The sequence below is a fragment of the Sminthopsis crassicaudata genome, chromosome 5, assembly GCF_048593235.1.
Source record: "Sminthopsis crassicaudata isolate SCR6 chromosome 5, ASM4859323v1, whole genome shotgun sequence".
NCBI lineage: Eukaryota > Metazoa > Chordata > Mammalia > Dasyuromorphia > Dasyuridae > Sminthopsis > Sminthopsis crassicaudata.
This window is the reverse complement of record NC_133621.1, coordinates 104,228,305-104,372,483: the sequence shown is the minus strand read 5'-3', so window position 1 is coordinate 104,372,483 and position 144,179 is coordinate 104,228,305. Positions and strand designations below refer to the sequence as shown.

At 35.1% G+C, this 144,179-nt stretch overlaps 1 protein-coding gene across 1 annotated transcript; it reads left to right on the top strand.

Annotated features, from left to right (window-relative positions):
- The first annotated feature begins 28,387 nt into the window (after positions 1–28,387).
- On the top strand, positions 28,388–93,499 carry AKR1D1 (aldo-keto reductase family 1 member D1). The gene is made up of 9 exons (XM_074267814.1): positions 28,388–28,543; positions 41,409–41,576; positions 50,691–50,807; positions 67,095–67,172; positions 69,921–70,043; positions 70,411–70,520; positions 82,795–82,960; positions 85,424–85,506; positions 93,255–93,499. The coding sequence occupies exons 1-9, from the start codon at positions 28,457–28,459 to the stop codon at positions 93,295–93,297; spliced, it is 975 nt and encodes a 324-aa protein (XP_074123915.1). The 5' UTR covers positions 28,388–28,456; the 3' UTR covers positions 93,298–93,499.
- Positions 93,500–144,179: the final 50,680 nt, after the last annotated feature.

Here is a 144,179-nt window from a genome sequence, read left to right as displayed (position 1 = left end):
TTTAAATAATTGGAAAGACATTAAGTGCTCTTGGATAGGCCGAGCGAATATAATAAAGATGTCAATATTCTCTAAATTAATCTATTTATTTAGTGCTATACCAATCAGACTCCCAAGAAACTATTTTAATGACCTAGAAAAAATAACAACAAAATTCATATGGAAGAACAAATGGTCGAGAATTTCAAAAGAATTAATGAAAAAAAAAAATCAAATGAAGGTGGCTTAGCTATACCTGATCTAAAACTATATTATAAAGCAGCAGTCACCAAAACCATTTGGTATTGGCTAAGGAATAGACTAGTTGATCAATGGAATAGGTTAGGTTCACAGGACAAAATAGTGAACAACTGTAGCAATCTAGTGTTTGACAAACCCAAAGATCCCAACTTTGGGGATAAGAATTCATTATTTGTCAAAAACTGCTGGGAAAACTGGAAATTAGTATGGCAGAAATTAGGCATGGACCCACACAACACCACAAGATAAAATCAAAATGGGTGCATGACTTAGGCATAAAGAATGAGATCATAAATAAATTATAGGAACATAGGATAGTTTACCTCTCAGACTTGTGGAGGAGGAAGGAATTTGTGATGAAAGAAGAACTAGAGATCATTTTTGATCACAAAATAGGAAATTTTGATTACATCAAATTAAAAAGCTTTTATACAAACAAAACTAATGCAAACAAGATTAGAAGGGAAGTAACAAACTGGGAAAATATTTTTATAGTTAAAAGTTCTGATAAAGGCCTCATTGCCAAAATATATAGAGAACTGACTCTAATTTATAAGAAATCAAGCCATTCTCCAATTGATAAATGGTCAAAGGATATTGAACAGACAATTTTCAGATGATGAAATTGAAACTATTTCCACTCATATGAAAAAGTGTTCCAAATCACTATTGATCAGAGAAATGCAATTTAAGACAACTCCGAGATACCACTACATATCTGTCAGATTGGCTAAGATGACAGGAACTAATAATGATGAATGTTGGAAATGTGGGATGTGGGAAAAGTGGGACACTGACACATTATTGGTGGAGTTGTGAAAAAATCCAATCATTCTGGAGAGCAATCTGGAATTATGCCCAAAAAGTCATCAAACTGTGCATACCCTTTGATCCAACAGTGCTACTATTGGGCGTATATCCCAAAGAAATACTAAAGAAGGGAAAGGGACCTGTATGTGCCAAAATATTTGTGGCAACCCTTTTGGTAGTGGCTAGAAACTGGAAAATGAATGGATGCCCATCAATTGGAGAATGGCTGGGTAAATTATGGTATATGAATGTAATGGAATATTATTGTTCTGTAAGAAATGACTAGCAGGATGGATACAGAGAGGCTTGGAGAGACTTACATGAACTGATGCTGAACCTGGAGATCATTATACACTTCAACAACGATACTGTATGAGGATGGATTCTGATGGAAGTGGATATCTTCAACAAAGAGAAGATTCGATTCAGTTCCAATTGATCAATGATGAACAGAAGCAGCTACACTCAGAGAAGAACACTAGGAAATGAGTGTAAACTGTTTGCATTTTTATTTTTCTTCCCAGGTTATTTTTACCTTCTGAATCCAATTCTTCATGTACAACAAGAAATTTGGTTCTGCACACATATATTATATCTAGGATATACTATAACACATTTAACATGTATGAGACTGCCTGCCATCTGGGGAGGGGGTGGAGAGAAGGAGGGAAAATTTGAAATAGAAGTGAGTGAAAGGGATAATGTTGTAAAAAAAAATTACCTATGCATATTACTGTCAAAAAAAGTTATAATTATAAAATTAATTTTTTAAATGTAAAAAAAAATTAAATTAAATTAATGGATACCCATCAGTTAGAGAATGGTTGGGTAAATTGTGGTATATGAATGTTATGGAATATTATTGTTCTGTAAAAAATAACCAGCAAGATGAATAAAGAGACGCTTGGAAAGACTTAAAGAACCAGGAGATCTTCTGCACAAACAAAACTAATGCAAACAAGATTAGAAGGGAAGTAACAAATTGGGAAAAAATTTTTACAGTTAAAGGTTCTGATAAAGGCCTCATCACCAAAATATACAGACAATTGACTTTAATTTATAAGAAATCAAGCCATTCTCCAATTGATAAATGGTCAAAGGATATGAACAGACAATTTTCAGATGATGAAATTAAAACTATTTCCACTCATATGAAAGTGTTCCAAATCACTATTGATCAGAGAAATGCAAATTAAGACAACTCTGAGGTATCTTTACACATCTGTCAGATTGGCTAAGATGATAGGAACAAATAATGATGAATGTTGGAGGGGCTGTGGGAAAACTGGGACACTGATGCATTGTTGGTGGAGTTGTGAAAGAATCCAACCATTCTGGAGAGCAATCTGGAATTATGCCCAAAAAGTTATCAAAATGTGCATACCCTTTGACCCAGCCATACTACTACTGGGCTTATACCCCAAGGAACTACTAAAGAAGGGAAAGGGACCTGTATGTGCCAAAATGTTCGAAGATGAATGGATGTCCATCAATTGGAGAATGGTTGGGTAAACTATGGTATATGAATGTTATGGAATATTATTGTTCTATAAGAAATGACCAACAGGAGAAATACAGAGAGGCTTGGAGAGACTTACATCAACTGATGCTGAGTGAAAAGAGCAGAACCCAGAAGATCATTATACACTTCAACAATGATACTGTACGGGGATGTATGCTGATGGAAGTGGATTTCTTCAACATAGAGAAGAGCTAATCCAATTCCAGTTGATCAATGATGGACAGAACCAGCTACATTCAGAAAAGGAACACTGGGAAATGAATGTAAACTGTTATTTTTACCTTCTGAATCCAATTCTTCCTGTGCAACAAAAAATTCGGTTCTACACACATATATTGTATCCAGAATATACTGTAATATATTTAACATATATAAGACTGCTTGCCATCTGGGGGAGGGGGTTGGGGGAGGAAGGGAAAAAATCTGAATAGAAGTAAGTGCAAGGGATAATGTTGTAAAAAATTACCCATGCATATGTACTGTCAAAAAAATGTTATAATTATAAAATTTAAAAAAAAAAAAAAAAAAAGAACCAGGAGATCATTATACATGGCAACAACAATACTACATGATGATCAATTCTGATGGATGTGGCTATTTTCAACAATGAGAGGATACAGGTCAGTTCCAATTGATTTCTAATGAACAGAACCAGCTACACCCAGAGAAAGAACACTGGGAAATGAATTTGGACCACAACATAGCATTTCCTTTCTTTCTATTACTGTTTGCTTGCATATTTGTTTGTTTTTTTCTTCTCAGGTTATTTTTACCTTCTTTCTAAATCCGATCTTTCCTGTGCAACAAGATAACTGTATAAATATATATACATATATTGTATTTAACATATACTTTAACATATTTATCATGTATGGGACTACCTGCCATCTAGGGGAGGGAGTGGAGGAAAAAAGTTGAAAAAAAGAGGAAAAAAGGGAAAAGTTGGAACAGAAGTTTTTGCAAGGGTCATTGTTGAAAAATTACCCATGCATATGTTTTGTATATAAAAAGCTATAATAAAAAATACAATTTTGAAAAAATGAATGCTAAAATTGTCTTTTGATATAATTAGAAAAAATTAAACACTATTTAAAAGAAAAAAAAATGTTTACTTATATGCAATCATTCTCTCCAGTCCTCAGGGAAACTAGCTAGACCTGTATAGCAGATGTACAGTGGATCTCTATGTTCTTATAGCTGATTGCTACAGCTGAGCAGATTCTTTTTCTAGAAGTGGGAAGAGTATGAGTAATCAGGTTGCCTATCCTTGATAAACCTTGATCACAAGGACCTTGTTACTGGAAGATCTTTGCATATACAGTGCATATCTACCTAAATAAAGTTTGTTTATTGGGTATAAAGAAACTTCCCAATCTAAAGGTGAAAATTAGAATCCTTTCTGTTCATCTAGAGTTTAGTAATATGTCAGAGGACCTTAGAGCTAAACTGATCTCTATCTATGCCTTCTTCCTGCTTGCCTCAGGGATCACTTCTTTAGCTGTCTAACATACCATTCAGGAACTCATCAGTTGGATTTCCTCTATTAACTAAAAACTTTATAGATAATATAATCAACAGTTATATTATAACTAGTAAGATTTGTAACTTTTCCTTGTGAGCAAAATTTCTAATACCTAAATTGGTGACATTCATCTTGGTCAGGACATGGAAGTTACCTAACCTTTCACTATTTGTTAAATCTTATCTTCATGGGAAGTACAGCAGTGTTTACAATCTGGTCAAAGTTAAATCTATATATCTAAAAAAAACCAGACAAACTAACAACAAAACAGGTTTAAAAGACCAAGGACAATAGAAGACATGTTTTCCCCCCATTTTTCTAAATATACCCTTAGCATGTATATCTTTATTTTTTCATATTTTTGTAAGTATTTACTTGCTTTTTAGCTATCATTCCAGCATATTTTCAGTGTGCTGTGCTATGTTATAAAAGGTCCATTTATAGCATTTGCATTTTAAAAGCCAACATTTCATTCAATACACATTTATTAAGTACTTATGACACTATAAAGTACTGTAAGCACAGGAGATAAAAAAAGACAGTAAATTACAAGAAATCCTCTTGTGTGGGATGAACTGAATGAAGACCTTCTCATGAGCATATTATTTAATTATGATTTGAGACTTATAATAAATTGTACTATAGCTAAACAGCTACAGGTGTTCAATTGTCTTGAATGAACATTCCCCTCCTGTTTCTCACCAACTTTTAATTAATATTTAAATACTTCTTTTAAAGGTGAGGTTGGCTTTGAATTCTTTCATCCAAGGATATCTGCTTGTATAGCAGTTCTCTAGGGAAATTTAAATTAAGAGTTTATTATTGACTTGTATTCTTTTGTTTCTGGGAAAGATTTCTCCTGATTAGAATGTAAGCCTGGACTCCTCCAAACAATGGAAGAAAAGGTCAAGTGGAAGGAGGGTTTCTATTATATTTAATTTTATGTTTTGCAATTTATGTTTTGCACTCCTTTACTATCAAACACCTGTCAGATGGGAGATGCCCTTTCTCCCAAGATGCTAATAAATTCCTTTTTGCTTTTTCTTAAAACTCTCAGAGTCTCTGTTTTTGTGGTCACTACTATCCCACACACTTGCCAATATAGAATTTATATTTCACTGGGTGATATAACATACGTTCACAATCCCATTTAGTTGATTAGTCTGGCTGTGTGTGGGTAAGCGAATATATTTTACTTAAGTCAATGTATATATAGCCCCACCTCTTTCTGTTTTCCTAAAACAAAACATCCCTCCCTACTCACCATTCTTTTTTTATATGTATTATCCTCAGTTATTAGAATGGAAACAGCTTGAAGGCAGGGATTTTTTTCCCCCTTCTAATATTTATATCCCCAATACTTAACAATACTACATAATAACACATTTTTTTTTATTCATTCATACTACAGGGAGATATAACCTATAGGCAGATAAGTGAGAGTTCAAGTACCACCTTCCCTTTTCTTGATTTTGCCAGCTCCTAGTGATGAGGTCCTATCTGGATGCAGTTAACAAAGATTAAAGTATTGCTCTGAAGCAAACAGAGAAGGACATTTCTGGGAATCAGGTTGACCTTATAGACAGACCTTGTTGTATCCAGCCAAGAAATCAGTTACACAACAAATACCTGAAGCTCACCTTCTGTGGAAGTCATGAACAGCCAGGTCCATCCTGTAGTCGTTGGCTGCCTCCACATTAAAGTATTGAAGGGCCTGGAACCTGATATTCCAAAAGGCAAAAGAACAAGGATTGCAACCAAGAATAAACTACCCAGCTAAGTTTAGCATTTTCTTCCATGGAAGAAGATGGTCATTTAATGAAACAGAGCAATTCCATTTGTTTCTAAGAAAAAAACCAGACTTAAACAAAAAATTTGATCTACATGCACAAGACTGAAGAGAAGCAGAAAAAGGTAAAAAGAACTCTTGAGAACTGTATCTCTGTTGAGGATATACAGAAAGTCCGCATAGATAATTTGACTTTACTGATATAATATTTTAAAAAAAGGGAAGTAGTGAAGGGAAGGGGATAGTATCAGAAAAAGGGGAAGGAGAGATAAAAAGAGGGAAACTACATCCCAGGAAGAGGCATAGAAAACCTACCACATCTGAGGGAATTTAGAGAGAGAGAGAAACATTGTGTGAATCTTGCTCTCATCAGAGTAGGCTCAAAGAGTAAATAATTGACATATTTGTTTTGCAGAGAAGCCTCTCTCACCTCATTAAAAGGAGGGAGAGGAAAAGGAAAAAGGAAAAGGGGAATAAGGGAAGGATACAAGAAAGGGGAAGGGACTTAAAAGGAGGGGGAAGGATACTAAAAAGAGAGGGCTGTGCGTCACAAGTGGGGTCTATAAATTAAATATTGGGGAAGAGGTTCAGGGGGGTTAAGGGGGAAAAAAGCATAATCTGGGGATAATATGATGGCAGGAAATACAGAATTAGTAATTTTAACTATAAATGTGAATGGGATGAACTCTCCCATTAAATGGAGGGGGATAGCAGATTAGATCAAAAGTCAGAACCCTACAATATGTTGTTTACAGGAAACACACTTAAAGCAGGGATATACATACAGAGTAAAGGTAAAAGGTTGGAGCAGAATCTATTATGCTTCAGGTAAAGCCAAAAAAGCAGGGGTTGCCATCCTTATCTCAGATCAAGAAAAAGCAGAAATTGATCTAATTAAAAGAGATAAGGAAGGAAACTATATCCTGCTAAAAGGTAGCATAGACAATGAAACCATATCAATACTAAACATATATGCACCAAGTGGTATAGCATCTAACTTCCTAAAGGAGAAGTAAAGAGAGTTGCAAGAAGAAATAGACAGCAAAACTATAATATTGGGAGATTTCAACCTTGCACTCTCAGAATTATATAAATCAAACCACAAAACAAATAAGAAAGAAATTAAAAAGGTAAATAGAACATTAGAAAAACTAGGTATGATAGACCTTTGGAGAAAACTCAATGGTGATAGAAAGGAGTATACTTTCTTCTCAACAGTTCATGGAACTTATACAAAAATTGACCATATATTAGGAAATAAAGATCTCAAAATTAAATGCAAGAAGGCAGAAATAGTAAATGCCTTCTTCTCAGATCACAATGCAATAAAAACTACATTCAATAAGAATTAGGGGTAAATAGACCAAAAACGAATTGAAAACTGAATAATATCATCTTAAAGAATGACTGGGTGAAACAGCAAATTATAGAAACAATTAATAATTTCACCCAAGATAATGACAACAATGAGACATCATACCAAAATCTGTGGGATGCAGCTAAAGTGGTAATAAGGGGAAAATGTATATCTTTAGAGGCTTATTTGAACAAAATAGAGAAAGAGAAGATTAATGAATTGGGCCTGTAACTTAAAAAGCTAGAAAAAAAGACCAAATTAAAAACCCCCAACCAAAACCTAAACTTGAAATACTAAAATTAAAAGGAGAAATCAATAATATAGAAAGTAAAAAAAAAAAAAAAAACCACTATTGAATTAAATAAATAAAACCAAGAGTTTATTTTATGAAAAAGCCAATAAAATAAATAAACCTTTGGTAAATCTGATCAGCAAAAGGAAAGAGGAAAATCAAATTGTTAGTCTTACAAATGAAAAGGGGGATCTTTCCACCAATGAAGAGGAAATTAGAGAAATAATAAGGAGTTCCTTTGCCCAACTTTATGCCAATAAATTTGATAACTTAAGTAAAATGGATGACTACCTCTAAAAATATAGGCTTCCTAGATTAACAGAGGAGGAGATAAATTGCTTAAATAGTCCCATTTCAGAAAAAGAAATAGAACAAGCTATTAATCAACTCTCTAAGAAAAAATCCCCAGGGCCAGATGGATTTACATGTGAATTCTACCAAACATTTAAAGAACAACTAGCCCCAATGTTATATAAACTATTTGAAAAAATAGGGGATGAAGGAGTCCTGCCAAACTCCTTTTATGGTACTGATACCTAAACCAGGTAGATTGAAAACTGAGAAAGAAAACTATATAACAATTTCCTTAATGAATATTGATGCTAAAATCTTAAATAAGATATTAGCAAAAAGACTTCAGAAAATCATCCCCAGGATAATACATTATGATCAAGTAGTATTTATACCAGGAATGCAGGGCTGGTTTAATATTAGGAAAACTATTAGTATACTTGACCATATTAATAATCAAATTAATAAAAACCATATGATCATCTCAATAGATGCAGAAAAAGCATTTGATAAAATCTAACATCCATTCCTACTAAAAAGGCTTGAGAGTATAGGAATAAATGGACTATTCCTTAGAATAGTCAGGAGTATATATTTAAGACCATCAGTAAGCATAATATGTGATGGAAATAAATTGGAACCTTTCCCAGTAAGATCAGGAGTGAAACAAGGTTGTCCACTATCACCATTACTATTCAATATTGTATTAGAAATGCTAGCCTTGGCAATAAGAGTCAAGAAAGAGATTAAAGGAATAAAAATGGGTAATGAGGAAATCAAACTGTCACTCTTTGCAGATGATATGATGGTATACTTAGAAAACCCCAGAGATTCTAATAAAAAGTTATTAGAAATAATACACAACTTTAGCAAAGTTGCTAGGTACAAAATAAATCCACATAAATTCTCAGCATTTTTATACATCACCAATAAATTGCAACAGCAAGAGATACAAAGAGAAATTCCATTCCAAACAAATGTTGAGAGTATAAAATATTTGGGTATCCATCTACCAAAGAAAAGTCAGGAATTATATGAGCAAAATTACAAGGCACTTGCCACAAAAATAAAGTCAGATTTAAATAATTGGAAAGATATCCAGTGCTCGTGGATAGGCCGAGCGAATATAATAAAGATGACAATACTTCTCAAACTAATCTATTTATTTAGTGCTATATCAATCAGACTCCCAAGAAACTATTTTAGTGAATAAAAGGTCGAGAATTTCAAGGGAATTAATGAAAAAAAAAGTCAGATGAAGGTGGTCTAGGAATACCTGATCTAAAACTATATTATATAGCAGCAGTCACCAAAACCATTTGGTATTGGCTAAGAAATAGACCAGTCGATCAGTGGAAGAGATTAGGTAAAAAGGACAAAAAAAGATACAATTGTAGCAATCTAGTGTTTGATAAACCCAAAGATACTAATGTTAGGGATAAAAGTTCATTATTTGAAAAAAAACTGTTGGGAAAACTGGAAATTAATATGGCAGAAATTAGATATGGATCCACACTTAACACCATATACCAAGATAAGATCAAAATGGGTCCATGATTTATGCATAAAGAATGAGATCATAAATAGATTAGAGGAACAGAGGATAGTCTACCTCTCAGACCTGTGGAGGAGGAAAGAATTTATGACTAGAGGAGAACTAGAGATCATTATTGATCACAAAATAGAAGATTTTGATTACATCAAACTAAAAAGTTTCTGTACAAACAATACTAATGCAAACAAGATTAGAAGGGAAGTAACAAATTGGGAAAACATTTTTATAGTTAAAGGTTCTGATAAAGGTCTCATCTCCAAAATATACAGAGAATTGACTTTAATTTATAAGAATCAAGCCATTCTCCAATTGATAAATGATCAAAGGATATGAACAGACAATTCTCAGAGGATGAAATGGAAACTATTTCCACTCATATGAAAGAGTGTTCCAAATCACTATTGATAAGAGAAATGCAAATTAAGACAACTCAGAGATATCACTACACATCTGTCAGATTGGCTAAGATGACAGGAACAAATAATGATGAATGTTGGAGGGGATGTGGGAAAACTGGGACACTGATTCATTGTTGGCGGAATTGTGAAAGAATCCGGCCATTCTGGAGAGCAATTTGGAACTATGCCCCAAAAGTTATCAAACTGTGCATACCCTTTGATCTAGCAGAGTTACTACTGGGCTTATATCCCAAAGAAGTACTAAAGAGGGGAAAGGGACCTGTGTGTGCCAAAATGTTTGTAGCAGCTCTTTTCGTAGTGGTTAGAAACTGGAAGATGAATGGATGTCCATCAATTGGAGAATGGTTGGGTAAATTATGGTATATGAAGGTTATGGAATATTATTGCTCTGTAAGAAATGACCAGCAGGAGGAATACAGAGAGGCTTGGAGAGACTTACATCAATTGATGCTGAGTGAAATGAGCAGAACCAGAAGATCACTATACACTTCAACAATAATATTGTATGAGGATGTATGCTGATGGAAGTGGATATCTTCAACAAAGAGAAGATCCAACTCACTTCCAGCTGATTAATGATGACAGAAACAACTACACCTGGAGAAGGAACACTGGGAATTGAATGTAAAATATTAGCACTACTGTCTATTTACCCAGGTTATTTATACCTTCGGAATCTAATACTTAATGTGCAACAAGAAAATTGGATTTACACACATATGTTGTATCTAGGTTATACTATAACACATGTAAAATGTATGGGATTGCCTGTCATCTAGGGGAGGGAGTAGAAGGAGGAAGGAGAAAATTTGGAAAAATGAATACAAGGTATAATGTTATAAAAAATTATTCATGCATATATACTGTCAAAAAATTTATAATTATAAAATTAATTTTTAAAAAATTGGAGGGTAGAACAGCCCAGAGAGATTGTAATCTAAACCCATGAAAGAAATGGTTTGAAAAATACATGGATTGCTAAAGTATTTAAGGAATGTTACCTCCATTCAAAGGTGGATTTGATGAGAAAATTTTGCAAACTGTGAATATTATTATTAAATCACCGCCAAGTGCCTTCTCTCATGTCTATGATTCAGTGTTGCCAAACTTTTTCCAAAACCATCCCTACCAAGTTATATGTACTTAAGACTTAGAAATAGCTAAATGGCCCAGTAATTAGAAACTGGACCTGGAATTAAGAATACCAGACCTGGAATCTTACCTGAAACACTAACAGTGTGACTGCAAATAAGTCACTTGACTTTTCAGCCTCACTCAGTTTCCTCAATTCTAAAATGAAAGGATTAGCGTCAATGATCTCTCATGTCTTTTCCAATTTTAATATATGATTCTGTGGAAGAAGATGGACCCTGACCCTCTTTTGCTCCTTCTTCTGTTCCCCTCCAGTAAATATTTACAGCTTTCAAGGGGGAAACATGCCTTTTTGGTTACTCTCTACATCTAACATTAAAAAGAAATTGTGACTTAGGCTTCTCCTTAAGGGTCTTCTTTCATTTCTAAGGCCCTTTCTCTCTTGCCCAAAATATTTAGTGGAATTGCCCTAAAAGACAGTGAAATGATAGAGTAGCAGTTATAGATACAGAATGGAGAGCAGCTGCTACCCTGGGCTCCCAAAGATTGCTGAAAAAATGGCAGTACTAGCCAGACTGGCCTGTCTGCCTTCAGGACATATCCCCCATTTATTGTTACCTGCTTGACAGGCAGACAGCTGCTGCTTCCTCAAACCTGTCTATAACTTGTGTCTCCTGGGAGTGTAGGGGAAGAGTCCCTGTAAATCTGGCTTCTGACAAGAAAAATCTCCCTCTCCCCAGATTTCATGTAAGGTAATTAAGAATTATACAAGGTTTGAACTCATAGAGACCCCCAATATCACTAGCTCTACACTGTCCCCTGTCCATGGTTTGGATATTGATTCCTCCAGGCCAAAGAAAAGATTCTATTTGAAAAATAAGGCAATTTTGCAACCTCTTTCACAATTTGATTATCTTCTCACATGTTTCATAGAAGAAGGCATATAGTGGAAAAAGTCAACTCTGTCAGTCACTAATTGCCATCTTGGTCTACTTGCAGATCCAAATGCTATGACTTGAAGGTCAGATTTTGAACCCTAGTTTTTTTAGTCTTAAATCAACTATATGAGATGATAAGTGTTGTATTCCTTCTATTATGGTCTAGAAATAAATGCTATCATAGTTCAAAAAAAAAAAAAAACTTCTTTCTTGCTAAGTTTATGCTCTCCCACTCTATTTTGTATTTACTCTTCCTTGTATCTATTGTATCTCTTTATTTTGTCTGTAATCTTTTCTCCTAAATAAATTCTTCACATGACCAAACTGCAACATTTGGTGGTTCTGCTAAACAATCATCTGGTGCCATGTCACTTGCTACATCACTAGCACACTTTTTCCTACAATTACGTTGTAATTAAGTATATATTACATATAGGCTTTGTATATATGTACATGCTGCTTCTGATAAAATGTAAGCTCGTTGAGAATTTACATACACTTAACTAGCTATGTGACCTGTATAATAATAACATCTACCTCCCAAGACTATTTTGAAGAGCAAATGAAGTAATTAATATTTATAAAATGCTTAACACAGTGTATCGCACATAGTGTTATATAAAAGTTATTTGGGGGACAGGGTTTGTTTTATTTTTGTTTGCATCCCTAGCACAATACCTAATACATAGTAAAGGTTTAATAAATGCTTGTTAATTGATTGAAATGTAATGTTCTTCTCTAAAATGTAATCTTCTCTGGGAAGGGACTTCTGGAGACAGCCTTCCTTTCTGTTCTGAGTAATAACCCCAAATGCAGCCAGGAGTTAAAGTTCAAATCCTTTATTGTCTCCTTCAAAATCTTATCTCCTTCACTTGGGGCTCGGCTAGTTTTCTGGAGGCCTTTCAGATCTTGGTTTCAGTATTCTCCACAGGACAGCCTGCCACCACTTCTCTGTCTTCCTTTGTCGAGTTCTGCTCGACTGTTGTCTCTGGCTTGTAAAGTCAATTCTGGTTGAGGCTCCTAGCTTATATATGCTCTCTTAAAGGTGTGAATCTTGTGGAATTGTAGTAAGTACTAAGTACATCTAGAGAACTGTTAAGAACCCTGCTAAACAACCATTGCCTTTATCAATTCCACTGACTTAACACCTTGTAAGAATTCTAACATTGAAACAAATACAAAATCTTTAAAAAGTAATGGGGAAGAATAGTTAAAGACGGGAAAAGGGCTGAGATGAAAAGAGCTAGAGAATCCAAGAGGCAGATATGAAGAAGGAAAACATTTCAGGCTTGAGGGAAAGGCTGTGGTAGGAAAGCTTGACTAGAAAGTAGAGTATATAAGATTTTTGATCCTATACTTTTCTTTTTATCTTTGATATACTACTTCATTAGATGATGTTTTTTTTAAAAATGTTTTTTTAAGTACTCAGCAGAAAATACTTCAAAAAAACTTCTAGCTAATCAATAGTTTCTGAAGCCAAATTTACTTTTAGAGCTGTTCCACAAGATAACATACTACATAATCCCATTTTGCTGAATGCAACATCTTTGATTGAGCAAGAATGGCTAAGAGTATAACCCTTGAATTGAGGGTAGAATAGAAAGTCCACAGTCCATGTGTGCTACTTGTGAAACTTTTTTCTGAGTGATATGATTTGGAATCAAAAGTTCTTACTTTGAATCACAGCATTGTTGCTTCCCTACATGACTTGGCAATATAGCCAAGTAATATAGCTTCTAGGGGAAACAGCAATAATTTTAAGGTCCCCTGATCTTAAAGGGGCTTCTGTTCTAATAATGAGTCAGTAATTCTAAGTCCTCTGGCTTTGTAATATCTGACCCAGAGGTCCCCCACCCCCAACATAAGAACACCAGTATTCTAACAATTTGCCTGTCAACAAACATTACTGTCTATTGGTCACTGATAACCAATTCCAGAGCTGTAAGAGCCCTTTAAATGGGCGCCACGGTGCATCGGGAGATTAAGTGGTCCGGAAGTAATTTCTATGGATATTAGGACTGCCTTGTAGGTGGGATCCTGGCCATATTGAGATAGCTTCATAATGGGTGACTCTCTCGCTGATTGGCTGTGTGTGTGACCTCACAGGCCCTATGTAAGCCCACTGCAGACAGCAGGCGTTCTCTCTTTAACTTGGTGTTCTTCACCCTGGCTTCCTAGCCTGGGTGGCCAAGCCAAGATGGATAGACAAAAGAGGTAAGTAAGGAGTTTGGTAGTGAACATGTGGGTCTTCTGACCAGGTGTTCACTCGGGAACCAACAAGACAGGGCATCAGTTAGGGCATCATGTGAGTAGGTATAATAAAGGCTTTTAAGATTACATGTGGCTGTTCTTGAGTGCGCTACCGGTTATTAAGCTAGAGATTCAAGAGATTGTGGCCAGAGACCTTTGAAGGCCTCAGAGGAGGCGAGCCGGGTAGAGTTCACACTGCAGAGGACAGTGGTCAAAGGTACTCTGGTGGGTCTAGGACAGACTAGTAATTGTAACTGCCAGGAGAGCACGTTACAAATGGCGCTCAACGTGGACGCATCAGGAATTATCAGGTTTTGAAAATATTTAATATTCAGAATTAAGATTCTGAAAGATCCAGTAGAAACTCCACTTAAGAGGGAAGACAGAGAAGCAATATGGACCCAGGTAACTCTGGGATCAGGCTCAAGGACACAGCTGAACATAATGCTTATATCAAGAGGTTAAAGAGCCAGATGGAAGATCTTTTAACAAAGATCACCACTGAAGAACAGCGGGAAGCTTGTAATCAAGCTCCGAAAAGGCTATCCCCACACCCATTAAATATAGCTGGGAGAGGGAGCAACCTAGAGCTAGTGCGTATGTATGACAGTATAGAGTATAAAATGCCACAGCAAGAGTTGCTGGAATTGCAGGTTAAACTACAGGTTGAGATAGAGAAAGAAGAAAAAGCTAGGTTACTACAGATAGAACAGGAAGAGTTCAAACCAGTGGCTGAAACTTAGGAAGGAAATAAAGGAACCACATGGACTAAAGTTGTAGAAATTCTTCTTAGCATTTTGTTGGTTTACCTAGTGTATTGTTGTTTTAAGGAATTTATTGATTACTCTTCCATTGAGAAGTTTAGTTCTTTTTATGCGCAAAGCTCAGGTTTGATTTTAAATCAACCTTTGGGGAATTTTCCAATTCTTCTTCCCTCTGCCTCACCTTCTTGGGCCAAGGGAGAAGGGGGAGGAGGAAAAGGAAGGGCGATAATACCATCAGCACTGCCCATTAATCCATTCAAAACTCCTGTGTCTTCATTTCAAAGGACTGGAGTAGGCTTTATGCCCCAAGGCAAAAAGGAATTGTGGGGTATTGACTATAATCAGAAAAGTTTTAAAAATACAGTTCAGTTAATTTCTAAGAAACCTTACAGAGATAAGACCTTGCAGTTAGAGAGAGTGGAGTTTTATACTTGTAAAACTGCTGGGATCGTTTTTGGAGAGTTGGAACTCCTCTTTTCTTACCTCGTGGATTTTCCACTTCCACAGGTGAGCTTGATTTCCCAACCCCCTACGAGTACTTATAAAACAGTGTTTATGTTTAGAATGGTTTGGAAAATTGTTGTTTTAATCACTAAAATAAATAGACAGTGTGTGATCTTTGACCCAGGAGGAAAAACAATATCAGATTTGTTGATTCACCCTCCTGAAGTACAATTCGGTATCAGAAACTCAAACTTTGATTTTAGGCAAAAGAATTCAGGGATATAGCTGAGTGTTCCTTTTTCATTAACTGTATGAGTGGATGTTTTAAGACCAATGGACATTATGGCTTCATTCCAATCTGGAGAAGCAGCTAGACATGTGATCAAATATTATTCTATTGTAGAAATTTCGCATGCATTTAAGACAGTTTATGGATTGGCTTACAAATACTTTGCCTTTAGGTGTTTTTGCATTGAATTTGACTTTGCCCATTCCATTGGCATTTCTTATAATCCTATTAGTAAAGTCATTACTGCACAGACTATCCCCAAGATCTTCTCTTCTAAACAAGAGAAGGGAATTTTGGGATATGTGATTGCTTACAATTTTTAAATTTTGATTTTACATTTTTAAACATTTTTGATTTTACATCTTCAAAGTATTTTGATCTTGCTAAGTTATTTTGATTTTACATTTTAAAGTTATTTTGGTTTTATATTTTTAATCTATTTCAGTTTTACACTTTTAAACTATTTTGGTTTTACATTTTTAAATTCTTTGCCTTTTACCTTAGCAATGCACTTCAGGCATACACAGAAAGTGCAGCTAAGTGACAGACTGACTAACTTTTGTCTGACTTTTGTTAATCTTTTTGACAACAACTTTGTTTCCACTGTGATGTGGAAAGGCCTGGATGGCATTTGGAAAGGCCCAAGTTGGGCCCCAAGTACATTCCTTCCTAGGTGCAGATCCAGCAGTAGAGTTCATCCCCACCAGAGACATTTGTGAACTGGGGATCCAAGAGAAGGACCAGACAACAGCCCAGAGGGACCAGCCAGATGTCCGCAGCCCTTCAGACGCTGATGGCAGCAACGTCCCTCCTGACCGTGACACCAGAGACACCAGACACAGTTCCAGTGTTGCAGCTGAAATAGACTGTCTTGGGTGATATGCAATATAAAGACTGTAAATGGACAATGGGCCTGCTTGCTCCTCCCATGGCTACTTTCCATATGGTGGCCTGGGGAGAGGCTTTGCCCTATGCTTTTTATTGAAGAACTATGCTTTTAAATTAGTGGGTGAAAAACCAACACACCCACCTGCCATTGTTATTGAGACAATGTTACTGGACATGACTTTGCTTATGTGCACCTGTGAAACTAGAATTGCTCTAGGATTGTGAAAAGTGCAATAGAGAATTGTGATAAGCTAGAATTGTTCTAGAATTGTGAAAAGTGCAACAGAAAATTGTAAGAAACTAGAATTGGTCTAGAATTGTGATAAATGTAACTAGAATTGTGACAAGCTACCTACTGATATTTGTTAACTAGAATTGTGATGTTTTACCTTGTTGACTTCCCACCTCAGCGTTGACATCCTACCTCATTGGCATCCAACCTCTTTGGCTTATTACCTCGAGTATGACTTTGATGAATGGGTTGAACACTTGGACCACTGTTGAGCCTGGTTCTCATTGTCATACTTCTGTTTACTGATCTGCTGCTTTGTACCTCCTTGGGCATAACACTGTCATCTCATGGATCAAGTGAACTACAGCTGGTGCTAAAAGTTTAGCTTGGTGAGATGTGCGGTTCCCGCAAAACAAGAGAAAGGGAATTGTAAGAGCCCTTTAAATGGGCACCACAGTGCATCGGGAGATTGAGTGGTCCGGAAATAATTTCTATGGATATTAGGACTGCCTTTGGGTGGGATCCTGGCCATATTGAGATAGCTTCGTAATGGGTGACTCTCTCGCTGATTGGCTGTGTGTGTGACCTCACAGGCCCTATGTAAGCCCACTGCAGGCAGCAGGCGTTCTCTCTTTAACTTGGCGTTCTTCACCCTGGCTTCCTAGCCTGGGTGGCCAAGCCAAGATGGGTAGCCAAAAGAGGTAAGTAAGGAGTTTGGTAGTGAACATGTGGGTCTTCTGACCAGGTGTTCACTCGGGAACCAACAAGTCAGGGCATCAGTTAGGGCATTATGTGAGTAGGTATAATAAAGGCTTTTAAGATTACACGTGACTGTTCTTGAGTGCACTACCGGTTATTAAGCTATAGATTCAAGAGATTGTGGCCAGAGACCTTTGAAGGCCTCAGAGGAGGCGAGCCGGGTAGAGTTCACACTGTAAAGGACAGTGGTCAAAGGTACTCTGGTGGGTCTAGGACAGACTAGTAATTGTAACTGCCAGGAGAGCACGTTACACAGAGCCACTCCTTAGTTCTACCTCTGGTCCATAAAATTAGCATAGAAATGAGCAAGAAATACTAGATAAATACGTCTCTTTGTTTCTGTTTCTTTGCTAAATTCTCTTGGAATTTAGACTACTTGAATTGGTGTCAATTACAATAAACTTTGCCTTGACTTGGAGATATTCCTTATCATATTCCTTATGACACTGGTCTATGACCCCTAACCTTTTAGGGTCCCTTCTCAGCCTTAACATTTGGTGACCTATACAGGGAGAGTCTGGCCTCCCCTGGCTTGATTTCTTCCTTGTTAATGTAAGCTCCCCAACTTTTTTCTTTCCCACAATCCTATAGCTGAAACACTCCAAGTGACTGGGAGAAGACTTGTCTGGGTCATCATCAGCTCCATGGTCAGCAAGTTTTCCTTGACTTAGGATGCCCAGACAGAGAAATTCTTGCAATTTTCGGCAAAATTCCTAGGGAAACTTTGCCACCTTCTCATCTTCTCTGAGAACCAGAGAAGACGAAGTGCTATAGGATAGATTTTGGCAAAAATTTATGGCTTTTGGCAAAGATGAGCCAGTACTCCAGTTCTCTTTCGTGTCATTTTGTCTATGTCTACATTTCTGTGCAGAATGTTTGTGTCATGTTTATTCTGTGAACTAGATTTTGTTACCTGGAAAGATTTAAAATGCAACTAGCAAGAAAAATCTTTATACTGTAGTTGGGGAAAAAAAATAAAGCCTAACTTTTTTCCTATGGACTTTAGCTCTGGCCAAGCAGGGGCTACACAAAAAGATTAGCTTATTAAAATTTAACATCTTAGCAGAGTTGCAAAATTTTGAAAACCATGATTAGGGAGTTTGGCAATTAGTTATTTTAAGATTGCAAGAAAATTCCTGTAACATTAGGGATAATTCTAAGAATTTACCCCATTCTGAAAGAAAAGAAAAAAGGAAAAACAAACTAGATACATAGCAACTTTTTGTTAATCCTTCTTTGACTCCTATCTTGTCCTAAGTTCCCCTTCTGCTCCTTTGGAAAAGCACCCCAAAATGGAATTGATAGAGACAATAGTTATCTAATTTAGCATGGTTCAGTATGATTGATCTGATCCTACAAGAAGATGTTATGGGCCAGAACTTGAAACAAGGTACTAAGTGAAATTGAGGAGAAAGTGGTTAAATCTAATTTAGCATTGATTTAATCCTACAATAAATAATGGTTTCCTAGTGATGTAATGATTGGAATATACTCAATGTACAGCATATAAGCAAGAAGCTTTCAGGGTCAGGAGGACAAGTTCACTCTCAGAGAGTACAAACCTTTGGTTTCAGAGACATTCAGAGGGATCTAGAGACAGAAGCTGGCAGAGGCAAAGGACTAGCAGCAAGATGCAGAAGGCCTCCAGAAAATTAGCCCAGCCCCAAGTGAAGGAGATAAGATTTTGATGGAAACAATAAAAGGATTTGGACTTTAATACCTGGCTGCATTTGAGGTGATTATTACTTTGAGCTGAAACTAAGGTTGCTCCCAGAAGACCCCCTAAGAAACCTGCTCCCAAGAATAATATATTTTAGAAAAGAACATTACAAAAATGTATTAAGGGACCCTCTCCACTCTACTCCCCGAAGTGGTCCTGAGTGTACTGAGATTGTGAAGATTGCTAACAAGATAAATATAGCCCAAGACCCTCTGTTTGCTAACTCTTCTCCTCTGAGATCAAATTGCCTACCTATAGAAATAGGGAAATCAGCTGTGGAGACCCCACACAACCTTGCCCAAACACCACCCCAACCCAGTTTGGAGGAATGGGGATGGAGTGGGGGTCAAGTTCCATCATCAGCATTCCCTGGGTCCTGGCACCATCAAAGGAATATTCTGGCACCAGTCACTCCAGCTTTCAGCAGGTTCTGTCCAGAAACTGCCTGGGAAGAATTCAGGTACACCTGGTACCACCTAGCATAGCAGTGTGAGGTGAGAAAGCCAGTCAGCCTCTGCATTTGGTAAGACCACCATTCTCTTTCAATTATAGATATGTATAAGCTATGTAATTTGTAGCAAATTATTTTATCTGTTCCCAGTTTTCTGATTTGCAAAAAGAAATAACTGTTATTGTGAAGATCACATGATTGCAAAAGTGTTTAGCATAAAACATGCTATATGAATGTTGACTGCTTTATTGGGTATAATTGCTTCATATTTGATAACTTTACATGGGTTTTTCAGATGTGACCAACAGATATATGATTTCTATGTGTGTGTAAATAATTTGTAAATTTGTCTGAGATATGATAGTAAAAGCAATTTTAAAAGAGTTCTAATTAAAGTCCATTAAAGGGATACATAAATAGTAATCTATAATTGACAGAGTCAACAGAAGAGTTTAGAAACTTTAGGGAAAAAGAAAAGCTGTTGCTACTACTTTAAAAATTCTAGTCAGACTTCTGAGGGCCCTGTCAATAAAAATTGGCACTTTAACCCTTTTCCTGGCTCACAAAAAGAGAAATGATCTGTGTAAATTGGAAAATAACCAAGTGGCAATTCAGTTTGTCTAAAACATTTCACCAAGATCTAGGAAATCTCATTGAGTAAGTTGTCATTTTAAAATCTGTTCTATCTCAATTTTAAGAATTGTCTTGTTTTCTTCCTAAAACAAAAGGGAAAAATTTAAGGGAATAGAAATTATAGCCAAGATTATTTGGCTATTATTTAGGAAAATTCTAAAATGGTTTACCTAAATTGCTAAACCTAAAATTGGTCATTATTGTGTGTAGAACAAGAGGATGAGGTGAAAGCCTTATCAATTCACCTCCAAATATGAGGTGTGCAATACCTTTTCCTCCTTCACAAAGTGAAGGAAGGTATCAAACAGCACAGCCCATGAAAACACTAAGAATAGTTGAGGTGAGCAACAGCAAACTCAGTCCATTCCCTGGGGTCTCTATCAACCCACCTTAATGTGAAAGCTTGTTAGCTTTCTTGAAACCTTCAAAGAAAGCAAAGTCATCAGCCCTGAGAAATGAGCCTGTTTTAGGATTTATAGTTTGATAAGAATTTATAAGTCTATATAATGATTGATTCTTTGCATCAGGATAAGTTTAAACATATCAAACATGTTAAACAAAATCTCCTCTGGGTTTAAAGCCTGGTAAACTTTTAAAATAATGTGTCTAGCCCTAAGCTGCGATTGGTAAAATTTGCTATTAGAGATAAAATCTTTTGTGACTGTAATTGCTAATCTTTTCGGTTTTGAATCTGATTGGCTGATCTGGGCAAGAGTTGGGAGAACAACCTTGGCCTCTGCTTAAAGTAGAATCCTTCTGACTCAGTTTCCCAGTTCTGTTTCTTTGTTTCCCACCTAATTATTCCTGAGCCTGACTATGAGTTAGAATTATTACTGCATAATCTGCTGTCAAACAGGTCTAAGGATGCTTTATCCTGTCATGTATGTGCTCTTAGGTTGAAGCTTAAAGGACCTGCTTTCATGTTATTATAATCATGTCCTTGCTTTTTCCTCTTATAGCAAATTTTAATAATCAGAGCAAATGGTCAGGAGGAGCCATGAGCCCAGGACGAGTATCCCAGGGGACACAATGGTTTTCTACCTTAGATCTTAAAGATGCTTTCCTTTGCATATCATTGCATAAAGATTCACAATTTCCTTTTGCCCTTGAAGGGGCAAATCCAGGAGAATGTAACCCCCCACCAATGCACATGGACAGTCATGTCCATAATATGCAGGTAGCTCAGGGCTTCCCTGACAACCCCCCCATATTTTGGAGAGGCCCTGACTATCCAGTTTGTAGATAATATATGATCTACAGCCCCATAGAGCACCTGAAACTACTCTTCCACAGAACTCATGAAAACATACTGGATAGAGAAGGATGAAGTTGTCTGTGTCCTTATTTTCCTTACTCTAGCTATTTTTCTTGTTATTTTCCACTGTTTCCAGGTGTACTTTTAACAGCACTCTGATGATGAGAGCTTTGTTCCTAGTATTTTCTCTCCAGATCTCTTGGTGTCACTCTATGGGCCAGTGGGGAGATAAGCCTTTAGTCTTTAGTCAGGCTAAGAAACTCTGTGGGTAGTAGGGACATTTAGGATTGTTGGTTGTATCCTCAGCATCCTCAAGGCAGCCCATATATGCTACCTGATGCATTTTTTTGCAAAAGCCCCTTTCCCAAATGTCACCATCTCCAACCTGGATGCTGCCCCATTTGTTCTAGCTCTACCTCAAGGGGAATAACTTTAACTTGACTATGCCTTGTTTTCTTGCCAGATAGGATAACAATTGTAGGATATCCATTCCAAAATTATTCTGTCAAACTCACTCATATGAACTTCCAACTATTTGTTCACTCTGAATACTATCTGATACTATACTCTGAATAATATCTAGAATACTAACTGATTTTGACACACACAACCCCTCTGAATTCTGCCACTGCCATCTTCCAAGTTGCATGCCTCCTCCTCCTCCTCAGTCTGGACCCCTTAGTCCGGGACAGCTCTACACTCCCTATCAGCATGAAGTAGTTCCAGAAGATGAGATCTCTATCCTTTTGTCCCAAATGAATTTGGGACACAACTGCTTGAGAGGGGAAGTGATGTAATATAGCTTCTAGAGGAGACAGCAATAATTTTAAGGTCCCCTGACCTTACTGGGGCTTTTGTTCTAACAAAAAGTCAGTGATTCTAAGTCCTCTGGCTTTGGAATCTCTAACCCTGAGGTCTCCCATCCCCAACCTAAGAATACAATCTGCAAACAAACATTACTGTCTGTTAGTCAGTGATAACCAAATTCCAGAGATGACTCCTTGGTTCTACCTCTGGGCCATAAAATTAGCATATCTATCACATGAAGAACCAAATAAATGTGTCTGTTTCTGTTTCTTCCCTAAATTCTCTTAGAATTTATACCACTTAAATTGGTGTTACAATTACAATAAACTTTGCCCCTTGATTTCTAGATGGGTTCAAGCCTGTGAATTCATTTGAGACACCTTGTACCAGTCTGTGACCTCCAGCCTTTTGGGATCCCTTTCCAACCTCAACAATTTTATCTCTCTGGCAAAACAACTCAGCTCAGTTTCCTTGCATGATAAATATGGAGGTTTGGGCTACATGGTCACTAAAGTACCTTCCAGCTCTAGATCTCATGGTCTTCTATGATGTAATGTGGGTACCATTTCTCTGAATATTACATCACTGTAAAATTAAATAAAGCTAATACTTATAAGATTAGAGATAGTGTGATATATTGTGACTAACTAATAGCTAACATTTACAATCTCTTTAAAGCTAGCAAAGCTCTTTAAAAAATCTATTTCAACTCTGTTATATATTTAAACTGAATAGCAAGTTTTATATATTACATTTGTCATTTCATGTGAAATAATTTTTATTGTAATGAAAATGCTTGTTTTATTTTATATTTTTTTTTAAAAAAAGCAATGCTTGTGGGAAGGAATTCACCTAGAGCTCATAATTGACCGTACACTGGAAAGTTCATGCCAGAGACAAAATTTAGAGATCTAATTACCAAAGGAAGGCTCTCTGCTGCAGCACAGACTTCATTAAACTTCCTAACAAAAGAGATCTCTTGAAACATGCCAAATTCCATTCTGTATATAACATTCTAAAAATGTAATACATTGTTTTCTGTAATCTTAATGTTTGTCATCACTTCTCAATAATTCTTAGCATTCATAGACTCATTTCTTCACCCATTCCCCAATGATGGTGCTCACTTTGTTTACTGTAAATTACTGTAATAAAAAAGTTCTCATTTTAAATATTTGGTAACTCTTGACCATTCATTTCTGTAATGCGCTCTCTCTCTCTCTCTCTCTCTCTCTCTCTCTCTCTCTCTCTCTCTCTCTCTTTCTCTCTCTCTGTCTCTCTCTGTCTCTCTCTGTGTCTCTGTCTCTCTGTCTCTCTCTGTGTCTCTGTCTCTGTCTCTGTCTCTGTCTCTCTCTCTCTCTCTCTGTCTCTCTCTCTCTCTCTCTCTCTCTCTCTCTCTCTCTCTCTCTCTCTCTTTTTGCTGAGGCAATTGAGGTTAAGCAACTTGCCCAGAGTCACACAGCTAGGAAATATTGAGTGTCTGAGCCCAGATTTGAACTAGGGCTGGTGCTCTATCCACTGCACCACCTAGGTGCCCCTCTGTAATGCTTTCTTTAAGCAACTTCCTGGTGCTGTAGATGAAGTTCTTAAAACTATAGGGTTTGAATTCCAATTTAGTTTCTGTCATTCCTTAGCTATATTTCCTTGGGAAAGTCATATAACCTAATCCTGCCTGAGTTTTCCCAACTGTAGAATGGGAATAATAAGAGCATTATGAAGTGAGTTTTCAATTGAACAAAATTTGTAAAATGCTTTACAAATATTAAATCATCATGAAAATAAAAAAAGTACTATTCATTTTATTCTTACAATCCTGGGAAATAGGTGCTCTTGTCAGCCCCATTTTACAGATGAGGAAACTGAGGCAGACAGAGGTGAAATGTCTTGCCCAAGGTCACACAGCTACCACACATCTGAGACAAGATTTCAATTCATGTCTTCCTAACTCTAAGTCTAGCTTTCTATCCACTGCACTACTAGCTGCCATTTAGATGATAATGATAATGATAATGGTGCTGTCCTTTTGTTTGAAAGAAGATCTAGATTCTAATTTCACTTTTAGTACTAATTTGGTGTGTGTGAACTTGGGTCTCAGTAGGGCTTCCTGTTTCCTATGTGATGAATCCATAAATAGTCTTAATAAATTTAGGCTTGGCTACATAAGATATAAGGCAATCTTTTTATACAACCCTAATTGGTTCAATATACCACTTGTCACAGCAGCTATTCCAAACCTTTTTACCTTTGTTCAAGCCTTTTATGTCATTCTCTTCCCTCACTCTTTTAGCTGATGATGAAACATAATTCAGTGGAAAATTTGAGAACATTTGTTAAGAGCTCTTTGTTCTCCCCTACTCTTCAATTCATATCACCCCCAAGCCTTCTGCCACTATTCTTCACCCTTGACACATGAAGAGATTTCCAAGAAAAACCTTTCTGCATATACTCTCGATTCTATTCAATCAATCTTCACAGATCATCCCTAATTTTTTTTCTAATCTTCATTCTCTATGTACTACAGTGGCACCTTCTTTACTGCTTTCAAACATACTCCTTCTCTCCTTAAAAAACTTTCACTTGATTTAATCATTCTTGTAATGTTTGAAGCTCTCTGGAAGGCTTCAGGATCAGAGTCAGGATCAATCAAAGTCCTTGGTCTTTAGGAGAAGTGAAGGAGGCAGGCAAGCTGACATGTGGCTCATCAAAGATGGATCCTGGACTCTGGAGTCTGGAGCCTGAAGTCTTCCCTGCTGAGCAGGCAGAAAGCAGAGAGACTTTGACTCTCCCTCAGCCTCCAATCCTTCCCTAAGATTACCTCATCACAACACATTCAGAAGGCACCAATCTTGAGGAGAGCCATCATATCACCATATCATCTAAGTATATGTTTATAGAACCATTATCTCACATTGAATAGGTACTTATCCTTAAGCACTCTGCTGTCTTAGATTCAAGTACACCTTTTCAGAGTTCCATCCCTCTACATTCTCACTAATTATCTCTCTTTTTCTTTTTTTTTTTTTTTTTGGTGACGCAAAGGAGGTCACCTACGGTCACAAAGCTAGTAAATGTAAACTGTGTGAGGCCACATTCGAACTCAGGTTCTCCTGATTCCAAGGCTGATTGATGCTCTAATTTTGCATTCCCTAGGTTCCCCATTACCTTTCTCTTTTCTATATGATTCCCTGAGGATCTACCATCTATACCATCTACAATTGGTGTCTACATTTTCTTTGCTCTCATTCTATTCAGTGCTCTGAAATCTGGCAACTGACCTTGTCATTACCTGTGATTTCTTAATTGTCAAATGTGATGGGCTAGGTGGCCCAGTTTGTTTGCCTGAGCTTCCTGTAACTGGAGAAGGAAATGGCAAACCACTTGGTATCTTTGGCAAGAAAATCGCAGATGGAGTCAGGAAGAATTGGACGAGACTGAACAACAATTTCAATGGCCTTTCTTTCTTAATCCTGATCTCCCTTGATTTCTCTGTGGTATTTGATAGTGTTAATCACCTGCTTCTCCTGGGTACTCTTTCTTCTCTACGTTTTCATGATACTGCTCTCTCCTTGTTCTTTTCCCTCTATTTATTTTGCTGGACCTTCATCCCAGTCATGTCTATAAGCCATGAGAGATGTGAACTTTGAAACCATCTTATTATCTTCCCTTATCAGGAAGGAGCCCATCCTGCTATTACCAATGAAAATCAAATACCCAAAAGAATACCAAAAGGAAGCTAGTTCTCCCAGACTACTGATTGTATAGAATGATGAGAGGTATTAGCCTCCCTAGTCTCAATCCTCTTTGAGGATGTCTTATCTTTAGACAATTTTCGGACCTGATCAATTAGGTGGATTCTACTGGTTTCTCCTAGATCCCACATTTATCTCTCCAAATTCTCCCTTGGTTCCTTCCCTTCCTTTACAGCTCTTGCCTCCACACCCCTGAAATTTGAAAAGTTGTATACTGCTCATTCATTTATAACTCTGCATTGTAATTGCTTGAGACCATAAAGCTATTTTCACATAAATAAAATAACACTCCTTTGTAGTAACTTGTGATGGATGCCTGACTTGATTTCTTCAGGTTGATTGAACTGTAACTGAATCTATTATGCTATTTTTATATAATATTCTTTTACAATGATTATTCTTCCAAATCTATTTCATACTACTACTTCTGTGCCCTTTTTACCTCTTTATGAGTATCCCCTAAGGTTAAGTCTTTTTTTCTTCTCCCTCTATTTTACCTCACTTGATGATCTCCTCAGCTTATCTAGATATCTAATATATCCATATCTAATCTTAACTTTTTCCCCACATTTCAGCATTGTATCTCCAACTATCCCTTAGACATCTTCAATTGCACGTCCTGTCATATCTCAAACTCAACATGTCCTAAAATAGAAATTATTATCTTTCCCCTAGAAACTCTCTCCTCTTCCCCAATTTATCACTGTCAAATACCCTACCACCTTTCCCATCACCCAGACTAGAAACTTTAACTCTTCACATGCTCTCATTTCATATAAACATTCTGCTGCCAAATTTTGGTTTGGGGTGATTTTTTTTTCAACTTTTGCAATATCTCTTGCATATGTCCTATCTTTCCCACTCTTCCAGCTACTTATCTGACACACCCAGGCCCTTTTCTTTTCATGGCTGGTCTTTTGCAGCTTTCCACTTGCTCTCCTTTCCGGAAGTCTCTCTACACTCCAAAACATTACTTAGCTACCAAAGTGTTTTTCCTTTCACACCAAGTCCCTACTCAGTAAACTACAATGGTTTCCTATCACTTCTAGAATCAAATATAAAATCCCTACTGGGCTTTTAAAGCCTTTTGCAACTTGACCCTCTTTCTGTTTTCCAGTGTTCTGATAATTTACTCCCTCCATGTAACTCTATAGTCTATGACCTCTTCTTGCTCTTCCTCACACATGACATTCATTTCTTGATTTAGTGCCTTTTCACTGACTGTCCTCCATGCCTGGAATGTTTTCCCACTTCACCTTTACCTCCTGCCTTCTCCCTTTTCCCTCCATACTAGAATCAAATACCACTTTCTGTAGGAGACATCATCTTTATACCTCCTCCCCCTTAAATGCCCTCCCTCTGAGATTGTTTCCCTATATTGTGCATACTCACTATGTAAATAATCATTTACCTATTATTTCTTCTATTGTCCTCATCATTCAAAAAGATCTCTTCAGCCTTGGACAATTTCATCTCAGCACTACCCTATGACTCAAATTGAAGGGTAGGACCCCAAAGTCCAAATCTCTATATGGGGACTCAGTTTATACGTCTCCATATTTCTCACTTGGCAAAATTACTTAGGGACTTCTCAAAGTATCTTCTCTACCAGGTCCCCAAGTTTAATACTTTCTGCTTGAGTTTTCACTTTTACTTCAGTTTGTGTATTGTAGACTAGTTTGTAAATCCCTTGAGAACAAAGATTGCCTTTTTTTTTGTATTCCCACACTGAATACTCACTGTGTCAGCCACAAGGTAAGGGCTTAATAATAGCCCTTGACTACTGGAATGTGAGATCCAAAAACCAGGAGAGTGTTTTGCCTTTCTTTTTAATTCCCACAGTTTAGGACAAAGCCAGTAAGTGCTTAATAAATGTTTGTTGTAGACTATTTTTTCTTTAAAATAATTGTCTTAAAATGGAGATTCAGTTTTCATATGAAATTCTCTTTTGGTGATCTTTTAATCTATGGAAATACTTTTTATGTTTAAGTTTAGAATTTTAAAATACAATAAATTTTGGGCAGAATTTTTTACCCATTTTCTGTGGTCTATTTTGTAGACTACAATAACTCTCCAATCCTCAATCCATTTGGTGAGGGGGTAAAAAAGGTTTTGGAGCCTGGAGAATAAAAGAAAGGAAGCATGGTTGATCCATACTTTTTTGTGTGCTTTTATTGTGGCAGTAATTTTTTTGGATAAAATGTTTTACTCTTTTTTTTTTAATATTTCCTCTGGAAAAATCAATAGAAAAGATTAGGAAATTGGTATTTAACTTTCTACCTCCCTCTAGTTGTTACTCCTCCCCACTAGTACCGCCCCTATTTCCAAAAGGTTTACATAAAGCTCCAAAATGTTGGCAACAATTTGGAAATCAAAACCTTCTGCACCATGAATCTGACTGCTAGTAATCACCGAATACCTTTGAATGATGGAAATAGCATTCCTGTCATTGGGCTTGGTACCTATTCAGAGAAAGTAAGATGATTTCTGTTTTTCCTTCCTATGTCATTCTTATAGCAACTTTATTTTTGAGACATATTTGTTTAAACTTTATTTTGAATAGATTGAATAGATTCCTAAACTTTTCTACATAAACCTAATTTTAAAGAACTATTATTCTTTTCTGTGGGCACTAAGAAAAGGGATAAGTATTTACCTTAAAGAAAATTACTGATATTCTTTTAGATGCCAATGAATATTTTACTGAAAGCCTTGTGTCTGTCTATGGTTCTTCTTTTTTTGATCCATGGAGCCAGAAATTCTCAGTGTGGAGGTTTCCAAAACCATTGGAGGGAATCCCTGGAGGGCAAAACTATTTTGACTATATTTGAGAAGCACTGCAGTAGGCAATATAGAAATGTTGGTTGGAGTTATGAGCTGTCTGTCATAGATTTAGAGCTGAAGGACACTTAAGGCATCTAGTCCATCCTCTTCATTTTACAAATGAGGAAACTAAGTCCTTAACAGGTTAAGTGACTTTACTACCACACTTGAAGAGTAAGTGGCAGAACTGAGATTCGAACTTAAGGTCTTTGATTCCAAATTAAGTGCTCTTTCTGCAACATATGTTGAGGTCATTATTTTCTTATGTGAATTATTTTTTAACTTAGAATAAGTAAATGGTTCAAGAAAGGTTAACTATCTGCAAAGGCTTTCTCTTTCAATTCAATACTCTATTCAATACCCTGGTCTGGTCTAAGAAACAAAATATCCTATCAAGAACTCCACTGACTTACTGATGAATGCAGAAAATTTTATTTTACATTGTGCAAGAATAGGTGCCTAAGTTAGTAAACCCTTTTGGAACTGCAAAGGCTGTGTTTTATTTCCTATCCTGAAGAGCAAGTTATTCCCCTGATTCTCCATTAATTGTTAGAAAAATTACAGAATGTAAATCTATCCCATTTATTCCTGCTCCCCAGGGAGGTTACATTCTTATGGAACAAAGTTCAGAAGACTTTGGTTCAAATCTAAAATTTCCAGCCTTTGTTATTCTTTGATGTCCTTGTGGCTTTCAGTTTTCTACTTTAAATTTCATTTTTTCCAATTTGATTTTCATAATTCTGTGAAAACCAAATTCCCATCCATTTCTCATATCTGGGATGTGATTATGGTATATGTTATTGGTTCCTATGCCTGAATTTTAGAGATTAAGGAAACTGAAAAGAATATATGAGACAGAATGTGAGGGAGGTGTGTAGAGAAACAGAGACAGATAGGGACAAAGATAGAGAGAGGCAAACAGAGAGACAGAGAGAGACTGAGACAAAAATGCAGAGAGACAGAGAGACATAGAGAGAGAACAGAGACAGAGAGAGCAAGCAAATACACAGAGAGAAAGAGACAGAGAAAGAGCAGGAAATAAAGAAGAGAGACACAGAAAGAAATAATCTGGTTGGCTATGTTATAAGAATGACTGAGTGTCACTGATCAGCTTCTCTGCTGACCTAGCCACCTAAGTGCACAGCCAGACCAGTCTCATTTATCAGCAAGACCCTACAGAGGAGAGAAAAGAAGCAACATGTGTCCAGAAAGTCACATTGTTTGGGACAAAAAGACCTACCCAAATTGACTACTCAGAGATCACTCATAGAAAGCAGAATTATTTATTAGAATCTTGAGAAGCAGACAATCAGTGGAATGTAGTAGACAAGGTGATACACAGCTTCTTCAGCCACGTTGGATAATAGGATGTAGTCCAGGCCTTATCTAAAATCACGTGACTCTGAAGAAGCTGAAACTGAGGCCTATAGGCTTGATTTATTTTAGGATCTATACGTTCTTCACCCTTTTCCCACATAGTCCCCCTGTTATTCATAAATATATTTGTATATGCATATATGTGTATATATATATTTATGAATAAATATATTTGTATATGCATATATATACATATATACATATATACATGCACAGTTCATCAGTTCCTTTTCAATATTTGTCTCAGCTTCTTCTCTGCATTCAGTTGGGAAATCCACACCCTTGAAGCATCCACCAGTCCTTTAATTCTGGTATGCTGAGTCCACCCTCTTTCCTGTGTAATACCTCTGTATTTGATGTCAAGAGGATCTAGAACGGTTCTTTCCAGCTCAGGGTCTTTCCACATCTGAACCAGGACCCATTCTCTAAGCTAGAACTCATTCACTGTTGAAATCTTAAGGGAGGAGTCTGAGCAATAAGCCCTTTTAGTTGTAAAGTTTTCAGATGTTACAGTAAAGACATAACATTTCCTTAAAAATAAATCCTTGGTTTCAAATATTGGTTCCAAGGAAGAATTTTGAATCTCTTTTGGATAAGGGTGACTATACAATAATTCATAAAGTGATAATCCTACATCTCTTCAGGGTTTTGTTCTAATTCTTCATAAGGCAAGGGAAGGCACTTGGTCCAGGGCAATTGTGTCTCAGTCAATTTAGTCAGTTGCTGTTTAGTTTCCTTATCCATTATTTCCACTTTACCTGATGAGGGCGGATGCCATGGGATATGTAAGTCCCATGATATTTCTAGAGCTTGGGACACAGATAGGAGGATCCTAGCCGTGAAATGGGTGCCTTGGTCTGAATCTACCTGCTCCACCAACCCATACCCTGAAATGATATGCTCAAGGAGTACTTTTATGACTGCTAAGGCAGTTGCCCAGGCAAGGGGAAAGGCCTCCACCCATATGGTCAGATGGTCCACTATGATTAACAGGTATTTGAGATGCCACACTGATGGCAGCTCCATAAAGTCCACCTGTGTGTTTTGGAAAGGCCTGATACCAGGGGCCTTCCTCTTTTTTGGACTTGTCATTGGGCTACCCTATTCATGCTCTGACAAACAGGACACCCGCTGACCAGTGCCACCAACTTAATCAGCACCACGTCACACAGGCCTTAGACACCCCAATGACTGCCCTGATGTAAATGTTGCAGCACCTTTCTCATACCTGCTGTGGTCAGTACCTCTCTGCCATTAGGGAGGAACCAGTGTCCCTCTTTATCCTTCTGAGAGCCAAGGCTTTGGGTTTCCTGCCTCTCTTCTGGGGTAAGGGAAGGTGGAGACATTTGAGGCAGAAATGCCAGAATTAGCACCATCATCTCCTCCATACTTACAGATTCCCCTTCTCCAGCCCATTTTGCCTCCTCATCCACAAAGCAGTTTCCCCTTATCTCAAATGAATCTCCTCTTTGGTGCCCCTGCACATGAATCACTGCAACGTTCTTAGGTAACATAAGATTAGTCAAAATTTCAGTGACTAATGCCCTGTGTGCCAATCCCTTACCTTTACCGTTTCCATTCTTTCCCTCAAGTAATTTACAGGAGCTAATTTCTTTTTCCCTTCACTTATACAAAGATTTAAATATTTTATCTCACATTTCACAAATTGCAATTTGTCTTAAGAAATTCTCAGTCCCTGTGCTCCTAAATAATTTAACAAACTGATAGTGACTTAGACAAGGTCACTCTTTTTCCTCCCTGCCACAAGAAGATCATCTACATATTGTAAGACTTTTAATAACAACAAATTTATCCCAGAATGTTCACACAATTCTTATATACCCAAGTGGATGTTCTATACATTGAATATTATATCAATAATTTTGCTCTTTTTTTAAAATACCCAATACACAGAAAAAATCCCAAACTACATATTGTCCATAACAAAAGCATTTTCAAAAGGACAAAGGCAAAAACTATTATCCTTGGAGTCCCTCTAAATAATTGCATCAATGCAGTTAATTAAAACTTCCTATTTTCACATAAAATAATCTGAAAAGTTCTTAAAAACATCAATTAAACTCTTTAAAAAAAATAACCCTTTCAAACTATATATCACATTTCTGATCATATTCTTTAAACACGAAAACCATTATGTATTTTAGAAACAAATGTTCACTAAATTAACATTTTGTAAGAGCAATCTGACCCCTTAAGTCAGTTTGCTTTCTTCAGCCAAAAACAGTTGCAGCTTTCCACTGCTGCTCTCCCCCTGCAAAAACACATCCCATCTCACAGCCATCTCTCTGTGACTATCCTTTCCAACCAGTTCCTTCTTTTTCCCACTGATTTCTTCTTGAAATCATTTGTTCCCACTATTCAATCCTTCTTAAATCACCTTCATTCTCCTGTCCTATTTCTCTGTCTCTCTCTTCCCAATGCTTACTTACTCAAACCTTCTCCGACATACTTTAAACACTTCAAACCAGTAACTCTTCTGACTAGATGCTCCATTTAAACTATTAATTACTTTTGTAAATCAATCTCTCTTGTCCCTTTTCTTTAAATCACCTTTTTGTTAAAAAAAAAAAAAAACTTTTAAACTTTAAGATTCATAATACAGTAAATATGTAATAACTCTATAAAACTCACATTTCCAGTAAACATAATCCATAATGTTAACAAATTACCCAATGTTTCAGAAGCAAACCAAATAGTTGTTTTTTTTTTTCCCTTCCTTCTGCCTGAGTGCTTCAAGACCACTAGCAGAAACTTCTTTTTCCCAGGTGGGCATTAAGCATATAAAGTTTTATTGCCATTACTCCTTTCTAGCAGACTTTGAAAATCTGCTTTTCAGGGAAAACTTCCCCATCAGTTTAAAATGATCAAGTTTTTTTTTTTCTTTTACTTACAAATTAGTGCAACAGGTTAAAAAGTTTAAAATCACAAAAATTTTATACCAAGCATAGTTGCAAGATGAAAATAACCAATTGCCAAATTTCTTAACCATTGTTCTTAAAACTCTTAATCAAATGTTACAATTATCCAGTTTAGCCTTCTTAAACTTTCTGTTCTCTAATTCCACGAAAGCAAACTTGCTAATAATGAATTTTTTTTAGAAATATGCCTAATTTTTCCTCACCTTCAACAGGTCAGAGAACCCCCATGTTCAGCTATTTACCTTTCTTACTCTGTTTTTATTCCTCCCTTCCAATATCTGCAACTTCTTATTTCCAATCTTAAGTTTCCAATCTTAACACACATGCCAATTTAAAGTTATTTTAAAATTAACCAGTACTTTAGTTTGTGAAATTTCCTAAAATCTACCTAGATATTCCATTCAAACTTCTTTTCTTTAGTAAGCCAGGAAAGAGTTAAGCACCAATTATTGTTTTACCTGAAAAAAAATTATTTTTTTTTTTGGGCAAGATTCCCACAAGAAGCAATTCTGATAACAGGGCTCCTTGTTTACAGGAGTGATAACCACTGTTCTTCTATTTTCTCAAAACTTTCCAAACTTTATTTTCCTCCTTCTCTCCCTCCTTCTACAAAGCCAGAGGCAGAGGTAAAGAGAGAAAAAAAGATTTTTCCAACTTCTTTTTTTTTCTACCTGAGCCACTCTGAATGAATTCCAATTGCCACAATTCAGCTGAATTCTTATCTCTTATGAGCTTGCTAACTTTTAACACAGAACAAACAATGCAAAGCAGGCAAACATACACACACAGACAAACACAGAGTACTATTTTTCTTGAATTACCTAATGTCCTGACATAAATCCTTGGACTGCTATCTTCCCATATTCTCAGTACCGGTATAGGTCACCCTTACACCAACAGTCACCCAAGAGCGCTATCGAAAGTCCTTTTCTTGGGGTCCGAACAGTCCTCCAGTTCTTTTAGAGAGCTTGTTTCTCCCTCGGCCTATAGACCCCCAGACTCCGACTCGCTCTTACCTCTCGAGCTACTAGTAGATCTTCTAGACTGTGCTGATGGTCAGGACTTGTCCATTGTCCTCTTTCTTCAATCTTCAATTCTGCTTTCCACTGAGTATCCCCGCCTTGGGTCGTTGTCTAAGAGGGGAGGGAGGCTGCTCACCCAGAGCCAGAGACCATGGAGAAAACTGCTCCATGGGCGCCCATCGCTGTTCTGGGTGCACATAGCTGTCTCCCCCAAAGACTCCATCCTGGAGAGCCCCCAACTGTTTGGGACAAGTAGACCTACCCAAATTGACTACTCAGAGATCACTCATAGAAAGCAGAATTATCCATTAGAATCTCGAGAAGTAGACCCCATCCTGGTCTGTGAGCCAAATTTCACAGCAGGAGAGAGCCAGAGCCTTGAAAATGCTTATAAGCTTTTATACATTTCAGACAAAGAACTTCCAAAATCCCACCCTCTATCTGTTGTGATTAGTCACATAAATCTACTGTACCCTTGTTGGTCAGCGGAATGTAGTAGACAAGGTGATACACAGTTTCTTTGGTTGGATAATGGGATGTAGTCCAGGCCTTACTAAAATCAAGTGACTCTGGAGAAGCTGAAACTGAGGCCTATAGGCTTGATTTACTTTAGGATCTATAAGTTCTTCACCCTTTTCCCACACAACATCATTATCATACCCCAACCACCACTTTTCCTCAGACTATGAGAGGAAAGCTCTGAGAAGTCAGTCAATACACATTTATTAATGTGCTAAATGTTAGGGATACAGAGAAAGGCCAAAAACAATCCTGTTCTCAAGGATCTCACTATCTAATGAAAGAAATATGCAAAAAAAACTTAGTAAGACAATGTATAGATAGAATAAATAGGATATAATCAGTTAAGAGGCATTAATCCCGATTAATTGTAGGATTAGAAAGGACTTCTTGTAGAAGATAGGATTTATGCTGGGATTTGAAGAAGCTAGGGACTTCCTATTTTATCTGAGACAGAATGAAGAACTAGGACTCTTGAAGAAGCTTCAAAGTGAGGCAAAATAGACAGACTCTCTAGTCTCTTGCTCTTACCAATTCTGGCCTGCCCCTCATGCAACTTAGAGGCATTGATCTATATCAATAGAGAGAAAGTACAATTGTACTTGCAGTCATAAATACTAGCTATTGTTAGAACAGGTGAGCATGTGATCTGAATGGAAATAATCTCTACTGGCATAAACTAGGAACTGAGTTCTACCAGTTTTAAAGATACCTGGAAAACTGAGTGTCAGCCTAGTCTCTCGGATGGACACCTCCTGATTGGACAGAGTCAGGAAAATCTGAATCCAGGTTCTATCTCTGATGGATATTGACTGTATGATCATATAGCAGCATAGGGAAGAGAATACATTTGTGGCTGTGTGTGAAAGTATTTCTGTGCTTGCCATTCCAATACTGTGGTTATATTTATTATTATTATTATTATTTTTTCCTGAGGCTGGGGTTAAGTGACTTGCCCGGGGTCACACAGCTAGAAAGTGTTAAGTGTCTGACATCATATTTGAACTTGGGTCCTCCTGAATTCAGGGCTGGTGCTCTATCCACTGTGCCACCTGGCTGCCCCTACTGTGGTTATATCAGTAGTTCATGAAAGATGATTGATTATGTAATGCCAGAGAAACTGAGGCAAGATAGAGATTAGAGTTTTTTAATATTTTATTTGGATTTCTAAGAGGGAGAGATTGTGCTGAGGGTATGTTGCCCCTAGGGCTGATATCCAAAGCATCCAGCAGCAAATGTGAGTTCTCAATGACATATATATGACTCTAAGCTCAGGAAGACTAAGGGGGTTGGAGTCCAAACTCTGGTGAGTGGGAATCTCCAGGCAGGGACCGTAAATCCAGTTCTAACAGGTTGGGAATAGGACCATAATTCTTACTAACTGGGAGTTTATCTATTTTATATATTTATATGCCTGGGCTGATGTAAAAATTTCTCCGGTGAAAAAGAGTCACAAGTGGATATAATTTAAGAAGGCCTGGACTAGATGACCTCAACAACTTTTCTAGACCTAGATTTCTAACCATGTTTTCTAGAATCTGAGTCTTCTAGTTCTGTGACTTCAGGTAAGCTCTCTATTCTAAATAAATCAATTAGCTTCTACCAGCTTCAAATAAGTCCCTAGGCCATTTTATTTTAATTAAAACTTTTTCTTTTCAAAATATACATAGGGATAATTTTTGACATTCGCCTCTACAAAACCCTATGTTCTAATTTTTTTTCCCTCCCTTCTCCCACTGCCTCCCCTAGATGGCGAGTGATCCAATATATGTTGAACATGTGCATTTCCTCTAAACATATTTCCACAAATATCATGCTGCTCCAGAAAGATCAGATCAAAAAGGGAAAAAAATGAGAAAGAAAACAAAATGCAAGTGAAAATATTATGTTATGGTATAGATTCAGTTCCCACTGTCCTCTCTCTGAGTGCAAATGGTTTTCTTCATCATAAAAGCCATCATCATCATCATCATTGAAATTAGTCTGAATCACCTCATTATTGATAAAGGCCATGTCCATCAGAATTGATCATCATATAATCTTTCTGTTTCTGTGTATAATGATCTCCTGGTTCGGCTCATTTTGTTGTGCCACAGAGTCCTTTTATTGTCCTGCCTCAGTTTCCCTAAGTTGTCCTGCCTCAGTTTCCCTAAATTGTTCTGCATCAGTTCCTTGAATAGTTCTGCCTCCTTTCCCCTGGTTTGCAATCCCCCTTCCTGACCATTAGGACTGAGATAATCAGAGCTGTAGAGATCTGGCCATTCTGACATTCCAAAAGATAAAACTCCACATGTCCTATCTCAGATACCTAATTGGCAACCTCTGTCTCTAAATTCCAGACTTTCTGCCTCTAGTGACTCCCCCTTTACTCCCAGTTTGTCAGAATTTATGGTCCTACCCCCAATTTATGGTCCCTTCTCAGAAATTCTCACTCTCAATGTTCAGTACTCCACCCCTTGTTCCCCTGATCACTCAGAGACATATATAATTTGATGCTGATGCATTAGTGTCCCAGTTTTCCCACATCCCCTCCAACATTCATCATTATCTTTTCTTGTCATTTTAACCAATCTGAAAGTTATGTAGTGGTACCTCAGAGTTGTTTTAATTGGCATTTCTTTGATCAATAATGATTTAGAGCACTTTTTCCATATGACTAGAAATAGTTTTATTTTCTTCATCTGAAAATTGCCTCTTCATATCCTTTGACATTTATCCATTGGAGAATGGCTTGAATTCTTATAAATTTGCATTTGAATCAATTCTCTATATATTTTAGAAATTAGGCCTTTATCAGAACCCTTAAATGGAAAAATTTTTTCCTAGTTTATTGCTTCCCTCTAGACCTTCTTAATAACTAAGTAGTTGCTGTTTTTCTGTGGAAGAGTGGAGGAAAATTCTTTGTCTGAAATAAAATATTCTTCACCTCCTGGTAGAGAGTAGAAATACAAAAGAAATTCATGTTAACATTAACTTTCTAATTAGAGAGTAAGACATAAAAGGGTTATAGAAACTAATTGTATAATTTGTTAATGAAGAAAATTCATCCTAACACTCTCTGTTTTTAGAAATGGGTAACGGAAGTAGAAATAGCATAGGAAGTGAACGGTGCATTCTAGGATATGAATAAGGGAGGTTTTCCTCTTAATAAATAAAAACTATTATATCAAAGAAAGCTGCTTTTTGAAGTTGCAATGGGGTTAATGTCTTTTGGGAGACTCAACAGAGGGGCTATCCTAGAAAGAATGTCAGAATATCTGACTTTGCTGTGTAATCCCATGCATGTAGATACCTTTTTGCTTAGTTTCCTACTTTGTCAAATAAGAGAATGGGTTAAATGATCTCCAAGATCCTTCCTAATTGTATACTTTGGAGATGTATGAAAATTTTCATTTCATAATTTAAGATTTTTTAAAAGTTACAAATACGAAAGTTTTGAGTAGTTGATACATGAAACTCATGTCAATAATAATTTAAATAGTTATTAATTGCTACATGGCAGGCACTATGCTACATGTATCCTTAGCATATGTGACTCAGTTTTTGAAGTCAATACTTGAGAAAATTCATTATTTCATCAATGTAGGTCTTCATGTCAATGCAGATTATAATTTTGTGATACTTGATAGGTTGTGTCCATGAGAGACTAACAAAATATCATCTGCACACATTTTACATTTATGCTGGCTAAGTAGATAAGGCACAGAACCTGGCTTCAGGGAGTTCAATTCTGCTTTCAGACACTTACTAGTAGCAATTCTTGGACAATTCACTTAATCTCTGTCTACCTCAATTGCCTTAATTTTAAAATAGAGATCACAATGCTTCTAGTTCCCAGGATTGTTATGAGGACCAAATGTAATCATATTTATAAAGAGTTTAGTATTGCCTCCCTCTCTAAGTTCCTTAGTTCTTCCTAGCAAGCAGTTGTTGAAATTCAGTAAAGAGTTAAGAACTGGATATATAGACTGGATGTATAATCATTTGCATAAAAGGGTTAATTGAATCCACGGGACCCTAGGGAGCATTTTCTTTATCACTTTAAGCCTAAAATTAAACAAATAAGAAATCAAGCCCTCATTTGTAGCACTTGCCAATTTCTGAATTGTAAATGTTCATACTGAAAATTAAATAATTGGCTCTTTTAAGCCCTTTAAAGCTGGCTCCAGCATACCTTTACCTGTAGCAAATGAAGGAGTCTTTCTCCTCTGTTAATGCTAATATTCATGAATCACAATGATAAATAAAATGGATGGTATTTTCTGTAATTTGTCTTTTTACTTTATAATATTTCTGCTACTTAAACTGTCTCTACTATCTTTAATGGTATTAGTTTTAGCAATTCAAGTAGAATTTTTTCTTTAAACTGCTTATGAATATATCCATCAAAGGGACATTATTTCACTTTTCAAAAATTAGGGACAACAAATGTAGACAATTTAAATGTGATTGTTGAAATTTTTAAGCAATTATCTATTATTATTCAGCTTAATTAAGTTTAAAATGTAGCCAATTTTAAAAAATTATTTCTTGTATTATATTTACCAAAATTAACAATATTGAGAAACATAATGGATAATATACTTTCAGTTTCCATACAAAGATTATTTTACTTTTTAATCCACTTCAAAATCAAATATAACAATGAGAACAACACAGTTTATCCATATCATGAGCTTATGTTAACTGATGATAACTGACAGATTATACTCCTAACAATTTTGAAGAAATAGTTCCAGTTTGATGCTGTTTGTTCATGTTGCATTAAATAAACACTGTAATATTTATCAGTAGTTGGAATTAATTCACTATGATGTCTCAATTCTGTTAACGATGATTTAAACTTTGTTTATTGAAAAAAGTAAGTATATTTACATAGTAGTTACCGTTGAAAATAGCCAATGATTTTGGCTCTTGCTTTACAAACATCCTTTTCAAGAAGATCATGCTCTATCTTCAGTAGAGTGTTTGGAAAATTTTAGAGTGTGTTTTGTTACAGGCACCAAGGAAATGTGGATATTAATGATCAAATAAGATATGCAATCAAATTTCAATATTATTTAGCTCCAATAGTTCACCTTTTTTTCTGTCTGCCATCTTTCCATTTCCCAGCTTTCTGACACTGGTTTAAATTTCTTTCTACTTTCTTAAAAGTTTTTTTCTCACTTGCTTCTGGATTACCTCTTTTATGCTGTCAAAAAGATCTTCATCTTAATAACATGCTGAAGGGGGCAGATCAAGGAATAAGAATTTGTAAGTCACCTTAGATGTTACCTCTTCAGATTTTTATCTGAAATCTTATTATAACTTCTCTGTGAAATATGCATGAGAGATATTATTATCCCTATTATACAGATGAGGAAACAATCTTGGAGAGGTTTGGCTTATAGTGATACAGTAGATTAGTCTGTAGTCACACAACTCCATCTGACACCATTCATACTGTACTATAATTTATTGGTGGACGTGACCTTATTTGAACCAATTGAAGAGTTAGTTGATTTTATATTTCCATGGCTTCATCTTTTTCTGGAATCCCAAAACATTTTCTTACCAGTGTGATGTTACTACATCCTATTGGTAGTTACCAAGTTTAAATGGGACTTCATAAATGAAGTAGCTTGGAGGATTTTTGAAGACAATAATAGACATAAATTGGCGCACACACACACACACACACACACACATATACACACATACACACACAATACACACAGAAATGGATTTGGCAATTAGCAATTTTAGTTGATATAAGGACAGAAATGTTTTTAGGATAACCAATCTATGACTAAGATGATAGGAAAAGATAATAAAAGTTGGAGGGAATGTGGGAAAACTAATACATTGTTGGTGGAGTTGTGAACTGATCCAAGCATTCTGGAGAGCAAGTTGGAACTATGCCCAGAGGGCTATCAGACTGTGTATAGTATACCCTTTGATCTGGCAGTTTCTCTACTGGGTCTGTATTCCAAAGAGATCATAAGAAAGGGAAAAGGACCCAGATGTGCAAAAATGTTTGTGGCAGCCCTTTTTGTAGTGGCAAAAATTGGAAACTGATTGGATGTCCATTAATTGGAGGATAGGTGAATACATTATGGTATATGAATGTTATAGCGTATTATTGTTCTATAAAATACGATCCTCAGGATGATTTCAGAGAGGCCTAGAGAGACTTACATGAACTCATACTAAGTGAAATGAGTAGAACCAGGAAATGGATCTGGCTATTTTCAACAATGATGTGATTCAGGTCAATTCCAATAGATTTGTGATAGAAAGAGTCATCTGCACCCAGAGAGAGAGAGGACTGTGGAGGCTGAATATGGATCACAACATAGTATTTTCATCATTTTTGTTGTTGTTGTTTTCTTTCTCATTTCTTTCCCCTTTGATCTGATTTTTCTTGTGTAGCATGATAAATGTGGAAATATATTTAGAAGAATTGCACACATTTTACATATATTGGATTACTTGCTTTCTAGTAGAGTAAAAGTAGGGGAGAAAAAAATTTGAACACAAAGTTTTGCAAGGATGGATGTTAAAAGCTATCTTTGCATATATTTTGAAAATAAAAAGCCATTACTTAAAAACACAAGAAAAGAAATAAACCAATTTAGAGTCAAGTCTAATTCACCTTTTTTTTTCCTCTTGTTATTTCAGAGCATTAGAGATTTATGCCATGAGTCTGTTAAGATTGCCGTTGATGTTGGGTACCGCCATTTTGATTGTGCTCTCCTGTATGACAGTGAATCTGATGTGGGAAGAGCAACCAAAGAGAAAATTGCTGAAGGAAAAGTGAAACGAGAAGACTTATTCTTCTGTGGCAAAGTAAGGATTTATTCTGTCACTCTTCCTTTTATATTAATAGGACAGGGCAGGGCTAAGAAAATTTAAGAAATAATTGTTATTAACAATTACATGTTATTGAAAACAATCTTATGTAAGTCACTATGCTAAACCATTTCAAGAAATCTAGACCATTATTTGAACTAATATAGATCCAAAGAAGGAAAATTAGGAGAGGGATAGGTTCCAGTACTCTTGAAAAGAAAAAAAGAGTAATAATTTTCCTACCATGTCACTATTATTTTATATGTAAGTTTGGGCCTAAATGAGAAGGCATGATTTATCCTTTCTTTTAATCTCTTCTTCACAAGTATTGCTGGAATGGGGAATATTCACCCCTCTAAATATAAGTGAGATTCAAAGTCTGAATTCATAGGTGATTTTGCTTTTTAAAATGTAATTTGAAAATCTAAACTTGTAAACTAGGTAAGTTAAAGATTAGGGGTAAGAGGTAGGACAGGAAATAGAAGGGAGGTAGATCAGAGAAATTATAGAGGGAAGAATGAGACATTTTTCACCCTTGCTCAAAAGTGTCATTAAGATTTTCTTTAAAGAAAAAATAAATTTCAATGACTTATTGATTCTTTCCCTCTCACAATTATTGTTATTCTGCAAATAATCCCTCTATCTGTCCTCATCTCTGTCTCTTTGTCTTTACCTCTATCTCTGTCTTTCTCTGTTTTTCTCTCTGTATCTCTCTGTCTCTGTTTCTGTCTCTGTCTCTCTGTCTCTGTCTGTCTCTGTTTCTCTCTGTGTGTCTCTCTCTCTCTCTCTCTCTCTCTCTCTCTCTCTCTCTCTCTCTCTCTCTCTCTCTCTCTCTCTCTCCTCTCCTCATACACACACTGGGGCCCTGCCTTGTAACAAAAAAAAAAAAAAAAAAAAAATTAAAATTAACTAAAACAAATCAATGCTTTAGCTTTGGCTGACAACATATATTTCATTCTGCACCAATATCCCATTTTCTCTTTTGTAAAAGGAATGAAACATGCTTCAATCTTGTTAGGTTCTTATTAAGTGCTAATGAGATAATAAGATATTAGGTTCTTACTAAGTGCTAAGTCGGTACTTAACAATTCTCTAGTTCCCGGCCTTTACTGAGAGTTTTACTTGTGAATTCCTGGGGAAGAGCTAGCATGCTCAGGAGGAACAAGTTCATTGGTTGAAGTAATTTTTCCCAGAAGCCCTTGCATTATCCCACACCCATTCTCTGGGAGGATAAAAGAGGGCAGTTCTGGAGGAAAGAGGGAGTTTTGTCTGGACAAGACTTGAGACTGCTCTCTGCAGGAAGGGAAGTCAGCTCTCTACAGGAAGAAGAATCTGTCCGAGAGATCTGAGTTGACATAGCAGATCTCCTCCCAGAGAATGATTGGCAGCTTCTGGAGACAACAGCACATTACAAATTGGTGCCCAACATGGGGCAAGGACTTTTGCTTATCCTGACAAGGACTTATTCTGAGCCCTTCAGAGGAGCTAGCCCAGACCTTCGCATTTAAGGACTTATTCTGAGCCCTTCAGAGGAGCTAGACTGGACCATCGCAATTTGGCGCCCGAACACTCCCTCCAGGGAAGAATCCTCGTGGTTTGAGACCCAATGAAATCTGGCAAATGGATGTGACCCATTATAAATCTTTTGGTCATCTGTCTTTCATCCACGTTGTAGTAGATACCTTTTCAGGATTCACTTTTGCAATGCCAACAGCAAAAGAGACAGCCTGAGTGGTCACTGAATTCCTTATCCAAGCATTTGCAATTATGGGTGTGCCACAAGAAATAAAAACAGATAATGGGCCTGTATATAGTTCTAAACATTTTGCGCACTTTTGTGCGCAGTATAACATTTTAAACACTACTGGAATACCTTTTAATCCGCAAGGTCAGGCAATAATAAAGAGAAGAAACAGAGACATTAAGACACTCCTCCAAAAACAAAAGAAAGGGGGAGCCACAGGTAACCTTAGAGAACTTCTAAATTTAGTTCTCTATACCATTAATTTTCTAATTTTTGACAAAGATGCACTGGCTCCAGCAGACAGGTTTTATAACCCACCAGAAGGGCAGTGTCCAGTGCGAGCAGCTCCACTGTCCTTAGATAAGCGCCAGGTGATGTGGAGAGACCTAGAAAGTGGTGAATGGAAGGAACCAGATAGGTTAACTGCTTGGGGGAGTGGGTTTGCTTGTATTTCTTCAGATGGAGAAGGAATCAGATGGGTACCAACGAGCCGTATTCGCCTTGTCCATTGGAGAGAGACAAAAAAAGAGAAAGACCTCAAAACAAAGGAGAAAATCTAAGAAACATCTGACACTAAAAGAGCATGGCTAATAAGAAGACCGTTAAAGAACTTTAAAAACCAGCAGGAATCATTGGATTTCCTAACACAAGATGAGACTAATGGACGATGGACTTATGGACATTTATAAATTCTCAATTTATGATTATTTGATCATGTTATTTGTTACATACTTCTAGCATGTTATGTTACTATGTTACTATGTGTTTATGTAATCTATGTAATTATGTGTAATTCCTCCCATATTGATGGATTTATGTTTCAAGGTCATGACCACCCTATGTTCTAAATCAAAAGAAAGGGGGAGATGTTAGGTTCTTACTAAGTGCTAATGAGATAATGAGATATTAAGTTCTTACTAAGTGCTAAGTCGGTACTTAACAATTCTCTAGTTCTGGACTTTACTGAGAGTTTTACTTGTGAATTCCTGGGGAGGAGCTTGCATGCTCAGGAGGAGCAAGTTCATTGGTTGAAGTAATTCTTCCCAGAAGCCCTTGCATTATCCCATTCTCTGGGAGGATAAAAGATGGCAGCTCTGGAAGAAAGAGGGAGTTTTGTCTGGACAAGACGTGAGGCTGCTCTCTGCAGGAAGGGAAGTCGGCTCTCTACATCTGTCCGAGAGATCTGAGTTGACATAGCAGATCTCCTCCCAGAGAGTGATTGGCAGCTTCTAGAGACAACAGCACATTACACAATCTTATGAAGTAAAGATTAGTTCTTGAATCCATCATTTCTGATATAGTATGTCTATATCTTTTTGAAATGTATTATAGAAGCAAGAATTCTCTATTTGGACTAATAAAAGACTGGGATTTGAATTCTGGTTTAATATACTTACTCAAAATGCTACCCTGCCTAACTCATTTAACTTTCATAGACTACAGTTTTCTCACTTGAAAAATGAAGGGGTTAGACCAGATAATTTGTAAGTTCCAGTTCTTAATACTATGAAATGAATAGGATTGGAAATACTCCCTAACTTTTGAAGTTATTGTCAAGCTTTTAATTGTTAGTTCATCTTCCCTACTCCTTGCTTCAAAGAATCAATCTGCTCTTCAGAAAAATCTCTGCCTTTACTTTGCATCACATAGAAATAAAGGAGTTTGTGTTTTAGTATATTTGTGAGATGTCAGTCTGTCATTTTCAAACTTTATATATTTTCAATTTACTTAATGTTATAACTCTAAATCCCACTTTCTTCTGTATTGTAAATTCATCCACTGCAGGTAAAGCCAACTGATGCTTTATGATGAATCAAATTGTCAGTATCTGTTCCTTAATCTACAGTGATATGGAGTAAGGGGTTGAAAAGGAAATCATTTTTGTAAGAATTAGCTATTTTCCCAAACTGAAGTGTGTACAAGTGGTTAAGTAATTACTTGTGCTACTACTATTTTGTGAAGCATAAGCAAAGACGATCACAGAGGTCTTTGATCCATGAACTGACCAGGAGAGCCCTTGAAGTCTTCTACTCTCATAGCATCTAGAGATGTTTTCAGATTCTGGCCTTCCCTATGTAGTCACTGAGACCTAATTTAACATTTTGCAAAAATTTCAAGGGACTTTACTCACCTTAACAAATATTAAAAAGATTGAAATAGACATGAAAATTTATTTCATTCAAATTTGTTTCTGGGAAAATACAATGAGTTCTACTTTGAACATGTCGAACTTGAGCAGACAGAGATAGTCAGGTAATAGACATGGGCAAATGATAAGGTTTTGTTATACAGATTTGGGAGTCATTTATAGCTGAAAATATGGACCTAATCAGGTCAAAACTAAGAGTAAAAACAAGGAAGAGAAGAGAGCCCAGAGCAGAGCCTTGCAAAGGAGGAAACAAGTACAGAGAGATCTGGGGCAGAACATAATGTGATGGAAAGTATGTGATAGTCAACAAATTTGTAGTAATGAAAAGAGCTAAATTGGGGGGGGGAGAGTGAAAGTAGGAGGAACAACAAAACAAATTACCATGTAAATCCCTTATGCAAAATGTCACATAACCCAATAGTGTGTTATTTACTCATTCCAGTAACTATTGGGAACATTTCCTGGTCCATGCTACCAAAAATCCATTCAAGGGGAAACCCACTGGTAAGCACTACCACTGGAACCCATAATTCTTCACAGGTGAAAACCTAATCTTTAATTTAAATTTAACTTTAGTTTAATACTAAACTTAACCTTGATCCTAAAATCTCTTCCCCTTATAGAATTCCTCAATTGTGAGACAAACCTATTCCTAAATTTAAAGTTAACCTAAACAAATTATATATGTTAAATTTTAACTCTGAGCTTAAACTAAAACTATATTGGATCTTGGAAGATGTAGGGATCAAAAGCAAGAGTTGGACTTTCACACACAGTTTCTTAGTGAAAGATTAACTGGAAGATTCTAGGAGATTTGCATTTTTGCTTTACCTTCAGGTTTTTTCTTTCTAGATCCAATTTTTCTTGTGTAATAAGATAACTGTATAAATATGGATTTAATGTATACTTTAATATATTTAACATGTATTGAACTATCTGCCAACTAGGGGAGGGGGTAGGGAGAAGGAGAGGAAAAGTTGGAATAGAAGATTTTGCAAGGGTCAATGTTGAAAAATTACCCATGCATATGTTTTGCAAATAAAAAGTTATAATAATAATAATTATATATATATATATATATATATATATATATATATATATATATATATATATATATATATATATATATATATATATATATATATATATATATATATATATATAAATATTCTAGGAGATGTTTCTTGAAGACTATTAGTCCAGAGGTCAATGTATTCTCTCAATCTTGTTTGGGTCACAAAAACTGTGATAGGTCCAATAATAGAAAACAGGTTCAAGCTTCCAAAAATGTTAATTTATTAAGAAATGTACTTAAATTGCCCAATAAATTGGGACCGGTCCCCTTCCTCAGCTTTGGGAATGAATCATGAATATAGGGAGAGATAGATTTTTATACATTAAAAGCAATTAAGCAAATAAGAGCAATTAATTAAAAGGAAACAATTAACCAAGACACAATATTAGGGGACCTGATTTCTAATTGAAGGAAATACTAGGAACTTTCCAAGTTGGGAAGGGGAAAACAAACAAGTACAATTTCCTGAAATTAGAAAAAGAAGTGCCCATTCCCCACAAGTGTTTGGAAACAATCAAAGGAATATGGGAATAATAACTGATTGCATAATGTGGGGCTAGTTTTTAGATAAGACACATAAGTTGCTTGAGATGTATAATTGTGCGAAAATTCCTTGCATCATTTTTCAAATATAACCAAGTTTCTAGTCAGCATAAACTAGGTCCTTAGTTAAGAGTCTTTAGGCAGCAGGCAGAGGTGGTCCAATTTCCCAACTATGCAAGACAAGATTTAAACCATGTCATAAAGTTTTCTCACAATTCCCACAATTAAATAAAATTTCCTAATAAGACAGAAATTGGACTGGGCCCATAATTGAATAGAAAGGGAACTGAGCTAGCTCCAGGATTGAGTCATAAAATAGAGTTAGTCCAGCTCACTCAATTGCCATATACCATTTGGTGTTTTACTTCTATCAGTTGCTTCATGGATGGGTAATTATAGTATCTTTTCTTTAGAGGCTGCAACAAAGAGAAATCTGGGAGAGAAATAAGAAAAATAAATGGCCTCTCTTTTCTAAGTCAAGTAGTAGGTTTGTATCCTAGGGGAAAATAGGAGATGTGAGAGAAGAGAAGAAATTTAGAACCATGGTATCAAACTCAAAAAAGAAGTAGATTCCATAGAAAACTACAAATTAACATCATTTATGTTGTATTGTACTTTTGTTTATTTTTGTAAGGCAGTTGTGAGCTGCCCAGTATCACACAGCTAATCAATACTATCTGAGGTCAAATTTGGACTCAGGTCCTCCTGACTTTAGGGGTGATGCTTTATATACTGTGCCACATAGTTGCCTTATTTATTTTGTTAAATGTTTTCCAATTACATTTTAAATTGATTCAACCCCACTGGCATATGTCTCAGATATGTCACCTCTGGTTTAGAATACTACACTGCTATGAAGACTATAAGTCAATAACGGAAGAATAAATGGATTTACATATAGTAGTTTCTGGCAAGTCACGATATTTAATATGTCTGTTCTGTACTTGTATACTTTAGAATTTAGAGCAAAAACAGTGTGTTTAGAATTTATTTTCTTGTTAAATTTCATCTTTGGTGATAAAGCTGCAACCTTTCCATATCATTTCAAAGAGTTCTTTCATCCACATATCTGTTATTCTTTCTTAGCTTTGTGATATTTGCATATCTGATAAATATGTCTTGCATGGCTTATCAAAACGTGGACTTCTACTAGAATCCATGAAAATACCATGTGGATGGTGAAGTCTTTCCATTTTCAACCACAGAGAACAAACACTAGACAAATGCCAGGAATAAGCTGCTTCTGATTTGTTTCCAAGAGAATCAGTAGATGTAAGCAGAGATCAGTCATTTTAATGCATTTTTATGGGTTCTCCAAAATATTATTGCTTCCATAGAGATAGCCCATCTACTAATTCACAGTTTTAGACCTACATGTGTTAGATAGCCATTGTGCCATTGTCTCTGATGATTACCTTCTCTTTCAAGATACTAGATAGCTAAGTAGATAGAGCACAGAACCTGGCATCAGGGAGTTCAATTCTGCTTTCAGACACTTACTAGTAGCAATTCTTGGACAATTCACTTAATCTCTGTCTACCTCAGTTGCCTTAATTTTAAAATGGAGATAACAATGGCATCTAGTTCCCAGGATTGTTGTGAGGACCAAATGTAATCATATTTATAAAGAGTTTAGACAGTGCCTGGCAAAAAGTAGACCCTTATTATTTGTTCCCTTCTCTTCCCCACGTATCTTTACCTCCAGAATTCCTAACATGATGGTATCTTCCTCTTTATTTTGCAATAGATCTCCAAGAACCCATTAGTGTTTTTCTTTCTAATTTTTTACTGAGCATGAGATTGTTGGGTTGTTTTTTTCTTCAGGAAATCCAAATTCTCCCTATATGAGAAAAATAACTGAACATACTGCTTAATTCCAGTCATGCAGAATTTCTCACAGAAAATTTCTGTGTTATAGCTTCGTACTTCATATAACTTCATTTATTTTTACATATCCTTGGGAACTTTTTAATTCCTGATTTCTTTCCTAGATTATTTATTTCATCTTTCCAAGGGTTCTTTCTTCTCTCTAATATGTTAGCATTATCAGTTCATGACAAAGGAGGCCATATGATAAGCCTTTAATGCACTTATCATTTATAAAACCTTTATAATGACTCAGGATCTTCCATTTGGACTGACAAGTAGAGTCTCCCAGAGCAAGATTACATCTCTCCCAAAGGGGTCTAAAGTTGGTGGAGACAGAAAATCTGAGAAGGTGATCTTCTCTAATGCTTCAGCCTTAGATCTCAATTCCATTGTGATCTGTCCAATGTCAGTTACTAGTGATTAGTGTCCAAATGTCATTTAATCAATTAACATCCCTTAGATTTTATAAAGAAATGTTAACTGAAAAGATAAAATAAGTACAAGCATTTCCCTCTAGCATCCAGAGGCACTCTCTTCTTTCTCTTTTCTACATTTAGGAGAGGAGGGTTATATAAAACAATTTTTACATAGTATTTACCCTAGGGATTTCACTTCCAAATGTAATGTAGCCAATGGAAGAGTCATCATCATTCTCTTGGCTGCTTTCAAATCCAGTGCTCAGCTGGATCAATTAGGTATCTTAGAACTTCTTACTGGATTCAATTGTCCAAAAATTTTGGCATAGCCCTCTGGTGATTCAATCTCTCAACTTTTCAAATCTGAGAAGATAATAACCTAGTTGAATGGATACATCTTCACCTAAGAGCAGGAAAGAACAGATTCAAAGAACAAGAGAAGTATATTCACAGTTAAATGTGGGTCCTTTCCTACATTTAAATTTAGATTAAAAGCCCAGATGTCTCCCTCCCCTTCTCTTGCCAAAAGCTTACAGCATATCTTCTCTCATGTGGGAGAAAGGGAGAGAGAAGTTTCCTAAGTAGTGCCTCTCAAATGCTCACCTTTTTCTGGTTCAGCAATCAACCAAAAGTTCATTTCTTTACATAGTTAGCCAACTTTAATTGTGCACACTGTTAAGGCTAATGTGAGTATTTCATCTACCAACCAGTTGCTCATCTTCATAAAGCCTGGGGTTTAGTCCCTTGATTTACCTGAACATAAACATCCCATCTCCTACCTCTATGTCTCCCATTCCCAGAATATTCTCCATTTTCATTATGGAAACCATAACTTATTTCAATGCATAGCTCAGGTGCCATTTACTATACAAGGACCATTCCCCCTAGTTGCTAGTGATTTCCTCATTTAAATTACTTTGCAAATATTTTGTCTGTGTCTTTCTACTCTATTTATTCTACTGAAAAAAACCAAGCCTCTTGAGGACAGAAACTGTTTTGTTTCCATTCTTAAAACCGCAACACCTAGCATCACTTGTAATAACATAGGAAAGTTGACAAAAGCTTGTTGAATTAACTAATTTTTTTCACCAGCAACACCATATAAAGTGAACATTTGGTCATTGACATCATTCAGGATAAGGCAAAGACAAATTTAATCAAACTTTCTTTAGAGACCCATGTGCATTCTTTAAATTCATTTGCTCTCTGGCAAATGGATAAAATTTTATTTTATCTTAACCCCATCAGGTACTATGAAAGATGGAATTTTTATATCAGATAACTTTGTTTCATCATTTTCCTTTTTCTGTTTCAGTTGTGGAGTACTTACCTTAGCCCAGAGATGGTACGACCAATTCTAGAGAAGACACTCAACAATCTTCAGCTCGATTATATTGATCTTTACATCATAGAGATGCCAATAGCTTTAAAGGTAAATAGAAATTCCTATAGACTACCTTGTTTGCCCACAGTCTAAACCTCTGTACAGAAATGCTAAAATATATAACATGAGTTCAATATATTTAAGGAACCCTAACCACAATCTTCTATTGCACCATTTTTTTCTTATGCCTTTCCCTTCCTAAACTTACTATTTGCTCCTATTGTAATCTCCAATCCATTCATCCCTTAATACATTTCTCAGGCCATCTGATCTGGTTTAACTCTCTTCCTTTCCTAATTCTGATGCTAATGTTAGCCAATTGAACTGTATTTTTCCTCTATTTTTTTTAATCCTTTTTGTATTTTATTTTTTCTCAGCTTCATGTAAAAAACATGTAAAAACAATTTTTAACATTTATTTTTAAAACTTTGAGTTCAATTCTCTCCCTTCCCTACCCCCTTCTTGTTATGAAGGTAAGCAATTTGATATATGTTATATATGTGTAGTCATGCAAAACATTTTCATAAAAGTCATATTGTACAAGAAACAGACCAAAAAATAAAAATTGAAAAGTTTAAAAATATGTTTCATTCATTCTACATGCAGACACCATCAGTTCTTTCTCTGGGGATGGAGAGCATTTTTCATTATAAGCCTCTGAGAATTGTTTTGGATCATTGTATTGCTGAGACTTAGCTGAGTCATTCACAATTGAGCATTTTACAGTATTGCTATTACTTTGGACACAGTATATTTTACTTTGCATGAGCTCTTAGTTTTTCTGAGAGCATAATGCTCATTGTTTGTTGTAACACAACAGTAATCTATCACAACTACATATCATAATTTGTCCAACCATTCCCCAATTGATAGTCATTCTCTCAATTTCCAATTCTTTGCTCCCAGAAAAAATCTGTTATAAATATTTTTGTAAATATGAGGTCCTTTTTATTTTTGGAATACAGACCTAATTTCTAGGTCAAAGGTTACACAGGATTTTATAGTCCTTTGGGCATAGTTCCAAATTGCTCCTCAAAATGCTTATTTTAGGTCACAACTTCACCACACTGTCCTATATTCTTGAATTCCTTACTCTACCCCATTTTCTTCCCCCAATCATTCATCCCTTGCCAAAATTCAATCTTATATTACTCCCAAATATGTCTCTTCTCCTTTTATTCGTGGGCTGCTAAATGGAGTTGTAGGAAGTCACACTCCTGGGATGACTGAATACTCTCTAAATTCATAATATCTAACCTCAAGTGGGATCTTTTATTCCTCTTATTCTTTCCTAATTGAGTTCCTATATCATTCCCCACAGAAACTTTCCCAGCACTTCTCTCTAGGAAGTTGTTGAATCTATCCTTCTTTCCTCTCAAAAGAATATCCTCTTACCTTACTAAAACAATGAAGCCATTGGTTCTCTCCTCTCCTCTTTTCTTCATCTCAAAACCCTATCAACATCATTGCCTAATCTCTGATCTCTTTCTCCAGTTTCTAATGAGGTGACTTTTATTCTTGTGTATGCTCCTCTCATTTTCTCTTATTGATGGTTCCCTCAATCATTCCCCATTTCCCTAATCTTCAATATCTCCCCATATTACTTTCATTATTGCCTTCAAATATGTCCAAATTTCCCACACCATTAAAAAAAAAGTTTCACTAGACCCTAATATCATCTCAAGCAATCATGTTCTTTTTCTCTCTCAGATTCCTAGAAAAAAATCTATTGATCTACATAGCCTTCACTCATTTTTCTCTAGTTCACTTCAAAACTCCTTGCAGTCTGGCTTCCAGTCACATCATCTAACTAAAATTGCTTTCTTCAAAGTGATCATTTTTCTCTCCACTGAAATATCTTATATTCTTTCTCAGACTTTATCTTTCTTGAGCTTTCCGACATTTTTGATACTATTAATCATGGATATTCTCCTCTTAAGTTTTTATGACAGTATTTTCTTTTGGTGCTATTCCTACCTGTTTCATCGCTTTTTCTCCGTATGCTTTGCTAGTTTATTATATGTCATGCCTACAAACTGTGGGTGCTCTCCAAGGTTCTGTCTTGGCTCTCTCCTCTTTGTTTTTTATATTCTTTCATCAGTAATTATGAGTTTAATTATCATAATTATGCAGATAATTCACATACATACTTATATATTTTACATATAATATATTTATTTCCTTTAAGATAAATCATAAATTCCTCAGTGGGTTTTTAAACTTTTTATGTCTGGCTTTTCTTTACATTACTAGCCTCATTATATGTTTCTCTTCTTCCTGAATTCTCTAGTCTCGCCAGATTGAATTGGTCTTTCTTCTTTAGACATGGTACTACATTTCTCATATATTTATATTTTTTTACATATATGTGTGTGCATAGATAGACAGATATCATATTCTAGTCTCTACTCAGCTTTGGTCTTGTGTCATCTTGTAAATTGGATGCTAGAGAGATATCTCAAGCATCAGATAAGCATAGATTACAAACACAGAGATATGTTCCAAACAAAATTAATTGTCTTTCCCTAAAAATCTACTTCTGTGTCAAATTTTCCTATAAAATAAGTACCATAATTCTTCTAGTCTTCCAGGTTTCAGCGCTAATTTCCCTCATCCCATATGTTCAGTCACTTGCCTAATTTTAACATTTCAACCTCCACATTTCTTGCATCTAATCCATTCTCTCATGGCCACTGTCTTAGTTTAAATTTTTACTATCACTCACCTAGATTATGTTAATGACTCTTAATTAGTATCTCTGCTTCCTTCCTCCAATCTATCTTATATACTACTGCCCAAGTCATTTTCCTGAAGCACAAATCTGACTATATAATTCCCCTACACAATAAGACTCTGGTGGATTATTATTTCTTCTAAGATGAAACAAGTTCCTCCATTGGTTTTGAAACCTCTTATGATCATTCTCTACCTTTCCAGCTTCATCATATATTCCTCTCCTTTCTGAATTCTATAGTCTAGACAAATTGAATCTATCTTTCTTCTTCAGAAATGGCACTCCATCTTCCATTTCTGTGCCATTGCATTAGGCATATTCCATACCTAGACTGCAATCCTACCCTACCTTCACCCCAGAGAATCCCTTCCTCCCTTCTTCTGTCACTGATGCCAAGATATAGCTCAGACACCACCTTTTACATAATTTTCTACTCACCCCAACTGCTAGTGTTCTTTTCCCTTATTGTCTTATATTTATGCTGTGTATACTTATACATATTGTTTTCAACATAGAATGTAACTATATTAAAACCAGGGATTGTTTGATCTTCATGTCCCTAATGTCAGCACATTCCTAGAATATATTAGGTGCTTTTTAACCATACAGTGAAATCCATAATAAGATTCACATTCTATATATAATATATATTTTTTCCTTTTTGCTGAAGCAATTGGGGTAAAGTGACTTGCCCAGGGTCACACAGCTAGGAAGTGTTAAGTGTCTGAGATTTGAACTCAAGTCTTCCTGACTTCAGGGTTGGTGCTCTATCCACTACACCAACTAGCTGTCCCTTTAGATATAATAAATAATATCCTTTTAAAGTTTTTATTTCATTGGTTTTTCATGCTGAATTTATCTAACATAGGAATCTTCTACATGACCATAATTAAAGGAGCAAAATTTTGACATTGTCATTTCCTAAAATGGAGAATTGAAAATTTTAGTTCTACTTAACTTTGTATCTTTGACAAGGAATTTACAATTATTGTTTTTAAATGACAGCTATAATTATTCAAAAGAATTTGATTTATTTACCCAGGAAAAAACAAATGAATGAGGAATACTTATTGTCTTGATTAAGATTATGAACAATCAAAAGAACTCATCCATTGTCTGATTGAGGGATTTTGTATATGTATGTGGTTCGGATTCACTTATGCAATATTACCATTTTTAGCTTAATTAGATAGTTTAATGATTACAATAAAAGTGGAATTGTACAACTACAATATTACAAAGAAAAGCGTAATAGCAAAGATAGAAATAGAAGCAATAATATTGAAAGAAAAACATCACCAATTTGGGGAAACATCAACCCCTGAGTCAAATATCTGGGGAATACCAGGTCACTGCTTTCAGGGTCCCAATTGGGAAGGTCCCAGTCAGACTCTTCATAGGCAAAATTCCAAAGAGACTCTGCCTTAAAGAACTTAAGTATTACTTTAGACAAAGAAGGCTTAGTGCCAATCAAGAAAGCTCTCAGCCAAATTCTCCCAGGTGCCGCCTTGGGCAAGTAGTCAGCTCCCTCAGTGAGACTCTCGCAAATTATTTATTTTCAGTGAAGTGTCTAGGTTCTTAAAGATAAATTACTCAAGATGTTTTGACCTTAAAGATTGTACACACACACACACACACACACACACAAACACACACACCTATATATATATATACATATATATGCATATATACATATATAATGTACACATTATATAAACATAAATAATCTTAGAGATTATATATACACTGGCCTTCATCTAAAATCCATCATATCTCCAGGCTTAGGTTCATCTTTAGGGCAAATGTGTGCAGAATCTGCACTGAGACATGGAGGAGTTTCTCTACCATGTATTTACCAATCATCCATAAGTAATTACCTTAGACCAGGCAAGTGGACAATGAACTGGATTAACAATAGAATAGGGGGAAAAAAAGACAGAATGTATTGTATTTCAGTAATTGCATCATGGTTTTACTGATTTCTACATAATTCTATTAAGAAGTCTTATTGTGACATACAAGTCACTCTGGATTCCCAAAGGTCTGCAAAGCACAAGTTCTGGAATATTGTACTTTGCTGGAAAAGTTTTGATTACATTCAAAGTAATAGTATCTATATCAAGTGTCTGAAGTCCAACCTCTTTAATTATAGAGAAGCTCTTGTTAATGATCCTAACTTTCTCTTTGGATCAATGACCCATCTTTTTAATACCAAAATTCTTCTAGAACTATGAGAAATTACAATCTCTAAGAATTTTAATTTGGTGATCTTGTAAAAGACCATAGAGAGGCACATGATAAGTGTAAGCAAGATGTAATACATTATAAAGAAAAACTAGGGGCAGATAGATAGCACAGTGGATAGAGCACCAGTCCTGAAGTCAGGAGGATCTGAGTTCAAATCTGACCTCAGACAATTAATACTTCCTAGCTGTGTGACCCTGGACAAGTCACTTAAACCCAACTGCCTCAGTGAAAGAAAAAAAGAAAAAGGAAAATTATGAGAGAAATAATATAATAAAGACCATTAAAGAAATGTAAAATACAAAATATGATGAGAACATCACTTAACAAAAGCAAGAAATAATCAATGTATAGCAAAAATTAGAATCATTGTGATCTCAAGAGAATAAGAGGAATACCTTCAACATATTCAGTGGACTTCCTACAATGAACTCATGGGACTATATGATGAGAGTTTCACAGTTAGATATTGGTAGATATCAAAGACAAATATTTGAATGCTGTGGAAAACTTACCTTAGCAGTCTACTTTCCAGAGATGTCCACGTTGATAATGAGATCGACATACGTGTTGCCAGAGCTATCTCAGTGTTTGGGAGGCTTCCAAGGAAAATGTGAGAAAGGAGAGAAAATTGACCACCAATTGAAGATCTACAGAGCTGTTGCGCTAATCTTATTGGTGTATGTCTATGAAACCTGCACAGTATGCCAGTGCCATGCTGAGACACTGAATTACTTCCATTTCAATTGCCTTAAGGAAGATTCTGAAGATCTCCTGGCAGGATGAGGTACCGGACACTGAAATCCTTTTTGGAACTAAACTGCTAAACATTCCAACTCTACTGTGAAGAACAACTATATTAGGCTGGCTACATTGTTTGAATTCTAAATGTATGCTTGTCAAAAAGATTGTTTTATGGAGAACTAACACGTGGTAAGTGCTCACAAGATGGTCAGAAAAAGTGATACTAGGACACTCTCAAGGTCTCTCTTAAATTTAGAATTGATTTTACAACACAGGAGTCACTAGCACAAGACCACTGAGCATGTGGTTATACTCTATGAGCAAAGCAAAATTGAATTAACTCAGAAGAAACTAGATGTTCAGTTAGAGAAGTCACCCAAAGGTTCATAACTATTTGTGTCCAACCTGTGGTAGAGTATATCATTCTGACCAGCCAGAGTTGCACACAGTGTAATGTCATTTTAATACTCTTTGAGAACTAAAGACAACAACCAACCAATGCCTAAATAAACTACTAGAGTTCTTCAGGACAAACAAAAAGAATGTAATTATACAAATAGACATATCCACATAGCTACACATTGCACGCAAATGCATCAATTCCCTAGACTAAAATATAGATACTGTCATGTACAAAAGGAAGGAAGGATAGAGATATTCAAGTCTCTGAGAATCATAAAGAATTTGGTATTCCAAAGGACATATTTTGGAATAGGAGGCAGTATATAACAACCAGAAGACCTGTCTTTGTTCCACATTAATGAATATAAAAAAGTGTTTGGTAAGAATGGCTTCTGGGAACCGATACGGCCATTCTGGAGAGCAGTTTGGAAGTATGCCCCGAAAGTTATCAAACTGTGAATACCCTTTGATCCAGCAGTGTTACTACTGAGCTTATATCCCATAGAAATACTAAAGAGGGGAAAGGGACCCACATATGGAAAAAAGTTTGTGGCAGCCCTTTATTTTATTATAGCTTTTTATTTACAAGATACATGCATGGGTAATTTTTCAGAATTGACAGTTGCAAAACCTTTTGTTCCAATTTTTCCCCTTCTTCTCCCCACCCCTTCCCCCAGATGGCAGGTAGACCAATACATGTTAAATATGTTAGAATATATGTTAAATATTATATATATATATATATATATATATATATATATATATATATATATGTGTGTGTGTGTGTGTGTGTGTGTGTCCATACAGTTATTTTGTTGCAGAAAAAGAATCGGACTTTGAAATAGTGTACAATTAACCTGTGAAGGAAATAAAAAATGCAGGTGGACAAAATTAGAGGGATTGGGAATTCTATGTAGTGATTCATAGTCATCTCCCAGAGTTCTTTCACTGGGTGTAGCTGGTTCTATTCATTATTGAACAAATGTAACTGATTTGGTTCATCTCATTGTTGAAGAGAACCATGTTCACCAGAATTGATCTCATATAGTTTTATTGTTGAAATATATAATGATCTCCTGGTCCTGCTCATTTCATTCAGCATCAGTTCATGTAAGTCTCTCCAGAACTCTTTGAAATCATCCTGTTGGTCATTTTTTACAGAACAATAATATTCCATAACATTCATATACCACAATTTATTCAGCCATTCTCCAACTGATGAGCATCCATTCAGTTTCCAGTTTCTGGCCACTAGAAAGAGGGCTTGTGGCATCCCTTTTTGTAGGGGCTAGAAACTGGAAACTTAATGGATGCTCTTCAGTTGAAGAATGGCTGAATGAGTTATGGTATATGAATGATATGGAATATTATTATTTTTTAAGAAACAATTGGCAGGATGATTTTTGAGAGTCCTGGAGAGACTTACAGGAACTGATGCTGAGTGAAATGAGCAGAACCAGGAGATCATTGTACACGGCAACAACAAGATTATACAGTGATCAATTCTTAAGATTGATTCTGGCTCTTTCTAACTATGAGATGATTGAGTCTTGTTCCAATTATCTTGTGACAAAGAGAGCCATCTACACCCAGAGAGAAGACGGTGGGAACTGAGGGTGGATCACAACATAACATTCTCATTCTTTTGGTTGTTGTTCATTTATATTTTGTTTCCATATTCATTTTCTTTCCTTTTTGATCTGATCTTTCTTGTGCAGTAAGATAACTACACAAATATGCTTATATATATTGGATTTAACATGTATTTTAACATGTATAATATATATTGGATTATTTGCCATCTAAAGGAGGGGGTGAGGGGAAGGTGGGGAAAATTTGGAACACAAAATTATGCAAGGATTAATGTTAAAAAAATGGTCCATGCGTATGTTTTGAAAATAAAAAGCTTTAATAATAATAAAAGAATGGCTTTGGGGTGAACAAACAAAAAAAAGGTAAACAAAAGATTAATTAACTAGCAATGCATATGCCAACTTTCCCATGCAAATTTTTAAAAAATAATCTTGAAGGTATATGAAGAAAATAAGCAGGCTTTTGCAAATGACATAGGCCATACCTTTATGGTCATACAATTCATTGATACATATAGAGAACCTAAGAACCCACTGTACTTATTGTTTGATAACTATGTAGAATACAACTTAGCTACTTTCATCTTAAACTATTCTTTTTGATAATGAAGCAAGGAAGCATCTATTTCAGTACTTTTATTTTTCCCACACATTCTATTCTCCCACATCCAGGAAGATTGTGTCCAGCTGTTAAAATCAACCAAATTTTAGTGACCCTTAAGTAACCCTTAAATGCATGCCCTTGCCTCAGTAACTCTGATGATTTATGACTGGATATCTCAATTCAGACATTGTGAAGATGCCTGGCTCTAACAGATATCCTGACCCATTCCTCACATAATTTCACCCCCTGCTTGCTGGTTATGTCCAAGATAGTCTTATTCTTTATAGGCCAGGAGATATTGTTTTCCCAAAAGAAGCCATGTCTCCAAACTTAGGCAGCTGGTTTTTTTCCCTTTTTTTTAATCAAAAAGTTTTGATCATAACTGTTTTAAAAGAGCATTTTATTTGGTAGAACAGAATATAATTGAAGACTTTACTCCTAGAGTTGCTATGTGGATCAAATATAATAATATTTGTAAAGCTCTTAGTACTAAATAGGCACTTATTAAATGCTTGCTTCCTTCCAGGCTGTCCTTCAACAAGTTTTCCCTTGCACTTATGACAAAAATTATATAAGAATATTAGAAAGTATTAACGATTGAAATAAAAGTTTTGATCTTATGTTTACTGACATCAAGCAAGGCATAAAAAAAGGATGTATGATACCCCCCCAAAAGAGAAGAGAGTTTGCTACAGTCACAAAATATATCTAGCATAATTCCAAAGAGAAAACAGATTTCCTATATCAGGTGAATTATCTAGATACTCCTACTTGTTGGAGATGAGCTGATTGCATTGATCCCCAGAAAATTAAAGAGCCTACAGTCAACTAAAAAGAGTTTTCCTAGTCTAAACCCATGGGTATGTAGTAATAATAATTTTGCCAATTTTTATTGTTGGTGGTGGTATTATATGGTGAGTCCTTATTCCAGTAGCTTATATCTTAGTGTTTATTGAATACTAGAATGCTACATATATTTGTTTCCAAATGTTGTATAGCTAATCTATTCCACTGATCAGTTCTCCATTTTTTAACCAGAACCAAATTGTCATGCTAATTACTACTATGTGATTAATTTCATATTTAATACTAGAATACTCTGTAGTGTTCTCTAAAGTGTAATCATTCTCTGGGAGCAGATTTCTTGGGGGGCTTCTGGAGGTTCTGTTCATTTACCCCAAATGTAGCCAAGAGTTTAAATCCAAATCCTTTACTGTCTCTTCCAAAATCTTATCTCCTTCACTTGGGGATTGGCTAGTTTTCTGGAGGCCTTCCCAATCTTGCCTCTAGTCCTTTATTTCTTCCAGCTTCAGCCTCTCATCTTGCCCATGTCTCCAGCTAGCACAAAGGTAGAAGTTGGAATGAATCTTGACTCCGCCAGAGAGTGGGCTTGTGGGTTTCTATGGGCTTGTAAACTCTCCCAGAAGTCCAAGAGCAGGCTTTTCCTCCAGTGAGCTTGTCAGCTCCTCCGTATTTATGCTCTCTTAAAGGTGTGAATCTTGTGGAATTATAGTAGGTACTAGGTACATGTAAATTAGAGAATCATCTCATCAATTCCACTGAGTACCTTGTTTCAAGTTCTGGCCCATAACATCTCCTTGTAGGATCAGATCAATCATACTGAACCATGCTAAATTAGATAATTATTGTCTCTATCATTCCAGTGACTTAGCACCTTGTAAGAATCCTAACAATACTCAATTCCTACTTCTTTTAATTATTTCTTTTGAAATTCCTGTTTTTCTTCCATATGAATTTAGCTAATATTATTTCTAATAATTTATTTCTTTCTTTCTTTCTTTCTCTTTCTTTCTTTCTTTCTTTCTCTTTCTTTCTTTCTTTCTTTCTTTCTTTCTTTCTTTCTTTCTCTCTCTCTCTCTCTCTTTCTTTCTTTCTTTCTTTCTTTCTTTCTTTCTTTCTTTCTTTCTTTCTTTCTTTCTTTCTTTCTTTCTTTCTTTCTTTCTTTCTTTCTTTCTTTCTTTCTTTCTTTCTTGGCAATAGGGATTAAGTGGCTTGCCTAGAGTCACACAGCTAGGAAGTATTAAGGGTCTGAAACCAAATTTGAACTCAGATCATTGTGACTTCAGGGCTGATACTCTATCCACTGTGCCACCTAGCTGCCCCTTGTAGTTTCTATTGTACTTTGATTGGCATAGTGTAAAGTAAATTAATTTGGAAAGTATTGTCATTTTTATATCATTGGCTAATCCTACTCATGAGCAATTAATATATTTTTAATTATTTCAGACTGTCCTTATTTCTATAAACAGCATTTTATAGTTTATTTTTTATATATAGCTTTTTATTTATAAGATATATGCATGAGTAATTTTACAGTATTGACAATTGCCAAGCTTTTTGTTCTCATTTTTCCCCTCCTTCCCCCCTCCCCCAGATGGCAGGTTGACCAATACATGTTAAATATGTTAAAGTATAAATTAAATACAATATATGTATACATGTCCAAACAGTTATTTTGCTGTACAAAAAGAATCAGACTTTGAAATAGTGTACAATTAGCCTGTGAAGGAAATCAAAAATGCAGGTGGACAAAAATAGGGGGATTGGGAATTCTACGTAGTGGTACATAGTCATCTCCCAGAGTTTTTTCGCTTGGATGTAGCTGGCTCAGTTCATTACTGTTCTATTGGAACTGATTTGGTTCATTTCATTGTTACAGAGGGCCACGTCATCAGAATTATTATCACATAGTATTATTGTTAAAGTATATAATGATCTCCTGGTCCTGCTCATTTCACTCAGCATCAGTTCATGTAAGTCTCTCCAGGCCTTTCTGAAATCATCCAGTTGGTCATTTCTTATAGAATAATAATATTCCATAGCATTCATATACCACAATTTATTCAGCCATTCTCTAATTGATGGGACATCCTCTCAGTTTCCAGTTTCTGGCCACTATAAAGAGGACTGCCACAAACATTCTTGCACATACCTTTCCCTTTCCTTTGCACTAACCCTTTCCCTTCTTTAAGATCTCTTTGGGATATAAGCCCAGTAGTAATATTGCTGGATCAAAGGGTATGCTTTGTAGTTGTTTTTTACCTAAATCTTGTGTGTATTTTGGAAGGCAGACTCTGGATAATTTTTTATATTTTGTAGTAATTTTAAATGGAATTTCTCTTTTGATCTTTTTCTGCTGGAAAACATCGGTAGTATGTAGGAGTGATAATGAGTTGTATAGATTTATTTTACATTCTACAATTTTTGCTGAAGTTATTTAAATTAATGTTTAGTTGACTCTTCAAGATTTTTTTTTACTACACCATCATATCATTTACAAAAAAATAATAATTTTATTTCTTCTTCATTTTTGATTATTTTTTTCCATTTCTTTCTTTCTATTTCTTCTTCTATATAGCCACAATTTTTATTACTTTATAAAGTTGAAGCGGTGACAGTGGACATCTTTTTTTTTTTTTTTTTTTTACCCCTGAATTTCCTGGAAAAATTTTTAGTTTATATCTATTGAATATAATGGTAAATCCTGTTTTGACATACATCATACATATTATTTATCATGATAAGAAAAGAGCAATTTATTTGGTTTTCTATTTTTTTTAATGAAAATAGAAATGGGTGTTGTCTTTGTGAAAAAACCTATTTTAAAAATATATGTTAAATATATTTTAAATATATAATCATATTTTTGTTTTATTATTAATGTGGTTACTTAGGCTATTTATTTTCCTAATATTTAAAAATCCTATATTCCTTATATAAATCCAACCTGGATATTCAGTGAAAGAGAGGGCTTTCAAGTATTCTTGATGAAAATACCAGAGATGAATAGAAAATTTGAGTTTCAAATACAAGATTCAAAGGAAATATAAAAAAAGGTAAATAGAAAAGGGTAATCATAAGAGACTTAATAAAGTTAAACTGTTTACATTCCTACATGGGAAGGTGATACTTGTAATTCATAAAAACTTTCTCATTTTTTAGGACATTTAGAAGGAGGGTGTATAGAAAGAGGGCATTGGATGAGTTGAATATGAAGGGAAGATATCTAAAGCAAGTTTAGAGGTTAGAGGGAAATGAACTTAAAAAGAGGCAAGATAAAGTTTTTGGAGGGGAAGAAGGAGGAGATAAGGGGAGAATAATCAAATCTTACTCTTATCAGAATGGCTCAAAGAGGGAATATTATACATATTCTATTGGGTATAGAAATTTATCTTATAATACAGGAAAGTAGGAAAGGAAAGGGATAAAGTAAAGGGGGAATGATAAAAGGGAGGGCAGATTAGAAGAGGAGTTAGTCAGAAGCAAAATACTTTTGAGGAGGGTAGCTACATGATTCAGTGAGCACCAGTGTTGGAGTTGGGAAAACCTGAGTTCAAATCTGACACAGACTTAGTAACTGTGTGACTCTGGACAAGTCACTTAACCAATTGCACGCACACACACACACACACACACACACACACACACACACACACACACATACATACTTTTGAGGAGAGACAGAGTGAAAAGAGGCAGAGAACAGAATAAATAAGGAAAGTGAAATAGGATGGAGAGATAATTGCGGGGAAAAAATTGAAACAAGTTTCTCTGATAAAAGCTTGATTTCTCAAACATACAGAGAACCAAGTCAAATTTATTCCCCAATTGATAAATAATTAAAAGATATGAACATTTTTCAGATGAAGTAACCAAAGCTATCTATAACTGTATGAAACAATGTTCTAATTTGTTATTAATTGAAGATATGCTAATTAAAACAATTCCAAGTTACTGTCTCATACCTTAAATTGTCTAATAGAACAAAAAATGACAAATGGTGGAGGGAATATGAGGAAAATAAGACATTAATAAATTGTTGATGGAGTTGTGAATGATGCAACCATTCTGTAGGGTATTTTGGAACTCTGACGAAAGAGCCATAAAACCATGTAATAAAATCCTCTGACCTAGTGATACCACTACTAAGGCTATATTCAAAAAGAGATTTTTACAAAAACAAACAAGCAAAAAGGAAAAGGAAGCACATGTATAAAAGTATTTATAGCAAAGAACTGGAAGTTGAGGAGATGCTCATCAATAGGGGAATGGCTGAATAAATTGTGGTATATCATTATGATAGAATACTATTATACTATAAGAGATGATGGTCAGGATGCTCTCAGAAAAACCTGGAAACATTTATATGAACTGATAAAGTGAAATGTACATGGTCATTTTAATGTAAAAGTCTCATACACTGGCAAGAATAAAAATACTTCTTTTGGGGCAGCTAGGTGGCGCAGTGGATTGAGCACCACCCTTGAATTCAGGAGGACCTGAGTTCAAATCTGGTCTCAGACACTTAACATTTCCTAGCTGTGTGACCCTGGGCAAGTCACTTAACCCCAGCCTAAATATATATATATATATATTTCTTTTTTCATCTAATAATCCTCCCAAATAGAAAATCCTTTTTGTATCTAATTTTTCCAAAATTCTATTAAGTTCCTCAACTTCTTTTTTGCTTATTTTTGGTTAAATTTGCATAGTTCTGAAAGAAGAACATTGAGAGCATTCGTTATTATTTTTATTTATTTTACTGTATATTTCTTCCTATAAATCATTTAGTTATTTCCTTTAAGTATTAAGTACTTATACAACTTATGTTATATATATGTTAAGTATTGAGATTAATTTATTGTTCATGGTTCAACAAAATGTAGCTTGTGTGTTGTCTGTGTGTGTATTTTTGCTATTTTCTGAGAATTACTTCTTCCCTTTTTTTAAACTTCAGATGAAGCACAATAGATTTTGCTACAGCTCTAACTCTGCGTGAATCTTTTATGCTTCAAATGTTTCTCACAATCAACATATTGTTGGATTCTATAAGCCTCTGCTATTTTAAGGATTTTAATCCATTCACATTCACAATTGTGATCATTAATTGTTTATTTCCTTCCATTTTATTTTCTTATACTTTTTCTTTCTTTGCCCCAATCCTTCTTCATAAGTAAAAAAAAGTCATGAAACACCAATGCTTTACATTTGATATTCACAGCTTCAACCTTCTCTTCTTTTTCTTCTCGTCCAGACCAATCATGGGTTCTTAGTCTTTTTGTGTTGTTTTAAACCTTACTTTATAATTCTTTTATCCATACTTAGAAGTTGTTTGCTCTAAAGACTAATCTCCTATTGAATCTGTCTTCCTTATTCATTTTTCCCCTTCTCCCTTTTATCTGTTGAGTTAAATTTACTTCCACACTAAGAAATATATGTGTTTTTGTGTACTGTACTCTCTTCAGGCTCAATGAGGTTCAAGTGATATCTGCTTTCCTCATTCCTTTCACTTTTGTATAGACTTTTACATGAGCCCTTGATTATATAAATTCCCCTCATCCCTCTTCTTTTCTTCCCTAATATGTCTTTTTTCGTTGTCTTTTAAAATAATTAAAACAGGACAAAAATTATTCTGAGGCCATAAATCTGATTTTATTTCCTTTATTCTCTCTTCACCCTCCTTTATTGCCCTCAATGACATTATAGTTCTTAGGGAATTCTTGTATCACACACAGCCTCATTAGAATGCAATACTCCATCTTTAGCAAGTCTTCCAATTGCTCACTTGAATTTCCTTTTTATGTTTCTCTTTACTCCCATTTTTGTATTTCAAAGTTCTATTCAGCTCCAATCTTTTCCTCAATACTGCTTGTAAGTTCTCTATTTTATTATTACAAGTCCATTTCTAAGTTATTCTTGATTGTAAGTCAATGTGTTTTGACTATTGGAATATATATTGTATTGCATGCTTCTCTATTCCTTTAGAGTGGTAATAGAAAAATCTTGTGTGATCCTGACTGTGATTTCTTGGTATTTTAATTCTTTTTGGGAGGTCTGTTTTCAGCATTTTTTACCCTCTCTTCCAGAAGCTTTGGACTTTGATTATGCCATTCTTAGTTTGCGCTTTGATCTTTCTTTCAGAAAGTAATTGGTGGGTTTTTTCTGTTTCCATTTCACTTTCTTGTCTGTACAATTTCCTCTCATAATTTCGTGAAATATGATACCCAATCTTTCTTCTTTCTCCTGCTCCTTTTCCTTCCTCTTCTTTCTTCTTTCTCAATGAAAAAGGACTTTCAGATAGTGCAATGATTCAAATTTGTAATGTTTAGCTAGAAAAATGACCACTTTTTGATTTCTTAATCTGACATCTTTTTTAGATCATTGTTGGAATAGATGTGAGGGTAGTTAGGTTACAAAGTTTCCTCCTACTCTATCATCTTTGACTGTCCAAAACTATCCTCATCTAATAAAAGAAATAAGAAAAGAGTGGAGAGCATTCTAGTCATGCAAAATATCATGTACAATTTCGCTGAAAAGGGAAATGGCATGTTAAATTCGAAGAACAACCAGTCCATTGTGTCTGGAATTTAAGAGTATATAAAGGAGTAATATGAATTAAGGCTGAAAAGACAGATTAGAAAAAGGCAGCCATGAAGAAAGCTGAAAGTCAGGAAGACCTAGATTCAAATCCTGCCTATAAGTAGTATAGTGGTAGTGGTTTTTGAGCCTGAGAAAATTACTTGATACCTACAGACAACTCTCTGATACTGTAAATTGCAAAGCTAGTGCCAGCCTATGTTGGCTAGAGGGAATTATTTCCTGGTATGTGTTTTTAGTATAGAAATCACAGACCTGGTTACAAAACAAAACAAAACAAAACAACAACAAAAAGGATTGATTCCAGATAGCCAGGAGGTGGGAGGGAAAAAAGGAGTCCACATACATTTTTGTTTTGAGGCTTTAGGGAACTACTGGAATATCTTGGGGGTGGGAAGAGGGAGAATGTTAAGGTCAGAACTTTGAAGATCTACCTTTGAAGATGATTTGATAGATTAGAAAGAGAGAACAGATCAGGTTCCACAATACTGGGACCTGTGTATTAAGTTGTTTTTACGCTTATCCAGTTTTCAAGTCTAACATTGTATGATATATTAATTTAAATTTTCTGATTCCAACATTAAAAAGTAATAATAACCTCTCTCTTCCCCCTCCAGCCTGGAAATGACTTTTTTCCTAAGGATGAAAAGGGTAATTGGTTGTACCATAACATAAATCTGTGTCACACCTGGGAGGTAAGACTGAGCCCTACTCTTCATTGCCTGAACTCTTTTCTTGCTTTTCTTTTGGGATTTGGGGGATTATTAGTGGGAAACTAGATGTTTTGGATTTGCTCTGATACTGACAGAGCAGTATGGAGCAATAATTTTGGAAAATTTTAATACCTGTTTGCTCTGTGTAAGCAGGCTTTCCTGTATTTTGCTTGTACTTTGATTTTTTTTTCCATGTTGGCCTTTTCCTTAACATGCATAGGTTCTAGAAGACATTGGATGAAATGGATTTGCAGGGGTATTGACATAGTAGCCCATAATTGAAGAGAGAAAACAAAAGTGAAACGTTTAAAGGTGTTCAGGGAAAAGAGGGTTAAATTATTTTTTTAAAATTCTAGAAGGACCTCAGACTGAAAGTGGTGAAGCATAAGCATGCATACACACGAATACACACATACACATTAACACACACACTTGGTCAAAGAAATCTCATGTGTTTATTCTCCACGATGAATATCTATCTCAATCACCCTAGAGGTTATATAGTAGAATAAAAATGCTAAAACTTGTTTTCCTTTTTTTTTTTTTTTTTTTTTTTTTTTTTGGGAGAGAGAGACAGGAGGAACAATTGCAGTTTCTTTTCTTATTTAGCTCAGGTCAAGAAAAGTGAAGATGAAACAGTGTTTCAATGAATGTTAATGACTGTCCATGCACAAAAAGGGAAAAGAATGAAATTTCTGCTTTAAAGCCTTCACTAAGTACCATCAGGCTAGAGCTGTTTTGAATTCTATCACAAGGCCTTTTTTAATGTTTTATTTCAATAATTAGGGGACTTCTTTATGAGTCATCCTGAGAATACAATTTTCTCACATTTTATTTCAATTTTATTTATTTATTTTTGCTTAGGCCGTTGGGGTTAAGTGACTTGCCCAGGGTCACACAGCTGGGAAGTGTCAAATGTCTGGAATCAAATTTGAACTCAGGTCCTCCTGACTTCAGGGCTCTATCCATGGCACTATCTAACTGTCTCTGTCTCAGATTTTAAAGAGCTGACCTATATTGAATGCTCTTCCTATCATCTTGTTGAAAATAAGTTTCAAAGATTCATTTTGTTTAAAATAGCTTTCTAAAGTACATTTATATATCATAGTTTATTCATGGTTTCTGTTGAAAGAGAGATAATTATTTGGTTACAAGAAAGAAAGATAGCCTTCCAGAGAGTCTCTTCGCTCAATTTTTCTATTAAAAAATTCTGTCTTTCCAATTTAAAAAAAAATTCCTTATGGGGATTTTCTTCTTTTCCTTCATTAATTTGCTTTCTTGTGGAAAATAAATTGGTGACAACAATTAGAGTCCCTTTTAATAAAGGATGAGGTTTAGAGGCAGTAGTAAGGGAAAAAGGGTCAGGGATAGGTAAAGAGAAAGGATGATTTATAGTAATGTCCAACTCTTTGTGGCCCTATTTGAGATGGTTTTTTAAAATTGTAATAATATTTCATTTTCCAAATACATGTAAAAATAGTTTTCAACATCTATTTTTGTAAAACTCTGTGTTCCAATTTTTTCTTCCTCCTTTACCTTTGCCCTCCCCAAGATAGCAAGTTATCTGATATAGGTTAAAAATGTGCAAGTCTTTTAAACATATTTCCATATTTGTCACGTTATGTAAGAAAAATCAGATCAAAAGGGAAAAACCATGAGAAAAACAAACAAAAAAGTGAAAACACTATACTTCGATCCATATTCAGTCTCCATAGTTCTCTCTGTGGATGCAGATGACACTTTGCATCACAAGTCTATTGAATTGCTTTGAATCACCACATTGTTGAGAAGATCCAAGTCCATTACAACTGATCATCACATAATCTTTTACTAAGTTCTATTTTCTCCTGATTCTACTATCTTCACTCAGCATCAGTTCATATAAGTCTTTCCAGGCTTTTCTGAAATCATCATTTCATACAGAAGAATAATATTCCATTACACTTACATATTGTGACTTATTTGACCATTCCCCAACTGATGGGCATCCACTCAATTTCCAGTCCCTTGTCAGTATAAAAATGGCTACTACAAATAGTTTTGCACAGGTGGGTCCTTTTTCTTCTTTTATGATCTCTTTGGGATACAAACTCAGTAGAGACACTGCTGGATCAAAGGGAATGCAGTTGTACAATCCTTTGGGCATAGCTCCAAATTGTTCTCCAGAATGGCTAGATCATTTTATAGCTCCACCAACAATTCATTAGTGTTCATTTTGGCTTTTCTTTGGCAAAGATACTGGAGTGGTTTGTCATTTCCTTAAGTAACTTATTTTGCAAATGAAAAACTGAACAAAAAGGGTTGAGTGACTTACCCAGATTATATAGCTGGTAAGGGTTTGAGATTGGACTTAAATTCAGGAAGATTAAACTCAGGGTTAGGGTTAGATAGGTTTTTCCTGATAGTTAGATAGATAGGATTTTACTGATACCAGGTTTAGCTCTCTATCCACTGTGCCATCTAGCTGCCCTTTCTGCTGATGACTTCTGTAATATTGGAGAAAAACCTACCACTCTTTGGGCAGAATCTTTGCCTTTGCCCTTTTCTTCATCCCCATTTGTCTCTTGTAAAGAAATCATTTTTCATTTTACAAATGGTGAACTTGATACCCAAATACAAATGTGTATTTGGGTATCAAGTTCACCATTTGTAAAATGAAAAATTTAGACCAAATGATATCTAAAATCCCTTCCAATCAAAATCGATGATGCTGTGATGTTTTTGGCACAGGCTCTGGAAGCATGCAAAGACAGTGGCTTAGTGAAGTCCCTTGGAGTATCTAATTTCAATAGAAGACAGCTGGAACTTATTCTGAATAAGCCAGGACTCAAGTATAAGCCAGTCTGCAACCAGGTACTTCTTCCTACTGTGCATTACAACAAGAAATGTTTTTGGTAAAAAACTCGTACTTATGGGTCTAATAGAAAGATATATGAATTGGAATCTATGAGAATCCGCAATGAGGAGAGAGGAGGGAAGGTTCTCAAGTCCAAGTGTTCTCTAAAACTTGTATCATAGCTCCCTTTCCCTAGAAAATTTGCAGAATGCAAAGAATCTCAGATATTGGAAAGAGAAGACTACCAATAATTGCCACAGTATCCATTCGGGTTATGAATATGATCAACAGCATCTTCCTATCTTTTCTGCCAGTGCAAACTATCAAGTACTTCAATGCTCTAGGTTTTACTCTTTCATTCAGCTTTATACTTCATTCATACAGGTTGAATGCCATCCATACTTGATCCAGACAAAGCTCTTGAAATTTTGTCAAAGCCATGATATTGTCATTGTGGCATATAGCCCTTTGGGGACCAATAGAGACCCAATGTGGTAAGTGACATTTTTCATATCAGCTATGGGGTTTCATATCAGAATTTAGAGTTAGGGTTAGGGTTAGAATTGGAGAATTAAAGACAAGGCTAAGTAAAAAATAACTTATTGAAATACAGTCTGCTGTGGTTGGTGCCAATTTCTTTTTTTAATGACATGACATTACCAATGCAGGAGAAGATTGAACTATTCTGGTTAACTATTACAAGGTGTTTCATTGTGCTACTGATTATAACAGTAATTACTCTTGCTTTTTTAATATAATATAAATGATTGCTGTTGCTTTTTCAAGTTTTCCTATATGTGAGTTTCTCTGTTTAGTTTTTCTTTGCTAAAGGAAATAAATAGCCATCCCACATTTCATTCATGTTTTCCATGGAGTATCTTTCTACTCCCTGCTTTGTGAAAACACTAGATATGAGCCCCAAACTAAGCTCCATATAATTGTCTTCTTGGTTCAGAGTATAAAATGCCAAAGAACATGAGAAAATAAGCTTAACCTATCCTATTAGAAACCAGGCTCCCTTAAGATTGAATCTGGTCGATGATTCCATGGGACACCCCTTAGTGGACAGAGAGAAAGATACAGAATCACAACCCCTGGGCCTACTTGTTATAATTGCTAGAAGTATTTTGCCATGTTTTCAAGTAAAGGCTAGGACTAGACCTCTACTAGTCATAGATAAGGTAGATTTAGAGATCAAATTGATAGCAGACCTAGATGATCTCTCCAATGATTCCTAAGTTTATTCTACAAACAAATTTATGTGAAAATCCTATCTTGGTAATACAGATACAAAACATATAAACAAGGTCTTGCCTTCAAGGACATTGAGTACATCTCTATTTTCAGAAAAATAAAAAAGCTCCAATTCCTTTAAAAGGTTTCACTCATATAAAATGTTTAATATAAAAGTTGCTGGGAATTGTCAAGCTAGTTAAGGAATGGTCTTTTTTCATATTATAAATTTCACCATTAGATCGCATAATCTATTTATCTATTATAAATGTAACTATTAACAAAAACAAATTATCCAATAAGCATAAGAGAAGAAAAAAAAGAAAAAAGGAGAAGAATAAAATTATAAATAAAACCCAAAAAGTTATAACATATGTAGAATATGTAAAATACAAACAAACAAAAAATTAATCTTCTGGGTTTCTTTCTGAATTTATCTATACACACACACAAACATACACATACACATGAAAACAAAGCCACAGTATGTATATAGTACATATGCCTGTAGGTCTGTGAGTAGTTTATCTATATACATATGTGCACAATACATATATCACATATACACATGTATATATACAGCAAAAGGCTGTAACAGTTTATATTATGTATTAATGCATAATTAATAAAGTAATATTTCAATATTATAAGTTGGTAATGATATAATAAATATTTGCATTTATTATAACATTTAGAAGAATAACATATCTATAAAATCAAATCTTCACATTATGAAATATTTGTAAGAATATCAGTATATAACTATATATACATTATGTGTATATATACATATAGTATACATGTGGTAATATAGAATTGTAAATTGCCTATAAGAGTACCTGGTACATAAAAAATATTATATAAATGTTAAGTATCATTATTAGTGTTACTATTGTCAATATAATAAAGGTGTATGCCATTTTTAGTCTTTATATTTATTATTTTGGTTCTGCTAATCTCAATACAAATTTGTAGTCATCATATTAATCATTTCTACCTGTTATAATATTATATTACATTAATACAATATAATTTTTAGTCATTATCAATCATTAGACATGTTACATGTTCTTTGAATGATTGTCTAGATTTGTTTGTGAATCCATTTGGACTTGATAATTTTTTGCTAGGGAAGCCCTTTAATAGTCTATTTGATATCATCTGCAATTCGGCTATTTGGGTTATACACTTGTTTTGCTAATTTGGGTATTTAGCATTTTTATAAATAATCACCTATTTATTTCATATTCTCAGGTTTTTAAACATTTATTATCAGCAGCCTTTATCTTTAATAATATTTTTTTAAAAATTTTACTCCTATTTTAAAACCATAATCTTAACATTTTAGAGTTTGAAGGAAATAAAGAAGAAAATTAGGAACAAGCTGTCTTGCACCTGAACTAGAATTTTTTCCTACAATATAACTAACTAGTGGTCAGGTCAAAATATTTCATTATATTCACTTATGATGATTTGTACATCCATTTCCCAAATAGCAATGGAATTAAAAGACTTCTGAGTCACATGAACAACAAGATAGCAGACTTGGCATTTTTTCTGATACCTCTCATATTTTTCCCTAACAGAAATTATATGCCAAATAAAAAGCAATTTCACTGTCTCCATGATCTAGAAACACCCAGAATCTAAATGAAAGTTTTTAAAAATCCAGTTATGACCATCCAACAGTCAGCTGGGTCAGAGACATAGCTGGTAAACTCTTTGGGATCCAACCCCTCAAAAACCTAAAATCAGAGGGAAGGAGTCAGGAAATAAGTGATAAGGGAAAAAAGGGAAGGTATTGAAAGTACCAAAGATTTCAGGAAGAAGAAAACTCAAAGGTCTTGAATATTAACAGATAAATCAATAAGAAAGCTGTAACAGAAGGAAATATAACTTCCAGATCTAGCAAGTGAATTTAAGCATCCATAAATAAATAATGCAAAATGAAGAAAAATAATTCAACATTTGATGAAACAAATAATCTATGGGATTTGAGAAGAACCACAACATAATATCCCTAGTATTTTAAAAGAGAAATGTGGGGGCTGCTAGATGGTGCAGTGGATAGAGCACAAGCCCTGAATTCAGGAGGATCCGAGTTCAAATCTGATCCCAAACACTTAACACTTCCTAGCTGTGTGACCCTGGGCAAGTTACTTAACCCCAGCCTCAGGAAAAAAGAAAAAAAGAGAAATGAGAATTATGAGAGCAGAATGAACAGCAAAAATAATGAGTTAAACAGAAAAATTCACCAAAAAAATAAGAGAGGATATTCGATTAGGAATGTAAATATTCAAAAGTGAAAGACAACTTAGAAAAAGCAAACATTAAAAAGCACATTGAAAGAAATTATGTTCTCTTCATCTTCCTGAGTTCAAACCTGGCCTCAGATACTTACTATCTGTGTGACCCTGAACAAGAACCTTAAGCCCATTTGCCTCAGTTTCCTCATTTGTAAAATTAATTGGAGAAAGAAATGGCAAACCACTTTATCACCTTTGCTAAGAGAACTCCAAATGGAATAATGATGAATTCAACTAAAACAACTAAACAACAAGGCTGTAAGCAAAACAGATTTATCTTCAATTCTGATGAGCATGGCTCTCTTCAACAATGAGATGAACCAAATCAGTTACATTTGTTCAATAATGAATAGAACCAGCTACATCCAGCGAAAGAACTCTGGGAAATGGGTGTGAACCACTACATAGCATTTCCAATCCCTCTGTTTTTATCTGCTTGCATTTTTTATTTCCTTCTCAGGTTAATTCTACATTATTTCAAAGTCCGATTCTTCTTGTGCAGAAAAATAATTGTATGGATATGTATACATATATTGTATTTAATATATACTTTAACATATTTAACATGTATTGGTCTACTTGCCATCTGGGGAAGAAGGTGGGGTGAAGGAGGAAAAAGGTTGGAACAGAAGGTTTTGCAAAGGTCAATGCTGAAAAATTACCTATATATATATATATATATATATATATATATATATATGTTATATATAACATATACTATATACAATACAATTAATATAATTTTATAATATTTATATATAATATAATAATATTAATTAGTATGTAATATATTAATATAAGGCTATAATAAAAAAATAAAAAAGAGAACAAAAAAACCAAGATTGATCTTGAAAACAAAATGTATCAAATATCAATGGTGGGTGTTATTACTGTTTTTTTTCTTATTACTGCATTTTTTTTCTCCACTTGGTCTATGTTATTGTGCTTTCTACAATTTTGTTTATGATTTCTATTGATTTATTTTTTTTAATTTACAAATGACTTTTTAAAATGTATTTATTTATTAAAAACTTAAATGCAAAATAGGAAAAAAAGTATTGTCATGAACAGCAGAACATAAGAGAGGATTAAAAATATAAAGCAATAAATTTCTATTTCAAGAAAACCTATATAATAAATATCACATGTTGTGTTCAGAACTGTCCATCTTTTCTTTGCTTCCTCATGGACTTTCTTTTATTCTTCCTTGTGCATTTTTTACTTTATTCTTTTTTCCTCCTTTCCCTCACCCCGAAGAAAGCTGTAATTAAGCATAGATATATTTGTACATGCATATATATGTATATATATAATATATAGTGTATAAATGTGAACTACATATACATAGATATTTATAATCATACATATATATATATACATATATACACATATCTTCATATGCATCTATGGAAAACTATGGTAGACTTGTTTATCTTCTGTTTCTCTGAAAGTAGATAACATCTTCCTTCTTAAGTCCAAGTCTTTCCATATTTTTCTAAATCTACCAATTCATCATTTCCTATACTATAGTAATATTCCAACCTTATAAAGTCTAGTTATTTTTAAGTAGTCTAAAACAATATTAACATGGTTGACATGTAATATAATTTCCTTATTTTTCTCTTTTGATAAAATCTATTTTAGTTTAAACTTTCTCTGAGATCATGATTACTACTCCTGCTTTTTATAACCTAATAAATTCTACTCCTGATCTTTATTATTATGTTTGTGTGTATTTCATATTTCCTATCCCTCCTGACTCCTCTGCTTTACTTCTATCTGCTACTTTGTTTTTCTACCTTACCTCTCATCCCTTATTTTCTCCCTTCTAACCCTTTCCCCTTCCTTGCTTGATCTCCTGTTTCTGTCTGAAATTAGAAGACTTTTATTCCCTTTTAAATGTATGTGTTCTCTCTTTAAACCAGATCCAATATAAGCAGAGTTCCCTCTAAAAATCCTTCCTTTATTATCTTCCCCTTTCATGTTCCCCTGGCCTTTTAGTTCTATCTGAATTTAGAAGACATTTATACCCTTCTAGATATATATATGTATTGTTCCCTCTTTAATGCATTCCTGATGAGAGTAGGGTTTCAGAACTATTAGCCCTACTCCCCCATCTAATTCCTCTGTGTCAATTCTTCTTCATACACCTCATTTATATAAAATAATTACTCTTTTTTTTACCTTTTCCTACCTGTTTTGGTTTTTAGAATTACAACATAACTTAGCTCTACCTCAGTCTTTCTTTTGAACTACCCAATTACCAATGACAATATTAGACATATGATTTACATTTCCACATACAAAAAGTAGCTTTTCGTTATTAAGTCCCTTGTAATTAGTCTTTGATGTTTACTTCATAATTTCTCTTGGATGTTATATGTCAAATTTTTATTAAGTTCAAGTCTTTTTGCAACAAAATCTTGAAAGTCTAGTAATTCATTTGCATGGACTATTTTATTTTGTTGATGATTTCAATTGATTTATTTTTTAAAAATGCATTATTTTTGCATGTTTAACATATATTGGATCATTTGTTAACTGGGGGAAGGGTGATAGTAAGGGAGGGGAAAAAAATTAGAACACAGAGTTTTGTAGGGGTGAATGTTGAAAATTGTCCATGTATCTATTTTGAAAATAAAAAGCTTTAAATAAATAATTTTAAGGTAGGAAAATCAATATTTAAATCTGACTTTACAAGTTAAGATATTACAAAATTTACAAGTTAAAAATAAAATAAAATAATTGTTTCAAAATTTTAAAAAATACATTATTCTGAATTTAACACTCCTCTCCATCCTTCCCCTCCCCACCCCATACACACACACATATAGACACTAAATTAGAATTTCCATATACACAGCAGAGCACAAGGATTGTATGTGAGGTTTATGTGGCTTTTTTGTTTGTTTGTTTAACTTTATTAGGTTTTGTTTTGTTTTGTTTTTTGTTTTTCTGAGGCAATTGGGGTTAACTGATTTGCCCAGGGTCACATAGCTAGGAAGTGTTAAGTGTCTGAGGTCAAATTTGAACTCGGGTCCTCCTGAATTCAGGACTGGTGTTCTATCTTCAAATCTGGCCTCAGACATTTAATACTTCCTAGTTGTGGGACCCTGGGCAAGTCACTTAACCCCAATTGCCTCAAGAAAAAAAAAAAAAATATATAACATCATCCCCGTGCCATTTAGCTGCCCCTGGAATTTAATTTTAAAAAATGAATGCTGAAAAATTGTTTCTACATATAATTGTAGGAAAATTAAATATTACATAAAAAGATTTTTTAAAAATTAAACAAACTGGGGGCAGCTAGGTAGTGTAGTGGATACAGCACCAGTCCTGTAGTCAGGAGGATCTGAGTTCAAATTTGATCTCAGACACTTAATACTTCCTAGTTGTGGGACCCTACTGAAAGTATTTGGGTAGACCCTTGAAGACCACCTGTCAGGGATGTTTGAAAGAACATTCACATGGGGTAGAAAGGAAGGTCTCTAAATTTTTTTCTTTTAGAATCGATGATGTTATGTTTTCTCCAAAACCATTGCTTTCTTCATTCTTTTAGCACAATACTATCATGAACCATAATTAGCTTAGCTGTTCCCCACCTGATGGATATATTTTTTTTCATTTCCAGTATTTGCCATTAGAAACTTATTTTTCCTTTCAAAATTCTTCACCTATTCTTGTATTTTTCAGAATTTCTATTTTAGCCTTTTATTATATTTTTACTTAGGTTTCCAGGGTTGTTTTTTTTTTCTTATTTTTTGTTGATGAAATGCTGTAAATAAATGTTTTCCCTTAAAATGTTGTAGATAAATTCCCAATAATTTTGATATTCTTGTTAATATCTATGTATCATTTTTATAATTTGTTGTTAAACCACCAATTCTCCAGTATTAAGTCATTTAGTTGCCCATTGATTTTTAGTTTTCTCTTTAATGGCCCTAATAATTTTTGTTGGACTGTGGTAATGAATGTATTTAATAGTATGGCTGTATGTATATTTGCAGTGTTTTATGCTTTTATTTTTTTCTTTAAGTATTTTGATGATATGGGATTTGGCACATATATATTAAGTATTGAATCTAATTCACTATATATGATATTTTTTAGCAAAATGATTTCCCTTTTTATCTTCTTTAATTAAGTTTATTTTTCTTGTCACCTTGACTGGAATTATAATTGCTACATCTGCTTTTTTGTGTTCAGCTAAGACATAATCAGTTTTGCTATATTTCCTTATTCTAACTCTTATAACATGTTACTAGATTCTGCTTTCTAGTCCATTCTGCTATCTTCTTCATCAGTACATCTTATTAACATTCACAATTATAATTATGTCTTCATTTTAATCACAGATTCTTACCCTTCCTTTTAATTTTAAATCCTTCTTTATAATTGGCCAATCCTTTCTTGAATCTACCCTCCCTTTTATTGTCCTCTTTCCTGTTACTTCCTATTTATTTGGAGAATTAAATGTATTTCTACTACAAATTCTTTATGTATGTATATGTGTTCTACCTAAATTTGACCAATTCAAATGAAAATGAGATCCAAGTGATGCTGCTCCCCCCAATACACATGCACTTCTTTCATATTTGAATAGACTTTTATTCATTCCGTCTGATTCTGTGAAATAAGTTATCCCATCTTCTCTCTTCTGTTTTTTTTCCCCCTATGTGTGGGACGTAAAGATCCTAACCCTAACCTTTATTTTGATTCTTGTGAGAAGCAGGGCAGTCATTTCACCAGAAAGTCTGGAGCAGGAAAAGTATTAAGTAGTAAGGAACATAGTTATATAGTCAAGGTTTTACAGAAATTATTCGCCTACCCATCTCCTCTTAATCTTTTTAAAATCATTGGCAAACTCAACCTTTATTCCTTATTTGTCTTTGGAATACAGATGAGCTTTTTATGGTACCAGGGTCTTGGATAAGCAATAAATGTTAAGAAAAGGGGTCTGTTTTGCTTCAAAGGTTAATAATCAATTAAGCCAGAGGTTGGTCTATTTTACTTCACGTAACTAATCAATTAACAGATAGAGATAGCCATTTTGGAGACTTCTCAGAGAAGGGCCATTAAACAATTGGTCAGGTTTTTCTTCTTTAAGCTTGAACAAGGGTCAGAAGGGATTACTTCAGGTATTTCCTGCTGGAAGAGTAAATCTTTGATCTTCTCCCAGAGCCTTAATTAACTAAACAGACCCTTAGTACTGAGTCTTGAATTATCTAAGGTTATTCTGCGAAGTCCTCAGTTTCCCATTTCACTCACCTAGTATATTCTTTTATCCTTTCCTTTCCCTGCTACTTTCAACATCATGAAAATATAGTGAAACCACTCCTTGGCTTTTGATCTTATTTGAAGCTTTCTGTGAGCATTGATGGTGTTGAGGGATGAAAAATGAGGGGTGAGAGATACCCTAAAAGCAATGAAATCCCCAAGCTGGTGTCACAAGTTTTTGGGAAAGACTTCACAGTCCCAATCTGCAGGCAAGGTTTTTAGCAAAGGAAAAAAAAATGGGTTTATTACACTGGGAAACAACTTCCAAGAGGGCCAGTTCCAGAATGGAATTAGCAAAGGTAGGTTTTTGGCGAAGATGGGTTTACACAGAGAAATGACTTTCCAGAGGACCAAATACTGATAGGAAATTAACAAAGGTTTGGGGTATAGAGTTGTTTTTTTTTTTTTAATTAACCTTCTATAGTTTGGGGCTAGAGAACAATTGAGGGCTAATTTTCAATTCAATAAAGAGTGGTGATTATGCCCCAGGCCTAGATCTCCAATTGAATTGTAGGTGGAGATTACCATGGGAGTTTCCCCTAGGAAGAGGGGGCTGGGGCCCCTCCCAAAGATCAGGGGGACACAGTTTACCTCAATGGCATTATGCTTTTAAAGGAGCCTTTATGTCATAACTCTTTACAAAACATTTTTGTAAAATCCTTTTCAAATGCTCACTTGTATTTACCTTCTTATGGGCTCTTCACTTTTATGTTTATATTTCTAAATCTCTACTCAGCTCTAGCCTTTTTATCAGGAAGTCTTATATTTCATTAAAGGCCCATTCTTCTCCCTCCCTTTCCTCCCCCCAGGGGATTTTTTGGATAATTTATTTCTGGTTATAAGCATAAGTGTTCTGTCTTTTGAAATATATCATGTTATGTTCTCTGCTCCTTTATTTTGGTAATTGTTAAATCTTGTATGATTTTATTTTTGAATTCTTTATTTCTGGTTGATTTCTTTTTTTTCTTTACTGGCTATACTGTTCCTGGGAGTTTTCATTTTGGGGTTTCTTTCAGGAAATGACTGTTTTGTTTTGTTTTGTTTTTCTATTTTTTTACTTTACATTCTTGTTCTAGTTTATTGGGCCAATATTTTTTTTTTTCGTGATTTCTTGAAATAAGATATCCTGGCTCTTTTTTTGGTCATGGCTGTCAGGAAGTGAAGTAATTCTTAAATATGTTTTGCTAAAAAAGCAGCAAATATCATAGGATCATAAATCTTAGTCACCAAAAAGTCCAAATCCTTCATCTTACAAATGAGGGAAATGATACAAACAGTAATTATGTGATTTGTCCATGATCTTTCAGCTAATAGGTTTAATTCACAGAAGAGAATGAATAAATACATCAGTGATACTTACACAAAAGACCATCACAAATAGTGAGTAGTAAGTAAATCTATTTATCCAAGTATGTGGAAAACAGAAATCAGAAGTAATACAGATTATAGTACACTAGAAAATACATAGAGTAAATGAACCCTCATTTCTTCCAGCAAGAAGTAACATATCTCAACTTAAGCAAAAGAGACCCAGATCATACCCAAGGGAAATTCCCCCTTTTCTAAGGAGGTAACTTGGACCTGTTGAGAAGTTGACTTTACTGTACATATCTTCCTTCCAAAGTCTGTTCTCTCTCTTCCAGAGTCTCTTCCCAAAGGGATTCTGGAACTATATGTTGTCTATGTCTTGAAGCAAGAATAAAAATCTCTCCTTTTCAAAAAATTCTTTGTTAATTCTTCCTCTTACACAGACATCAGCATTAAGACATCATTCTGTCCACCAGTGAAGAGAATCTTATGAAACTGGTGCACCCTGACTCTGACTCCAGGCTAGAGATGGCAGATTACAAGATTACAAGACAGGGACAAGGCATAGGCTAGGGCTAGAGTAGTCCAAGACCTGCCAGTATTCTTATGGAGAACTAGGAAAGGGGAGAGCCAAGCCATGGCTGAGAGCTAACCCGACAGATACACTCTTGCAGTAGCCTGCTGACTAGTCTTCCGTGCCTCAAGTCTCTCCTCACTGCAATCTATCTTCCTTTTAGTGATCTTAGCCAAAGTGATCTTTCTAAAATAAATATATAACTTTGATGTTGAATTAACATACTCCATTTGTTAGAGTATACTTAAATATCCTTGAATACTAATTCGATCCAACACATTTTGCAGAAATTGTCTATCAGATAATTAGAAAGCTAATTATGGAAATTTATAAAAATCCTAATCACAGAATCACTGTCGTAATTTCCCTACCTGGTATGAAAACTTTACTCTGAGATCTATTATTGAAACATACCAGCAAGAAGATCATGCAGATATTGTCATTTATACTGAAGACATTAGAGTCATTAAATGCCTTCTATCAGACCAAAACTAGATTATGTTTGTTGCCTTCTATATATGAAGGTCATCCCATAAATTTCCTTCAGAGTGCATGTAATGCACTGAGGCAAGATAGAGATTAGAGAGTATTAAATAATTTATTTAAAAGGAAGAGATTTACTGGGACCAAATGGATCCATGGTTTGGTCCCAGGGCTGAATGAGACCATTGTCTCCAAGAATCCAGCCAACAATGTGAGTTCTCAATGATCTATATATACGTGGCTCAGACACAGGGGGTAGACCAAGGTATGGGCGGAATCAGGGTCCTGAGAGCAGGAACAGGGCCCTTACAGGGTGGGGAGAGCCACCAGAGATGGGATGACCTAATGGGATGACCTAATGGGGGGAGGCACTCGGGAAATGGGGAGAGGCGTCTTGATAAAACAGTACCTGATATTCTGATAACTTGGGATGGGGAGAGGCATTCTGATATTCTAAAATATAAGATCTTTTATCCTTATCAAATATTCTGATTTTATGAGGGAGGGGTGTTTTTGCAGGATTGAGCAGAAAAACTATAAAATGAGGCAGAACACTTAGGGAAACTGAGTCAGGACAATAAAAGAGAACTGTGACATGACATGAAAATCTGAAAAATATATATATATTCCTCAAAAAACTTCTTAACCAGTTTCCTGACATTATGTTTGTTTATTGAAAAATTAGAGGAACAGGGCAGCTATGTGGCACCAGCCCTAAAGTCAAGAGGTCCTGAGTTCAAATCTGACCTCAGACATTTAACATTTCCTAGCTGTGTGACTCTGGGCAAGTCACTTAACCCCAATTGTCTCAGCAAAAAAAAAAAAAGAAAGAAAGAAAAATTAGAGGAACAAAAATTTCATTTTGAGAAAATTTTGCAGAGCGGTAAAGAAATTGTCCTCCATTATTTTAAGAAGCTTCAAAAAGTTAATTTTTATATGCCCTACATGAAGTTGGCACTATTACTATTTTGATAAGGAATATCTTCCACAAATTAAATGGATGAAAAATAAGAAAAAGCAGTTTGAATTGATGCCAAAGATCAATATCTTTAAAAGAGAAGGAATCTTCTCTTAAATATCTTTTAAAAACCTACAGTGTTCTTCAATATATTCAGAGCTTGAAACAAAGACAATTTCTTGAAATTTATCTATGAATTGATCAGATCTTTAAGGAAATGCAGTCAAGAACTAAAATAGGTCAAATTAAAAAAAAAAAAAAAACTTTATGTTTCAGAAATAATGTATTCCTCCAGAAAGATACTGTATACCAAGGTCAATAAGGAGGAGAAGAAATTTGATTTTTTTTAAACAAGTTTTTAAGCTTTTTTATATTGACAATTATTTCAGGAATGTTGATGTTGATATTTTTCTTTAACAAACAGATGCTGCTTATTTTAAATGATATAACTCATATTTCTCAGAATTTTCTCAATTTCTCTATCCCACTTTGTTTAACAATACTTATATAGTAAAGGAAATAGTATATAATAATTACATAATTAAAAATTGCATAAGATGGTAGGTAAGTTATTCTATTTGATTTTTAGCTTGATCTAAATTTCATATATGTTTTGTTCTTGTTTAAAGGGTGAACACAAAATGTCCCCCCTTGCTGGAAGACCCTTTGCTAATCTCCTTGGGTAAAAAATACAATAAGACAGCAGCACAAATCTGTCTACGTTTCAATATACAACGAGGGGTGGTTGTCATTCCGAGAAGTTTTAATCCTAAAAGGATAAAAGAAAACTTCCAGGTAAGAGAATTTGTGAAAAGTATTAATTTAATGGGCATTACTTCTTACACAGAGACTGAAAATAAGAATGGCAAAAGTAAGTCACCAGTATTCAAAAAGCAGTACATTATTTGTTTTTTTAGTGACGTTTTACTGTGGCAACCATGTTAGCACCTTAGTCACCTCAGGATCAGCCAGAGTCAGGATAAGCAAAAGTCTTTATTTTTGGTCTCTAGTGGCAGAAGCTAAGGGGGAATGGACTCGTATCTCTGCGACCTCACCTCTTCGTCTCTCTTGCAGAAGTGACCCTGGCTAGTCTCCCTGCACCTCCTAGTCCCTCCCACAATTCTCTGTATACACCAAACAATTGGGCCGGCACAGGATAGTGGGAAAAGCCTTTTTCCAAGCATATTCTTATAGCATATTGTCCAATCAGTAATTAGCCTCAAGTGCTCGATTGTCCGACCCCAGTGCATTGACTCAAAGACTTTCAGCTCTTTACACATTACCAACAGGCATTTTTGTGTCTAGATTTTACCTGACTGAATTAGAGCCAATGATCAATTATTCAGGGATGGAATTTCTAATTTGTGAATTATCCAGTTCTATTATTTTCCTGCCTTCTTCTGTCTTCTCTCATCCATTGCTTGTTAAGTGAGAAGTGAAAAATTCTCATTTGTTAAATGAGAATGGTTAAAAAAAAAAAAAAAAAAAACTTGAAACTTTTACCATTCAAAATTTCTAATTGTTAGTATATCTGTATTAAAAAAAAAAAAAAAAAAAGTTTAGTAAAGGCAGAGGATCATCCAAATTTCAACTACCTGTGTCTGCTTCAGCGTTAGCAACTGATAACCAACCCTATAATGCTAGCATCTTCTTGTGCAGTAAAAACAAAAATGAAAGAATTAGTCAGATTAAATGATTATACTATGACTTCAGAATGAGAAGGAAGGAATCAACTAAGAGTTACTGAATCATCCTTGTTATGTTAATAGCTCAGCTAAAAATCTAATACTAGGTAATGTCTATGACCAAAATGAAAAATCAATTAAATTCATAATTAATCATTTAGTTCATAATTCTGTTAAATTCTTGTAATGCTGGAGAAACTGAGGCAAGATTAGAGAGTTTTTAATATTTTATTAATTGGAAAGTTTAATTGACTGGACAGGACTCTCATCTCAAAGTATCCAGTGACGAATGGGGGAATGAAAAACCCTTTTATAGCTTTCAAACAAAGAATAGAAGAAGAGCAGGAAAAGTTAGAACCGTTTGGCTTTGTCAGGATGAGGGGGAGGCTATAAATTCTTACTAAAAGCCAGAGTCAGAATGTTTGAATAACAGAAGTAAAGATGTCAGTGAAGTATCCGAGATAGTCTTATATTTTGGAATATTTTAGAGGGGCAGTTTCATAAATTCTTGAGGACAGAAGAAGCTAGGAGCCAGAAAGTCTGATCTGCTCCTCATTTCCCATTGACAATTTATGACCTTAGAGCAAATGGTCCTCAGTCTTAATGAATCGGGGGGGGGGGGGGGGGGGGGGGGGGGAGTTTACAACTTAAGAGACTGAGGCAGAACAGTTAAGGAAACTTGAGATAGAACAATTCAGGGAAACTTAGGACAATAAGGGAAACTAGTGCAGAGAAACTGAAGTAGAACAGCTCAAGGAGACTGTGGCATAACATTCTTAGGTTGTTACCTGAGGGTATTTGCATTTTAAATGTTATTTGTTTAACTTAATTTCATCATCAATTCATATGATCCAAATACAACATCATAGCCAAAGAACAATTATCTTTTTTAACTGAAAGGAAGTCAGGAGGATAAACTATAACTTAGCCTGTTGTTTATCCCTCTTGTAAATATTAGGCAGCATTTTGCCTTTAAGGCTACAAAATGCAAACTATATTGATGAAAAGTTGCTCATCCTGTATTTTCACAAGTCTTGAAGACTGAGTTAATTAAGGATTTGATTGAAATGAAGGTAGATTTCAGGGGTGTGCTAAAGCCAGTTCATATTGTATTTCAAGAGCAAGTTGTTGACTTTTCAGGGGAGGAATAAGCAAATACTACAAAGCAGACTGGATTTATCTTTTTTTATTAGTTGTCTAGATTTAAAAGAATAATGGGGAAAAGCTTAATAAAGCAAATACATTTTAAAGTTTGTCATTGGGATATAGAGAGAGCTCATTGTTAAGCATTCAGCAATCCAACATCATAGAAAAGTATCATTTTCCCATATTGCTTAGCTTTCCCCCAAAAAAAGTAAAGAAGAGTGGAAGAGAATCAGAAAAAAAAAAATGCAAGAAAATCATCATGTACTAGAATTTCCATAAATTTTCCTTCGGAGCCTCAAAACTTAGGAATTTATGAGTTTATCCAATCATTGTTTTGTACTGTCAAGTATCATCCTACTTAAAAGTCTCAGTGTATATTGTGATGCTCCTGGAATTATCTTACTTTTTTCTTTTTCTCTTATATCAGATCTTTGACTTCTCACTTACTGATGAAGAAATTAAGAACGTTGAAGCCTTGAATAAAAATAATCGCTTTGTGCAACTGCTCATGTAAGTTCTGGGGGTTCCTGTATCAGGTGCCATTGATTTAGGAGACTCAGCCCTCAAGACAAAATCATCTTTCATAAACTACACAGATACTGCCTGCATGAGAAAATTAATAGGGCAGGTAGCAGTGATGTAATAGAAAGTACTGATTTAGGACTCAGAACACATCAGTTCTACTCTTGGTTCTATCATAAATCAGTTATTTAATCTTGGGAAAATCATCTACACTCTCTGGGTTTCAGTTTCCTCATTGATAAAATGAAATACAGAATCTCTCTAATTTCTTTTTAAAATAACTTTTATTTTTAATACAAATAAATATCAATAAACAGGAATACAAGTAAAGTCAACAAGCACTTATGAGGTATCTACTAAGTTCCAAGTACTGTACTAAGAGTTAGAGAAAACAAACAAAAACAAGGCCAAAAAACCCAAAAATCCCCGATATCAAACAGCTCACAATCTGAGAGAGACAACATGCAAATAATTCTGTACAATAATATAAATACAAGATAATTCAAATATAGTCAATAGAAGAAAGGTACTTTAAGAGAGAGATCAGGAAAGACTTTTTGCAAAAGATACTATTTTTAAAAAAATGTTTTTAAATCATTAGCATTCTTTTTTTTTTTTTTTTTTCCTTCTTACTAGGAAAGAAGGATAGGAGGGGAGAAAATGCCTCTTTTATTGTCAAGCAGAGCATTCTCATATTGATTTGTTAAATTTGTTAGAAAGTGGACAATATTCCTTATTAATTTTCTATAATCATAATTGATCATTTGATCAGATTTGTTAGTCTTTCAAAATTATTCATTTGTATAATGTTTATATTATTGGATAATTGTTCTAGTTCTACTTACTTCACTGAATCATTTCATTCATGTCTTTTTATATCTCTTTTAAAAATCATCTTTTTTTCTCATTTCTTCCAATCCAATAGTACTTCTACTAAAATTTGTTCAGTTGTTCCCCAGCTGATGGGTACCCATTTTGTTTCTAGTTCTTTGTCACCACACACACAAAAAAAAAGTCTATATTTTATTCATATAAGAACTTTTTTTTTTCCTTTGGAGGTGTAGACTTAACAATAGTATAGTTGGATCAAAGGGCATGCATTGTTTAATAACTTCTTTTGCATAACTCCAAATTGTTTTCCAGTTTTGTTTCCCATTTGTAGCTTCACTCCAGCAACAATTCATAAATATGCCTTTTGTCTTGAAACCTCTTCAAAATTTATGAACTTTGTTTTTTGTTTTCTTTCTCTATCTGATAATTATGAGATAAGACTTCAGAGTTCCTTTACTGATTACTAATGATTTGGAGCATTTTTTTTCATATGGTTATAAAGAGCTTAAGTTTCTTTCCTTGAAAACTACTTGCTGATATCCTTAGACCATTTGTCAATTGAGGAAAGGCCCTTAATCTCATGAATTTGAATCAGTTTCTTGTATATATTGTAAATAAGAACTTTATCAGAATTTGCTGCAAAAATTTCCATCCACACCCCCCAGTTAACTGATTCCATTCTAACCTTAATCATATTCAATTTATTTGTGCAAAAGTTTTTAGTTTTATAAACTAAATTTTCCATTTTATCATTTGTGCTCTTCTGTACCTTGTTTAATCATAAACTCTTCCTCAATCATATTTGATAAATATTTTTCCTTTTACTTTTTAATTGGTTTTTGTTGTTACCTTTTATGTCTAGATGAAATATCCATTCAGAACTTTATATGGTACACAGTGTGAGGCATTGTCCTAAATTTGATTTCTCCCATACTGTTGTCCAATTTTCCCAGAATTTTTTATCAAAAAATAAATCCTTTCCCCAGTAACTGGGCATTTGTATTTATCAAATAGTAAACTCCTAAATTTGTTTGTTTCTGTAAATTGTATATATAATCTGATCCAGTGATCAACCTCTATTTTTTAATCAGTTTATTTTGAAAATTGCTGCTTTGTGATATAGATTTAGATGTGATACTGCTAACCTCCTTCTATTTCCACTTTGTTTCATTATTCCCCTTGAGATTCTTGATTCTTTGTGCCTTGTTAGGAATTTCTTTATTAATGTACTTGCTCTATAAAGTAATCCTTTGGTAGTCTGATGGTTGTGGCACTTAGTTAACTTTGGTGGTATTACTTTTTTTTACATGGACTTGTTCTATCCATAAGCAATTGATATTTCTCCAAAATATAGGTCTAGCTTTATTTTTGTTAACAGTGGTTTGTAGTTGAATTTATATAGTTCTTGTGTGTATTTTGGAAAGTAGACTTCCTTTATATATTCTGTGATAATTTTAAGTAAAATTTCTCTTTTTTTATCTGTTCTTGCTGGCTTTTATTGGCAGTTTAGAGAAATGCTGATGGTTTGTGAGAATTTATTTTATATCCTAAAACTTTACTTAAGTTACTATTTCAATAAATTTTTCATATGACTCTAGACTCTCTAACTACAACACATCATCTGGGAAAAGTGATAATTTTTTTTCTTTGTTTTTGAAATGTAATAGAATAATATCGGGGTTTTTGAGGTTGTTGTTTTTTTTTGTTTTTTTTTTTGTCTATTTGTTATAGCCAATTTACCTAGTGACTATATCAAAGAGAGGTGCTGACAATTGATATTCTTGTTTTGTAATGCCAGAGAAACTGAGGCAAGATAGAGATTAGAGAATTTTTAATATTTTATTTGAAAGAGAGAGATTACTGGGACCAAATGGATCCATGGTTTGGTCTCAGGGCTGAATAAGACTATTTTCTCCAAGAATCCAGCATCCAGCAGAGAATGTGAGTTCTCAATGACATATTTATACATAGTAGTTAAACAAAGGCAGGGGGTGGAGTCTAAACTCTGGTAATCAGGAATCTCCAGGCAGAACCATCAATTTGGCTCTGACAAGTGGGGGGTAAGACCATAAATTCTAACAAACTGGGAGTTCAAGATAGTGTCTGACTACAGACACAAAGTCTAGAATCCCCCTTTCTGAGTTTACACTTTGACAATTTATAACAGAGCAAATAGCCCTGAGTTATATCAGTCTTCAGGAACTAGAGGGGGTGGGGTTTGCAAGTAAGGAGATTAAGGCAGAACAATTAAGGAAACCAAGGCAGGACCAATTAGGGAAACTGAGGCAGAACCAATTTAGGGAAACTGAGTCAGGACAATAAAAGAGAACTGTGGCACAACAGTTTCACCTCTAATTTCATTGAGAAACATTTTAATTTACCCCAATTACATATAATGCTGACTCTTTGCTTTAAATCTATATTATTTATCACATTTAAAAAGGTCCATTTATTTCTGTTTTCTGGTATTTTTAATGGAAATAGGTGTGATATATCAAAAAATTTCAAATTCTATATATAATAATCATGTAATTTTTATTTTTTTATAATGACATGGCTAATTAAGATTATGATTTGGCTAATATTAAAACAACCTAGCTGGCCATATTCTCTAATCTTTGGGATATGTTGATTTACCCTTTTACTATGATTTTATATAAATTTTTATGTCAGTGTTTATTAAGAATATTTGTCAATTTTTTTCTGTTTCTCTTTTACTATCCCTCTTGTACATATTAACATGATATTTGTTTCATAGAAGATATTTGGTAGGAACTTTTCTTTTGCAAATCTTCAAATAGCTTTGATAATCTTTCTTTGAATGTTTGATAGAATTCAATTGAATCTAACTGGTCCTGGGTTTTCCTTCCCTTCGAGGGTTTATTTATAAATAGTTCAATTTTTTCCTTTGAGATGGAATTATTTATATTTTTTATTTCTTGCTTTGTTAATCTTGATATTTTATAATTTTATAAATGTTAACTTATTTCATTTAGGATTTGAATTTTACTGGCATATAGTTGGGCTAACTGGTTTTTTAATAATATCTTTTCTCATGTGACTATTGCTAATTATTTTTCTTAAATTTTTTAACACTGGTAATTCAGTTATTTTCTTTCTTTTATAAAATCAAATTGATTTATTGTTTTCCTATTTTATTGCCCTGCCCAAAAAAAGTCCTAGTTTTATTTATTAATTCAGGAAGATTTTTCCTTTCAATTTCATTAATCTTTACCTTAATTTTCATGATTTTTTATTTTGCAGTTTAGTTTTTTTATTTGTTTTCTTCTGTGTTGGTTTTAATTATATTTAAAATTTTTAATCCATTCTTTCTGTTTTTGTTAACTAACTTATTTTGAGTTAAAAATTTTATCCTTTGCTTTGTTACAAACCAAAAATGTTGGCATATTGTCTCATTTCCATCATAATCTTTAAAAGACCTCTTTCTGTGATTTGTTCTTACCCACCAATTCTTTAATATTAACATTTATTCAAGGTGGTTTTAATAATTTTAATGACCTTTTACTTAATATAATTTTGTTGTATTTTAATTTTTAAAATGTATTTAATATTTCTACTATTCAACATTTGTTTCTGTGGGTCTTATGCCTAAATATTTTGTCAATTTTTATAACCACTATGCACAGCTGAGAAATATATATAATCCTTTTTCATCATTAGAAGTCTATCATATCTAATTTTTTTTTAAATTCTATGCAGGTTCTTAATGTCTTGTATATTTTTTGGTTAATTTTTTCAGCCTAAAAAAGATACATGAAGATTTCCTTTCTCCCCCATCTATTTTTCCTTATAATTCACTTAAACTTTTCTTTAAGCATTTAGATAATATGCTAATTGTGTATTGAAAATGATTCCCTATATGTGGTATTTTTCAGCAAGATATTGTTTCCCTGGTTCTTTTAATTGTCTATTTTCCTATTGCCTTATCTGAACCATAATTGATTTCTCTGCTTTTTTTGTAGTACACTGAAGCATAATAGATTTTACTTCAATTCTATAGTTCAACTTTGTGCCTTAAATGGATTATTTGTAAAGAATATATTACTGGGTTTTGCTTTCTAATCCTTTCTATAGTCTATTTTGTTATTGAGTGCATCCCATTCACATTTATAGTTAAGATAGTTAATTGCTTGCTTATCACCATTTTTTTCCCTTATACTTTTTCCTTTTCTTTATCCCTGCCCTTATTAAATATAGATTCTATCTTTTCTTTCTTTTTTTTTTTAAACTCCCTTTTAATTCTCTTCTTGAAAGATTGGTGACTAATACCTCCATCGATCTACTTTCCCTGGTATATTCTCTTTTTCCCTCTTCCTCTTCCTTTTTCTGTGCCTGTTGAGTTGAATATCTCAACACCACTTAAAAATTTTTTTTTTCAATAGTATTTTTCCAATACATACAAAGATTGTTTTCAACATTCATTTTTGTAATACAGTGTTCCAAATTTTTATCTCTCCCTTCTCTATCCTCTCTCCAACACAACAAGCAATTTGATATAGGTTAAATATATGCAATTCTTTTAAACCTATTTTCATTTTTGTCATCTTGTAAAAGAAAAATCAGGTTAAAAAAGAAAAAAAAAACAACATGAGAAACAAACAAAGGTTAAAATAATATACTTTGATCCACATTCAGTCTTCATAATTCTCTCTTTGAATGCAGATGGCATTTCCCATTCCCAATCTATTGGAATTGCCTTAAATTATCTCATTGTTGATAAAAAGCCAAATCCATCAAAGTTGATCATCACATAATCTTGTTACTATATGCAATGTTCTCTTGGTTTTGCTCACTTCACTCAGTACCAAATCATAAAAGTCTCTCCAGGCTTTTCTGAAATCAGCCTGCTCAGCATTTCTTATAGTACAATAATATTCTATTATATTCAACTATTTCCCAAATGATGGGCATACTCAGTTTCCAGTTCCTTGCCACTACAAAGAGAGCTGCTACAAACATTTTTGCACATGTGGATCTTTTCCTCTTTTTTATGATCTCTTTGGGATACAGACCTAGTAGAAATACTGCTGGATCAAAGAGTATGCATAGTTTGATAGCCCTTGGGCATAGTTTCAAATTGCTCTACAGATTGGTTGAATCAGTTCACAACTCCACCAATAATATATTAGTGTCCCACATCCCCTCCAATATTCTTCATTATCTTTTCCAGTCATTTTAGCCAATCTGAGAGGTGTGTGGTGGTACATCAGAGTTGTCTTTAATTTTCATTTTTCTACTGATTTAGAGCATTTTTTTCAAATGACTACACATGGCTTTAATTTCTTCATTTGAAAATTGTCTGTTCATAGCCTTTGACCATTTATTAATCAACACTAAATTCTTTGTATCTGTGTATATGTAAATGTATATGTTTTGCCCTCTTTTGGCCAGCTTAGTTGAAAATGAAGTTTAAGTGATTCTATCCCCTCCATAACATCCATGTTTGTATATCCTTTTTGCACCCCCAATTATGTGAAGTGTTCCCCCTCCTTCCTCCAATTTCCCCCCAAAGTATACTTTCCCCTTCCTTTTCTTTTTTCTTTTTTTTGGCATCATAAAAACTTAAATCCTTTTGAAGGTTTTTTTGTTGTTGTTGTCATTTTTTGTTTTTTTGTTTTTACTATCTGTATGACCTTTTATGATATTATATTTCTGAAAAGGACTCTTATCATTCCCCTTCTCTCTTAGAACATAAACAGTTTATCCTCCTAAAGTCCCTTCTACCTTTTACATTTTCTCTTTACTTTCATATTTGCATTTCAATGTTCCTTTTCAGGTCCAATTTTTTTTTTTTTTCATTAGAACTGTTACTGGCATACTGGGCTGGGCAGGAAATTAAACACTGGCCTGGTAACAACTTAGGACTTGAAAACCTTAGAGTATTTGGGAAAAAAGGAAATAGTCAGAAAGAGACACATTTAAATGTCTACTACCTACTAACACTTGTATTTTTTTTGGTTTGTTTGTTTTGGGGTTGTTGATGTGTTTTTGATTTTTGGTTTTTGTTCTTGTTTTTTTGTATTAGTTGTAGTGTTTTTTTGGAGGCAGTTGGAGTTAAGTGATTTGTCCAGAATCACACAACTAGTAAATGTCTGAGGCCAAATTTGAATTCAGGTCCTCCTGATGTAATGCCAGAGAAACTGAGGCAAGATAGAGATTAGAGAGTTTTTAATATTTTATTTGAAAAGGAGAAATTGTGCTGGGGGCATTTTGCCCCCAGGGCTGATGTCCAAAGCATCCAGCCACTAATGTGTGCTTCTCTTGAAGTATATATACACACACGGGGCTCAGCTACAGGGGTAGACCAAAGCAAGGGCACAGTCAGAGCATTGAGAGTGGGAACAGACTATCAATCCAGTCCTGACAGGGTGAAGAGAGGCACCAAACATTCTGATGATGTCTAAGATAGGGTTTTCTCCTAATCTGGAGCATCATGATTAGGAGGGAGGGATGGTTTGTTGCAGGATTGAGCGGAACAATTCAGGGAAACTGAGGCAGGACAATTTAAGGAAACTGAGTCAGGACAATTAGGGAAACTGAAGCACAACACTGACTCCAAGGTCAGTAACTTTATCCACTGTGCCACCTAGCTGCCAAAAAGAACTATTACTATTATATGTTGATACCTCCATTTTAAGCTGCTGATCAAGAATCTGTAGGTGGAATTCAAGGCTAAAAGGGTACATGAACTGGTGGATGGCCACAAGGAAGTAAGTGAATGAATAACTCAGGAGGAGAGCCAGTCAGTAGGAGAAAAAAGAGGATTGTATGTGTAGGGAAAAAAAAAAGTGGTTGTTAATAGTTATCCTGGGAAGCTATATTAATACAATTTTCATTGTGAAAAATTCTTCTATGGGGAGGATTTTTTTTTTTTTTTTTGACAGGTGGAGTGACCATCCTGAATATCCTTTTCATGATGAATACTGATATTTGAAAACATCTATACTGAATTTTACTACTGCCTGTGCCAAAAACTTAAGCCAGAGGATTCCTTCCAGTCTGAATGGAAAAGGACAACTGAACTATACTTCTCTTTCACATATTCTGACTTATAAGAATTATTCCTGCAGAAACAATGATTTTGAATTTGTCAAAAATCATAAAACAATAAATTATTAACATACTAGCATAATCATGCTCCTCGATGTATTTGATTGTCCTCTGAAAAACACCCCTGTGATCCTAAGTACAAGGGTAGGCAAGACCCTTTATTGGCTTAGAAATGAGAAAGAGAGACAGAAACAGGAAGACTAGATGAAGAGAGACAGAGAGAAGGAAAATATGAGAAAGCAAGATCAGACATTGAAAGGAAAATTTGAGAACTTTTAAAGTTGGTGGAAAAGCCAGTACCTTCCCATGTGTTCTGATTCTCAACACTTATAACCCCCCAAAGTAGAGAAGACTCATTAAGTGAAATCGTTTTTCTCCCTAATTGAGTTGAAAAATTATCTCACTACACATCATAGAACTCCACAACTCTTTTGAGTATTCTATTCTATCAACTAAACAAATCCACATGGCTTCCCTGGTTATTGTCTTACTAGCTTACTTTGATAAATATATTAGCTTAGTGTCCATGATTATCTTTTTTTTGGAGGGAAGGGTAATAATGCTGGGGAGAGGAAGCTAAACCAACCAAGATTAAGCTGATAAGATGGAATAACTTCTTAAGTAAGGCAAAGCTTCTCCCTTCTTAGAGTTAGCTAAGGAAAGTTATTTCATCCAATCAGAATTCTCTCCATTACCCCCCCCCCCAAATCAGTACCCTTAGACTTCAAATATCAGATGTGTAAAAGAAAGATATAAATCCCAAACCCCTATGCAAAATAGAAGAAGCAGGGGATACTTGCCCAGCTATTCCTGTCCTACTTATAACAAAGATGGAAATTCAGCCTTCCTGAGATTATTCCCATATCTCTGTCTCTATCTGTTCCTTCCTCCAATGTGAATCCAATTGTTATACTAGTATCACAGTCTACTCTGGGTCCCAGACACTATAGCCCTATCAGTGTATACATTTCATTAGAATTTCAGCACTAAGGAAAGAAAAAAATTTAAGTCTTCAAAAGAAGATCTTTTCTGATAAAGGACTCTCTAATCAAGAAACCACCAAAATAGGTATGGATTCTCCTTTCCCCATTATTGTAAAATAGCAAATATACAAAATAAACATGTAAAACTTCAGCACAAAATAGCTTAAGTAATTCAGAGCAAGTTATATATTGAAGAGGAAAATTAGAAAGGAGATTTGTAGTACATATTGAAAAGCAAAAGTAAATGCAAAGCATTGTATGTATTATATCCACATTCTAGAAAAAGGAGTGCAAGGAAGAAGAATGGCCTATAATACTATGCAATATGAAATCTCTCCAAGGAGAAAGGAGTGAACCCTATGCTGTGAAAACCCAGTGAAATAAACTGTGGCTACACCCAGCCTGGACTTGTGTCTGTTATTCATCCACTGGCAACCTGCTAGATAGGGAAAATGCTGTACCACTGTCAGCTGATTAGCAATAATGCTTGGTTATGGAACAGGTACTTCCTGGCATGCTTGTTATAAAGAGAATTTCCTTGTATTCACCTTTTTGTTCCCTTTGTCTACATTATGATTTTGGAAATACCTTAGCATAGTGAATAGAGACCCAGCTGTAAAATCAGGAAAACCTAGATTCAAGACCTGTTTCTGGCTTGTCCTGCCATGTAATCCTGGAAAACATAAACTCTCAGGCACAGAGACATCCCTTAATCACAGAGCAAGTACAAGCAATACTTAAAGGCTAAAAGTTTCAGAGAAGTTGTTAACTTGAAATAGTGACAGGAGTTTTCTCATCCTAGAATTCCACTGACCAGTGAGATTATATGTCCAATTGTTCCCCCGTGATGGCAGCCTCTGGTACAAAGAACCTAGCTATTCTTGGGGACAAAGCTACTTCTATTCTAGCTGGACTTCTCTTCCTACCTGCTATCTTCATTCTTGACTTTCTCCCCCCCCCCCCCATATCTACAATATTTCTTCCTGGAAATTTCCAGGCTCCAAACCATACAACATTCCCTATTCTGTAAATGTGATGTGAAACCAGGTAAAGCCAGCTCAGACGAGTTCTTGGAAATCAATGATTAAATTTTTTTCCCTCAACAGTATTTTCCCCAAAAATATGTAAAGTTAGTTTTCAACATTCATTTCTATAAAATTTTGTGTTCCAAATCTTTTTCCTTTCCTCCCTCTACTCCCCCCTTCTCATGACAGCAAGCAATCCAATGCAGGTTAAATACGTACAATCCTTCTAAACATATTACCATATCTGTCATATCATGCAAGAAAATCAGACCAAAAGAGGAAAAAAACATGAAAAAGAAAAAGCAAACAACCAACCAAAAATAAGTTGAAAATAATGTACTTTAACCCATATTCAATCTTCATAGTTCTACATGCAGATAGCATTTTCCATCCCAAGTCTCCAATGGTTAAATTTTCATTGAGACCAATTTACACGTGGGAAATTAGAAAACACTACAAATCAGGGCTTTTTTGACTGTTTTGCTGATGATCTAAAAAAATGTGATAAATAAAATGCTAATAAAACATATTAAATTTATACTTAAAAGTATATACATGTTGGGGGAAGAACTGTTAGTTAAATATTTGCCAGCACATGCCAGCATTATTCTATAAACATTGTTTGAACTCGGTAGAAGTGCAAAGGTAATAAAAGGCTAAGGTAATAAAGTCATCATTAGATTGGGGATCTGAAGACTGTAGGCTAATGAAATGATAATAACAACAATAATAACTGTCCTTTACATAGTGTTTTAAGATTTGCAAAGTGCAAACCTTTATCCATTATCTCCTTTGAGTCTTACACCACTCCTACTAACAGAGCCCTAGTGTCAGAGCCTACCTCACTCATGCTAACTGACATCCTTTCTCCTCCCCCTGTGGTCTCATGATTATCTCACTCAAGACCTGCTCTCCCCCACTATAGACATTCTAAATATATCCTACACGTCTAAATATCTGCTTATCTCCCTATTTCCCAGATGTCCATGATCCCTGAGACCTTGATTGTCTTAAGTAAATCATCTTATATTGTGTGAAAGTAAAATGTACTAAAATCAAGGTCCATTATTTTTTAGCATTTTGGTACAACTTGATTCTCCAAAAAGCAGCTACAACCAACTGAGACAATCTTCCTCTGCACAATATTTTAAAACTTAGACAATCAAATGAGATAATTTAGTATACCCTGTAAAGAGTTACCCTGTATTAAGTACCCTGTATTAAGTTACTCTGAGCTCTACCCATCCCTAGCCAATTTTCTGGGCAACTCCTTCCATATCAGAAATCTGGAGGCCAGGCTTCATCATTGCTTCTTCTGTCTTATTGTATGCTGCATAAAGTTGGCTCTAATAACTGGGCTACAATTCCTAGCCTGTATCCACATTTAGTGCCCATAGAAAAGAAGGAGCTCCACTATCCATCTCTGTGCAGTTACTTACTCTTCTTCTCACCTACCAGGCCCCACCAAAGCCAACTACGAGAGAAAGAGCTCATATAGTCTCTAGCAGGTTATGGTAGGAACAATATCCTAACTCCTCTCCTCATGCAAGGAAACCTACTCTTTTCTAAAAAGATGTTGATACTTTCCTCAAGATATGATTTCACAAAAGCAAAAATGCAAATTGTGGAGATCATTTCCTTAGTAGCCCAGTATAAAGTAGCCCCAAAGAGCTCTAGGGCATTCTGATGACTGCATACACATACTGAAATAGGCAACTCCACAGGCAAGGGACCTTCATTCAGCTGAGTCAATAGGAGGTGTTCACCAAGCCTATCCTTGTTGAATATCCTTTTCCTGCTATCCTTAAGTAAATCCCCTTTTGTTAATGGTTGAATGATCCATAGGAGTTTCATTTTGTTCAATCATCAAACCTAAACTAGGGAAACACTGACCCAAATCAGGTCCAGCCAGAATGAAGGCCCTTTCTTCACATACATCAACTCAGACTGCACTTCTACCATTCCATTTTAACCATTCACAACAGAGTCACATGCCCCCTGAATACTAATTCTCTTTCCATATTGCCATACCATATAGCCAATACCACGCACTGTGTCTACTTCCGTGACAGTCAGTCAACAAACTTTTTTAAAAAATGATTCCTTATTATTGTTCTGTAAGAAACAACCAGCAGGATGATTTCAGAGAAGCCTGGAGAGACTTATACGAATGGATGCTGAGTAAAATTGATACGGCTAGTGGCAGTACAGAGTTGATGTGCAAATTGATGTGAGAATCCCTTCTTTGGTCGGAGGTGCAGGTTCAACTTGAAAAGAATTCATGAACCTGAAAAGTTTAAATGGAAAAAGGGAAGTTTATTGACACTGAGAAGCCAGCTTTGCTAGGAAGACAGACTTCTGAGTGGTAAAGTCCTGGCAGAGAAATAACAAAAGGTTATCTCTGAGAAGAGAATGTCTTCACAGTGGCAAGAGTCCCACAAGAGGAGAGGCCCTTGGCAAAGCATAATCCTATTTGGACTTCTGCAAGGATTTGGAGTTTAAAATTGTCCTTTATAACAATCTGAGACTAAGCCTTCCAGTTGAAAAGAGACCCAATGACCCCAGGCCTAAATACTTATCTTGGAGTTTCAAGCCACTCAATATCAGGCCCAGATCTCCAACTGAATGAAATTATTTTGAAGGCCTTTTTCTTTTTTTAAAAAAGTCTGGAATTTCCTGAAGATCTGGGCCATCCCAAAAGACCAGGGGGGGAGGGGGAACTTGCCCCAAATCTTCAACTAAACGATGATGCTTAACTTGTCCAGGGAGATTTGCTTTCCCAGGAGGGCCTGAGACTCCAAATCTCCCTTCTTTTACAGATTAAAGGGGACACAGTTTCAGAGTTCACCCCCATCAAAATGGGCAAAATGAGGAGATCATTGTACATGGCAACAAGAAGATTATATGGTGATCAACTCTGATGGACATGGCTCTCTTTGACAATGAAATGATTCAAACCAATTCCAATGGTCTTGTGATAAAGAGAGCCATCTGCACCCAGAGAGAAGATTGTGGGAACTAAGTGTGGACCACTATATAGCATTCTCATTTCTTTTGTTGTTGTTTACTTGCATTTTATTTTCTTTCTCATTTTTCTTCCTTTTTGATCAGATTTTTCTTATGCAGCAAGATAATTGTATAAATATGTATGCTTATATTTGATTTACATATATATATATATATATATATATATATATATATATATATATATACCATATTTAACATATATTGGATTACTTGCCATCTAGGGGAGGGGGTGGGGGGACGTGGAGAAATTGGAACACAGGGTTTTACAAGGGTCAATGTTGAAAAATTATCCTTGAATATGTTTTTTTTTAAATTGACAGATCTTTTCCATTTATTGTAACCGTAGCACCTAATATAATGTCATGAATGCTGAAATGTCTCTTTAAAAATACTGTGTTTTTTATTATCTTAGTTTCACAATATTTTAGTTCCTTTTCTTTTTTTTTTTAACTTATAACTTTTTATTGACAGAATATATGCCTGGGTAATTTTTTACAACATTATCCCTTGCATTCACTTCTGTTCCAACTTTTCCCTTTCCCTCCCTCCACTCCTTCCCCTAGATGGCAAGCAGTCTTCTACATGTTAAATATGTTATAGTATATCCTAGATACAATAAATGTGTGCAGAACCGAACAGTTCTCTTGTTGCACAGGAAGAATTGGATTCAGAAGGTAAAAATAATCTGGGAAGAAAAACAAAATGCAAACAGGTTACACTCATTTCCCAGTGTTCCTTGTCTGGGTGTAGCTGCTTCTGTCCATCATTGATGAATTGGAACTGAATTAAATCTTCTCTTTGTTGAAGATATCCACTTCCATCAGAATACATCCTCATACAGTATTGTTGTTGAAGTGTATAATGATCTCCTGGTTCTGCTCATTTCACTCAGCATCATCATATAAGTCTCTCCAAGCCTCTCTGTATTCATCCTTCTGGTCATTTCTTACAGAGCAATAACATTCCATCACATTCATATACCACAATTTACCTAACCATTCTCCAATTGATGGGCATCCATTCATTTTCCAGTTTCTGGCCACTACAAAAAGGGCTGTCACAAACATTTTGGCACATACAGGTCCCTTTCCCTTCTTTAGTATTTCTTTGGGATATAAGCCCAGCAGTAGTACTGCTGGGTCAAAGGGAATGCACAGTTTGATAACTTTTGGGGTATAATTCCAGATTGCTCTCCAGAATGGCCGGATTCTTTCACAACTCCACAAACAATGTATTAGTGTCCCAGTTTTCCCACATCCCCTCCAACATTCATCATTATTTGTTCCTGTCATCTTAGCCAATCTGACAGGTGGGTAGTGGTACCTCAGAGTTGTCTTAATTTGCATTTTTCTGATCAGTAGTGATTTGGAACATTCTTTCATATGAGTGGAAATAGTTTCAATTTCATCATCTGAAAATTGTCTGTTCATATCCTTTGACCATTTATTAATTGAAGAATGGCTTGATTTCTTATAAATTAGAGTCAATTCTCTATATGTTTTGGAAATGAGGGCTTTATCCAGAACCTTTAACTTTAAAAATGTTTTCCCAGTTTGTGCTTCCCTTCTAATTTTTGTTTCATTAGTTTTATTTGTACAAAGGCTTTTTAATTTGATGTAATCAAAATTTTCTATTTTGTGATCAATAATGATTTCTAGTTCTTCTTTGGTCACAAATTCCTTCCTCCTCCACAAGTCTGAGAGGTAAACTATCCTATGTTCCTCTAATTTATTTATGATCTCGTTCTTTATGCCTAAATCATGGACCCATTTTGATCTTATCTTGGTATATGGTGTTAAGTGTGGGTCCATGCCATACTAATTTCCAGTTTTCCCAACAGTTTTTGTCAAATAATGAATTCTTATCCCAAAAGTTAGGATCTTTGGGTTTGTCAAATACTAGATTGCTATAGTTATTGACTATTATGTTTTATGAACCTAATCTATTCCATTGATCAATTGATCTATTTCTTAGCCAATACCAAATGGTTTTGGTGATTGCTGCTTTATAACATAATTTTAGATCAGGTACAGTTAGCCTATCTTCATTTGATTTTTTTTTTTCATTAATTCCCTTGAAATTTTTGATCTTTTGTTCTTCCATATGAATTTTGTTGTTATTTTTTCTAGGTCATTAAAATAGTTTCTTGGGAGTTTGATTGGTATGGCACTAAATAAATAGATTAGTTTGTTTATATTATTAGTTATTTGTTTAAGTTATCAAATTTATTGGCATAAAATTGGGCAAAGTAACTCCTAATTATTGCTCTAATTTCCTCTTTATTAGTGGTGAGTTCTCCCTTTTCATTTTTAAGACTAATAATTTGATTTTCCTCTTTCCTTTTTTTAATCAGATTTACTAAGGGTTTGTCTATTTTGTTGGTTTTTTCATAGAACCAACTCTTACTTTTATTAATTTTTATTAATTAATTCAATAGTTTTTTTTACTTTCAATTTTGTTGATCTCTCCTTTTATTTTTAGAATTTCAAGTTTAGTGTTTGACTGGGAAGGTTTAATTTGTTCTTTTTCTAGCATTTTTAGTTGCAAGCCCGATTCATTAACCTTCTCTTTCTCTATTTTATGCAAGTAGGCCTCTAGAGATATGAAATTTCCCCTTCTAACAGCTTTGGCTGTATCCCACACATTTTGGTATGACATCTTATTATCGTCATTTTCTTGGGTGAAGTTATTAATTATGTCTATGATTTGCTGTTTTACCCAATCATTCTTTAGTATGAGATTATTTAGTTTCCAATTATTTTTTGGTCTATGCTCCAACCTTTTACCTTTACTCTGTAAGTATCACTCTATTTTAGGTGTGTTTCCTGCAAACAACATATAGTAGGATTCTGGCTTTTAATCCAGTCTGCTAACCGCTTCCTCTTTATGGGGGAGTTTACTTCATTCACATTTATGGTTAAAATTACCAATTCTGTATTACTTGCCATCCTGATAACCCCTGTCTATGCTTTTCTTCTTTCCTTGCCTCTTATTCCCCTCCCCAGTATTAAACTTGTGAGCAGCACTTGCTTCTCACAGCCCTCCCTTTTAGTATCCCTCACCCCACCTTAGAGTTCCTCCCCCTATCTTATCCCTTTTCCTCACAATTTCTGTATTCCCTTCTGTTTAGCTTAGTCCTTCTCTTTTCACTTTTCCCATCCCAATTTTCAATGAGGTGGGAGAAGTTTCACCATAAATCGAATATTTCTAATATTTTCCTCTTTAAGCAAATTCTGATGAGAGTAAAATACATGCTATGTTCATCCCCCTCCATTCCTTCTCTCAGATATAATAGGCTTCCTTTGCCTCTTCATGAGATGTAGTACCCCCACTTTACCCTTTTCTGGATACAATTTCCTTTCCACCTCTAGTTTCTAGAACAATGTATACATGTGTTCTTTATATATCTTTATAGCAGAAATATACTTCCCAAGGTTTCTTTTTACCTTTTAGGTTTCTCTTGAGTTCTATATTTGTAGATCAAACTTTTTGTTTAGATCTGGTTTTTTCATCAAAAATAGATGGAATTCATTTACTTCATTGAATTTCCATTTTCTTCCCTAGAAAAAGATGCTCATTTTTGCTGTAAGTTATTCTTGGCTGCACACCAAGTTTCTTAGCCTTTTGGAATATCATATTCCAGGCTCTTCGATCCTTTAATGTGGATGCTGCTAGATCCTGAGTAATCCTTATTGTGACTCCTCTATATTTGAATTGATTTTTTCTAGCAGCTTGCAGTATTTTTTCCTTCATCTGATGGTTCTGGAATTTGGCCACTATATTTCTTCATGTTTTGATTTTAGGGTCCCTTTCAGTAAGTGATCGATGAATTCTTTCAATGTCTATTTTACCCTCTGTTTCTAAAACATCTGGGCAGTTCTCTTTGATGATTTCCTGGAAAATAGTGTGCAAGCTCTTTTTTTCATCATATTTTTCAGATTGTCTCAGATTGTCTCTCCTGAATCTATTTTCCAGGTCTATTGTTTTCCCAAGAAGGTATTTGACATTTTTTTCCATTGTTTTATTTTTTTGGTTTTGCTTGACTGATTCTTGGTGTCTCCTCGAGTTATTCAATGCCATTTGTTCAATTCTGATTTTCAATGAAGTATTTTCTTCACTCACTTTTTTTATATCTTTTTCTAATTGTCCAATTGAGTTTTTAAGTGAGTTGTTTTGTTCTATGGATTTTTTTTCCATTTTGCCAATTTTATTTTTTAGAGAGTTATTTTCTTTTTCCAACTCACTAATTCTGTTTTTCAAGGATTTGATTTCTTTATCCACTCTATCTTTAAATAAGTTGAATGACTTATCCAGACTCTTTCCTTTCCTTTTCCTTTTCCCATTTTTCTTCTAGCTCTCTTGTGAGAGTCTTTTTAATTTTTTCTATAAGAGTCTTGTGCACTGAGGACCAAATGATATCCCCCTTTGGGAATTCATCTGGGGACAGTCTGTTTTTAGTCTCCTCAGGGTTTAAAGTCTGCTCTCTATCCATATAGAAGCTATCATTACTTAGAGTACACTTTAATGTTTTGCTCATTTTGTCAGAAAAAACAAACTAACAAGAAAAAAAAAAAAAGGTTTGCTTTTTTTTTTTGGGGGGGGGAGGCCCCGCTGGATGGTATCACCAAGCTTCCTCTACAGACTGTAGGGGGCAGAAGCAAAGCACTAGCAGAATAGCAATGGCTGTACTGCGTCTGTGCTCTAAGACTCTGAGAATGTGCTGAGACACTGTGGGTGGGTGTGGCCAGGTCCCCAGAGATGCTAGCTTTTCGGGGCTATAGTTTTCACCCCCTGTGTTTTTAGCTTCTCTGCTTGTCTACTGGCTTGCTGCCAGGGCAAAGTAGCCAACACTGTGTTAAAGCTCTCTCCACAGAAATGGCTGAGATTACACCCTACTCCCCTGTGCTCTGCTCAGCTATGAGCTGCCCGACTTACTCTGTCTGCTATGCTGCTGCTGTTTGCCCTTAGTTTGTGCCCGATCTAAAATCATCCCCACCCATGAGCAAAAACAGACCTTTTCTGGCGAATTTTGAGGATATCTTCTCTTGGTAATTATTTGTGTTTTTTTTTCAGTCAAGCACTAATTCCGAAGCTTGTCATGAGATAAATTATTCTGAAAGAAAATGGGGAGCTTAAGTAGATGTGTGCATCCTCTCTGCCATCTTGGCCAGAAGTCCCTTGCACATGTTTTGAAGATAAAAAGCTTCAATTTAAAAAAAAAAAAGATTCTTAAATACCAGACTATGACTCCTACGTATTGCCCTGAGAAATAGTGATTAGTCACATTACTATAACTATCTCTCAAAAGACCAAAAATCTTCTCACACAAAGGTAACATCTTGTGTCTGTGTTCTCTCAAATCATGAGTTTTAAAATTTGCCCCAAATTTTGGATTTTTTAGAAAGGTAAAGCTCAAAAGAACTGTAAACTATCTTTCAACTGAGAATAGCTAAACAAATTCTTGTATGTAAATCTAAAAGAATATTATTATGCCATAAGAAGTGGTTCAGAGAAATTTAGGAAGACTTTCTTGAACTGATGCAAAGTAAATTTAGCAGAAGCAAGAGGACAATTTATATACTAACTATAATGTTGTAAAAGACAACAACTTTGAAAGGTTTATAAACTCTGATAAATATCATAACCAATCACAACTCAAGAAGACTTATATAAAGCATGTTCCCACCAGAGAAGTAGTAGACTAGAGATATAGAATGAAATATAAATTTTGAGCTATAACCAACACAACATAAATTTGTTTACTATGCCTATTTCTTTAACAGTAGGACTTTTATTTGGAAGAGTATAATGGGGGAGGAGGAATGGAAGGATTCAAAAAAAAAAAAAAGAAGGAAAAAAAGAAGAGTGTCATGAAATATATTTTTTTTAAATTCACAGAAGGAAGTTCATAAAGCTACAGAGACAGACAGAACATTATTGGTACTACCAAGTTTTGGTTAATATTTTAAAAACAAGCTATACATTAAAAATTTACAATTTTTATACAATTCTCTTTTTTCTATTCTCTAGATCCTTTTTTTCTACCTTCTATTCCCTTTCTATCCTTCATATTTGTTGATGACTGTCAAGCTTATAATAAAAAAGTTCATATATATATATATATATATATTTTTTTTTTTCCCCCCTTAAATGAGCTAGTCATGTCCAAGGCAAAGGATGAAAGCTCCTCATATATTCTTCTGATATCAGGGGAAATGAAGAAAGTTTTCAATACACAGTGTAAGCCTCTTGTCAATTTATGAGAATACTTGGACAAAAGTCAGATAAGATTGTTAAGGAGGGAGAGAGAGATTTGACTATTTGATTAAAAGAACAGAAAAGTCAATTACTAGAAAAAATTTGATTACTTTGAACTACAAAGATGTTTGTGTTTCATAGATCAGAGTTCATAAAACTTTAGGGAAAGAATTCTTTATTCATCCAGAATTACTGGAAGAATTAGACAACAATATATTGGAAAAATGAAATTGTCAAATTTCAGAGCATATATCACAGTAAATTACAATTAGAGTAAATAAATTTTTTTTAAAACCTCAAACACTTATAATATGATGGAATAATAGTTTTCATAGCTTTAGAAATTAAAAAAAATCTTGACTTTTTAACAAATAGAAGAAGTTATGAAATAATTTGATCACATAAAAATGAACAGATTTTGTTCAACAAAAAGAAATACATCCAGAATAAAAAGCAAAGAATCAGGTTGGGAGGTACTCTCTTTCTCTTTTTAAAAAATTAATATTTTTCCAATTATATATAACAGCAATTAATACTCATCTCTTTTTAAAAATTGAGTTCCAAATTTTCTTCCTCCCTTTCTGCTCCCCACATTGAGAGTTAAGTAATTTGTTATAGGTTTACATGTGAGTCACACAAAATATAATTCTATATTAGTCATGCTGTGCAAGAAACACACACATAAATAAAAGGGAAAAGCATGCTTTAATCTGTGTTCAGACTTCATCAGTTCTTTCTCTGATGATGGATAGCATTTTTTATCACAAGTTTTTCAGAATTATCTTTGACCATTGTATTGCTGACAATAACCAAGTCATTCACAGTTAACTGACAAACAATACTGCTCTTACCTGTATGATGTTTTTCTGGTTTTTCTCATTTCACTTTGCATCAGTTCATGTTAGTCTTTCCATGTTTTTCTAAAATCACGCTGTTGAGATAATGGAGGTGTGTCATGATGTCATCTTTAAAAGAATTTAGATTTAGACAAAATCCAACTCAAGCAAACCATTTCCTGAGGTTTATGAGCTCAGTAGGCAGGTTAAGCTCCTTGAAGGAATTGATAACTTAGGAAAGTAAGACAAGGATTTTTATAAAGTAAATGGTACTGATTACACCACAAGAAAGGAAAGGCCATTTTCTACTATTGGCTTTATGGCAATTCAGATAACTATTTGGATAATCAAAATGCAAACAACAGCACATTTATAGTCCCAGGCACTTTTACTTACAATAGGTGAAACTTGCACTAAACAAGTAGGAGTTTGAATATCTTTCCTGATGCTCTTCTAAAAGTTAACATTTCATTAATTTGTAACTTATAAATTAAAACTACCCATGTTCTGGGGCTTCAAATATAGAGCAAATACCTCATCATTATTCTTTAATTTTATTTCTTAATTTTTTTACAAGTAGGACTTTTATTTGGAAAAGTGTAATGTGGGAGGAGGAATGGAGTGATTCAAAAAAACAAAAAAGAAAGAAGTGTGGTAGAGAAATTCACAGAAGGGAGCAGAAGGAAGTTCATGAGGGGAAAGAGACAAATAGAATATTGATAAACAGGCTGTTCACCAAACACTCAGAAATTTTTTCTTGCAATCTTAAAATGATTGATTGCCAAACTCCTTAATGAATAATCTTAAAATCTTCAGAATCTGATAATAAAATGTTATTAGTAGTTCTACAACTTTAATTACCTAACTTTATTTCTATAGTCCCAACTTGGCCAGTGTTGAGATCACAGGATCTTTCAGTAATGGGTTACACACTCTGGTGTATTAATTCTTCTCCCTACTTTGGAACTGTGACCTGAATCCTCTTCTGGACAAAGCAGCAGAGTTCTTCATCCAGTTCCAGCAAAGGGACCACTTTAATCTTTTTTTTGACCACTTGTCTCACCCTTATTCTCTGTGGGCTAAGAGCTCCAGAACCCTCTTCTGCAGATTCAGTTGCCCCTGAGGCCTATTGCTGGATTGCCTGCACTCTATTCTCACTCCTTTGTGACAGAATTATCCTACCAACCTTCTATGTTGTATTTGGCCAGAAAATTGTTTGACTTTGTCCTTTGGTGAATTTTGCCACTCAAGAATTAAGTTTGAGGCATTATTTCATTTATTTATTTAGTGTCTTTTCCCCAATTACTTTCAAAATAAAAAAAAATTTTACATTTGTTTTTAAAATTTTTGAGTTCTAGGTTCTCTCCCTTGTCCCCAACCACAATTAAGAAACCACATGTGAAGTTATGAAGAATTATTTTTAAAGTTGTTTGGAAAATAATTTGGGAGAGTTCAGGTGAGTCCCTGCCTCCCCTTTTTGCCATCTTGCCTCTGTCCTTAATCTATTCTGTTATTCCAGTGGCCCTGTTTACTTCACTCCATCTATTATTTTATTTGTTTTAGGTGAGAGGAAGATGCTTTCAGAAGGTCAGGAGTCAAAGTGTAAAAGTCCAGGGTTGGTTTTGCAACCAGCCCCTGGGTACAATCTTTGGTCATAATCTCAGGACCAAGGCAAAAACAATTGATAATATTGCCCAGTTTGAATGTGAATTTAGTAGGGTCAATATCATGTAGGAAGTGAGCTAAATTGTACCTACTTTCCCAGTCCTCATCCACAAAAAGACCTTGATGGTATTAGTACCCATGAGGTAACATATTTCTTTTAGATCTTTGAAGTAACTATCCCTTAGTATTATATATATATATATATATATATATATATATATATATATATATATATATATATATATATATGTACAGTATTAAGTATTTAAAAGGAACTGGTATACTAGTAACTGGCCCTTACAATGTGGGTTGGGGAGGTGGTCAAGAAACACAATCAATGACATTTTCAACCAATGGCAGTAGAGAAGTTCCCCCAATTCCTTTAGGTATACTATAACCAGCCTTTATGTTTATGGTTAGCCTGAAAATTCCTATTATATCCCCAGTGTTTACTGACCAGTTTATAAATTTCTTTGATGTTGATCAATATTTATTTTTTCCTTCTTATTTCTATAAAATTTTATTGAATCCATTCTGCTAATTTAGCACCCTGTGTGAAGATAATTGCCTAACCTATGGCAGAGCCATCCAAGATTGGTCTGATCAGCCACAGTTGGACACACTGTAAATTTACCATAACAAAATGATGACATGTTTTGTTCTTTCTAAATATGAAGGACAAAAATAAATGAATACTATAAGGGCACTAAACCTGAGACCTATATAAGGGTGCTTACAAAAAAAAACAAAAAAAAACCTAATGCTTGAGACACAATGGGACATGTGTATACCATGGGTCCATGTTCAGAGCATTTAACAAACTGGTCATTAAAATACTTCTGCAAGTTGATAAGTATGATGGATAGTGATACCTATCAAACAAATGCTTGGACATTTTTTATGTCAATTTTCTTTATATCTAGCTCTATCTCTTTTGTTCATTTCCTTTGTTATTGTTGTTCAGTCATTTTTCAATCACGTCTGACTCTTCATGATACCTTTCAGAATTTACTTGGCAAAGATACTCAAGTGGTTTGCCATTTTCCTTCTCCAGCTCTTTTTACAGATAAGGAAACTGAGGCTATTAAGTGTCTGAGGGCAGATTGGAACTAAGTAAGGTCTTCCTTTATTCAGCCCATAACTCTATATACTGCTTCTTCTAGTACAATTTTCTTTATGGGTTGCTATGTTTGATGTCTACAAAGAACATATATACAGTTTCTACCTTTTGTCATATTTATGATTTCTTTATGTCCTAACACATGATTAATTTTTATAAAATAGTACTGTTTTTGCAAAAGAGAATGTTTCTATTATTTCCTTCAGATATTAATACATTTCTAAACTGTTTTTCCAACATTTTGTTGGAACTCTATATTTTCCTTCTTGTTAGAATTGTCCAAATCTAAAATAGGAATATTAATATCAATATAATAATCATTACTAACAATATATTTTTATTATTCAGTTAGCTTTTCCTTTAAGAATTTAGATGCATTGCCATCTGAATTTGAATTTAAACAAAATATAGTTTCCCTGCTTTTCTCTTTTGACTCTCAAATTTTATTTGGCTTACTTGAAACTTTAGTATTTCATAATCTTGAAAGTTGATAAATTTTGTTTCAGCTCTTAAAAAAAAAAAAAAAAAAAGAACCAGACTGAAGGAAAAAAGCATTGTGATAAGCAATTCTAATATGTCTGACATCAAAAATCCATAAGCAATTGACAAAATTTTTAAATAGTAAGTATATAAGTAGTAAATGGTAAAATGACATAAACAAGCAGTTTCCATAAAAAGAAACACAAATTATCAATATCAGGGAAAAAAGAGTTCAATCACTAGCAATCAGAGAAATTCACATTAAAAAAAAAAAAAAAACAATTCTGAGATATCACCTTGCACCCATCAAAGAAACAAGAAAAAAGTTTTAAATGATAAAATTCAATATTGCCTCTGCAATGGAAAAACAGGCATGCTATTAGAATGTTAGTAGAACTCTGAATTGATGCAATCTTTTTCAAAAGCAATTTGAAATTATGCAATAAGAGCTACAACATTGTGGTTGCTCTCAGCTGAACAATTTTATAGCTCTTATTAACCCAGTGAACCCACTTCTAGGACTATTCCCTTAAGATATTATTGGCAGGAAAAGAAGATTTATCTGTACAAAAATATTCCTAGCAGCAATATTTATGAAGGGATGACAGTAATTGCATTGCTGTCAAAAATGCAGAGTCAAAGAGAAATAGGACAAAGATAGTATGCCCCCTTTCAGTCCTTTCTATCCAGTTCTTATGATTTACATGATTGGCATCATGAGAGTGAAAAAGAGAAATAATTTTCTCATTCTAAGTCAATTAAGAATTCAGACTGAAAGAATCCAAGCAATAACAGGTGAAAAAGGTGTGCTTTGAAAAGACAGGTTTTAAATAGTCAAGTGCTTCCTTACCCCACTGAGTAGATACAGTTGTCTGGGGTATGCATCAAAGAAGAGTTTAATAAAGCCCCTGGGGCACTAAACTAAATTACTAGTAAATAATTCCATTGCTATAAAGCTGTGTCATAGTTGAAGATTTGAAAATGGAAGCAGAGAGTAGAAGCAGCATGATGACATCTCTGAGTATTTCAGTGGTTCTCCAGGAAAAGTATAAGACACACTTGTGTCTCTACCCACACATGTTTCCTCAATATGTGTCCTTTCCCCCACTTCAGGAAGAAATTCATATATATATATATAATTTAACTCTGAGTATTCAGAGTTCTTTTTTTTTCTTTTCTTCATCTTTTCTACTCCACAATTCCCTGTTTCTGCAATGGCTTGACAAAGATTAAAATTCTTTCCTACTTTTTTAGATACTTTTTCTTCTTTGTCTTTCTTTCCAAATATAGCTTCCATTTTTCCAAGAAAAGAATCATCCTCTTTGATAACCTAAGCCAATTCCTTTCTTGTTCAATAAAAAGACACTTATACTTTGTGTAAAAAAAAAAAAAAAAAAAAAAAAAAAAAAAAAAAAGTAGTTAATTGGCAATGGCAAAAGGACAAATATCACAAATTACTATAGAATTCACTTTGCCCTCTAAACTTGCTGGGAGCAACCCTTATTTTTATGATTCTTAGCTATTGTGGCCAATTCTTATGGCAAATTTCTTAGGCACACCTGTTAGCCTCACTAGTTACTCAGTGGCCAGGACCTCCTAAGTGAGGATTTATTTGTTGATTGAAGTCTTCTCACCTTTTCTTGAGAGATGAAGCCTGTTCAATATGCTTTTGATTAAAAATTAGCAGATTCCTGCCAAAATCCTGATACTAACAGAAGTTAAGCACAGCTGGTTATGATTGAGGGAGCTTACAGCTGAATACAATTACCTGCCATTTTGCACCTTCTTCCTTCAATTCTCTTTCAACACATTTTAGTTTCCACTTCTACATAGTTCCTTGTCTGTGAGATTGAGTGTGAAAGTGTTTCATAAACTGTAAACTATACAAACATGAGGGTTGGTTATTTTTGCTATTGCATCATGCTTTTCCATTCAATTGTGTTTTTTGATTTATAAAGAATTCTATTACAATAGCTAAAAATAATTACTAATCATTATGCTATCATAGTAAGATTTTTAAAAAATACAAACATCTAGATGTGATTAAATACTTTTCTTCTCCTTAACCTTCAGTTGTTAACTATTCATCTCTAAGTAGAGCATCAATTCTGGAAGAACTATAAGAACCCCAGACAAATGTTACTAGTTGTAGAGTCCAAAATTGTCCAATATTCCCCTTCAGTCCTTTTTACTCAGTTCCTATGCTTTACATGATTTGTATCATGAGAGTGAAAAAGAGAAATAATTTTCTCATTCTTAGTCAATTAAGAATTCAGACTGAAAAAAATCTAAGCAAAACAGGTGGGAAAGGTGTGCATTCAAGAGACAGATTTAAAATAGCCAAATGGGGGCAGCTAGGTGGCGCAGTGGATACAGCACCAGCCCTAAAGTCAGGAAGACCTGAGTTCAAATTTGACCTCAGACACTTAACACTTCTTAGCTGTGTGACCCTGAGCAACTTAACTCCAATTGCCTCAACAAAAAAATAAAATAAAATAGCAAATTGCTTTCCTACCTAGCTGAGTAACAAAAACGAAAACAAAAAAACACTGAGCCAGTAGCCTTTCATTAAAGGGTTCATGACCCCCTGTGATAAAGTGGATCTTAAATCGTCCTTATGATCTCAGATGCTTCCTTTTCCCAGTTGGTAGATCTTTATTTTAACCCTCCAAGAGGATCAGAAAAGATGCATCAACATGGATAATCAAAAGATGGGCAATACAAAAATCATGTCTAGTGATGTGCACCAGCTCATGAAAGACAAGACAGAGTAGTGTGAAGGTACAGATTGAAAGACTCTCTGTATCATACCACCTATGCTAGGCTTAGACATGGAATTTGAGCAAAATTGTATGGAGATATTTTTATCAGTATTCTTGTGATTGTGCAAGCGAGCTTCATAACTGGTAAGCAAGCAGTGAATACTTGATTAAAATTTGAGACCTAGTATAAAGATCTACTATAAGAATGCATCTTATCTAATTATTTCTATATGATTTATGTAAAATATATATTAATAATATATAATATATATAATATAATATAATATATTATTCTTATACTATTTTTGGATGACTGACTAGATGCATATTACTAGATGAGTGTTTTTCACTAAAGATTTCTCATAATCATTATTCTTTATGGAATCACACTGAACTCATTAATATTGATTGGAATGGCATAGCATCCTAAAAGAATAATTGCTCACACAATTCTACTGTGCCTCTCCAGTCTTTCCAATATGAAGCACCAGCTCTCAAATCAGGAAGACCTGAGTTCAAATCTGACCTCAAACACTTAACACTTCCTACCTATGTGACCCTGGGCAAGTCACTTCACCCCAATTGTCTTAAGAAGCTTCTGAATAGGATGCTTAACCAATTCTGGCTACAAGGGACATGATAGCAGTTAAAAGGAATTTTCTTATTCCAATCCAAATAGCACAAAGATACCTGCAAGAATGAATGAATGAATGAAGCATTTTTAAGCACTTAGTATGTGCAAAGCATTTATGCTAAGAGCTAAAAGCTAAGGTTTTAGCTAAACTTTACCTAAAAGCTAAGGACTAAAGGCTAAAGATACAACCTGGAAGGACCTCATATTTTAATGGTAAAGACAACACATATGGAAGGTTTCAGCCACAAAGCAAGATGGAAGGTCCTGTAGTTCTTAGGGGACAGCAGCAAATCAGTCATTTCTACTGATAAAATATCCAGTTATAATCTTGAGCCACTTGACAATGCCAAAGATTTTGATGGCAAGAGTTTCCTTTTCTAACTCTTCTCTAGTTACATTTGTAGCACCCACAGGAGCAGTTGCAATATCTCCCCCAATATTGTTTCCCAGGATGCTGGCTGAGGGCATTGGGTTGGAAGTAAGATTATTCCCTAGGTTCTTGGGCTCAATGTCATAGACTGTCACCATCTTGATCTAAGAGGACGTGGCGGTCAAGATTGTGGTGATTTGACTCATCTGGCTCATGCTATCTCCTTTCCATCCCTTCATGTGGATTGTTGCTTCCAACAGGCTAGTTTGCCTGCCCTATATGTGGCAGTTGGTTGGCAATTGATGAGGATAGTTGATGCTTCTCTGTAGGATGATTGGGAGACTTGGATAAAAAGCAGGACTGGGTGGATCTGCTGTGGATCACTTGTGATCCTTACTATTGAAGTGATGAGGAAATTAGGCTTCCTCTCCCCTCTATGATGGCTGTGGCAGATGAACTAGAAGCAGATCTAGAGGCTTGGTGGGCACTGGTGCAAAAGCAAAGAGGTTCAAAAGAGACTTGATCTAAAGGTACTTCTATAGATCTTACTCATAAAAGAGTTACAATAGTCCGAGACTAGGACCATTTCCACAGAAGTGCTGTAACCCCTCTCTAGGAGGAAAGAGACTATACAGCAGCTGCAATTCAGCAGGAAGCTTGCAAGTTATTAAAATCTAACAAAGAAGTCAAACCAAGAAATGTCATCAGCAGTTGCAATTCAGGGCAGCCCTGTAGATGGCAATAGAACAGAGGAGCTAGCCCAATAGCTCACAATTTACAGCTGGGCAGAGAAAGGAGCCCAACAGATGACGTCACCAGGTTGGGCAGATAAAGGCAGCAGCTCTTCAAAACAGGCTAGTGGCTGCTTCAAAAGCCGGTAACTATTGCATGTGGGGTGTAACCCCAGGAGGATAAGTTGTCTAAAACACATGTGTTTCCCTCTTCTTTACATATTCATGGGTTCCCTTTTTCATTGATAGCATGAGATGTTATGCAAAAGCATGATTCCACAGATATGAGAGACATTTTCCTTATTATATAATTTGTCATTATTTTAATGAAATACATTTTTATTTCAATAGGTCCTTCGGCTTGGTCTAATAAAAGGGAAACATTGGTGGGAACTTGTGACCTATGATGTTGAGTAGATGCCTACTCAAACCATACTTTGAACCTGGAATACATATTAGAGAGGAGTACAAACTACACTAATTCATCTAACTCTAATTCTCCCCCAGGTTTTTGAAAAACTAACTTACTCCAAACCCTTCTTGGTTTCTTTGTGCTTTTCTACATTTTTGGAATCTCTTGTTGTTGGTTTCCACTCAATCTCAATTTCCTTATAATTGGAGAGACCTGCCTGTCAGCTAATAAGAAGAAAAGCCCATTCTAAAATTTTTAGAGCTCTGACATTTCCCATACAAGAAACTTTTCTTTGGAGAAAGATGGAGATGGAGATGAGATGGAGTACCTGGAGAGCAGAAGATGTAATGACCTTCTTAGCTCTCCTTTACATTAGTCTCAAAATTCAGCTCCCACAGAGAGTGTCTTATATGCTAAACTCTTTTCATAAATTAATGAAACAACTAGGCAACTAGGTAGCCCTGGGTTTGAAGTGAGTTCAAATCTGATCTCAGACACTTCTTAGCCGTGTGATACTGTTGATGTTGGGAAGGGGGGACCCCAAAAGTTTGAGGTCCCAGACCAGTGTCACAAAGTGTCTCAAAAGAATTTTCAGGCTTAGCTCAGAATATCACCACTGTTTTAGATAACAGGATTGATAGCTGAGCAAGGAAACATAATTTGGATTATAAAATTTTTGCTTTAATAAAAATTCCTTAAATAGTGTGAAAAAAAAAAAAAGAATTTGCAGACTTATCTAGGGGAGGAGTTGGGGGGAAGGAAGGGAAAATTTGGAACACAAGGTTTTGTAAAAGTTAATGTTGAAAAATTATTCATGAATATGTTTTAAAAATAAAAAAACTTAAAAAAAAAAAAAGAATTTTCAAGTTTGAACCCATCTCCTAGTCAAAGGGCAAAGCTTTATTGCAATAGTAATGCCTATTATAAAGCTGGATTCCTTGAGAATCCAGCAGAGAAACAGAAGTAAGGAGATATATTTATCCAGCTTTCAATTATAGATATGCTAATTTTGAGGTTCTTAGGTAGGAAGGAGTGGTCTCCAGAATTTGGCTCTTTTGCTCAGATTATTACTGACAAGATTACCAGTTAGCAATGAATTGGAGTGGTCTATACACTATAGTTTTAGGATTTTGATCTGTGGGAGTTTCCTGAGGCTAGAAGCTTTTTGACTAAGGAATGGTGAGAATCAGGCAGATTGGGTATGGAGTTTACTGAGGCAGATTCCAAAGCTAGAAGTTTTAGGACTACTGTCTTATTGTTAGAATAGAAGCCCCTAAAGGTCAGGGGACCACAAAGTCACATCAATACTGGGCAAGTCACCCCTATTTGCCTCAGTTTCCTTATCTGTACAATGAGCTGGACAAGGAAATGGCAAAGCATTCTAGTATATCTGCCAAGAAAACCCCAAATGGGATCATAGAGAGTTAAACCAACAAGACAACAATATCAACAAAAAAATGCCCAGATTCTTCTTTAGCATAATTATAGCTAGTATTTATATAGACTTTAAGGTTTACAAAACACTTTTTCTGTGTTGTCACCGATACTATTATTATGATTATGTATAGATAAGGAAACTGAGGCTGAGTCACTTAGCTAGTACGTGCATCTGACAGGATTTGAACTGTTTTCCAGAGTCCAAATAACTGTATCTATCCAAAGAACTGTATAGGGATATTCGTTCACAATGGATTCACTTGATAAAGTGAGTTAAGAAGACCTAAATTTGAATCTCACTTCTAACATGTAAGTTGAGTGCCCCAAAGCAAGTCATTGAATCTCATTTTAGTTTCTTTATCTGCAATATAAGGAATCATAATATTAGTAGTATCTGCCTAACAAGATTGATATAAGGCATTTGTTATAATCAAAGTTAAAATCATCTCTAGAGTTGTTTCTCACTTGGGGTTCATAGAGGGTTTACAGATATATTTCAAGTGATCCATAAACAGATAGGGAAAAAAATTCTATCTTTATTTCAATATAAGCAATTTCCTTCATAATTCTGTATATTTTCTTCTAAGCATTAAAAAACATTATTCTGAGAAGAGGTCCATAGGTTTCACTAGATTACCCAAATGATCAGTTAATCAGTTAATGTGTATTAAGCACATATACTATGCTGGGGACCGTGCTAAATGAGAGGGATAGAAAGAAAGGTAAAAACCCAGTTATTATCCTAAAGGAGTCCAGTCTATAGGGAAGAGTATGCAATCAACTATGAACAAACAAGATATAGACACATTAATTTGAAGGTAGCCTCAGAAAGGTCTTAAGATGAAGGAGTAGGAAAGACTTCTTGTCTTAGGTGGGACTTTCGTTGAATTTTAACAAATGCCAAGAAAGGCAGAAAAAAGGAGGGAGATCATTCTAGTGAAAATGTTCAATGGTGAGAGTGTCTAGTAGGAGGAAAAGCAAGAAGGCCATTGTTTGGAGGGAAAGGAGGTGCAGAGTAAGGATAGAGTAAGGCATAAGAACTCTAGAAAGGTGGAAAGTGGCCCTGTTTAATAATAGCTTTAAAAAACCAAACAAAGGCTGTTACATTTGATCCTGGAGGTAACAGGAAAACATAATACCTAAATGAATAGGGGATAATATGATCAGATCTGCATTTTAAGAAGATCAGTTTGAGATTTAGTGGAGAATAGATTGGAGTGAGGAGACCAATCAGCAGGCCATTGTAATAATCCAGGCACAGGTGGTAAAATCAAGTCTGTGGTTGGTTGCATTGAAAGTGGCAGGAAAGAAGGGACCCCATAACAGAGATGTTTCAAAGGGAATAAAAGATGTGAGTAGACAACTAATTGGATATGGTAGGATAAGAGAAAGTGAGAAGTTAAAGATAACAAGTAAATTGTGAACCTGGCTAGTCTGCCCTTCCTTCCTCTCCTCCCCCTGCAAAAAAAAAAGAATGCTCTTTATAAAGTTCTTTGCAAAACTTAAAGAATTATATCAAAGTTAATTGTTATTAGTCCCTTCTGGAGGAAAGTGGTTGGGACCACTTAACTCTCAAGAATCACAGGAACCATTTTCCTATGGGACGGAAGGAGAGAACAATTGGAGGATAATGTTCCCTTTATATTTTGGTTTTCCCTTCCATGCATGTGGTTTATGTTATTTTTTAATCAGACCACCCCACCTACTCAAATCCCATGTTTTGATTGATAAAATGTTTAGACTGAGGGGGAAAGAGTTAAAGGTTATTAGCACCATGATGCAAAATTCAGGATCAGTACTATGGCAAAGAAGAATTATTAGCTGTTTTTCACTTGGTATGCCACCATTTTGTGAGGAGGCAATGAAGTAGTACAGTGGACAGAACACCAAGGTTAATTTTTAATAGTATTTTATTTTTCCAAGCACATGTAAAGATAGTTTCCAACATTCATATTTGTAAGACTTTGTGTTCCAAATTTGTCTTCCTCCCTCCCTTATCTCCCCTCCACCCCAATAATAAGAAATCTGATATAGATTGAATATGTGCAATCTTTTAAAACATATTTCCATATTTGTCATGTTATACAAGAAAAGTCAGAACAAAGGGGGAAAAAATCGAGGAAAAAAAAAAAAAAAAAAAAAAGGAGAAAATACTATGCTTTGGTCTACATTCAGTCTCCATAGCTTCTCTCTGGATGTGATTGGCATTTTCCAGCCCCAGTCTTTTGGAATTAGGCTTCTATTTTCTGAACTGAAAAATGAAGGAATTGGACTAGACAGTCTAAAAGAGCTCTTCCACTTTTAAATCTATAATTCTGTCATGAAACCTGTTCTTGCTCAATGAAAAAATGAGTGTCTGGGGCAGCTAGGTGGTGCAGTGGATAGAGCACCAGCCCTGAAGTCAGGAAGAGCTGAGTTCAAATCTGATCTCAGACACTTACTAGTTGTGTGACTCTGGGCAAGTCACCTAACCCCATTGCCTCAGCAAAAATTAAAATTAAAATTAAAAAATCACAAATGTCAAGACTCTCATTTAAAACTTAAAGAATATATCACGAAATGATTTTTTTAAAATATCTTTTTGCAAGAGTGGGGTTTGAGACATTATAGTGTGAAATCTAGTATATCTTATAGACATACCCTTGCCTGACAATGAATGGGCAATGGCTTTGGAGTTAAGGAGACCAAGTTTAATTCTCAATTTTGATGCTGACTAGGGAACTTACTTTGGCAAAGTCAGTTTGATGTGGCTGATGTAGACACCAAATATTCAGTCATATGAAGAATTCACAATGGCCATTCTCTGGCAAAAGATAGATTTATTTAGGAGAAGAGGTCATAGACTAAATGAAGATATATGATAGATACCAGGAATGGTAAATATGAAATAGATTTGGGGGAGCATAGAAAGGGGTTTTATGGAAAGAGCAAGTTCTGTAGTAGAACCTGTCATTCACCTGGAAGAAAGAAATACCCCAAAAGGCTGGGGAATGCACTTTGCTGGCAGGTTAAATCCTGAAAGGGATTAGCACCCTAAAAGAGTTAGCTATAAGGAAGACAATGGGGTTGAGAAGTTTAGTAGGGTTAAGAGAGATACCATGTGGCATGGGGGAGGGATAAAGGAAAAGGCACAATGAGGCAGAGTGTGTTATAAACTGACCCAAAGGAGGGCCGTGAATATGGCATAGCCATAAGATTTTTATAGGGGAAATTTAACCTGAGGGACATAAATGGGATTTCTTACAGGACATGGCTAGTGAGACTATCCAAGACCCCAACAGGAGATGGGTCTTAGGGGTTTGACATAACTTGGATTTCTGACTGGACAACCTTCCTATGAAGTGGGATCATGAAGATAAACTGATCTCTATTAGAGCCTTCTCCCTGCCTGAAACATTTATCAATGCTTCAGTTTCTCTGGGCCAACCACACCCACTGTTCAAGACTTTAACTTCAGTTCTCTAAGCTTCAGTAGTCTCATCTGTAAAATGGATTACTTGGACTAAATTATCTCAGACCTTTCTTCTGACAATGAAATGCTACTTGTTCCCTTAGGGCTGCTCCTACTACTTTGTAGCAATATATATTCCTGGGTTCAAATATAGCCTCAGATAATCCCTAGCTATGTGACCCTCAGCAAATCATTTAACTCCATTTGCCTCAGTTTCCTTCTCTGTAAAATGAGCTGGATTAGGAAAAGACAAATTACTTCAACTGCTCCAGATGGGGTCACAAAGAGGAGGACACAGCTAAAATGATTAAACATCAATAACAATGCCCAGATTATAGGACTGTTTTGAGATATATACAAACATCCTGAATGCTGAATTTTCCAAATCTTAAAGTGATGATAAACATATATCCTAAAATAGAACGCATCATGCCCAAACTGAAACTTATTACATTTCTCCCTAAACCTGCTCTTCTTACTAACTTCCCTATTTTTGTAGTATATCACCATCTTTCTAGTCATTCAAATTCTCTACCTCTTCCTCAAATTCTGGATTCAATCAGTTGTCAAATTTGATCAATTCTATTTTCACAATACCCCTTGTAAAAATCCAGTTGTGTCAACTCAGAAGTGATTGCTCTACTTTAGGCCCTCAGCATTTGGGCCATAGCAAAAGCCTCTTCTTCCTGCTTCTCCTCTCTCATACATTGTGTCCTTCACACAGCCAAATTGATAAAGCACAGAACTGACCATGTCTGGCTCCATCTCAAGAAACTTGTATAGCTCCCTATGATATTTAGAATGATATGCTAATTCCTTTGTTTGACATTTAAAGTCCTTCCTAATCTGGCTCCAATCTATCTTTTCAAGAGTGATTTCACATTACTTCTTCATGCATCCTCTGTTCCATCCAAATTGGCCTTCTTTTTTTCCTCTGAGTACTTCTATCCATCTGTTCCTGTGCACTGGCAGTCCCCTAAGCCTGGAATTCTCTTCTTCATCTTACTGGTTCTACTGGGTCTTTTCTAATCAAATCCCTTCCCCCACATGTTATCGATCTTCTCATCCTAGGTCCACATTACTATGTGTTTACATACATTATTTTTATCTTTTTTTACCCTCCATATTACTCCATATTGATATATTTTGCCCTCCTTGAAGGCCAGTTCTGAGGTTTTTTCGTTTTGTTTTGTTTTTTTCTGTTTCTAGGACTTAACACACAATAGATGGTTATTAAATGCTTGTTCAATTGATCACTTAATTATATTGAATTAGCAAGAAATCTAGTAGACAGAAGAAGCTGAGAAAAATAAGTAATTTCATATATTAATATAGTGAATTTTTGTTCAGGTTTTTCTCGTCTCCTAAAGCATCTACATTTATCTTAAGAGTTCATGTGAAATTTTCATTATTTTTTTCAAAATAAGGTTATTTAACTCATTTTCATTTAAAAATAAAAAAAAAATGCTAGAAATCACTTTAAGGCTAGATTACAGTATTATTCCTCTCCAGGCTGGATGTTCCTTTGAAAAGAATGAATCTAATATCTTGTAGTCATTTTCTGTCTGGCAATCTACATCTTTTGCCTTTGGAAGGTTTTCTAGATTATCAACATTCCTGGTCAGGATGCTAAATCCACCTTGACCAGTTGCCAAAGATTTGCCCAGGAACAGAAGCCAGCTTCCATAATATTCCATTCCCCAGAATTGGTAGTTACTTGCAAGGGAAGAAGGGAAGCCATCTTGGCCTTCATCGCTGCCTGATTGGGTCTCCAGGCTTTGTTTCTCTGCCAGAGAATCTTCCACTCTCCTACACATATCAGGTTTCAACTCTAAAGGAGAACTGAAGCCACTGTAAATGCTCTGGACATTAACCCCATCCCCCACGACTGTTCATCCTGACAACCGCCAGGTGGCATGTGGTGCCTTAATCCAAGATGGGGTAACCATGGCAACCGGTTACCATTCCAGCTCTGCAGCTGCCATCTTTTATCCCAAACGAGGGTTTTGTGCACGCTAGGGGCTTTCTCTTTGAAATGGCTGTTCTGTGTGCTTTTCATCCCTCTCTTGGATAGACTTCCCACTTCTGGGAGGGGAATTCTTGTGGCTATGAGAAGATAAAACACTGGCCATTGATTCCATTTTCTGTGCCTTATTGATTTTGTATCTGCTTAAAACAAGCTCCATAAATGAAGTCCTGTGAGAAGGCCACACCTTCCTTCCACAGCTGCCTTTCTCTGGGAGCCCCAGGGTTGCTCCCTATGGGGGAGGGGGCAGTGGGAGGGGAAAAGGGAAAAGGGAGAGAAAGATGATGGATTGGGTGGGCTCCTCCCAGGAACCTGGGGAAGAATGTGATTGCCCATCTCAGCCTTGGGGAAAGAAACCCTGCTTTCAGGTTGTAGGGACAATGGCTGGGAGCCCTGCTCTCACACAAATGCTGCCCAGCTACTGAAGCCAGAGACATCTGTTTGCCAGCACCTGGGAAGACACACTGAATACGAATGCTGGCTTCCTCTTCAGATTCTACTTTGTCTCTGCCATACAGTAATAACCTAAAGGAGGGATGCCCGGGAAACAAGCTAAAGCTGTCAAATTTTCTCAGCTAGCGTTTTCAGGCAGGGTCTGTGGTAATAAATGGTATTGCCTCAAATCAACTCCCTAAAGACCTTTCTTTTTCCAGTATTAATGGAGAGACAGAATGGGTAGTGTGCTGGACCTAGAATCAGGACATTCTGGGTTTATATTTCTGCCTTCCACACCCGTTTTACTGTGGTCAAATCACTTAGCTTCTCAGAGGTTTGGTTCCCTAATTTGTACAAATGAAAATAAAACCCATAGTCCCTACCTCATCACATTGTTGAAGTGGTTATTAGAGTGTGTATATGAAGTGAGTCATACTTTAAAACATTATATCAATAGCAGGTGTTTTTTAAACAGTTGTCACACAGTGGCTCTCAATTCCAAAAGGCCTCTAGCTAGGCTGAGTATATAGATATAGTCTCACTGAGATACTTCAGCTTAATAAATATTGCTCTTTCCGATGACTGAATGGAGATCAAACTAGCTACTTGTTAATTTGCTCTCAGTGGGAAAGAAGGATTTCTGAATGAGTGGAAAGTCAGAATCATAGAACATTCTCATATTCTACTTTGAACTGGTACTTAAATAAAATACATTTATTGCTTTGGAGGTTTTGAATTGTTACAGTGGCTACTCTGAATCCCTCTGCTTGAAGACCAGATTTGTTATATTAATAAGTTACATTTCCCATTCCCTTAAGGAGGCTAGTGGGGTTAGGAGTCTCTCATCTCTACCATTGTCTCAAGCCCCCACTAATTGTGCTCCCCTAATTTTAGGGGTATAAGCACTCTAATTCATTTAACTACTTATCAATCAGATTAACTTTTACGAAGGAATATTTTTTCCTAAGATATAATAATTGCAAACACAAAAATGTTCCCCCCCCAACACTACAAGACTAATAATTCTCTAACTATATCCTACCCTGTGGCATCTTTGGGAGGCAGAAAGGTATTGTTTATAGTCAAAAAGAAAATTCTTATATAGCATAAGTTCCAAGTCCGAAATTTCCCCACCATCTTGTGTCCCTGTGCTTGTCAAGACTTTTCAGTATGTGCCAGTAAGAACATCTGGCCCGGAATCCTGGGTTCCAGGGTCCCAGTAGTTCGAGCTCTTCTAAGTCAGAGAACATATTCCTAAACCTATAATTATAAAGGACAAAAACAGAACCCCAAACCTATCTCTTTCAGGACCACAGCATCTAATGGGAAGGGAAAGTTCACCCACTTTACTGTTGTGGGTGAATAAGATCTTCATGCCTGGACACCACCAGAAAGACAGACTGACAATGCCTCAGTCTCACAGATTTAAACAAGAAGGCAATTCTGTCAAGAGTTAGAAAGCCCTTAGAAAAGACTGCTTCCAGCCTCCTCGTAAGTAAATATAGAATCTTTTTTCCCAGAACAATGGCCCCCACGTGAATGCCTCCATTTTAGGTAATCTGATCATTTGTCAAAGCCACATTACACAATCATTTTTCATTCCTGATGGTGTATTTGAATATTAGTTGAGGTTATAATAAAAGCATTAGAATGATTGTACATGTATAACCTATATCAGATTGATTGCCATCTTGGAGAGGAAAGGAAGGAGGAAAGGAGGAAAAAATGGAAACCAAAATATTATAAAAATAAATGTTTAATTTAAGAAAATTTAAAAAATAAAAAGCATTAGAAATAATGTATTACTTCAAAGTTCTAAAATACCTTATATTTATGTAAAAGCATTGTTTTGATGCTCCTTAGAAATCAATTCTGAAAATATCTTGCTATATATTTTTATTACTATATGTGCCTGAAAATCTTTTCTGGGACAAAATCAGCTGAAGAAAAATAGTGTTTAAATTCAAATAATAAGGATTTATTATAGCAATGGTGACTTAGAGAAGGATTATTTCTCTTTTCATTAAGAAACAGTGATATGTTACCTCCCAATTAGTGGAATTTCTATAACCCTTAGTAGCATTTGGAAGCTACAACATGATCTTTTTTCCATCCTTTTTTGAGCGGAATAAATAAAAGAGGACTCTGAGGGAATTGAAACCTATGAGAAATGATGGCAGAAATAGATTGTGAAAGAGAACAGTAACAGGCTCTCCTTCACCTTCAATAGGTGAAGTACCCGGAGTCAACAGCTCTCCTTAGGGAAGCAGAAACAATGAGGTGAACAATTGCTCTGTCTTAACTGAGCAATAAAAAAAAACATCTTGCAATCATAGTAAGTGAAATAAGAATATTGGGAGAAATTAACCATATCAAACTGTTTGTAAAAGTCAATGAAAGGAACATTGGATACAGTCAGATATTTACCTTACTCTTTAGGAGATTTTAATATGTTCACAAAAATAGGCATGAGAGCATTGCCAGAGACTCTAAAATTGAATGAAGCTTTAGAGAGATAGGAAGCATTCAAAAACCAAATTCTGAAAATATAAATCAGAATTATATGGGAGAGGAGAAATAAAATACACATTTGGATTTTTAAAATAATATTTCATTTTTTCCCACTTAAATTGGAAGATGATTTTATCATTCATGGTTTAAATTTTGAGTTCCAAATTGTCTCCTTCCTTTCCCTCTCCCCCTTCCCTGAGATAGTAAGAAATGAATATAGGTTATAAATGTGTGATCATGCAAAACATATTTTCCATATTAGTCATCTTGTGAAAAAAGATAAAGTCAAAAAAGAAATTATATGAAAAAGAATTTAAATGAAAAAGAGTATGCTTCATCAGCGTCCATCAATTCTTTATTTGGAAATCGCATTTTTCATCATGAAACCTTTGGGATTGTCTTAGATCATTGTATTGTTGAGAATAGCTAAGTCATTCACATTTAATCAGCACATAATAATGGTATTACTGTGTATAATGTTATCCTGGATCTGTTTACTTCACTCTGTATCAGTTCATGTAAGTCTTCCCAGGTTTTTCTGAAAGCACTCTGTTCATCATTTAGTATAGCACAATAGTATTCCATTACAATCATTTACCACAACTTATTCAGACATTCTCTAATTGATGGCTCTTCCCTCAATTCTGAATTTTTCACCACTACAAAAAAAAAAAAGCTGATATAAATATTTTTTTCATTTTTTTCATTAAAAATATATTTGGAATATAGACTGATGGTAGTATTGCTGGATCAAAAGGCATGCAGAATTTTATAACCCTTTGGGCATAGTTTCAAATTGTTCTCCAGAATGATTGAGTCAGTTCACAATTCTACTGGCATTGCATTAGTATCTGAATTTTCCCTTACCTCTTTCAATATTTGTCATTTCCTTTTCTGTTATATTAACCAGTCCAATAAATGTAAGGTGGTACCTCAAGAGTTGTTTTCATTTGAATTTCTTTAATCAGTAGTTATTTAGAGAATGTTTATATGACTACAGATGGCTTTAGTTTTCGACTTAAAACTGACTATTCATATCCTTTGACAATCAATTGGATAATGAATTTTATTCTTATAAATTTTACTCCATTCCCTATATATTTGAGAAATGAGACTTTTATCAGACACTGTAAAAATTGCTTTTTAGCTTTCTGCTTTACTTCTAAGTTTGGTTGCTTTGGTTTTGTTTGTGCAAAACCTTTTAAATTTAATATGATCATAATTATCCATTTTATATTTTGTAAACTCTCTCTCATTCTCTTTTTCTCTTTCTCCCCCCTTATCCATAGATCTGAAAGGTAAACTATTTCTTGTTCTAATCTGTTTATGGTATCACTCTTTATGTCTAAATTATGTGTGCATTTTGTTATATGCTGTAATGTTTTCCAGTTTTCCCAACAGTTTTTGTCAAATAGTGTGTTCTGGTTCCCAAAGCCCAAATCTTTGGATTTATCAAACACTAGGTTACTATGGTCCCTTACTACTATGTAATAGTATATACCTAATCTATTTCATTCCTCTATCTCTCTATTTTTTAGCCAGTACAAGGCTGTTTTGAAGATATTGTTTTATAGTACACTTTGAGATCTTACATGACTAGGCCACCTTCCTTTACACTTCTTTTCATTAATTCTTTTGATGTTCTTAACCTTTTGTTTTTTATTATTATTTTCTAACTATAAAGAGAATTTGATATGGCACTAAAGAAGTAAATTAATTTAGATAGAATTATCATTTTTACTTATATTGATTTGGCCTTCATGGTTCACAAGTAGCCTAGGGGACCAGGGATGTGCCTTTTTTTTACAACAATTAGTTCAGACCCAATTCAGGTCGAATTAGGCTAACTGATCTCAAGGTACTCAGGACTTTTTCAAGACTCTTCAGGTTTTGGATATACAGGTAATCCCCTGCCTTCAAAAAAAAAGCTTCTAACCATGTGATTAGCAAATTGGAACCAGTCACAGAATATTTACAGGTATTCCACAGACTTTCAAAGTATTCTATAGTACATTATCCCAATGTTCCTAGAAGCAGACTGTCCAGCCTCTCCTCTCCTCTCAGAAGAAGACATTGCATCTACCAACTTGATGAATTTTGTACAAACACCAATCTCTGCTACAAATGTAACAGGTGTTTTACACATGCACAGAGTACTCCTAATGTTACTTAAAATGTGGAAAAGTCAAGAATGTCTGTTTCAGACCCAGGAACAGAAAGTCTACAGAATGCTCAAGGGTCTCCAAGGCATAGTACTGGAAGCAGGCTCCTCAGCCACCTCTAAATGTACATGTGCCATTATATAAGCACACTCAAATAACCAAGTAAATGGTCAGTAAATGAAATTGAATCAAACTGTAAATGACAGAAAGATGGTAAGGATAGCTAATACATTAAGTTGAAAAAGTCAATACCATAAAGACCACAATAAGATAGGATGATGTAATAAGAACAAATATAAAGTTCTAGTAGATTTGATACGTACTCAATGAAAGTAAGTTATTGGGATTCCTCACCCTGTTGTACTCTATTCATAGCATCCCAAGAGTTACAATCCATGAAAAGTCCTAGTCAAACATATTTTATGTCTATTCCTGGACTACTTACCTCAAGATCCTTCTTTTCTATATCATGGTCTTCAGTTTCTTGCCATAGCTTTCCAGATTCCTCCAAGCAACCTCTTTTCTGAACAACTATCACTGGACATAAGTGACAAATCTTGAATGGATCGGTCACATCCTGGATCCTTGCCTCTTATCAAGTCAACAAATAATTATCCCTTAGCTTTAGTATCCCTCAGCAAGGGATAATTATCCACCACTACATGTCCATACTTCCTCTGACTTTTTTGGATTTCCTTCTCACTTGAAAGTGCCTGATGTCATTGTTGTATGCCTGTGAAACCTGGACAGTATACCAGTGCCATGCCAGAAAACTGAATCACTTCCATCTGAATTGTTTTAGGAAGATTCTGAAAATCACCTGACACTGAAATCGTTTTTCAAACTGCATTGCCAAGTGTATCAACTGTACAACTAGCCACATTGTTTGATTGCCAATGTATGCTTGCCAAAAAAAGAATATTTTATGGAGAACTCACATAATACAATTGCTCACAAGGTGGTCAGAAAAAGTGATACAAGAACACTTTCATGATCTCTCTTAAAAACTTTAGAATCGACTCTATGACATAGGGGACATTGGCAAAGGACCACCCAGCATGGCATACCTTCATCAGAGAAGGTGCTATTCTCTATGAGCAAAGCAGAATTAAATTAGCTCAGAAGTACAAGACATGCAAAGTTAGAAAAGTCATTCCAAATGTTCATAGAGACTATTTCTGTCCAATCTGTGGTACCTGTGGCTCATATTGGTCTGATCAGCTACATTGTAGCTGATCAAGTTACACACTGTAACTTGACTCTAACAATTGATATCTTTTTGGTCCCCTTCGAGAACATAGAACAACAAACCTAACCTAACCTGTGGAGACAACAGCTTCCTCCTATTCATGATGTCTACCTCCCACCACTAGGGAAACTCATTTTGTTTCTTAACTATAAATGTTCAATGGTCCTTTCTTTTTTTTTCTGTGTGACATTCATCTATCCTCTAATCTCCTAACATGAATCAAAACTCTCTTACTTTTTCAGATCCTTTTTCTGATTTGTTTTCACTTAGAAGCCCTTCTTTCATTAAAAAAACAACAACTTAATTCTTTCTGATAACTTTGAAAATGGAGAAACATTCTTCAAGCTGATTTATCTTCTTTTTTCTTTAAAAATTCAATTATATTTTTATTTTCACTCCAAATTACTTTTTCCTCTTTTTCTTTCCATCACCCATTGAGAAGGAAAACAAAATCCATTACAAAAATGTGCAGTCATGCAAAAGAAAATTCCACATTACTCATGCCAAGAAAAAAAGAGAAGAAAGTATGTTTCAATCCACAAAATGAGCCCATCAGTTCTCTCTCTGGAGATGAATAGCATGCTTTATCATGAGTCCTTTGGAACTGAATATTATATTGTATTATATGGAACAACAAGGTGGCACATTGGATAGAATGCTAAGCCTAGAGTCAGGAACTCATCTTCCTGAGTTCACATGGGAACTCAGATACTTCCTCATTGTACAACCCTGGGTAAATTATTTAACCCTATTTGCCTCAGTTTTTTGATCTGTAAAATGAGCTGGATGAAGGAAATGAAAAACCATTCCAGCATCTTTGCCAAGAAAACCTCCAGTGAAGTCACAGTGAGACATGACTGAAACAAGTAAATAAAAACAGCATTGTATTAAGCAGTCTTTCAGTTGATTGTAATATTTCTCATGTTAGATAAATTATTCTCCTTGTTCTGCTCACTTAAATTTGCATCAATGCATGTCTTCCCAAGTTTTTCTAACACCATCCCTTTCATCATTTCTTATAGCACAATAGTTTTTCATCTAATTCATTTATCATAATGCGTTTAGCCATTCCCCAAATGATGAACATTGTTTCATTTTCCAATTCTTTGCAACTACAAAGAGCTGCTATAAATATTTTTCTACATCTGGGTCTCATTTCTCTTTCTTTGATGTCTTTGGAATATTGACCTAGTAGCAGAATTGCTGGATCAAAGGGTATTCACAGTTTAATAAATGTTTGAATCTAGTCATAATTACCTTCCAAAATGATTTGACTAGTTCTTAGCACTAACAACAATGCATTAGGATACCTATTTTCCCACAACCCTTTTAGCATTTGTCATTTTTCTTTTTGGTCATCTTAATCAATCTGCAGGAACTTTTAACAGAAAGTTGTCACTTAGTCATGGCTGACAAAGAAACATCACATATTCTATGTGTTCACTTTGAAGTTCACTTTGGAATTCCTCTTTCTCACCATACTTGCTGGATTTCTTTATCATTCTTGCTAGTAGATTCCCAGGGAATCTTCTGTGACAAACCGCTTCTAAATTCAACAAACCACTTAAGAGTTCTCACTTTCCATACTATAACCTTGATAGAGGCATCCAACTTCCTTTCCCTTCTCTCACTGACTTCCTCCCTTGACAACTTGTCTTACATACCTTGTCTTACCAACTATCTTCTCCTAGGAGAATAAAGCTACAATTAAGAAGCAGCTTCATAGGTAATTCAAAGTATTTCCAATAAACTTGTGATGAGAAGACACATCCACATCCAGAGAGAGAACTATGGATGCTGCATATGGATCAAAGCATATCATTTTCACATTTTTTGTTGCTGTTTGCTTGTTTTTTCTTTCTTGTGGTATTTTCCCCCTTTTGGATTGACTTTTCTTATGCAGCATGATGAATATGGAAATATGTTTAGAAGAATTGCACATGTTTAACCTATATCAGATTTCTTGCTGTCTTGTGGAGGGGGGAGAAAAAAGGGAAAAATTGGAATGCAAGGTTTTATACAGGTTAATGTTAACAATTATCTTTGCATGTCTTTGGGGGAAAAAAACTATTAGAAGATAGGAGCAGGAGGGGAGAGAAACAACATCCTAAACCTCCTTTTCCTTGATTACTTCCCCTTTTCCTCTTTCTCACATTATTCTGCTTATGTTCTTCACACCCATCACATCATGTTCTTCACTTTCTCTAGTCATTCTTTGTAGTGTCCAGACTAGCTTTCTGGGATCTCTGGACAGGTGCTGGTCTTAAGTGGAGAAGTGATGAAGGCAAGAGAGCCACGGGGAGGATAGATAAAGATGGAGTCTAGAATCCTTCTATTTCAAGTCCTCTCAGTCCTTAAATTCCTTAGTATGATTATAGCACACTAAGCATGTGCCAAGTGTAGAACATCACATCACCATATCACACTAAGTATATGCCAACTAGAGTGATTACATAATTGCATCACACTAAGTATATGTGAACTAGAGAACCATCATCTCATCAATCACACTGAGTAAACACCATACTGTAAGTATCCTTGCTTCAAGTATACCTTTCCCAGAGTTCCTCATTATCTGCAATCCCCTACAATTCTTTTGTATCTGTCTTTTTTTTCTTTTAACTTGAGCTTTTTTTCTCAAGTCCTTTCAAATTTTTCATCCCTAAAGTCAATCTTTGTCTTTCACAATCCCAAAGGCTGCTAAATCATAACTCCCCTCATTCTTTCTACATGACATTTTCCTAATGGACCAAAGTGTTTTAGTATTCATCCCACCATAGATGTTATACTCAAAATGAATAAAATTAAACCATTACCTCTTCTAAACATGTCTTTCCCCACATCTCTAATTTTATTGATAGGACCATTCTCAAACTGAGCAGTCGGGGCCTGAGGGATGGAGCCAAGATGGCAGAGTAAAGTCAGGAAGCTGCTCAAGTTCTCCGAGTTTCCTCTAAAATAAGATGAAACCAAATCTCTGGACAGAATGTGATGGAGTGAAACCACACTCCAGTTCAAGACAGATTGAAAAAATATCAATAAAAGTCAGTCTTACTAGGGTGAAAAGTGTGTTCAGCCCAGGTCAGATAGACTCTGGGAAAGCCAGTGAGAGGGGTTTAATCACAGCAAATCAGCAACTAAGACCCTCCATCCTGGCTCAGTAGAGAAGCAAATCAGGGGGGGTGGCTCAGAAGGCAAACTCTGGGTAACCAGACAATTTCCCAAACAGATTGACAAAACTATCCCCTACAAACACAAGGGGCTCCTGTGCTCAAAGCAAATGCTCAGAGCTGCACAGGAAGCTTGGCTTAGCACCCACCTTTACACCAAGAGCAAAGCTTGATCTTAAAAATAAAAAAAATAAAAATAAAAATAAAAACAGGAAATACCAAAAGAAAAGGAAAGAAGATGATCAAGAAATAGAAAAGAATCTTAACCATAGAAAATTACTATGGTGACAGGCAGACCAAAACACAAACTAAAATGAGACAGAATGGCCACAGAAGAAATCTCAAAGAATGATGTGAATTGGTCTCAAGTCCAAAAAGGCTTCTTGGAAATACTTATAAAAGATTTCAAAAGGCAAGTAAGAGAGGTAGAAGAAAAAATGAGAAAGAAAATGGGAGGTCAACAATTTGGAAAAAGAAGGAAAAAATTTGTCTGAAGAAAACAAACAATTCTTAAAAAGTAGAATAAACCAAATGAAAAAGAGATACAGAAGATAACTGAAGAAAATAACACATTAAAAAACTAGAACAGGACAAACGGAAGCTAATAATTTTGTGAGACAGCAACAATCAGTCAAACATACTAAAAAGGCCGAAAAAATGGAAGAAATTGTGAAATACCTCATTGGCAAAACAGTTGACCTGGAAAATAGATCTAGAAGAAACACTTTTAAAATTATTCATCTACTTGACCAAAAAAATGATCCTGGATACAAAAAATCATTAAGGAAAACTTCCCCAATATTCTAGAAACAGAGGAGAAATATTGATTGAAAAAATCCATCAATCATTGCTGGAAAGAAATTCCACAAGGAGAACCCCAAGAAACATAGGGTTTTTTTGTTTGTTTGTTTGTTTTTGTTTTATAGCTTTTTATTTACAAAATATATGCATGGAGGATGAATACAGAGAGGCTTGGAGAGACTTACATGAACTGATGATGAGTGAAATGAGAAGAATCAGGAGATCATTATACACTTCAACAAAGATATTGTATGAGGATGTATTCTGATGGAAGTGGATATCTTCAACAAAGAGAAGATCTAATTCAATTCCAACTGATGGACAGACTCAGCTACACCCAGAGAAGGAATACTGGGAAATGAGTGTAAATTGTTTGCACTTTTGTTTTTCTTCCCAAGTTATTTTTACCTTCTGAATCCAATTCTTCCTGTGCAACAAGAAATTTAGATTGTATCTAGGATATACTATAACATATTTAACATGTATGGGACTGCCTGCCATCTAGGGGAGGGGGTGGAGGGAAAGAGGGAAAATTCAGAATAGATGTGAGTGCAAGGGATAATGTTGTAAAAAATTACCTATGCATATGTATTGTCAAAAAAAAGTTATAATTATAAAATTAATTTTAAAAAAGGAAAAAAAAGATATATGCATGGGTAATTTTTCAGCATTGACAATTACAAAACTTTTTGTTTCAACTTTTCCCCTCCTTCCCCAACCCCTTCCCCTGGATGGCAGGTTGACCAATACATGTTAAATACGTTGAAGTGTAAGTTAAATATGTATATATGTCTAAACAGTTCGTTTGCTTTACAAAAAGAATCAGACTTTGAAATAGTGTACAATTAGCCTGTGAAGGAAATAAAAAATGCAGGTGGACAAAAATAGGATTGGGAATTCTGTGTAGTGGTTCATAATCATCTTCCAGAGTTCTTTCGCTGAATGTAGCTGGTTCACTTCATTACTGCTTTATTGGAACTGATTTGGTTCATCTCATTATTGAAGAGAGTCATGTCCATCAGAATTGATCATCATATAATATTGTTGAAGTATATAATGATCTTCTGGTCCTGCTCATTTCACTCAGCATCAGTTCATGTAAGTCTCTCCAGGCCTTTCTGAAATCATCCTGCTGATCAGGACCATAATAACAATAATATTCCATAATATTCATATACCACAATTTATTCATCCATTCTCCAATTGATGGGCATCCACTCAGTTTCCAGTTTCTGGCCACTACAAAGAGGGCTGCCACAAACATTTTTGCACATACAAGTCCCTTTCCCTTCTTTAAGATCTCTTTGGGATATAAGCCCAATAGTAGCACTGCTGGATCAAAGGGTATGCACAGTTTGATAACTTTTGGGGCATAGTTCCAAATTGCTCTCCAGAATGGTTGGATTCTTTCACAACTCCACCAACAATGTATCAGTGTCCCAGTTTTCCCACATCCCCTCCAACATTCCGCATTATCTTTCCCTGTCATTCTAGCCAATCTGACAGGTGTGTAATAGTATCTCAGAATTGTCTTAATTTGCATTTCTCTGATTAATAATAACTTGGAGCATCTTTTCATAGGGCTAGAAATAGTTTCAATTTCTTCATCTGAGAATGGTCTGTTCATATCCTTTGACCATTTATCAATTGGAAAATGGCTTGATTACTTATAGAGTCAATTCTCTATGTATTTTGGAAATGAGGCTTTTATCAGAACCTTTGACTGTAAAAATGTTTTCCCAGGTTATTGCTTCCCTTCTAATCTTGCCTGCCCCAAGAAATATTGTTGCAAAACTCCAAAACTATAATCTTAAGGAAAAAAATATGCAAGCTGCAAGAAAAAAGCAATTCAAATATTAAGGAACAAACAGCAGGATTAGCCAGAATTTGGGGTTACAACCAACTACCCAAAGAGACTCAGCATCATCTTTCAGGGAGGAGATGGAACTTCAATGAAATAAGTGATTTTCAATCATTTTTATTGAAAAAATAAGAACTAAACAGACAATTTAACCTACAAACATAAGACTCGAGAACCATAGAAAGGTAAACAGGGGATATATAGATATATATTTAAAGATCAAATTGCTTACATCCCTAGATGGGAAAACAATATCTGTAACTCTTGAGAACTGTATCTATCATGGGGGTAGACAAAAGGGGGCATCACATGGGTTGAGGGTGTGGTTAAAAATGGTCCCTGAGGTGATAACATCAAAGAAAAAGACATTAAGGGATGGGAAAAGGTCTGTATTAGAAAAAGAGGAAAGGGGAAGTATAATGAGACAATTAGTTCACAAGAAGAAGTGAAAAAGACTTAATACACTCAAGGGAAAGAAGAGAGGAGGATGAGGATTGTCTAAAGCTTAATCTCATCAGTTTTTTGGCTCTAAGAGAGAATAATTTATTATTTGGTTGAGTATAGAAATTTATTCCTATAAAGAAGCAGGAGAAGAAAGAGGAAAGAAAAGGGAGGGACAGGATAGGAGGACAGAAACACTAGGGAAAAAGGTAAGAGAAGGGGGGGAAAGGGTTGATAGAAGATAAGGTAGTAGGTGGATTGGGTTTTTAAAAAACATTACTAAGAGAGAAGAGAAGAGTGATAGGAGATAGGGTAGTGGATAGTGTGGGTAAAAAAAAGCATGACAGAAAAAGTGATGCAAAGAGAGAACAAAAGTATATACAGGGACGAAAATAGGATGGAGGGAAAAACAGAGCTGATAATCATAACCGTGAATGTGAATGGGATGAACTCTCCCATAAAACAGAAGAAAATATTAGACGGATAGCACCATTATCTCAATTACCTAAGATTATGATTACAGTAAGCAACTAATATTGGAAGATGACGTGAAATTATTTTCATGGTTGTCTTTTTCCCAAAAAATATTGATCATCAGTCTTGTGAAGTGTGATTCATAAGCCAGAGCTATACATAGGTAAAATTATCACAGCAATGATGTTAAGAATAGATTTTAAAAGGTAGTTAGTGGAGGCAGGAAAACTTGTTAAAAGGCTAGGTGGGCAGTAATGAGATTTTATATATGATGGTGGCTGTGAGGATGGTATGAAGAGGATGGAAAAGATGCTGCAGATGCTTTTTCAAACTCAGCAAGTTCCATGACTGAAAATAGATTCAAAAATAGGAAAATAGAAAGGAGGAGCTTCTAGGGAAATTAATGAGAATGTATAGGAAAAGAGAATGTGGCCAAAGGACACAACATTGGGAGATCCTAACATTAAAAAAAAAAAAAAAAGTTGAAGATAGAGATAAACAATAATGTGGTGATTCAAAACAATTCTAATAGACTTGGGATGGAAAATGCCATCTGCATGCAAAGAGAAAAACTATAGAGATTCAATGTGGATCAAAGCATAGTATTTTCGCCTTTTTTTGTTTGTTCCTTGCTTGATTTTTCTTTCCCATGTTTTTCCCCCTTTTGATCTGATTTTTCTTGTACTACATGACAAATATGGAATAGGTTTAAAAGAATTTCACATATTTAACCTGATTCAAATTGCTTTTTGTCTTGAGGAAAGAAAAATTGGGAACACAAAGACTTACAAAAATGAATGTTTAAAACTCCCTTTATGTCTATTTGGAAAAATAAAATGCTGTTAAAGGAAAAATAATATAAAAATATAGTAAAAGAAACAGAGAAGCATTTAGGGGTAGGAGGAATACCAAGATAGTATAGTGTCTTTGAGATCAAGGGGGAAAAAAAAAGATACAGCAGAAGGAATAGTTAAATATATCAAAAACAATAGAAAAGTCAAAGAGGAAGAGGAACAAAAAAAAAAAAAAAAAAAAAAAAACAACTAGGATTTGGGAATTCAGTCATCCTGGGTTCTAAATCCTTCTTTCAAGAACAAACCTAGTTAATTATCCAGGGAGGTTTCTTTTATCCTTTTTCTTCCTTCAACATGGGGCTTTTTTCCATGCTTTTACTTTCTATTCCAAATCCTTGACCTCCTCACCCTAGCTATACCTTATAAGATAATAAATCATTGGACCACAAACTAGAGCTAGAAGGGGCCTTTATAAGTATCAAGTAGAAGCTCCTTGTTTTATGGCTGAGGAAAGTGTTGCAAATTGACTTGCCCAGGAACACCCAGGTAATAAAAGATGAAGTCCTGATTTTAAGTCTAATTCCCTCTCCCCTTCTATACAGTGCTCATCTTTGTAGCTTTGCAGTCAAGTTGTATGTTGTCGGTGGCAGAGAGAGAGGGATGAAAGGAGGGTGACTCCTCACATACCAATTCAAAGGGCACTGAAAACATCTGAACTGGACAATCAATTCATGGGTTGTCCTGTTATAAATATGCTGCAGAGATAAAAAGGACTCATAAATATATGAAGTAAGTTGGTTTATTTAACAGTTCTTACAGAAGCACCTGTTATCCACCAATTTACTCTCAGATATGGGAATGACCCTTTTATTTCCTATCCTCAACTTCAGTGTCCCTCCCTCATGCCCTGAGGCATGTCATGTCTGAGGATGACAAAATTAATAGATTTCTTGTTCTTCCACTGCATGTTCCTCATCGACATGTTCCCCTTCCTTCATCATGCAATCCATCTTTAAAAATGGTGGAAAACGGGGCAGAGCCAAGATGGCGGAGAAGAAACACACATCTCTGTGAACGTCCTCACTCCCTCACAACCAATTAGATAAATTAAGTCTCAGAATTAGCTCAGGACTGACAGATACCACAAGGACTGGAAGCACGACTTACCAGCTGAAGAGAATCTGGAGTTTCAACAGGAAAGGTCAGTTCTCAGGGGAGGAATAAGAGAGACCAGCACAGACGGTGGGGTAGTGGCACACTACGCCCATTGCGCTGGGAAGGGCTCTGGGATCAGAGAAGCCACTGAGGTAAAGGAATCTGGCACAGGCTGTTAGCTCTTCTCTGCTAATTATTTAGCAGTTCAGAAGAGAAAGCCAAAATATTTTAAAACTCAGATTAGATTTTCCCCCGGATCCTGGAGGTGACTCAGCAGATCTCGGCACCAGGGGGTGTGGCCTCAGCTACCACCTGAGAATAGTTAAGAGATTGACAAGTGGGCGGATACGGCCCAAGGCAACACACACTGCCTAGCTTAGCTGGAGGGAGTGGAACTCAGCTCCAGGAAGTCCCAGAGAAGCGGAACCTTTGAACTAGGGATCGTGGTTTCTGGCAGACACTTCCAGTTTGAGCACAGGGGCTTTTCATGTCACCTGCTGCAGACATCCACTCCCCACCCGGACACATAGGCTGGGCTTTGTGCTGTCTTTACTATTCTACGCCCTCGAAGCACAGTAGTGCTAATCACCTCTGAGGCACTTCCAGGGAGGGGGTGGGGAACTCTCTCCCAGAGCTCTATCTTAGCTCAGGCGTAGGAGCCCCTGCATCCATCTGGTCTGGGAGGAAGCTGGTAAAGAAGTAAATAATTTCCTACCCCAGGGACAGACCCCAAAAGATTTTTTTAAATATGAGCAAAAAAGCTAGAAAAACCATAGATTCCTTCTATACAGAGAAAGAGCAGGTATCCAATCCCGAGGAAGTTAACAGCAGAGAGTCAGCAGATAACAACCCAAAGGGGAACGATCCCTGCCCCCCATCACATAACTCTCTCCTAGAAGAAACTCTTAAAAAATTGAGGGAGATTGAAGAAAAATGGGGAAAGGAAAGGGAAGCTATGATAGAGAATAACAACGTCCTGAAATTGGAGTTGGAAAAAATAAAGAATTCACAGGAGATGCAGGGAAACAAAATTTATGAATTAGAAAAGGTTAAAAAAACACAGGAAAGTAGGATTTCTGAATTGGAAAAGATAAAAAAGTCTCAAGAAAATAGAATTTCTGAATTGGAAAAAGAAAATAATTCTCAAAAAAAAAATTAGGGAAATGGAAAAAAATTCAATAGAGCAAAATAATTCATTTAAAAACGAAATTGGGCATTTACAAAAAGAACTAAAAACTGTGAAAGAAGAAAATAACTCCTTAAAAGTCAGGATGGAACAAATAGAAATGAATGATTCACAGAGAACCCAAGAATCAGTCAAACAAAACAAAAAAAAAAATGAGAAGCTGGAGAACAACGTCAAATACTTACTGGGAAAATCTATAGACCTGGAAAATAGATCTAGGAGAGATAATCTGCGGATTATTGGACTTCCAGAAAACTATGACCAAAAAAAGAGCCTAGATTCTATTTTACAGGAAATTATCAAAGAGAACTGTCCAGAGATAATAGAAACAGAAGGGAAAGTAGATGTGGAAAGAATTCATCGAACTCCTTCTGAAATAGACCCTAAAAAAAGAACACCACGGAATATAGTGGCTAAGCTGCAGAATTACCACACAAAGGAGAAAATCCTGCAAGCAGCTAGAAAAAAACAATTTAAATACCAAGGTGCCACAATAAGGGTCACCCAAGATCTGGCTGCCTCCACATTAAAAGATAGGGCCTGGAACCTGATATTCCGTAAGGCAAAAGATCAAGGACTGCAACCAAGAATGAACTACCCAGCTAAGTTTAGCATCTTTTTCCATGGAAGAAGATGGTCATTCAATGAAACAGAGGAATTCTATATGTTTCTAAGAAAAAAACCAGACTTAAACAAAAAATTTGATCTACATCCACAAGACTGAAGAGAAACAGAAAAAGGTACACAGAACCCTTGAGAACTGTAACTCTGTTGTGGGTATATAAAAAAATACTCAAGGATAATTTGATTTTACTGATATAAAAGAAAAAAAGGGGGGTGTAGTAAAGGGAAGGAGGTCGGTTCAGAAAAAGGGGAAGGAGTGATAAAAAGAGGGAAACTACATCCCAGGAAGAGGCATAGAAAATACACCATATCTGAGGGAACTTAGTGAGGGGGAGAATCATTGTGTGAATCTTACTCTCATCAGGAGAGGCTCAAAGAGTAAATAATTAACATATTTGTTTTTCAGAGAATTTTCTCTCACCTCATTAAAAGGGGGGAGAGGAAAAGGGAAAAGGAAAAGGAGAATAAGTGAAGGGACTTGGAGGGAGGGGGGAGGGATCCTAAAAAAAAAAAAAAAGAGGGAGGGTTGCGCGTCACAAGGGGGGTCTGTAAATTAAATATCGGGGAGGGGGATCAGGGGGGTCAAGGGAAAAAAGCATAATCTGGGGATAATACGATGGCAGGAAATACAGAATTAGTAATTTTAACTGTAAATGTAAATGGGATGAACGATCCCATCAAACGGAGACGGATAGCAGATTGGATCAAAAAGCAGAACCCTACAATATGTTGCCTACAGGAAACACACTTAAAGCAGGGAGATACATACAGAATAAAGGTAAAAGGTTGGAACAGAGCCTATTATGCTTCAGGTAAAGCCAAAAAAGCAGGGGTAGCTATCCTTATCTCAGATGAAGCAAAAGCAGAAGTAGATCTCGTTAAAAAAGATAAGGAAGGAAACTATATCCTGCTGAAAGGTAGCATAAATAATGAAGCCATATCAATACTAAACATATATGCACCAAGTGGTATGGCATCTAACTTTCTAAAGGAAAAGTTAAGAGAACTGCAAGAAGAAATAGACAGTAAAACTATAATAGTGGGAGATCTCAACCTTGCACTCTCAGATTTAGACAAATAAAACCACAAAACAAACAAGAAAGAAATTAAAAAAGTAAATAGAATATTAGAAAAACTAGGTATGATAGACCTTTGGAGAAAACTGAATGGCAATAGAAAGGAATATACTTTCTTCTCAGCAGTTCATGGATCCTATACAAAAATAGACCATATATTAGGACATAAAGATCTCAAAATTAAATGTAGGAAGGCAGAAATAATAAATGCCTTCTTCTCAGATCACAATGCAATAAAAGCTACATTCAGTAAAAAGTTAGGGGTAAATAGACCAAAAAGTAATTGGAAACTGAATAATCTCATCTTAAAGAATGACTGGGTGAAAGAGCAAATTATAGAAACAATTAACAATTTCACCCAAGATAATGACAATGATGAGACATCATATCAAAATCTTTGGGATGCAGCTAAAGCAGTAATAAGGGGAAATTTTATATCTTTAGAGGCTTATTTGAAGAAAATTGAGAAAGAGAAGATTAACGAATTGGGTTTACAACTTAAAAGGCTAGAAAAAGACCAAATTATAAACCCCCAACCAAAAATTAAACTTGAAATACAAAAATTAAAAGGAGAAATCAATAAAATTGAAAGTAAAAAAACTATTGAATTAATAAATAAAACCAAGAGTTGGTTTTATGAAAAAGCCAATAAAATAGATAAACCTTTGGTAAATTTGATCAAAAAAAAGAAAGAGGAAAATCAAATTGATAGTCTTACAAATGAAAAGGGGGATCTTTCCACCAATGAAGAGGAAATTAGAGAAATAATAAGGAGTTACTTTGCCCAACTTTATGCCAATAAATTTGATAACTTAAGTGAAATGGATGACTTCCTCCAAAAATATAGGCTCCCTAGATTAACAGAGGAGGAGATAAATTGCTTAAATAGTCCCATTTCAGAAAAAGAAATAGAACAAGTTATTAATCAACTCCCCAGGAAAAAATCCCCAGGGCCAGATGGATTCACATGTGAATTCTACCAAACATTTAAAGAACAATTAGCCCCAATGTTATATAAATTATTTGAAAAAATAGGGGATGAAGGAGTCCTACCAAACTCCTTTTATGACACAGACATGGTACTGATACCTAAACCAGGTAGATCGAAAACTGAGAAAGAAAATTATAGACCAATCTCCTTAATGAATATTGATGCTAAAATCTTAAATAAGATATTAGCAAAAAGACTTCAGAAAATCATCTCCAAGATAATACACTATGATCAAGTAGGATTTATTCCAGGAATGCAGGGCTGGTTTAATATTAGGAAAACTATTAATATAATTGACCATATTAATAATCAAATTAATAAGAACCATATGATCATCTCAATAGATGCAGAAAAAGCATTTGGCAAAATCCAACATCCATTCCTACTAAAAACTCTTGAGAGTATAGGAATAAATGGACTATTCCTTAGAATAATCAGGAGCATATATTTAAGACCTTCAGTAAGCATAATATGCAATAGAAATAAACTGCAACCTTTCCCAGTAAGATCAGGAGTGAAACAAGGTTGCCCACTATCACCATTACTATTCAATATAGTACTAGAAACGCTAGCCTCGGCAATAAGAGTCGAGAAAGAGATTCAAGGAATTAGAGTAGGAAATGAGGAAATTAAACTATCACTTTTTGCAGATAACATGATGGTATACTTAGAGAACCCCAAAGACTCTGCTAAAAAGCTACTAGAAATAATTCAAAATTTCAGCAAAGTGGCAGGATACAAAATAAATCCACATAAATCCTCAGCATTTTTATATATCACTAACAAAATGCAACAGCAAGAGATACAAAGAGAAATTCCATTCCAAACAAATGTTGAGAGTATAAAATATTTGGGAATCCATCTACCAAAGAAAAGTCAGGAATTATATGAGAAAAATTACAAAACACTTGCCACAAAAATAAAATCAGATTTAAATAATTGGAAAGACATTCAATGCTCTTGGATAGGCCGAGCAAATATAATAAAGATGACAATACTCCCCAAACTAATCTATTTATTTAGTGCTATACCAATCAGACTCCCAAGAAACTATTTCAATGACCTAGAAAAAATAACAACAAAATTCATATGGAAGAATAAAAGGTCGAGAATTGCAAGGGAACTAATGAAAAAAAAACTCAGAGGAAGGTGGTCTAAGTGTACCTGATCTAAAGCTATATTATATAGCAGCAGTCACCAAAACCATTTGGTATTGGCTAAGAAATAGACCGGTAGATCAGTGGAACAGATTAGATACAAAGGACAAAAAAGGGTACATCTATAGCAATCTAATCTTTGACAAACCCAAAGATTCCAACATTAGGGATAAAAATTCATTATTCGGAAAAAACTGTTGGGAAAACTGGAAATTAGTATGGCAGAAATTAGATATGGATCCACACAACACCATATACCAAGATAAGATCAAAATGGGTCCATGATTTAGGCATAAAGAGGGAGATAATAAATAGATTAGAGGAACAGAGGATAATCTACCTCTCAGACTTGTGGAGGAGGAAGGAATTTATGACCAGAGGAGAACTAGAGATCATTATTGATCACAAAATAGAAGATTTTGATTACATCAAACTAAAAAGTTTCTGTACAAATAATACTAATGCAAACAAGATTAGAAGGGAAGTAACAAATTGGGAAAATATTTTTAAAAACAAAGGTTCTGACAAAGGTCTCATTTCCAAAATATATAGAGAACTGACCATAATTTATAAGAAACCGAACCATTCTCCAATTGATAAATGGTCAAAGGATATGAACAGACAATTCTCAGAGGAAGAAATTGAAACTATATCCACTCACATGAAAGAGTGTTCCAAATCACTACTGATCAGAGAAATGCAAATTAAGACCACTCTGAGATACCACTACACACCTGTCAGATTGGCTAAGATGACAGGAACAAATAATGATAAATGTTGGAGGGGATGTGGGGAAATTGGGACACTAATACATTGCTGGTGGAGTTGCGAAAGAATCCAGCCATTCTGGAGAGCAATCTGGAATTATGCCCAAAAAGTTATCAAACTGTGCATACCCTTTGACCCAGCAGCGCTACTACTGGGATTATATCCCAAAGAAATACTAAAGAGCGGAAAGAGACATATATGTGCCAAAATGTTTGTGGCAGCTCTTTTTGTTGTAGCTAGAAACTGGAAGATGAATGGATGTCCATCAGTTGGAGAATGGTTGGGTAAATTGTGGTATATGAAGGTTATGGAATATTATTGCTCTGTAAGAAATGACCAGCAGGAGGAATACAGAGAGGCCTGGAGAGACTTAAATCAACTGATGCTGAGTGAAATGAGCAGAACCAGAAGATCACTGTACACTTCAACAACAATACTGTATGAGGAGGTATTCTGATGGAAGTGGAAATCTTCAACATAAAGAAGATCCAACTCACTTCCAGTTGATCAATGATGGACAGAGGTAGCTACACCCAGAGAACAAACACTGGGAAGTGAATGTAAATTGTTAGCACTAATATCTGTCTGCCCAGGTTACATGTACCTTCGGATTCTAATGTTTATTGTGCAACAAGAAAATGATATTCACACACATGTATTGTACCTAGACTATATTGTAACACATGTAAAATGTATGGGACTGCCTGTCATCGGGGGGAGGGAATAGAGGGAGGGGGGGTAATTTGGAAAAATGAATACAAGGGATAATATTATAAATATATATATATATAATAAAAAAAATGGTGGAAAACTCCACTTTTGGGAAAGAGAAGTTAATATTAATTAACTCATTAAGCATGCATACTTAATTCTTGTAATTACCTTTAATACACTTCTTTTTTAGGGATGATTTTTTATCAGTTTTTTCAGTCCAGGGATTCAATATCTTGTTTTGTACAGCTAATTCAGTCAGTTGACATGACTTTTCTCTAAGTCCTTGTCCCTATATAGAAATACAACTCCATAGGTTGCTCATAGTCCTAGAGATAATGTGCAACAGAAAGAAAGAAAGAAAGAAAGAAAGAAAGAAAGAAAGAAAGAAAGAAAGAAAGAAAGAAAGAAAGAAAGAAAGGAAGGAAGGAAGGAAGGAAGGAAGGAAGGAAGGAAGGAAGGAAGGAAGGAAGGAAGGAAGGAAGGAAGGAAGGAAGGAAGGAAGGAAGGAAGGAAGGAAGGAAGGAAGGAAGGAAGGAAGGAAGGAAGGAAGGAAAAGAAAAATCATAACTGGGTTATTAAATTAGCTGATGATGAGGATGTTCTCAGCTTTGTAGAGGTATTCTTTTGATATATTGAATTTCTTTGGAGGACCTCTCAGCATCCAAGCCTTGTTCCTCAGATTATTGCCTTAGGTGCTTATCAAAACAGGAAGCTTCTATGTTTTCAATTTTCAGCACACAAGATTTTGTTTATTAGCTCTCAGAGATGATTAGATGTACTGTCGTTCCTATGCAATTGAACTCATATTTTGAAGCTAACTCTAAGTGCTTCCTGTGTTGGAGGAGTAATTTTCTCCTGGTTATTCAAATTGGGGAAGGGAGGAGGTGCTTCTAGTCTTTCTTTAGGTTGTGTTAATTTTGAAAGGACACAAATCCCCAGAAGGATCTTTACTTAGAAAATAGTCAATCAACAAAAATTTAATGAAGCATCTGTATGCAGGAGCACTAGGCTAAGCACTGGAAATACTAGGATAGGAAAAAAAAAAAAAAAGCTAGTCCTTGCTTTCAGGGAGCTCACACTCTAATCAAAGAGATGAGCAGGCTAACTGCTGAATGAGATAAACTAAGTGAAGACTTCTCATGTGGCCTTGAATTATGCCCTAATTGTGACTTCAGACTTGGCAAAAACAAGTTGAGCTACAGCTAAAAAGCTTCAGGTATTCAATTGTCATGCATGAACATTTCCTCTCTTGTTTCCCCCTATATAAATACCTCTTAATTAGCATTTAAGTATTTCTTTTAAAGGCTTTGGGAATTCAGGCAACAGAATTTTCTATTCCAAGGATATCTGCTTATACAATACTTCTCTAGGAAAATTTTAGTTAAGAGTTTGTTATTTACTAGTATTCTTTTGTTTCTGGGATAGATTTCCACATTTAAGATGTAAGCCTGGGCTCCCCCAAACAATGGAAGAAAGGGGGTGGAGCTTCTGGTCTATAGTCTTGTGTTTTGCAATTTGAAATTTTTATCTTGCTCTACTGACACCTTGTCTGTTGGGAGTTGCCCTTTCTTGGAAGATCATAATACACACCCCTTTTTTCTTTTTACCTTGAAAGTTTCTGACTTAATTTGGGTAAGGGTCACTATGCCACAAACTGCTATGTACAAACAAGATATGGACACTTAAAGATAATTTAGAATAGAGGGACTAAGATTAAGAAAGACTAGGAAATTTTTTTTGCAAAAATTGGGACAAATGATGCTCCAGGGTACAGATTTTTACCTATATAGATGGCAATATTACATTTGCTTCCTGATGGATGCTCATGGACTGATTAGAGTTGCTAGCAATTTGGAACTCAGGTAGTTCAGATATATCCTTTTATAAAGGAGAAAACCAAGAGCCAGAGAGCAGACATGATTGACTAGAAGCCACACAGCAAGGAGGTTACAGAGAAGGGAAAAGGAGGGGAG

Coding starts and splice junctions, on each gene's coding strand:
- AKR1D1 (XM_074267814.1), top strand. CDS start 28,457: ATGAATCTGACTGCTAGTAATCACCGAATACCTTTGAATGATGGAAAT. Junction 28,544..41,408: donor TTGGTACCTATTCAGAGAAA/GTAAGATGATTT, acceptor TTGTTATTTCAG/AGCATTAGAGATTTATGCCA. Junction 70,521..82,794: donor ACCAATAGAGACCCAATGTG/GTAAGTGACATT, acceptor TCTTGTTTAAAG/GGTGAACACAAAATGTCCCC.